This window comes from Anomaloglossus baeobatrachus, chromosome 10 (genome assembly GCF_048569485.1).
Source record: "Anomaloglossus baeobatrachus isolate aAnoBae1 chromosome 10, aAnoBae1.hap1, whole genome shotgun sequence".
In the NCBI taxonomy this organism is placed as follows: Eukaryota; Metazoa; Chordata; class Amphibia; order Anura; family Aromobatidae; genus Anomaloglossus; species Anomaloglossus baeobatrachus.
In genome coordinates this window covers 27,090,301-27,234,479 of record NC_134362.1, presented here as the reverse complement: position 1 = coordinate 27,234,479, position 144,179 = coordinate 27,090,301, and the positions used below count along the sequence as shown (strand labels likewise).

At 46.0% G+C, this 144,179-nt stretch overlaps 1 protein-coding gene and 1 long non-coding RNA gene across 3 annotated transcripts in view; both read left to right on the top strand.

Annotated features, from left to right (window-relative positions):
• Positions 1–10,057, top strand: part of LOC142255364 (uncharacterized) — a 17,093-nt gene extending 7,036 nt beyond the window's left edge. For both annotated transcript variants that reach the window (XR_012727414.1, XR_012727413.1), the window contains one exon: positions 9,453–10,057. This is a non-coding gene — a long non-coding RNA (uncharacterized LOC142255364). The remainder of the gene's footprint in view (positions 1–9,452) is intronic.
• Positions 10,058–41,670: 31,613 nt separating this feature from the next.
• Positions 41,671–132,990, top strand: LOC142254307 (receptor-type tyrosine-protein phosphatase eta-like). The gene is made up of 19 exons (XM_075325355.1): positions 41,671–41,701; positions 43,114–43,344; positions 51,349–51,624; positions 55,377–55,646; positions 62,383–62,655; positions 69,867–70,163; positions 81,243–81,374; positions 83,828–84,035; positions 89,368–89,483; positions 92,343–92,363; positions 93,193–93,277; positions 96,916–97,006; positions 107,495–107,585; positions 115,007–115,080; positions 120,798–120,932; positions 122,279–122,398; positions 126,128–126,291; positions 128,622–128,757; positions 132,874–132,990. The coding sequence occupies exons 1-19, from the start codon at positions 41,671–41,673 to the stop codon at positions 132,988–132,990; spliced, it is 2,868 nt and encodes a 955-aa protein (XP_075181470.1).
• Positions 132,991–144,179: the final 11,189 nt, after the last annotated feature.

Below are 144,179 nucleotides of genomic sequence, written 5' to 3'. Positions count from 1 at the left end.
CATTTCAAAGGTGCAGGGAAGAGACCGTCACCGCTAACTGCAGGGAACCGCAGCACCGTGAACCGTCCGAGGGACCCGTCCAACCAGCCGTTTGTTTACCGAGAACTGTGTCGTGTTTACTGGCTGAGTGAGTACCTCAGTGCCGCAAGGCACAGCGCTGCCCCTGCGCCCCTGCACCTCACTGGGCCCCGGGATCACCAACCCCTACCCACGGAGGGACAACACAACAACTGGCTGCTCCGCCTCACCATCCCCGGGATTCCCATATAGAGCAGCGGTGGTGCACACTCAATCACCACAACCGTGGGTGGCGTCACGGACAATAGACTTTATTTCCCCACAACACCAACCCCTTTTCACTCACGGGCGAGGAGTGCCGCTCGAGAACCCCCGGGATCCGGCCTACAGCTCGAGCCACCACTGAGCAGCGGCCGCCGGACCCGAGCAGAAGGGGGTGAGCGTAGTGTGCTGACACCCTCCTCCCCGCCCGCGACAACTGTCTCTTTCTCCGTCTGTCTCAATCTCTTTCCGTCTGTCTATCTCTTTCCCTGTCTGTCTATCTATCTCTGTCACTTTCCTTGTCTGTCTCTTTCCTTGTCTGTCTCTTTCCCTGTCTGTCTCTTTCCCTCTGTCTCTTTCCCTGTGTCTGTCTCTTTGTCTGTCTCTTTCCCTTTCTTTCCCTGTCTGACTGTTTCCCTGTGTCTGTCTCTTTGTCTGTGTCTGTCTCTTTCCCTGTTAGTCTGTTTCTTTAGCTGTGTCTGTCTCTTTGTGTCTGTCTCTTACCCTGTCTATGTCTGTTTCTTACCCTGTCTGTGTCTGCCTCTTTCCCTGTCTGTGTCTCTTTCCCTGGCTGCATTGTGACACGCCAACATTCCATAAGGGCGTGGCTGCGCATTCTTCTGAAGTTCTGGCTGCATTGTGACTCCCAGCTCCATTCGCTTTAATGGAGGCAGGTTTTTTGGCGAATAACTGTAAAGCACGGGGTTAAAATTTCCCCTCAAAACATAGCCTATGACGCTCTCGGGGTCCAGACGTGTGAGTGTGCAAAATTTTGTGGCTGTAGCTGCGACGGTGCAGATGCCAATCCCGGACATACACACACACACATTCAGCTTTATATATTAGATATATATATATATCTCCGGCAAAAATTAAGATATATATATATATATATATATATATATATATATATATATATAAAATTTATCAGAAAATCTCTGTGGAGCTGTTTGTTGAATACAACACCACAGTTTTTATTCAATTTCAGTGAAATTTTGCACTGCCAGTCTTTAACACCACACTAACAATACTGCAAACTTTAGAACTTGAAATCTGGCCCACTTGACGAGATTTGGCTCCCCCGAATTCAGGCTCTATAGAAATAAGCGAGAAAATGGGTGTCTCCGTATTGAATGCAAAACCACAGTTTTTGCCAAAAAGGTGTTAAGGAATTAAAGCAGAGGCTCTTAATGGGTCAGCAACCATATAGTCGCTAAGGTGGGGGCAACCTGATAACTCGCTCTAACGTCTGTAACAATAACACTGCCATCAAAAACCAGTGCAGAAGTAACTAGGGCCTCATTTATGAGAATTGCTTCACACTAATGCGGGCGTCACACGAGACGATCTATCGTGCGATGCATCGTCGGGGTCACGGTTTTCGTGACGCACATCCGGCATCGTTCATGACGTTGTCTCGTGTGACACCTCTGAGCGACGCAGAATCGGTCACAAACCGTAAGTTGTGTACACGTCGCTTATTTTTAAAAAAAATTGTTTATTTTTTATGGCGCCGGTTGTTCATCGTACCCGGGGTAGCACACATCACTCCGTGTGACACCCAGGGAACAATGAACACAGCTTACCTGCGTCCCGCGGCACCCGTCGGCTATGCGGAAGGAAGGAGGTGGGCGGGATGTTTACGTCCCGCTCATCTCTCACCCTCTGCTTCTATTGGTCGACGGCTGTGTGACGTCGCTGTGATGCCAAGCATCCCTCCCCCTTCAGGAAGAGGATGTTTGTCGCCCACAGCGAGGTCGCTCTGCAGGTAAGTACGTGTGACGGCGGTTTAACGACTTTGTGCGACACGGGCAGCAATTTGCCCGTGACGCACAAACGACGGGGGCGGGTGCGATCGCTCGTGTGATCGCACGATAGATCGTACCGTGTGACGCCCGCATAAGACCGTTTTGGTAGCAACTAGATTGAAGCTTTTAGCATTGAAGCTGCTGAGGTAAAGTGAAAGCTGAGCTCCGATTGGTTGCTATGGACAACAAGAACAGTCTGACTGTGAGGCAGTCTTGAGATCCTTCAGGAGACATTTTCTGATATACTGTATATAATATATATTCCCCTATTAGATCTCTGGTCAGTGTGAGGTGATGACTAAAGGGTCATAAATACTAAGGAAAGAGGGCGTGGCCTGGCTATGGAGGAGTGAAGACACACTTCATCTCAGCTAACTAACCTGCTCTGGATAACAGCCGACTATACAGCACCCCAGGTTCCTGGCCCTAGAATATGAGCCACAGAAAGAGAGGGAGATCGGTCAGGCATCGGTCCTCTGAAGCTCAGACAGCTAGCAGTGGCATACAACGTTTGTTCCCCAGGGCCTCAGAAGCTTCCTCCAGACAAGCTCCACCAAATATGGCTGCCAGCCTTCACAGCCACAAGGCAGCATACAGCCTGGGTGAGGCTCCACAGACCCGCAGCAGGTCCACTGATTGCCACCTGCGGTCCCGCAGCGAGGGAATTTCCACCAGGGGATCCGCTCGGTCAGGAGACACAGTAGGAGGTTCAGGTATACCCCAGTCTCTGTCCTCCTTGGACACCCAGCACGGGAATGCAGCCCTTGGAGAAGGTATAAACCTGTCAGCTCCAGTGATCCTCCTTCCCCCTCCTCCCCCTTGCAGCGAGGATGAGATCAGTACTCCAGGAGGGGGCCTCAGAGATCCACAGCCCCAGCAGACATGTAACAGCCCCCTGGGGAGTTTTGATAATGGACAGGACACTGCACAGCCTCGGGACAAACAGCAAACACCAGCTCCTGCTACTGTTCCCCTCCTCCACCTCTCTCCTGGCCCTTTACTGTGTATTGCTATCCAGGCTCAAAGCAGTTTAGCAGCGTCTACCCCACTTATCCTGGACTCAGAAGCACAAGGTACCAGTGGGGGATGGGAGGGTGAGAGTCTTGGGGAAATGATCCTGATAAATAGCCCTGCTGTGCCCCCTCCCCCTCCAGTGCAGAGTATCGGGAATCAGCAGCAGGGGGCAACCACTTACACCAGGCCTGCAGCCCTAGCACCCACAGCAAGCTGTACTGATGCTGATAATTCATGTGCCTCACCTGTCTTGACTTCCCAGGGGATGGAAGTCCTGTCCGAATTAAAATACCTCCGAGCCCGCATCAATACCATCCCCTCAAGGGAAGACATGGACATGATTGTAGCAAGGCTTGAAAAAGCGTACCGTGCAGAACTCTCTACTTTACGCGCCAATGTGCAGAAAATTGATAGCCAGGTCCAGTCTCAAGCCAATAAAATACAATCCATCCAGAGTGACGTTTTCTCTCACCAGCAAAGTCTAGATTCGCACGCTCAGCAAATACATTATCTCACAGAAGCATTAGATGATGCCGAGAATCGGGGCCGCCGCAATAACCTCAGAATCCGAGGCCTTCCTGAGGAGGTAGACTCCAGAGATCTCCCACAGGTTCTACAATGGGTGTTTAACAAAATTCTGGATGCTCCCCCTGCTAATGAGATAGAGCTGGATAGGGCTCACAGAGCTTTGGGGCCCAGATCGTCTGACCCTAACCGTCCCCAGGACGTCATTTGCAGGATCCATCACTACGTGCAAAAAGAGGCCATCCAGCAAAAGCTCAGAGACGGCGCCTCAGCTCTCTTCCAAAAGGTCAAGCTCCAGATCCTGCCGGACCTATCCCGCCTCACACTTCAGAGGAGACGAGCCCTAAGACCACTTCTGGATCTGCTTAGGGCACACAACCTCACTTACAGCTGGGGATTCCCGTTCCACCTGCAGGTACAACATGACGGCCAAATGCATATTCTTCGTTCCCCTTGGGACATTGATTCCTTCACAGCGGCCCTCCGCATCCCGCGGATTGAGATCATGGACTGGCTGGGCATCCCTCTGGAGCCCGAGGGAGGCCCGCGGCGACATCGTTCCAGAGACCGCCGTCAATGAGATAGATGAACTTTCGTCAAAAGAATCCCTGCTTCTCGGTTCCGTATAAATCTGGTTGTTTTCCTGAGTTATGGGGGGGGGGGGTGTTCTATCTCAGGGACTTTTCATTTTACAGTTTTGCCAATTGAGGTTGTGGCGTTCTACATTTGCCTGATTTTCACTGATGTCGATTTAACTTTTTCTTTTAGGCTGTATGCTCTGCTGGTGTGTGGAGACTCTTATGCAGTATGAGCCCGGGGAGTCCACCTTGAGGTCCCCCTGGCCCATAAACTTGGGGACCCAGATTCAAAGCTTGACAAGATGTCTGTCTTTCTCCTGATTCTCCCTTTCTCTATGCTTTCTCTCTCAATTCTGCTTCTGGACCATGGCTAGTGGGCTTTCACTTCTGTATTGATCACCTTAATCCGGGGCAGCAAGGGGGGCCCCTCTCCCCTTGGTAGAAAGCCTAGCCCCCCACAGGGGTCCAACGTCTTTAGGATGTTTAACTTCTTTATCCCAGCTAGTGGACTGAGCCCATTAGTCCACATCTTTTTAGTGTTCTACTCTATCTCTACTTCCTCGATCCTCCTCTCATTTAACCTCTAATCCTTCCTTCTTTCCCTTTGTTTGTTTCCTGCTCTCTCTTCCTCCTTTCAATCCTAGCTCCCTCCCTTTCCTCTCTCATCCCTCTTTTCTCTCTCCCACCCTCCTTGCCTCCCCCATCCCTAGACTAAATACCTCATATCGTGGAGCAATGGCGCAGATTAATGTTGCCTCTCACAACACCAGGGGTCTCAACTCGCATCGGAAGAGATCGCAAATTTTATTTGAAATGCACAAAAAATGGATCCACATACTTATGTTGCAGGAGACTCACTTCAAGGAAGGCCATCTCCCTGCACTGAAGGACAGGAACTACACCTCCTGGTTCCACAGCCCCAACCCGGCTTCCAGGTCTGGGGGGGGTCTCTATTACCCTTCACAGGTCTTTGACCCACACGATTGTGGATTCCTTGGCCGACCCTGGAGGTAGGTTTCTTTTTCTGAAATTATGCATTGGCTCCACCGTATATACAATTGCCAACTGGTATCTCCCCAACAGGGATCCCTCTCGGGCCTGCGCCTCTATTCTGTCCCGTCTGGCTGAATTTTCTGAGGGCGTGTTAGTAGCTGGTGGAGACTTTAACCTCACACTGGACCCAGACATAGACACCTCGTCAGGGCGTCATTTTATACCACGCAGAAAACTTAAGGCCCTTAAACGTGACATTCAAAATATGCAGTTGGTGGATATATGGCGTGCCCTATACCCCACCACAAAAGATTACTCCTACTACTCCCCAGCTCATTCATCATATAGCCGCCTCGACATGATCCTCCTGAGCCAACATGTCCTGACGTGGCAGGTTGGAGCGTCTATTGGGAACCTTTCTCTCTCCGATCACGCCCCGGTCTTTGCTCACTTCACCCCTCCAAATAGCTCACAGCGCCCATGGAGTTGGCGCCTCAATGAAAATTTGCTTAATGATCAATTGTGATGTAGTGAAATACGGAGCCACATATCTGAATTCTTGGAAAATCATGCCAGTGAGCCGACTCCTCTTCCGACACAGTGGGAGGCGCTAAAGTGTGTAGTTCGAGGTTTATTAATTAAACATGGCTCTAGATTGAAGAAGGAGAGGTCTTCCCTTATCACAGAGCTCCTACAGCAGATTGCCTCTTTGGAAGCCGCACACAAGCAATCCCTTTCCGCCTTGGTTTATGCGGACCTCACAAAGGCTAGGGAGGGGCTGAGGGACCTTCTCGATCAAAGGTACAGGAGACAAAGGGCCAAGTTAAGTCGATATTTATATGAGCATTCAGACAAGTGTAGGAGAGCCTTGGCTCGTTATCTGCACCCCAGAAATGCTATTGGCCATGTTCCAAAAATCCAGACCGGGGGGGGGCCCCGACCCAAGATCCCATCCAAATTGCAAACCTGTTCCGTTCATTCTATGATGACCTCTATAATTTGAAGGGGCAGTTTAGAGATATGCCGCCACAATCTTTCCAGCGTAAAGTTAACGAATATGTGCAGCAAACTGCACTCCCTCAGATCTCTGAAAGGGATGCGGTAGCCTTGGAAGAGGACTTTTCCACAGAAGAGATCCTCGCCATAATTAAAGCCTCCCCGAATGGTAAGAGTCCAGGTCCGGACGGATTTACCTCCAAGTTTTATAAGATATTTGGTGACCAAATTGTCCCTTTCCTCACGAGGGTTTTTGGCTCTGTATCTGGAGACTCCCCCTTTGTCGCCCAGTCCCTAGAAGCACATATTAGTGTTCTACCCAAACCGGGGAAGGATCATTCATCTGTCTCTAACTACAGACCCATCTCCCTCATCAATGCTGACATCAAAATTTTTGCCAAGGCTCTCGCCAATAGACTGGCTCCACTTCTTCCCGGTATTATTCACACTGATCAGGTTGGCTTTGTATTGGGTCGTGAGGCCAGGGATAATACCAACAAAACCCTTATTCTTATGACTCGGGGTAAGGCCAGAGGTCTCCCTACGTGCATTCTCTCCATTGATGCAGAGAAGGCCTTTGATAGAGTCAGCTGGGAGTTTGTGATGGCCTCTCTGCGGCAGGTGGGACTGGGAGACAAATTCATTGAAAGGGTCTCTTCCCTTTATAGGAATCCCTCTGCCAGGGTCAAAGTCAATGGGTTTCTCTCATCACCAATTGCAATACATAATGGTACACGTCAGGGGTGCCCCCTTTCCCCCCTACTTTATGTCCTGGTTATGGAATACCTTGCCGTGGCCATCAGAAACAATTCCAGTATCCACGGGATAGGGGTGGGGGGTGGAGAATGCAAGGCAGCTCTTTACGCAGATGATCTACTTCTGTTCATTTCACAGCCTTGCCTTTCCTTCCCCTCGCTTATTCAAGAGTTTGAAAAATTCAGTCACCTCAGCAACTTTAAGGTCAATTACTCCAAATCCGAGGCATTAAACATATCTCTCCCTGATGCTGAGGTGGATCATATCAAGAAAAATTTCCCCTTCAAGTCGTAGGACTCCGTCATTACTTACTTAGGGATAACAGTCCCCATGGATCTCTCAAAACTATATCAGCTTAACTACCTTTCCCTTCTGAACAGGACAAGAAAGGATCTTACCTCATACAATAGTAAAAGACTATCCTGGTTTGGACGAATAAATGTTATCAAAATGGACGTTTTGCCTCGCTTTTTGTACTTGTTCCAGACGGTCCCCTTGGTTCCTCCTGCGGCCTTTTTCTCCAGCCTGCATTCAGTTATCACGCGCTTCGTGTGGGGAGGTAAGCTCCCGAGGATAGGCTTCACTACCCTTTGCAGACTTAAAAGCCAGGGGGGGGCTGGATTGCCCAACCTTAAATTCTATCATAAAGCGGCTCTACTGATGCGATTACTAGATTGGCAATATCATGGGGCCACAAAACAGTGGGTAAGCCTAGTAGAAATGGACCACAAGATCCCCTTGCTTTACCTCCCTTGGATTAGCTCGGGCTCCAGGGGCCAGCCTCTCTCTGAGGCTGATCTCTTGAGGGCGACATTGAGGACGTGGGATTTAGAAACCAAAAGGGGTCGTCTGTCCAGGGGGTGCGGTCCCCTCTCCCCTATCTTTTCAAACCCAGATTTTGCCCCGGCAGTTGGGGCCGATGTTTTCCTGTGCCGGAGGAGGAGTGGGGACGTGCGCTTCTTTCACATACTTCAGGGATCCCCATTGCCCACATACGACTTGCTCTCTGCCTCTGCCTTGGGAGGGGCCATACCCTGGTTTGAATACTTCCAGATCAGGTCTTTCTTGACCGGATCAGGCTGGGAGGCACTTTATGCTTCCCCCCCCTCCTCGTTTGAAAAGCTCTTTCTTTTGGAAGAGGCTCCGGGACATACCCTGTCCCTTATCTATAACCTTTTGATCCAGAAGGGGGATGTGGACGAGCTCAAATTTTTGGGGGTATGGAGTACAGACTTGGGCGTGACTATCCGGGTTGAGGAATGGAGGACTGCTTTTCTTTTCACTCACAAATTCTCTAGGGCTTGTTCGGTCCAGGAAAAGGGTTATAAAATTCTCACCCACTGGTACCGCTGCCCTCATGCCCTACACGCAATCTTCCCTTCAGTGTCAGACAGATGTTGGCGGTGTAATCACGAGAGGGGGGATATGTTGCATATATGGTGGAGCTGTAGCCTCATTAAGCCTTTTTGGAGTGGGGTCTTCTCGGCATACAATAGCATTAGTGGGGAGGCCCTCTCTGGTTCTCCACAAATCGCTCTCTTATCTATACTACTGGGGTCTGTTAAATCTCAGAAAATGGGACTATTGCGGTTTTGCCTAGCGGCTGCCCGAGCCGTGATCCCCAGACACTGGAGGTCCACCCATGCCCCCGCCTTGGATGAGTGGCTTGAGGAGATGGCCTCCCTTTACAGAATGGAGAGTCTCACTGCTGAAATTCAGGACGCTACTGAAAAATTTATTAAGATCTGGAGTCCCTGGGTCATTTTTTTGGATTCTCCTGACTTCAGGTCCCTCTTTGGGGCGAGTTGAGACTCTACCTAGATTTTTCCTGCTAGTTATTCCCGGCCCTTTCTTGCCCTTCCCCATGATCCTTTTCCCCGTCATCATTCACTTTGTCTACTTCCCTCTTTCTTTCTCTCTTTATTTCTTTTCCTTCGACTGACCATTATGTGCCTCTATGGTATGAATGGTAAATATTTGCTGTTTATGGTATAGTTTATGGATTTTATACTTTTATAATGGTTCAAGACAGAATGATATAAATGTTCTTAAATGTTCTTTATTGTAACAAACTGTATATGGCTGCAACCATGCAAAGCCTTTCATGTTTCATTGCATTCTTGGTTTGTTTTTTTTTGTTTTGTCTCTATTTGGGGGTTTGCCTTCGTCTGCAGCCCTGCTTATTGTAACCAACCTTAATTTTTCAATAAAAAAAGAGATTAAACATAAATACTAAGGAAACGTTTTTGTTTGCCTCAGTGTTACGACAAATTTGTAAAATAAAACACCTGTTAAAACACCAAACCAACAAAAAAAAAAAATAAGTTGAAAAAAACTAATTTTAAACTCTGAAGATGTTAACTTCAGGGTGAAACGTAAAATGTAACCTTAGCAATCGTGACCAACTACAGTATTTAACATATTTTCCACAAGCGAAGCCGCCAATATTTTTATAGTGTCTTCTAAATCTTAACTCTTCATTTATTTTTTATTTTTTTTTTAGGTGACCGTCCACTTCTGGAGATTTTATCTAAAGCATACAGAAATTTTAAAGAAGAAGCTAAAACTTATGTCACCTATATCTTCAAGCAAAGATGTTCATGGAGGTGATGACACAAAGACTTGCGGACCTCTCGACCCCAAATAAGTGGAGGAACTGAAGCCTCATATGCCCAAGTGCAGAAAAGACCAATATTACCGCCGTACATTGACTGGTGCTACACATGCACACTGCAGACCGTGACTCATAGGCGACTACTTCTCAGATTGAACTCAGTTTTTTAGGTTCTCCATCCTGCTCAGACCATTCTAAATATTCCCCCCTAATATATACTACAAAAAAGAACCTGCAAACCTTTAGCATTAAACTAATGTACTTTAAATTAATAGTTTTTGCACTTTTTGATAAAAAAAAAAAGCTGGCTAAGTACCTTACATTTTCAACCTCTATATCAATATTGGCGTTTTTGTATTCATTAATGGCTGGGGTAGAGGTAGCCATTAGGGATGAGCAAATGGTAAAATTCGGGGCTTGAACCGGGACACCAGGTGTGTGGGTCTCGGAGTTTTACACGGATTTAAAAAAAAAAAAAAGTCTGTGTCTGTGTTCTGTGTACTGTTCATATGCTAATAAAGTTTACTGAAGGCAGCTGTGAACAATAAAGAAAAAATTGGATGTTGCTATTTTTGCTAACCAATAATCCAACAAACCTGTCAAAAATTATAAAGATGGGTATCTTTCACAAGGTAGTTCCAAAACCTATAAAATAAAAAACTCCATACTACAAAAATAAAAATCAAATTCTTTATTTTTTATTATTATTATTATTATTATTATTATTATTATTATTATTATTATTATTAATAATAATAATAAAACCAATACATAAAAATAGAGGGGATTAATACAGAAAAAAGCACTATGTGGTAATAAATATCACAATATATAACTAAATATCATCTTTACATACACTTCATTCAATATTACATGAAAATAGATGTATACATGACCCAAAAAATGTTTTGATCAGAAATATCAAGAAGAGGTCAGCACCAAAATACTATATGGTATTTGCTTAAAATAACACTTCACTTAAACAGTATATATAACACAATAACAATTTCAAATACCAAAAATATATAAATAATGCCCACACTAAAAAGGAAAAATTATTATGAAAAATTTTGCCAATATAAGTTGCATTAACCAAGAGTAATCAGTAGATGGCAGTAGAGTCAGCTAGTTGAAAAAAGCAGCTATATACAATAGACGTGTTGGATAGATCATGGGTTGAATGCCCAAAGATCTCACAGTGCATAAAAGCATTAATGAACACAAATACCAATGGACCTCATAGTGCATGCAAATAGTTGAATAAGCAGAGATATCATGAATAATTACCGTTGGGACCACCGACGCACGTTTCGCCATCATAGCAGATTTGGTGCTGAAATTTATACACCATACTTCTGCACCTAATCTGCATCTTCTGGCAAAAAATGTATCAAGACATGATTTGGTTTTGATGCGATAGTGATGCAATTTTTTGTCAGAAGATGCAGATTTGGTGCAGGAATATGGTGTATAAATTTCAGTATCAAATCTGCATCTTTTGGCAAAAAAAAAAAAAAAAAATGCACAAAAACAGATTGACGCCGTTTGGTGTAGTTTTCGGCCAGGAGATGCAAATTTGATGCTAAAATGTCTGCACCAGATTTTTGCACCACATTTACATGTGGCAGAAAACCGAACCGAAACATCGTCAAAACAGTTTGTGTGGGGATTTTTTTGCCAAGAGATGTAGATTTGGTGCTGAAATTTATACACCATATTCTTGCACCAAATCTGCATCCTCTGGCAAAAAAAAAAAAAAAAAAAATTTGCATACCCCTTTCACCTATGAATAATGTGCTGTATGAAACAACCAGCTCTAGCAAAGGTATTATAATTACTGCACCAAAGACACTGGAAACACGAGAGAGTCTAACTGCATTCTGTCCACATACATTCCTGGTACTGCTATCTTTCTGACGCAAATGTCTCGTACTCACCAAACTAGCTATTTTTACACCACCCTTCTCCACACCCCACTATAACTCAGTGTCATGAATAGTTTGTAGGACTTTGAAATGATGCATTCTCAGAAATCTAATTGCCCTACCTGAGGGATATCATAGGACCTGATCAGGCACATTCTCCGAAGTATATCTCATACCGTCACCTTCCTTCACGGTATAGGAAAGTCCACACAAAAAAAAATTGTATGTCCTTATAGATGCACCTTAAAAGGATTGTCTGGTCCAATTTTATTAAAAAATAAAATCATATATCCCATTTTGAAACTTTGGGTTAAAAAAGAAGTGAACCCCCATTTATTAGCTAATTAACTACAGCAGAAAGTTGCTACAAAAAGAGCGTTGCTTTTGAGGACTCCACACATCCTACTGATTTCATAGGGAAATGTGTAATACTCCATTTCTCCTGTGGTGCTGCTGCAGGGAAAATGAAGACTTGCTGCTGGATTCCCTCCACAGATGATCTAGCGGGAGCAATCCTTTCTTTCAACCAATCGTAGCAGAGATGTAGCTGGGGAAGAGGAAACAGGGCCTTTGCCCCAGGTATTGGGTATGAATGGTGTATCAACCAGTTTGCTGGGCATAGGTATTTACATGTACTATGGTTAGAGGGGTATATTGAACTACTTGACACAGGGGAAGCCATAGACGTGATCACAGAACCGTTTTAACAAACAAGGATTGTCCAAAGTATTATTCTTGTCTTAGGTTACATGTTGATTAGTGATTAGAGAATATACTCGGCACTATAGTATGATATTCAAGATATTCGTTACTCAATAAGTATTTTGCTCCTCGCCTCGCGAGATTTCAGTCCCCTGTCCCATATGTTTGGCGCCTGATTTTCTGCAACTAAACAAGCTGGGATTGCTTGCCAATCATGATAATATTGTTGCTATCTTTGCTACTGGCATTATTGTGACTGGCTGGCCAAATTGCGTCATTGAATCTATAGAAGACCCGCCAATGTCATCTTAGGTGCATTTGATCCGGAGAGAGCATAGGGAGAGCTGCTGTTGGAGAAGGGACAATGTTAGTGCATGCCAGGACCTGCTGGAAGATTAGACAAACAGCCCTTTTCAGGCCTGAATCAAAAGACCACTGCAAACTGAGCATAGTGTAGGGTGAGATTCTGGAGCAGGGTATACCGTATTTAAAAAAAAAGCCATTTAGGCATGGTTGATTGCATTAAATGATCTTCTTCAAGACCAAACAAACCACCAATTTAAGGGATAATTCTAATACCTCTGCTATCTGTCATTGTTAGTGCAAGCTGAGTTTTTAGAGTAGAGTACAGCGTGTTTAAAATAAGGTATTTAGGCAGGGTTGATTGCATTGAATTACCTGCTGCCGGACAAAAAAAACCCTCCACCATTTTAAAAGGGATAATTCTAATACCTCTGCTAACTATGCTTGTTAGTGATTTCAGAGTTTATGGGGTAGGGCTGCAGTGTTTCAAAAAAGCCATTTAGGCAGGGTTGATTGCATTAAATTATCTGCATGATCAAACAGTCTGTTAAAGGGATAATTTCAGCATCTAATTAAATATACGCATAGTCATAATACAGGGTGACAGTACCACAACATGCAGGCAAGGTATTGACTCTTTAAGCAAGCTTTACACGCTGCGATATCGGTACCGATATCGCTAGTGTGGGTACCCGCCCCCATCTGTTGTGCGACACGGGCAAATCGCTGCCCGTGCCGCACAACATCGCCCGGACCCGTCACACATACTTACCTGCCTAGCGACGTCGCTGTGACCGGCGAACCGCCTCCTTTCTAAGGGGGCGGTTCGTTCAGCGTCACAACGACGTCACAGCTGCGTCACTGAACCGCCGCCCAATAGAAGCGGAGGAGCGGAGATGAGCGGGAGGTAACATCCCGCCCACCTCCTTCCTTCCGCATAGTGGCCGGGAGGCAGGTAAGGAGAGCTTCCTCGTTCCTGCGGTGTCACACGGAGCGATGTGTGCTGCCGCAGGAACGACGAACAACTTCGTTACTGCTGCAATAACGATATTTGAGACTGGACCCCCATGTCACCGATGAGCGATTTTGCACGTTTTTGCGACGATGCAAAAATCGCTCATAGGTGTCACACGCAACGGCATCGCTAATGCGGCCGGATGTGCGTCACAAATTCCGTGACCCCAACGACTTTGCATTAGCGATGTCGTAGCGTGTAAAGCCCCCTTTACTCACATTTCACACTGTAGCCCTTTGCCTTCAGACGTCGGCAAGCCAGGACTGAAGGTGTTAATGTGCTCTTCATTTTGACACTGCAATTTGCTCCACCCAAAAAAGTTGGGTTTTCTCCTCCAGATCTCACATTACTGTAGAGCACGAGAATGAGCGCAAGAACTGGATGACAGAATCCACAAACACCATCACTGCCATGTCCTGGGGGGACACTACAGCCTGAGTGGGTGATTGAGTCCTGGAGAGCTGGAGATGGGGGCTCCTCCTGTGCTGCACCTTCTGCTCCTCACCACAGCACTGCTCCTGCCCAAGGTGAGACCCTCAGTGACAGCTCCTGAATTTGTCAATACATGATTTGGGGATATATATATATTAATGCACTGGTTTACTCATTTATTATGCATTGTTTATATAGCGCCATCATGTTCTATAGCATTATCATCACTGTCCCCATTGGGGTTCACAATCTAAATCCCCTGCCATTATATCTTTTGCATGTGGTAGGAAACCAGAGAACCTGGAGGAAATAAATGGAAACACGGAGAGAACATACAAACGTCCTTGCAGATGTTTCTATTTGAAGCCAGGACCCATAGCTACCAGGCATCCCAGATTCAGCTGGACAGTCCTAATTTGAGGGTTCAGTCCTGCTATTCACTGTTCTCGTCCCAGCTCCTCCTCTCAGTGCAATGCATAAATTAAATTCTCCCCTGTTCTGGTTTCCCCTGGATTAGAAATAAAATAACTAATTGTCCAGAGACTGCAGCTCTACCACTGAGCCACTGCCTGGACAGAGAGGTGTCATCTTGACCTGTATTGCAGGCAGGGAAACTGGAAGAGGGAGACATATTTTTATATATATATATATATATATATATATATATATATATATATATATATATAGATATAGATATATAGATATATATATATACACACACATACATGCACTAGTGCATCTCAATAAATTAGAATATCATCAATTGTAAAGCGCTGCGGAATATGTTGGCACTATAGAAATAAAGATTATTATTATTATTTATTGTTAGCAGAAGCGATCAGAGTATACAGTCATAAAGTGCCATAAGTAGACTAGTAAAATAAGTAAAAAAAAAAAAAAAAAAGTTCAAATCACCCTCCTTTTGCCGCATTGAAAATAAAGCAATAAGACAATTAAATTTTTTTTAAAAAATAGATATATTTGGCATCACTGCGTTCAGAAATGTCCACTCTATCAAAATATAAAGTCAATTAATCTGATCGGTACACGGCGTAGTGAGAAAAAAATTCCAAAACGCCAAAATTACATTTTTTTGGTTGCCACAACATGGAATTAAAATGCAATAACAGGCGATCAAACATTGCATATATCTAAAGATGGTATCATTGAAAAACATCATTTTTTTCACCTTAGATAAAAGTAAAATAGTATACGTGTTTGGTATCTGCGAACTTGTACCGACCTGAGGTATCATACTGACATGTCAGTTTTACTATATAGTGAACATGATGAAAAAAATAAAAAACAAACAAAAACCACATTGTGAAATTTCACCGCACTTTGAGTTTTTTTTCCCATTTTCCAGTACACTATATGAGAAAATGAATTATGTAATTCAAAAGTACAACACGTCCTGCAAAAAGTAAGCTCTCATATGGCTATAGTGACAGAAAAATAAAAACAGTTATGGCTTTTGGAAGACGGGGAGGAAAAAACAAAAACAAAAAAATGGAAAATCGCCCAGAGGTCATAAAATGTAACACAGCTTAAATGCTGCATTTTTTTCTCCAAGTGTCCACACAGCACAACAATAATATTCTCTGATTATTGCGTGTTTGCTACGTTTTTTATGTTTATGTTTAATCTCTTTTTATTAAATTTTAAAACAATAACAAGTGTGACCATACATACAAAACATACTGAAGCATAAACAGCAGTGTGAATATATCTTTGAAAATGTGAATGTCTGATCGCAAACAAAGTCTGAGTCGGAGTGGAGCTCTCTGCCCTTTACTGATCCAGCCTCGGGCCCATCCATCTGCCCATCAACAGTCACTCTCATTTCATCAGTCCATAAAACCTATGAAAAATCAGTCTTCAGATATTTCTTGGCCCAGTCTTGACGTTTTATCTCATGTGTCTTGGTCAGAGGTGGAGGTTTTTCAGCCTTCCTTACCTTGGCCTGTCCCTGAGTATGGCACAGCTTGTGCTTTTTGATACTCCAGTAACGTTGCAGCTCTGAAATATGGCCAAACTGGTGGCAAATGGCATCTTGGCAGCTTCACGCTTGATTTTCCTCAATTCATTGGCAGTTATTTTGCGCCTTTTTTGCCCAACACGCTTCTTGCGACCCTGTTGGCTATCTGCCATAAAATGCTTGATTGTTCGGTGATCACGCTTCAAAAGTTTGGCAATTTCAAGACTGCTGCATCCCTCTTCAAGATATCTCACAATTTTGGACTTTTCAGAGCCCGTCAAATCTCTCTTCTGACCCATTTTGCCAAAGGAAAGGAAGTTGCCTAATAATTAAGCACCCCTTATATAGGGTGTTGATGTCCTTACACCGCACCCCTCCTCATTACAGAGATACACATCACATGATTTACTTAATTGGTAGTTGGCTCTCAGCCTATACAGCTTGGAGTAGGACAACATGTATAAAAAGAATCATGTGAGCAAAATACTAATTTGCCTAATAATTCTGCACACAGTGTATATAACACATGGAGGTTCCATAAAAGCCCTGTATAACATTCAGTTGCCCTAATAGAATACAACGGCAGTAGAAGTTGACATGAATTCAATTGGTGCCAAATGTTTATGAATTTGCTGAACTCAACTGAAACAATATTCGAGTGGCCTAAAATTCCCCCCCACCATTTAAAACATTGCAGAAGACTGCATCAGCCAGAGAAGGATTGAATGGCCTTGTACACAACCTTCACTATAATAACAGCCATTACATCACATGGTATAAGTTAGGTAATCAAGAAAAACTATCATGTATAAAAGCTAAGGCAGGGAATGCAGCAGACATTTTGGGGTGAATCTGGATGTGAGAGGACATGAGGTCTCACAGCTTGCCCAAAGAGATGGGGAAAGCAAGCTATAAAAACACTGAAGAAACTGTACAGACACTGTGTGACAGTAAAAGCAGTGTTATATATATATATATATATATATATATATATAAAAAAAAGAAAAATATGTGTGTGTGTATATATATATATATATATATATATATATATATATATATATCAAGAGCTTTTCAAACAATTTTGATTAGCAGTGAATAAGTTTGCTGCTAATTAAATTTCCTGAAGAAATTTTGGAAAGTGGGTGAATTCAAATTTCAAAAAATTGTTCATTAGAGATGAGTCAATTGTTGTCCTAAGAAACTCTTTTGGCCACCTTCACACGTCAGTGATTCTGGTACGTTTCTTGCAGTTCATATGTACCAGAATCACGGACATACGCAGACCCATTAAAATCAATGGGTCTGCACACACATCAGTGATTTCTCACTGACGTGTTTCCGTGCGGCGCATATGCTTGTCCGTGTGTTCCGCACGGAGACATGTCCGTTTTTCTCCGGCATCACTGATGTAGCACGGACCAAACATTGGTGTGAACCATGAAACACGTACCAGAAAAACACGAACATTTACATAAAATAAAAAGCTTTTTAAACTCACCCGTCTCCAGCGATGCTGTCTTCAGACGCTGCTGTCTCATGCTTCCAGGCCGACTAATTATGCTGATGAATATGCACTGTAAATCTGACCTGGAAGTAGCTGCAGAGGGGAGGCAGCGGCGGCCGGACACAGCATCGTGGGAGATATCAGCACCAAGGACAGCAGCGGCGTGGACTGCCTGATCTCCATGTATTATCAAGGATAGTACACAGTGATCACACATGTGCCAAAATCACGGCACACGGAGGTACATACGCACCTTTATCACATCAGTGAAAACCGTGTGTGTTTTTCACTGACGTATGAAGGGGGCCTTAAGGAGTTATTCGTATTGATAAGATATGCCATCAAGTTTATAGTTTTGAAGGTCTGGCCTCTAGAACCCCTTTTAATTTTCTGATTGAAGAATCAAAAGCTCATTTGGCTTCCTAATACTGATACACAGATAACTATTGGAAAACCCAAAAATATCTGGTGGACACTGAGCCCCGGCCGTGCCATTATTATAAGGCTTTTTTGGATTCATGAAAATAAAACCCAAATTACTCTATTAGGAAAAAGTGTAAAACTCTAGTATACTATGTGTTTCAATATTTCACCACTTACAAAGTTTTTCTTTACTGTCAGTGAATAGAAACATGAATTGCTTATATTCAGAGAATAGAAACCGGTTGTAATCCTATTCATTCCACATAGCTGCAGGGCTCCTTACACAAGATAGAGCTCTAAAGCACTGAAACAAAACCTGAAGCATCGCCAGCGAGACATGATCAGAACTGGTTTTAAAGGTTCTAAATGTAAACAGTCAATGATTCCATTCACTGACAGCAAGTAATGATTTGCACATTTGCAAAAAAGTACAATAATGAAAGTGTTTTTGGAAATACCTTTGGTATTCATAAAGTGTAACTGTGTGTAAGTGTTATGTTCATTATATGGCTTGTGTCCTGCATTTTTCATCAGTTTCACCGTCTGCAGGCTCTTTTTAGTTTGCACTTGTCTCTGAGCTGGTAGGTGGAGACTAGTTGCTATCATAACTCCCATATACAGCATACAGACAAGAGGGATTCATGTTTTCCTGCCTCTATGTAGCACAAGTTCATAAGCAGCAGCACATGGAGGTCATTATACAGCAGTACTGAGCAGTGCAGTTGTGAATCCAGCCCCGGGATGAGATAAATCTTTTACTATTAAAATAAATCAGCTATAAAAGGTGTCTGTGTATGTGCCTCTCTCTCTTTGCACCTTCATACTCGTCCCATATCCAATAGGCAGCAGTAATATACTCCATCAGTGAGCTGGCAGCCCATCTTGTCTTGATCAGTAGAGATGAGCGGTTTCGTGGAGGTTCGGTTCACCAGCAGCAAACAAGCCAAGACTCCAGTGGATCAAGGTTGAACAGAACACCAGAGCAAGCCACTGATTGGCAGTTTGAGTCTCCGCCCACATACAGCCAGCCTTAAGCAGATCACTTCCGGGAGAGGGTGGGTGGACTTTTTCAAAAACATTTTTGGGTTGCACCCTACATCTAATTGGGCTGATGTTACCCCCAATGCGAGCCAGTCAAACATTGAAAGAGGCTCGCACAGGGCTGAGTATCAAGTGTACCCAAGCACAGCGTTGCTCACGGGAGTGAAGTTCACACGTAAAGCATCCAAACCCGAACCTTGATTTTTTAAGTTGGTGTTTGGTTCGAAAACTGAACCTCGGGTTGTCTCATCTCTATTGATCAGCACAAATTTCAGCAGTTTTTCATTGAACATGATAAATTCAGGAGAAAAAGTGACTTAGAAGTGGAGTAAGGTCTAAGACACACGGCGTGAAAATCGGAGCGAGTGGGATGCGATAAAACATAAAGTTCCACTCGGACCAATATTAGCCTGTGTGTCAGCGCACATGAGCGATTATTTTCTCAGCCCTAATCAGACAGAGAAAACAATCGCAGCATGCTGTGACTAATGTGATCCAGGTTTCTCTCGCACCCATTTAAGTCTATGGGGCGAGAGAAAAATCGCACTGCACTCACAGTACACTGGTGTACCGCGAGTGCAGGGCGAGAATGGCAATAGCTGGCAACGGAGGAGAGAGGGAGATAAATCCCTCCCTCTCCTCTGCAGCGCTGGCCCGCCCCTCCTCAGCAATGGCCCACCCCTCCTCAGTGCTGGTCCGCCCCTCCTCAGTGCTGGCCCTCCTCTCCTCAGTGCTGACCCGCCCCTCCTCAGCGCCGGCCCGCCCCCGCTGCGGAGGTCCGATCACATGATCGGACCTCAGTTGCAGAGACACTCTCATGACACTCGGCTCCTGCTGTGCTGCCAGCATCAGCCGAGTGTCATGCAAGGATCGCAGTAATCCCCGTGTGGCCCCGGCCTACGAAGGATATTTCCCTGAACAGATATCCTACAGTATATCATACATATACAGTATATCATACATTTGCTTGTTTTCGCTTGTACTATTCATTGATGCTGTTTGTTGAAACAACAGAGAACATTAAGGCTATGTGCGCACTAGAGCTTTTTACCTGCGGATTTACCCGCGGATTTGCCCCGGAAATTTCTTGAGAAATGTCTGCAATCTTTGTGCAGACATTTCCCATGAAATTCAATGAGAAAAAAAAATAGTTGTGCGCACTGTGCGGATTTTTCTCAAGAAAATTTCTTGAGAAAATTTTCTCGAGAAACTTTCTTGAGAAAATGTGCATGTCCATTAATTTCCGCAGGTACCTGCGGTATTCCGGGGGTATTCCGCAGGTAGCAATGATGTGCGGTATACCACCGGAATAGCCGCGATTTACCTGCGGGAATGCTCATCGCTGCCTGCGGTTTTGCAGGAAGCGATGTCATTATGCCAGGAAGAGGAAGCGGAGCAGAGTAAACACACGTCACACTCCCTGGACGCCGCACAGAAGCACTTCCGTGCGACCTCCAGGTGCCCGTGCAGTCTGTGTCCTGCTCCGGCCTCGCGGCTGCCTGCACTGCAGTGTCAGTGTCTGCCCGCAGTATCAGCAGCTTGTCACGCTGCAGCGCAGGCAGACACTGACAACCTGCAGTGCTGGGAGCCGCGGGGATGACGATCGCTGCTGTCAGGAGGTGAGATCATTACCTGCTGTGACGATCTCCTGCCTCCTGACGTCAGCGCTGTCACTGCTGTCTATGCCCGTCTCGCGAGCGGCCCGAGACTGTCACTAGCGGTGACGTTACGGGCTCTCGCGATACTTCTGACAACGCGGCGGGCATAGAAGTCAGTGACAGCGCTGACGTCAGCAGTACAGGAGATGATCACAGAAGGTAATGATCTCATCTATGCTCCTGATGGCAGCGCTCGTCATCCCCTGCAGTGACCTGAGCTGACCTATTGATGTTAGCTCAGGTCACTGCATTGCTCTCCCAGCCATTGGGGAACATTCTGTTCTTCGTTGACTGGGACAGCGACTATGGTATGGATCGCCGTGCCCCCCCCCCCCTTATTGGATTACACCGGACGTGGAATTGATTGTGCTCTTTTCAATAAATTGGTTAAAGAGGGAATGTTTTGGGGAGTGTTTTTTCAAATAAAACTTTTTTTGTTGTCTATTTTTTAATTATTACTGACTGGGTTGGTGATGTCGGGTATCTGATAGACGCCTGACCTCACCAACCCCAGAGCTTGATGCCAGGTGACATTACACATCTGGCATCAACCCCATATATTACCCCGTTTGCCAACGCACCAGGGCGCGGGATGAGCTGGGGCAAAGCGCCAGGATTGGCACGTCTAATGGATGCGCCACTTCTGGGGCGGTTGCGGCCTGCTATTTTTAGGCTGGGGAGTGTCCAATAACAGTGGACCTCCCTAGTCTGAGAATATCAGACCCCAGCTGTCCGCTTTACCTTGGCTGGTGATCCAATATGGGGGGACCGCACGTTTTTTGTTTTAAATTATTTATATAATTTAAAATAGCGTGGGGTGCCCACTGTTTTGGATTATCAGCCAAGGTGAAGCTGCCAGCGGTGGTCTGCAGGCTGCAGCCGTCTGCTTTACCCTAGCTGGCTACAAAAAATGGGGGGACCTCACGTCGTTTTTTTTTAATTATTTATTTATTTTATGGCTAAATACAAGGCTAAGCACCCTTTAGTGCCACATGAAAGTCACTAAAGGGTGCCAGCTTAGAAAATGCAGGGAGGTGGAACATTATATAGGTTTTTCTCATCTATCTATCTATCTATCTATCTATCCCTCTATCTATCTATCCCTCTATCTATCTATCCATCTATCCCTCTATCTATCTATCTATCTATCTATCTCTCTATCTATCTATCTATTCATCTATTCATCTATCCATCTTTCCCTCTATCCATTATCTGTCTATCGATTATCTTTATTATTTATTGCAGGGACAAACCTGCGGTAAATCCGCGGTAAATCCGCGGTAAATCCGCGGCAAATCCACGGCAAATCCGCGGCAAAACCGCATGCGGATTTGGTGCGGATTTTTTCCGCAGGTCCGGAAATCTTTCACTGGCAGAAGTTTCTCAAGAAATTTTCTTGAGAAACTTCACATTTCTAGTGCGTACATAGCCTTCAGCTTTAAAATTTAATTAAACCAGAAAACACCTTTAAATCGGAGCCTAGACTGTGCAACATGCAGTTACCACTTTTGGTGTAAGGCTAAGACCACACTTTGCGTTTCCACCTGCATTTTAGGTGCTTTTTAGGTCCGTTTTGAGAAGTACCTTTTTCATGCCAAATGGCATGCGTTTTGATTTTACAGCAAAGTCTATGGAAATTGTGGATTTCTAGACCGCACTTTGCGTTTCTAAACGCTGCGTTTAATTTGCATATTTTGTGGCAAAAACCATGCGTTCAAAGAAGCAACATTTCAATTGTTTTTTGCCATTTGCTTTTTGAACTGCAAAGCAGAGTTTTTGCCCAAATTTCTGCCACAAAAAGGAAGCATTTTGAACAGCATAGTGCGCACAAGAAACCCAAATTCCCATAGACTATGCTTTAAAAGCAGAACACATCCATGTTGGCATTAAACGCTGCAGTTGAAAAAGCAGCAAAAAAGCAGGTAAAAAGCAAAGTGTGGACACATAGCCTAAAGCACAAAACGTGCGTTTAGAACTGCAAGTAGGTGAACGCAAAGTGGGGTCTTAGCCTTAGGCAGGCTTTGCATGTTGCGACAATGCAAGCCGATGCTGCGATGTCGCACGCGATAGTCCCCGCCCCCGTCGCAGGTACGATATCTTGTGATAGCTGGCGTAGCGATAATTATCGCTACGCCAGCTTCACATGCACTCACCTGCCCTGTGACCGTCGCTCTGGCTGGCGACCCGCCTCCTTCCTAAGGGGGCGGGTCGTGCGGCGTCATAGCAATGTCACACGGCAGGCGGCCAATAGCGGCGGAGGGGCGGAGATGAGCAGGATGTAAACATCCCGCCCACCTTCTTCCTTCCGTAGAGCCGCCAGCGGCAGGTAAGGTGAAGTTCCTCGCTCCTGCGGCGTAACACACAGCGATGTATGCTGCCGCAGGAACGAGGAACAGCATCGTACCATCGCTGCAGCAAAATTATGGAAAAGTCGGAGCTTGCAACGATGATACGATAACGACGCTTTTGCGCTCGTTTATCGTATCATCTAGGATTTACACACTACGACATCGCAAGTGACGCCGGATGTGCGTCACTTTCGATTTGACCCCACCGACATCGCGTCTGCAATGTCGTAGTGTGCAAAGCCGCCCTAAGACTATGTTCACACATTGCTTCTCTGATGCTTTTTTCCTGCAGCAAAATCTGCTCTATTAGCAGTAAAAAAGCTGATTTTGCTGTGTTTTTTGGCTGCATTTTAGGTGTCTCATTTGTCTACAATCGTTTAAACGTTTAAATAAAGTTAGTTTCAGTCACCAGAATAGCAGCAAAAATGCAGCTTGTTGTGTTTTTGCACTCTGTCATTGCTTTAAATGGTGAAAAAACGCTGAAACAATTCACATGCTGCTTTCTTAAAAAACTCATCAGTTTTCCATTTTTTGAAAAAAAGCAAATGTGTGTGTGTGTGTGTGTGTGTGTGTGTGTGTGTGTGTGCAGATTTCTGAAATCTCAGCTTTTGCTGGTTCTGTAAAAGTGTCGCGGGCGGGGAGGAGGGTGTCAGCACACTACGCTCACCCCTTCTGCTCGGGTCCGGCGGCTGCTGCTCAGTGGTGGCTCGAGCGGTGGGCCGGATCCCGGGGGTTTCTCGAGCGGCGCTCCTCGCCCGTGAGTGAAAGGGGTTTGTTGGGTCTGGGGATTGTTTATAGTCCGTGACGCCACCCACGGTTGTGGTGATTTCACCACCGCTGCTCAATACGGGGATCCCGGGGATGGTGATGCGGAGCAGCCAGGTGTTGTGTTGCCCCTCCGTGGGTAGGGGTTGGTGATCCCGGGGCCCGGTGATGGCTAGGGAGGTGCAGGGCCTGGTGGGCGCAGGGACGCGGGGGCAGCGCTGTGCCTTGCGGCACTGTGGTACTCACTCAGCCTGAGACGTTGACACAGTTTTTACGGTAAACCAAACGGCTGGTAAGACGGTCCCACGGACGGCTGCACTTGCTCTCCCGGTAGGTGACGGTGATGTCCCTTTTCCTAGCACCTTGGTGTACTTGTTGGTTGCGATGGGTCCCCACCGGTAACCCGCTCCCCGGCTTCAAGCTGGACCGGGGGAGCTCTACTCTTTGCCCGCAGGCGCTGGCCCTAAGAAACTGGTGCCTTGGCGGTGGCGGTGTCTCTCTTACACTGGCTGGGCTGTTGCCTTCAATCGGGACTTGGTTGTTGGGGGATCTACGTCCCCTTCACTGACGGATTCGGCAAATTACGGCGACTCCAAGCCTTGCCGGGGTCCGAGAGGCCCCTGCCCTGGTGCTGACTGTCCTTCGGAACACTGCTCCAGACCACCGGGCACACAGCCTACGGGGTCCTTCCAGGAACTTCCAAACGGTCCCCCTTCAGACAGTCACCGCCGTTGCTGACCTTGCTGACCGGCCCTACACTCAGCTGGACTCTTCAGGCTTTGCACACTCTTGCTGTTCTGTCACCACTCTTGCTTTCCTCCTTTACTACTTTTCTTTCTTCACTTTCACTTAGCTCTTTACTTTAGCCCTGTCTGGGCTACTCCTCCACTCCTTCCACTTCCTCCTCCCTGACTAGACTCCACTCTACACTCTAGCTCTTCCCTGAGCTGACTGCCTGGTTTCTCCTGCCTCCAGAGCTGTGATCTCCTCGGTGGGCGGAGCCAACCGCCTGGCCCACCCCCTGGTGTGAATCATCAGCCTCTGGAGGAAGGCAACAAGGATTTTTGGTTAGCTTAGATGTTCCTACCTGGGATGTAGGGTGTGGTGATGTGTGATCTGTGTCCCCTGGCTTGCCCAGGGCGACACAAAAGCAGCTTTTAATTTGCATAAAACTAATGAAAAAAATGCTGCAAAAACGCAACGTGTGTGAACATAGCCTAAAAGGGGCTACACTTGAACCGTCTGGTGCATTGAAACTAAAGGCTGCTTTACACGGTACGACCGATTGTGCGATTTCACAATCGATCGTACCCGCCCCCGTCCTTTTTGCGTCACGGGCAAATCGCTGCCCGTGTCGCACAAAGTCAGTAACCCCCGTCACACATACTTACCTCTCGTGCGACCTCGCTGTGGGCGGCGAACGTCCACTTCCTGGAGTGGGAGGGACGTTCGGCGTCACAGCGACGTCACACGGCCGCCGGCCAATAGAAGCGGAGGGGCGGAGATGAGCGGGACGTAAACATCCCGCCCACCTCCTTCCTTCCACATAGAGCCGGCGGCGGCCGCGGGAGGCAGGTGAGCTGCTCATCGTTCCCGTGGTGTCACACGGAGCGGCGTGTGCTACCACGGAAACGATGGTCAACTAAATTAAACGATATTATGGAACCTAGCGAGCAGTACCCGACTCACGATTTGTGAGCGATACTGCGTCGCTAGGAGGTGTCACACAGGCCGGCATCGCCAGCGATGCCGGATGTGCGTCACAAAAACCGTGACCCCGACGATCTATCGCACGATAGATTGTCTGGTGTAAAGCAGCCTTAACTTTTGGTGACTCCTTTTTTGCTATCAGGTGTTAATTTTCTTCTATGTGGGTAGAAATTCTCTATTTTTTGCTTTCTAGGTCGTGTGCACTGGATTCGCCCTAAAGTCTTCATTTACTCTGTATGTGCTATAAAGTTATGCCAAATTGTTTATAACATTCATGTAACAGGTGAAACTTGCCGTAGGGTTGCAGATACGGTATTTTTCTATAAAAGGAAAGACATTTCATTTTATAAAAAATAGCTGCTTCTTTGGTGGTAGTGTTTAGAAAACATTTCTTACCCTGTACTAATCACATAGGCGATTTCGGTTCACCAACCCCCACACCATTCCATGTGCACGTTTAACATACAGATTCAGTATAGTACATAATATATCCTGTACTTATCCTTAATTACAGTAAAATCTCTATTTTACTCCAGAGCTGCATTCACAATTCTTCAGCCTTCACAGGTAAACTATCGTAACATTCCTCTCTATATATTACTTGCTTTGGCATCATAGTAATTCTGGTTAGTTTCATCTTCATACCAACCACTGTGCAGTCATGTTATGCAGGAACAATGCCCAACTGCACTATAGGAGCTCAACTACATTATAGATGGTGTGTGCCCAGGAGCTGTTTCTAGTAATAGCCAGCAGGAATTGTGAGTACAGCTCTGAAGTATACTAAAGGTTGCAACTTAGGATAAGTAATGTAAACACAGTGAATCTACCAGAATAATGAGTGCAGCTCTGAAGTATAATACTAGAGGTAACTTAGGATCAGAACAGGATAAGTAATGTAAGTACAAAGTGATTCCACCAGCAGAATAGTGAGTGCAGCTCTGGAGAATAATACAGGATGTAACTCAGTATTAGTAAAGGATAAACAATGTGATGTATGTACCCAGCGACTGCACCAGCAGAATATTGAGTGCAGCTCTGGAGTATAATACAGGATGTAAGCCGGGATTTTTACAGGATCAGTAAAGTAATGTAATTTACACAATGACTGCACCAGCAGAATAGGGAGTGCAGCTCTGGAGTATAATACAGGATGTAACTCAGGATCAGTACAGGATCAGTAATGTAATGTATGTACACAGTGACTGCACCAGCAGAATAGTGAGTGCAGCTCTGGAGTATAATACAGGATGTAACTCAGGATCAGTACAGGATCAGTAATGTAATGTATGTACACAGTGACAGCACCAGCAGAATAGTGAGTGCAGCTCTGGAGTATAATACAGGATGTAACTCAGGATCAGTACAGGATCAGTAATGTAATGTATGTACACAGTGACTGCACCAGCAGAATAGTGAGTGCAGCTCTGGAGTATAATACAGGATGTAACTCAGGATCAGTACAGGATCAGTAATGTAATGTATGTACACAGTGACAGCACCAGCAGAATAGTGAGTGCAGCTCTGGAGTATAATACAGGATGTAACTCAGGATCAGTACAGGATCAGTAATGTAATGTATGTACACAGTGACAGCACCAGCAGAATAGTGAGTGCAGCTCTGGAGTATAATACAGGATGTAACTCAGGATCAGTACAGGATCAGTAATGTAATGTATGTACACAGTGACAGCACCAGCAGAATAGTGAGTGCAGCTCTGGAGTATAATACAGGATGTAACTCAGGATCAGTACAGGATCAGTAATGTAATGTATGTACACAGTGACTGCACCAGCAGAATAGTGAGTGCAGCTCTGGAGTATAATACAGGATGTAACTCAATATGAGTTATGTACAGGAGAGAGAAATAGCGATATACATAAAAATATGAGATATGTACAGGAGACAGAGTCAGTCATATGGCCCATAGACAAGCATAATTTTAGCTAACAACCAGCAGAGTCTTGTTTTGTTTTTTTTCCAACGAAATGACCTTTACACTTTAAGAATAATTGCTGAGGAAATTGTCAAACCAAAAACAGTGTATCACCTAAAACAAAAACCCTCCAAGCGATAAAAGAAAAAAAACATGTGCTCTAGAAGACAAACAGTATATGGGGAGAATTTATTTCTTGAGAACACAAAGAGGAAGAGGATTGTGATGACGTCAGAGTCCACATTGCGGCTCTGGACTTGGAATGTCCTTGTTGTGGATTCTATATCAGATTGTAATGTCCTAATAGACGTGTGTGTGTGTGTGTGTGTGTGTGTGTGTGTAAGTGTGTGTGTGTGTGTGTGTGTGTGTAAGTGTGTGTGTCGCCCCTGTGCCAATACTGTGTGTGTGTAAGTGTGTGTGTGTGTCGCCACTGTGCCAATACTGTGTGTGTGTTGCCCCTGTGCTGTGCCATCACTGTGTGTGTTGCCCCTGTGCTGTGCCATCACTGTGTGTGTTGCCCCTTTGCTGTGCCATCAGTGTGTGTGTGTGTGTGTGTGTGTGAGTGCGTGCGTGTCTCATGTAGAGACCGGGCCGGCGCAGTCCCGCCCTCCGCTCACACACCATAGCTTATAAGGCTTCTGTCTACGATAATGGAAATGGACCGTCCCAAATTATGGATCTACTGCAATTGGCTGTGGGGAAATTCATAGTATCATAGTATCATAGTTTTTAAGGTTGAAGGGAGACTCTAAGTCCATCTAGTTCAACCTGTAGCCTAAAATGTTGATCCAGAGGAAGGCAAAAAAACCCCAATGTGGCAAACAAGTTCCAATGGGGAAAAAATTTCTTTCCTGACTCCACATCCGGCAATCAGACTAGTTCCCTGGATCAACACCCTGTCATAAAATCTAATATAAATAACTGGTAATATTAAATTTTTCAAGAAAGGCGTCCAGGCTCTGCTTAAATGTTAGTAGTGAATCCGTCATTACAACATCATGCGGCAGAGAGTTCCATAGTCTCACTGCTCGTACAGTAAAGAATCCTCGTCTGTGATTATGATTAAACCTTCTTTCCTCAAGACGTAGCGGATGCCCCCGTGTTCCAGTCGCAGGCCTAGGTGTAAAGAGATCATTGGAAAGGTCTCTGTACTGTCCCCTCATATGTTTATACATTGTGATTAGATCCCCCCTAAGCCTTCGTTTTTCCAAACTAAATAACCCCAAGTTTAATACCCTGTCTTGGTATTGCAGCCCACCCATTCCTCTAATAATCTTGGTCGCTCTTCTCTGCACCCTCTCCAGTTCAGCTATGTCCTTCTTATATATCGGTGACCAGAATTGTACACAGTATATAAGTGCGGTCGCACTAGTGACTTGTACAGGGGTAGAACTATATTTTTTTCATGAACACTTATACCTCTTTTAATACATCCCATTATTTTATTAGCCCTGGCAGCAGCTGCCTGACACTGGCCACTAAAGTGAAGTTTACCATCCCCCCATACACCCAAGTCTTTTTCTGTGTCTGTTTTACCCAGTGTTCTACAATTAAGTACATAATCATAAATGTTATTTCCTCTACCCAAGTGCATGACCTTACATTTATCTACATTAAACTTCAATTGCCACTTCTCAGCCCAATCCTCCAATTTACATAAATCTCCCTGTAATATAAAATTATCCTCCTCTGTATTGATTACCCTGCAGAGTTTAGTATCATCTGCAAATATTGAAATTCTACTCCGCATGCCCCCAACAAGGTCATTTATAAATATGTTGAAAAGAAGCGGGCCCAATACTGACCCCTGTGGTACCCCACTATGAACTGAGACCCAGTCCGAGTACGTACCTTTAATAACCACCCTTTGTTTCCTATCACTGACCAAGTTTTTAACCCAGTTACACATATTTTCCCCTATCCCCATTATTCTCATTTTATGTACCAACCTATTCTATTGCTGACACCCGTAAAAATGTATTCTATTACAAAACATACCAGCATGACTATGGTTATTAATTGTTTTTAATTTTGTAATAACTTAACTTCCCCTTGGCTAAATTAACAAATTCAAGAGATGTTTTTCAACACGACAACCTGAGGCCTCATGTTGTTCGTGCTACTGTGAATATCTTGCGTGGGCTACATTTGCTGCCATGTCCTGACCTCTCCCTCACCGATGAAGCTATAGACGGGATATACTATACTCCTGGCAATACACATGTTGGTCGGCTGGGGGGAACCTTTTTGGCTCAGGACACGTTTTTTTGGCAGCTTATACAACCCCTGGCAAAACTTCTGGCCTCCCCTGGCTCTGAGGAGATTCATTCAGTTGTTTACCTTGTTTAAAAAAAAGCAGATCACAGATGGCACAAAACTAAAGTCATTCAAATGTCAACTTTATAGCTTTAAGAAATACTAAAAAAATCATGAAAACATAATGTGCAGCCAGTAACGGTTACTTTTCAAGACCAAACGGGGAAAAATTATGGAATCACTCAATTATGAGGTAAAAATTATGGAATCACTCAATTATGAGGTAAAAATTATGGAATCAAGAAAAACAAACAAAAAAAACACTCCAATACATCACTAGTATTTTGTTGCACCATTTCTGGCTTTTATAACACCTTGCAGTGTGCCGCCCTCGAGTCAGCAGCCTGCCGCCGCTGCTCGGATCCGAATCCGCGGTGGCTCGAGGGGTCTCCGGACCCGGGGGTTAGGGTCGCGTGGACACGCGGAATTAAAAGGGGGTTATTTACAGGGGATTGTATGGACAGTTCGTGATGCCACCCGTGGTGCGTGGTAAAATGGAGTACCACCGCTGCAATGGGGAGTACCCGGTGGTGATGGTGGGGGCAGCCAGATGTTTAACCCCTCTAGGGTAGGGGGAATGACCCGGGATTCGGTGATGGAGATGGGAAGGTGCCGTTGGGACGGTCGAGGTCGTTTGTGTACTCACTCAGTCTAATAATGCTGACACCGACAACTGTGGTAAACCAAAGTTCTGGACACTGCTGCCGCTTAGAGGGAGCACACCTGGATCCCGTGCCCGTTGGTGTTGCCTGTGACCTTTTCCTTGGCACCTTGTCCTCTAGTTGGTACCTATAGTATGAAACTAGTCGGGTCCCGCTCACCAGTATGGCTAACTGGGTGAGCTTGCTCTCAGGGTTCACGCTTGGGATTTTCTGGACCTATCCCCCTCATTGCGCTAGTGGAGAACGGATCTTGAAGGCTCTGTCCTCATCGAGTAAATTGTCAAGATGCCTGCAGCTTCTTCCTGACCTAGGGTCCACGTTCCCCGTCGTGCCCTGGCCCCTGCCCGGTGATGGCACAAGGCCGCCGGCTGTATTCCTCGACAGTCAGTGCCCCTTATCACCATCCCCTGCGACCGAGGTCCAGCTCCTACCAGGTCTAGACCAACATCTGCCACCTAGTAGTCTCAAGGAGCCCAGCTCCTGTTCTCTCCTCCAACACTTCCCAACTCACTGACCCGTGACCTCTCCTCTTGAGAGTCACTCCACAACTGAACTGCTCCTGACACTCCTGACCAACTCCTTACCAACTCCTTACAAACCCTCCAAGAGGGCGACCCTATTCCACTCAGGCCGTCCACTGGTGTGTCTGGTGGGTGTAGTGCAGAGTGTTCCTAGGATTTTTAATTAGCTGTTCTTGGCAACACCAATAGGTTAGGAGTCCGTAACCAAGGAGGAGGTGGATACTGTGCAGAAGGGCAGATTGCACAATACCTAGTGACGACCTGATAGGCCAGGCGTCACAGCAGTCTCTGAGGCATGGATTAATGAGTGACAAACAGTACTCTTCATCAATCTGGCTCCAACTTTCTCTGATTGCTGTTGCCAGATCAGCTTCACAGGTTGGAGCCTTGTCATGTACCATTTTCATCAACTTCCACCAAACATTTTCAATTGGATTGAGATCCAGACTATTTGCAGGCCATGACATTGCCCTTATGTGTCTTCTTTCAAGGAATGTTTTCACAGTTTTTGCTCTATGGCAGGATGCATTATCATCTTGATAAATTATTTCATCATCCCCAAACATCCTTTCTATTGATGGGATAAGAAAAGTGTCCAAAATTTCAATGTAAACTTGGGCATTTATTGAAGATGTAATGACAGCCATCTCCCCAGTGCCATTACCTGACATGCAGCCCCATATCATCAATGACTGTGGAAATTTACATGTTCTCTTCAGGCAGTCATCTTTCTATTGTTTAGCTTTTCTATATGTAAATCCCATTTCTTTTAGGCGGTTTCTTACGGTTCAGTCACAGACATTAACTCCAGTTTCCTCCCATTCGCTCCTCATTTGTTTTGTTGTGCATTTCCTGTTTTGGAGACATATTGCTTTAAGTTTCCTGTCTTAACGCTTTGATGTCTTCCTTGGTCTACCAGTATATTTGTCTTTAACAACCTTCCCATGTTGTTTGTATTTGGTTCAGATTTTACACACAGCTGCCTGTTAACAACCAACATCTTTTGCTACATTGCGTGATGATTTATTCTATTTTAAGAGTTTGATAATCCTCTCCTTTGTTTCAATTGACATCTCTCGTGTTGGAGCCATGATTCATGTCAGTCCACTTGGTGCAACAACTCTCCAAGGTGTGATCACTCCTTTTCAGGTGCAAACTAACGAGCAGATCTTATACGATGCAGGTGTTAGTTTTGGGAAAGAAAATTTACAGAGTGATTCCATAATTTTTACCTCATAATTGGGTGATTCCATAAGTTTCCCTCTGTTTGGTCTTGAAAAGTAACCTTTACTGGCTAGCACAGTATGTTTTCATGATTTTTTTAGTGTTTTTTAAAACCAGAAAGTGCCATTTGAAATTACTTTAGTTTTGTGCCATGCCTGTGATCTACTTTTTTTAAAACAAAAGTAAACAACTTAATGAACATCCTCAAAGCCAGGTGAGTCCATAATTTTTGCCAGGGGTTGTATTGGCTGGCGCCTAGCACTTTCTTTGTGGGTATATGATTTTGTGCCGCCCCTGCAGCGGTCGAACTGCTCGGATCCGGGATTGCTGTGGCTCGAGGGTCTCCAGACCCGGGGCTTGCAGCAACTCAAATGTAAAGGGGGCTATTTACAGGGGATAATAGTTTGTGACGCCACCCGTGGTGTGCGGTAAGGGGAGTACCGCTGCTAACGGTGTTGGGAGTACCCGGGGGAGATAGAGTGGGGCAGCCAGATGACGTTTCCCTTCACGGGTAGGGGAGACCCTGGGACTCTGGATGATGGTGTGCAGGGGACCGCAGGGCTAGGTGGTAGCAGGGGATGACCATGTACTCAGACAGCGTTGGTGATGAAAAGCAGACTCTGACAACAAGGTAAACCAAGTCTCTGGGTGCTGCTGCCCTCTTGAGGGGAGCCCGTCCGGGTATCCGTCCCCTACAGTCTCCGTGCGCAAATTTAGAAGTGTTCAGTTGGCCCGTAGGCATACAGCTGTCTGGGCATCGCTCCCTACTGTTTGTAGTGGAGCTGTGCTCTCAAGGGCTCACGCTTGGGATTTCAGTGGGCTGCTTGGGTTGGAAAGCCCTATCCCCTCGTTGCGCTAGTGCCCTTGATCTCTGAGCTTCTTGGGTACAGTCCATAAAGTCACTATCCTCCCCAGGTTAATTGCCAGGTTCCTTGAAGCTACTGCCCGACATAGGGTCCAGTACCCCGCCGTGATTTTGGTCCCGGACCAGTTATTAGACTCAGATGCCTCCCGTCCTCCATGACCGAGTCCAGGCACCTAGTCTCAATACCCTGCGACTGCGTCTCCAACTCCTCCGGCCCAGACCACCGTCTGCGACCCAACCTCTAACTCCCGGGGAGCTCCAACTTCCAGCTCCTCACTCTTTGGGAGCTACTACTCTTCTCTACTGCCTGTCAGCTCTGCTCTGGTCTACACTTCCTCCCTCACTGACTTCCTCCCTCCCACCAATCTGCCTGACCCCTAGGTGGACAGCCCTATTACAGCTCAGCAGCCCACTGGTGTGTCTGGCAGGGTGTGGTGTGAGGTGGTTGGGATTTTGGATGCTGATGGAGGCAGCACTATAGGTTGGAAACACAGAACTATGGGGGGGGTTGAGTCCTGCCCTCAGAATAAAGAGCGACCTGACTAGTCCTCCAGGGGCGTCACAATTCCATCCAGGGACATTTACTTTATGTATTTATTCCTTCGTGCACTTAGCACTTTACCATAGGAGATAAATAATATGTATTTGATTCCTGTGTGTACTTGGCACTTTATTATAGGAGATAAATAATGTTTATGAAAATCTTATAAGAGATAAGTGTCTCCTCTCATTTACCTCATACTTATATACCCTGCTTCTTATGCACTTGCCACTTTATTATAGAGGATTGATTATGTATATGACGCGCCCGCGGGGTCAAGGGTTACTCGTCACCGGGCCGCGGTTCTTCTTCTGGGATGCCGCTGTGGCCTCGCCCGATTCCGTGACCCCGGGTGTCAATAAAAATGGCTTTCGGGATTGATGGAATTTTGGGGGTAGTGGTTGTTCATGATGCCACCTGTGGAGTGCGGCCAATGTGAGGGAAGCCACCGCTACGGGAAGTCTCTCTCTCTCTCTGCTGGGGCGGATGGTAACGCACAGGTAGAGCTAGGCCCCAGGGAGGATGATGGGGGTGGTAGTTGTCCTCTCAGACACCGATAGTGCTGGAAGCGCGATGGCGGGGGCGTCGGCAGTAACGGGACGACACAAGCGGTGCAGTTCAAGGTATCTTTTACTCACTGCTCACATGCAGCTCTTTGGAAGTGCCAATCCGCTCTGTGATGGGCTCCAGTCAATCCCAGATAAATCGGAGGTCGTGCCCGGTGGTCCCTTGGGTTAATCTCCTTTCAACGGTCTCCCTCCACCCCCCATCTCCTGGGCAATGGAACGGGTCCAGGGTGCCTGCCGCACTCCTTGCAAACCCTGGGATCCCCCTCATTTCCTAAGAACTCGGGTCAATCCTCTAGCTCCAGTCCACGGGCCCCTAACTGTTCGTTGTCTGCTGCTCTTCCCAAGTGCGACCTCACACGGACACTGTCCGGTGCTGACTCCTCATTGTGTGTTGAATGGCTCCGCAATTCCCCTTGTGGGTGTCCTGCCTCCCGTGTTCCTGACTAGTGGGCATGAGGTCCAATACCTCATGATGGCTACCCCAGCATCTACCTTAGCCCGGTCCCAATGACAGAGCCCGTGTTATGTGGTGGTTGTGGTCGTTACCGGGGACGACTTCCTCAGCATCCAAGATGAATACTGCACCTTAAGTGAGGTACCCTGTGGTGCCTGAAGCCGCAGGGGCGCCACATATATACCATTTATATGAGAGATAATTGGATTGGTTACATATATCTATTTTAACAACCCCGGTTTCAGGAATTATTCTATTATATGGCATTTTTTTGTACCAATACACATTGTGAAATTTTTGAACGTACCCACCAAACCTTTTTTGCCCTTGTATCATCGTATAGCATGCCTTCACCGATGTTCTTTGTTTGCATGTTTTTATGTTGTTGATTTTATGTGTGTGTTATCACCTTCTTTTTGTTAATAAAATATGTGAACACATTTGAACTTTTTTTCCTCCTGTTTTTATATCTGGAATATGGAGTTTGTGTATGCGGTGGAGTGACCCTAGAGTGGCGCTCACCTACAAGTATGGCTTGTATGGTTATATGGAGATCGGATTGTTTAATTATAAACCAGGACCTGTGGGCGTAAAATGTGACATCCATTAGGAGAGAAAAGCCTCTTATTTAATTTGCTATATCCTTTGCGGTCCATGCACCAAAAAGTTAAATCTACACCGAGACCCAACACGCTATAATGTGCACCACTTTTTTTTTTTTTTAGTGATGGCAATTGCAGGGGATCCTGCACTGTACCCTGCAATCGCCGCCAGGTCTCCGATTGATGTTACAGCCGGGACCCGGCTCTCACTGCCCGGGCTGATGCCTGCGCCGCTCCCAGCAGTTTAACCCCCGGAATGCTGTGATCAATGCAATCGCAGCATTCAGGAGGCAGGCAGATAGATCGCTTACCTCTCCCAGGCGATCAGGTCCCTGTAATGGGATCACAGGGACCCGATCGTTGCCATGGCAACCCTGGGTCATCACCATGACGACCCCAGGTTACTGAGCTATGGAGAACATCACACACCATACGGTATGCATACGTGCTGCGCTATAATCCACTGTAGTGATCAAGCATTGCAGGGGATTATAGAAACACAGAAACAATTCACATGCTGTTTCTTGTTTCAGCAACAAAATCTGCAAGGAAAAAAGAAGCAGCATGTGCACAGCAAGTCAGGATTCTCATAGACTTTGCTGAGATGTGTTTTTTCATGCAGTATTGATTAAAATCTGCAAACAAAAAAGCAACGCTTGCTTGTACTGTACAACGCAACGAAAACACACTGCGTCCAAAATGCTGCTATTACTGATCGTGGCCACGCAGCCTTAGGATTCACCACTTCAACACCACGCTGTCCAAGGAGATTGCATTGGCTGTAATTGTGGCGCCCTTGAGGTGTCAGGTGACACAGGGTACTGCATCCAGTAACAGGTACAGTGCTAATCCCCCGGATTCCTGGAAGACCAGTGCCAGTAAACACCAAACAACACCATAAAAAACCACACACATCCATGCCCTTTTTCCCTGACTATGTAACAGGCTAGTGACTCGCCCACCCCAGGGCTATGGGACACCCGGTGCCGGGCCGGACTAGTCCGGGGGTAGTCAGTGGTGGCGGGGCCCGGCTCCGTGGCCCTGGTGGGTGTCAGTTAAATATGGCTGGTGACTTGGGGTTTGAATAAAGTTTGTGTTCGTGACGCCACCTGTGGTATGCGGCTATTAAACCGCCGCTGCTGTGTAAGGCCTCCGGGGTGATGATATGGCAGCAATGATGGTACTGCTCCCCACAGGTGGAGCAATGCCCCGGGGCACTGTTGGTGCTCGTGAGAGTCTATGGTGTAGTGGAAGTTTAAGCAGACGGAATAACATAGGCAACACCAAGGGTGCAGTTTCAAGTTGTTTACTCACACATCCTGGTATGCGCACACTGGTGCCCTCAGACGACTGGAACCCACTGTCAGGGACCTCCGCCGTTTCTGGGTGATTCCTGGAGTGAAAACCGGTACCCTTCTCTCTAAGGTGTCTCTGTCTTCAGCTGTCTTCCTAAGCCTAGCTCTTTTAGGATGAACCTGCTCGGCCTCCACTACAGCCTCCAGGCTGGGGGGTCACCTGTCGGATGATTCTCCCCTTTCTAGAGGTTCTGCTGTGGGCTGTGGGCCGGGGAGTTTACAACGTTCCCTGGGCCTCGGTTTTTACTGTTTGTCGATGATTTTGCACTCCTCCGGTTTCTAGGGACCGTCCCCTGTTGCAGCTTGATCCCTCCACCGATGTTCCTGTGGAACAGGTCACCACAGCTCAACAGCTATCCGTGGCCCTGGAATCCCTTCTTCTCTCTGCTTGGTGTCACCTGGACCCTATGAGTCCCAGGATCTTCACTAGGAAGCGTCTCTTTCTTCTTCTTAGCTCCTGACTGACTAGAGCTGTCTTTTCCTTTTCTCCTCCTTGCCTGCCTCCTGCAGACCTCCTCCTCCTTCCCCACTCTCTCTCCTTCTGCTCAAACTTGACCTTCCTTTCTCTGACTGCTCTCTGCTGGCTCCTCCCACCTCCCCAGTTGCTAAGCTGTACCCTATAGGAGCAGGGATGGGTCTTACGGCCCCTCCCAGCATGCAGCATGGGAGGGTTACTGCCACTGTCCCTGGTCCCAGTATGTACCTAACAATGGGTGTTGTGTAGATTTACCAGGGGACCGGTGTTCACTCCTTTCCTCACCCAGAATGGGGCATCACACCGCTGGATGGGGTGCAATGTCCTGTGGCGACGGAAGCCTCAGGGGCGCCACACTAGAAACTGACCTGATGGATGGTCACCTAGGGGTAGGACTTATCCAATCCTTCTAGTCAGAAACCCGGGAGGAGGAGGGGCTATTCAGACTAGTGGACGGTAATCTTGAAAGAAGTCAGAAGTTGACGTTCAGACAGAAAGTGTGAAGTGACTTGCTGGGCTCAAGGCGTAAGGTCGCCAGGGAGAGTAGGGTGTGAGTACTGATGGGACCGAGCACAGGCAGGGTGCAGAGCCCTAGTTCAGGAAGACACTTCAAGCTGACCTGATAAATCTGCCCGGTGAGGGAATCATCAAGGTCCCTCACCAACGTTAGTGTCCGGGGCACAGCAGCAAAGAGGGAACCTGGGAACAAGGACAGAGGTCCAACCCAAGAAAGGTTTAAGCTGCCTGCCATATGGGCCAGGACTGTGACAACAGGAGGGGACCCCAGAACGCTTCAGGCCACGGGGACCCACCAACTACAGACGAGTGCAAGGAAGTAAAGCTCACCAGGTCACCGAACCGTCACTGGGACCAAGGGAATACCGGATTACCTGAGGCCCAGGTTGGTAGAGACCAGCACCAGCCGGGTTGCAGCTTCACAGAACCAGTGAGTAAAGAGCAAGTTAAACCGCAGCCCCTGTGTTGTCTGAATCCTTTTCTGCACCTCTGCATCACCAACTTTCACCATACTACTACCACCATCATTCTCCCCTGGGGCTTACCTCTACTTGAGGAGGGCCATAACATTGAAGCTGCTCAATACCACCAGCCCCAGCAGAGAGAGTGACTTTGCAGCGGCGGCTTTCCCCACGTAGCCGCATACCCCAAGTGGCGTCACGAAAAACATTTTATTTTTATTTTCCTTTATTCCCCCTTTATTTAAGTGACACCCAGGCTAACGGAACCGGCCACCGGCCATACCCGTGACACGACCCCGTGATCCAAGAAGGCCCGGGACCGAGAACCCCATAAGCCCTGGGGTGCTTCATAATTCTGCTCATTTAATGCACAGCTATGGCAGTACCACCCTTTACCGTGTCTACAGAACATCTTTGTAATCCTATCTGATACTACTTTATGATAATAAAAAGTGCTATCTGATCACGTTTTGCTAATTATCATGTATTTCTATTTTGCAGGTGGTTTCGTCCTCTGATGGTAAGCAGCAGCCTTTTTCCTTCTAGTCTTAATAATGTACAATACAAAATTATATTGTGGTACCGTGTTGGCCTGAAAAATTGATATAAATACTTTTATGCCCAAAAATGACAAAAGTATTCTAAAAGTGATATCTTTATTAGCTAGCACAAAGGCTCCTTTGTCAGGCGGGTCTTGTTTTATAATGTGCTCTGGAGCCACCTAGAGACCAATTAAATTCATTAATGTACAAAAGTTTTGTAATTTGTTGGATTTTAACATTATTATTATTATTATTACTTTTTATTATAGCGCCATTTATTCCATGGCGCTTTACAAGTGAAAGGGTATACGTACAACAATCATTAACAGTACATAACAGACTGGTACAGGAGGAGAGAGGACCCTGCCCGCGAGGGCTCACAGTCTACAGGGAATGGGTGATGGTATGATAGGAGAGGACAGAGCTGGTTGCGCAGTGGTCTACTGGACTGAGGGCTATTGTAGGTTGTAGGCTTGTTGGAAGAGGTGGGTCTTGAGGTTCCTCTTGAAGCTTTCTACGGTAGGGGAGAGTCTGATGTGCTGAGGTAGAACGTTCCAGAGTATGGGGGATGCACGGGAGAAATCTTGTACGCGATTGTGGGAGAAGGAGATAAGGGAGGAGCAGAGAAGGAGATCTTGTGAGGATCTGAGGTTGCGTGCAGGTAGGTACCGGGAGACTAGGTCACAGATGTAGGGAGGAGACAGGTTGTGCATGGCTTTGTATGTCATGGTTAGTGTTTTGAACTGGAGTCGTTGGGTGATGGGAAGCCAGTGAAGGGATTGGCAGAGTGGCGACGCTGGGGAGTAGCGAGGGGAGAGGTAGATTAAGCGGGCCGCAGAGTTTAGGATAGATTGGAGGGGTGCAAGAGTGTTGGAAGGGAGGCCAGAGAGCAGGAGGTTGCAGTAGTCGAGGCGGGAGATGATGAGGGCATGCACTAATGTTTTTGCTGATTCTTGGTTAAGGAAAGCACGGATCCGGGAGATATTTTTGAGTTGTAGTCTGCATGAGGTGAAGAGGGCTTGGATGTGGGGCTTGAAGGATAGAGCAGAGTCGAGGGTTACTCCAAGGCAACGAGCTTGTGAGACTGGGGAGAGTAAGCAGCCATCGAGTTTGATGGAAATAGTTTATTGGCCATAGTTCATTACCGTGTTGTAAGGTTGCTGGTGCTTTGTGTGGTTGGAGCGCATAAGTTGGGTCCTGACGCATTTTTAACATAAGAAAAAAAAGTTTAATAAGTTAAAATTATCGAGGCTTCAGCAAGTAAAGGGGGCTTTACACGCTGCGACATCGCTAATGCGGAGTCGTTGGGGTCACGGAATTTGTGACGCACATCCGGCCGCATTAGCGATGTTGCTGCGTGTGACACCGATGAGCGATTTTGCATCGTTGCAAAAGCGTGCAAAATCGCTCATCGGTGACATGGGGGTCCATTCTCTAATATCGTTACTGCAGCAGTAACGATGTAGTTCGCCGCTCCTGCGGCAGCACACATCGCTCCGTGTGACGCCGCAGCAACGAGGAAGATCTCCTTACCTGCCTCCCGGCCGCTATGCGGAAGGAAGGAGGTGGGCGGGATGTTCGTCTCGCTCATCTCCGCCCCTCCGCTTCTATTGGTTCAGTGACGCTGCTGTGACGTCGCGGTGACGCTGAACGAACCGCCCCCTTAGAAAGGAGGCGGTTCGCCGGTCACAGCGACGTCGCCGGGCAGGTAAGTAGGTGTGACGGGTCTGGGCGATGTTGTGCGGCACGAGCAGCGATTTGCCCGTGTCGCACAACAGATGGGGGCGGGTACCCACACTAGCGATATCGGGACCGATATCGCGGTGTGTAAAGCGGCCTTTAGACAATTGCCATAGAGAAAAGCGATTAAATTATATTTGTTTATATAGCGCTATTAATTCCACAGCGCTTTACATACATTGGCAGCACTGTCCCCATCGGGGCTCACAATCTAAATTCCCTATCAGTATGTCTTTGGAGTGTGGGAGGAAACTGGAGAACCCGGAGGAAACCCACACAAACACGGGGAGAACATACAAACTCCTTGCAGAATGTTGTCCTTGGTGGGAATTGAACCCAGGACCCCAGCTAACCACTGAGCCACCGTACTGCCCTAAATGTACAAGGAAACACTACTGTAATCACTGAAGTTAGAAGGAAAAGCCGAGCACAGCTCCCAGCCAGTGATTAATACACTTTTCCACCTGTCACGGTGAACAGGCACTCCTCGGTATAGGTCTGCAACTGGCGGTGCAACTTCAAAAGATCAAGCATATAACAATAAGAAGAGGAAGGAATAGAAGGCACTCACCAGTTCTTTATGCAGAAAAATTCTTGTTTTATTCTTCAAGTAAAAAAGACTTGTCAAAGTGCCGGCTGCCGGTGCGAAACAGCTGTCGTCTGTGTGTGGTCCGTGTCTCTCCCCCCTCTCCCTAATATGCCTTTTTTACTTGAAGAATAAAACAAGATTTTTTCTGCATAAAGAACTGGTGAGTGCCTTCTATTCCTTCCTCTTCTGAAACACTACTGGAATAGCAGTAGATGCTGGTCAAGCGCTGGTCACAAGATCACTGGCATCAGCGGCTTCCCTTATGCATAAGATGATGCTACCAGAAGAGATGATAATATAATGATTCAAATCTATATTGTAGGCTCCAAATGATGGGAACATGTTCTATTGATGCAGTAAATGTAAGACTTGTCATGTACAATAATGTACAATTAAGCAATATGTTGATCTAATACTTCCCTCAAAAAAAAAATTAAAAAAATAAAAAATAAATTTACACAGCACCTTTGCCAACAGTTTTAGATTAAAAATCTACTATTTTATGTATGCGGTTGCAGAGGCCAATATATTTCCTCCTGTTATCTACAGTCATGAGAAGGTGGATAGGACGCACCTACTGGGGTCGTGGGGCGCTCGTTACCAGGCCGGTTCTGTTCTGGTCGGATGTCGTGGCGGCAAGGCCCGGTTCCGTGACCCTGGTGGTGTCGTTTATATGGGGAGTTATTTACAGGTACCTGTACGTGTGGTACTCGGACAGAAATAGCCGACGCTGCGGGATGGGACCGCTGGGACAGATGGTGACACAGCTGAATTGGAATAGCTCTCCACAGGTAGAGCTGGGCCCCAGGACTGTTGGGAGTAGTAGTCTTTGTAATTGATGGTGGGACTTAACGTTGGGGAGCAGGACTGAGGACTCCGCTAATAACTGGAGAACACATGGGGGTAGTTTCCTTTACCTTTTACTTAGTAGTTGATGGTACAGGCCCGGGAGACTAGTCCAGCAGGTAATGGAGGTCCGGTCAGCCTGGAAGCAATGGAGGGAATCCACCTAGCCAGGTGGGTTGGAAGCCTTCCTTCTTACGCTATAATGTGCGGGCCACTGTGGCTTGGAGCTACACTGCGGCCCTCTTCCTCGTGATGATAATAGTTCTTACCCGTATGGCGGGCAGCACGAGCCTTTTACAGGTACCACTCCTTCGGTCGCGGCTACTGGCTCTACTTTGCTGCTGTGCCTCCAGGTGTTCTGTGGGGCCAGAAGACTTGCAATCTCCTGTACTCTGGGTTTAGCTGATGGGACTTTAGTACCCACGCAGCCTAGGACCCCGGTATCAAGTTCTATGCACTTGGCCCTGAGAGAGCTATGGTGTTGCTCTCTTGCCAGAGACCGTCTCCACCCTTCTCCTGACTTCTTCTGACTAGTTTCACTTTCTGTGTGTGTGTGTTTGTCTGTGTGTGTGTGTGTGTGTGTGTGTGTGTTACTAACTACTCCAAGCCAGAATGCATAGGGAAGCTCCCCACAAACTGGGTTCTTGAGCTCCCCCTTCTGGCCTGGAGTTAGGAAGTGCTGGTGCACCTAGCATAGGGGACCCCCCCTTTGCTTCCAGGCATAGCATTGCCCCCAGTGAGAAGGGTAATGTTACTGTGGCAACCGGACCACTGGGGTGCCACAGATGTAACGCTAGCCACTACCTTACAGAGTCGCATGGGTAGTCAGGAAAGCTGGGGTCTGGTAACAGGAGGTCACTTATAAGGGGTGATTAGGAGCATAGTCAGGTCACAATCTGAGGGTCAAAATACCAGGAGAGCACATAGTAAATAAAGGCAGCAAGCAGAGAGAAGTTCACTAACGGTCCTTGGTCAGAATACCAAGATCAGAACAAAAACAGAAACACAAGCTACAGCAGAACCAGACAATACAACTGCCAGAGTTCTGGGAGAGTATGCCCAGTAAAGAAGCCTGAGCATTTACCTGGAAGGTGGAACAGCTGAGTAACCAGCACCTCCCAGAACCAACCTGGACTCCTATGACTCCTGAGTAGTAACCAAGCATGACAGCATGTGACCGGCGCTTGCCGCAATGCCATTGTACTGTATTGCACTGTACTGCAGTGTGACGGATCCGGCAAACCGGCAAAATGCCGGATGTGTGAAAGCCCCCTAAGCGTCGCAGAGCATCTATCTCCAAGTCTGTGAGATGCTCCGCACAGAGAATCGTGACAGTGGACAAGTGAAACACATGATGGCTAGATCAGTCTTGTGTTTTCAGTTTTTAACTATGGAGACACGAAAGGTTTACCTGGAAGCTGTACACAGAAAATAAAGGTTTGGGGTGTTTTTTTTCCAAAGCACACCATTTGCAAATCTGTTTATTTTTTCACTATAGCTGATTATATATTTTATATATATTTTCTTACAGAAATACCTGAATGCCAAACAATCGTCATCGAGGCGACCACCTCGGAGATCACCATCACTGGGCTGGCTGGGGGATTCTTCCTTCAGAATATAACTGATATAAGTGGCTCCTTGATCCAGGCATCTGATGGAAGCTGGAATAACACGTCCCTCATGAGCTTTGTGTCTGGTACACAGTATGTGATCTACTATGGGAACGACACAATCAGCTGCTGGCGCGACATCACCACCGGTAAGTTGGATCCAGACAATGAAGTGAATAATAAATAATAGACATAAGGAGTTAAGCTGGTTTCACATCAGTGGTATTTTGCCGCAATGCCGAATCCGTCACCAATGTGGTACAGTTCAATACAATTCAATGGAATCACGGCAAAATAAGATCACATGTGACCGCATGTGATCTTAAAGAATCTGACACCAGGAGAAACATATACATTCCTATAAAAGAGCTGCCGATAACATCACCGAATCCGACCCGGTGTCAAATATGAGCTACACAGGTGAGGACGGAAGCGAGAAAATGTGAATTATTAATTGTGTCTATAAAGCTGCTGCTACATAAAATTACATTATAGATTTTGTATACAAGATAGGGTAGAGAGGGGGTTAATGCCGCGCATCAGCCGAATGAAGACGTATATTGTTGATGAAGATGAGTATTCTTTTATTTCATAGGTCTACGCGTTTCGAGGTGAAAAACTCTTCCTCAGGACCAGTGCATCAACAACAAGTCTTGTTGTTGATGCACTGGTCCTGAGGAAGAGTTTTTCACCTTGAAACGCGTAGACCTATGAAATAAAAGAATACTCATCTTCATCAACAATATACGTCTTCATTTGGCTGATGCGCGGCATTAACCCCCTCTCTACCCTATCTTGTATGCTCATCCACGTGGGGCTGCACCAGACGCCATTATCTCATGCGCACTAGTGGTTGTGACTGTCACAACTGATCCAGGTGAGTGTATATTTTTCAGGTATACCCCACCGATCACTTTGGTGTTACACTATCAGCAATCCTTATTTTCAGAATTATAGATTTTGTAACAGTTTAGGGGATTGATAGAAGAAATTTTCCAGCGTATCCATCCAGAAGGTTTCAATAAAAAGTAACTTTTATTTAGAAAAGTTCAGACTTGAGACAATACTTAATCATGCAATATTAACTACAGCGGTATTTCTACCTCTTTCCTGCTTTTTGAACGGCTTTTTCTTAGAGGTATTAATTGCGCTACCCTTATCTATTGGTATTTTGTCTTAACCAAGAATTTTAAATTCACTAATATTCTGGATTATTTAATAGTTGCATACGCAAACTTATATTCATGCCTATTTTTTACATCAATTATACTGTATATGTACCACCCCCATAGCAGCAGCTGAGCCACTCGGATCCAGAGCCGCAGTGGCTCGAGGGGTCTCCGGATCCGGGGGGTCCGCGCGGACACTCGAATTAAAAAGGGGGGATATGTACAGGGTTTTTTTTGGAAAGTTCGTGACGCCACCCATGGTGCGTGGTAAGGTGAGGGACCACCGCTGCCGTTGGGGATCCCGGTGACGATGGTGTGGCAGCCTGATGTTTAACCCCTCCGTGGGTGGGGGGTTGGTGTCCCGGGGCCCGTTGATGATGGACGGTATTTGGGTGCCGTGGGGGGATAGGAACAGGGGTTTCCAACGTACTCACTCAGTCCCAGAATAACCACACCGACAGCTTGTAAACCAGAATTCTGAGCACCACTGCAGCCTGCGGGTAGCACGCCTGAATCCGTGCCATTGGTGTTGCAATTGGTCTGTTGCCCTGTCCTGACCTTAAGCGGGCTTTACATGCTACGATATTAATGATTTATCGTTGGGGTCACGTTGTTTGTGATGCACATGTCACGCTCCCCGGCGGGTCCCCTGCCACGCTCTCCGGCTCCCCTGCCTCGCTCCCCGTCTCCCCTGCCACGCTCCCCGGCTCCCCTGCCTCACTCCCCGGCTCCCCTGCCTCGCTCCCCGGCTCCTCTGCCAGGCGTCCCCCGCTCCACAGCCTCCAGGCCCCATCACCTGCGGTCCCCAGGCGGCCCGGTCCCCGCTCCCGGCGTCCGTCAGCAGCTCTGCTCCAGCCCGGCTCTCCTGCCTCCTGTTCACCGCTCCCTGCTCTGGCTTCTGGCACCCGGGCCTCGCGCATGCGCATTAGGGCGCGCGCGCGGTCATTGACCCTCTCTTAAAGGGCCAGTGTCCTCCAAAAGGATATTGAAGAATCAGGTACAGGGTATATAGGGGGATCCTTTCCAAGTGGGCGGGGCCTGTTCTTCGTGTTTTGCTAAGCTAGGAGTCAGGTCTCCTTGTGTTTTGTGGTATACTTACCTATCTCTCTCCTAGAGCCGCTCCTGCCTCGCCAACCGGTTCTGACGATACCCGAACCCCGAACGGTGACGGTCTGCCATCCCGTCAAGTTCATACCATCTCCGATCCCTGTGGTGACCCGTCTTCTCGCTCCGTTGGTTCCGGACTCTGCCTGATGTCATCTCAGCCTCCGAACCTGAGCTCCGTCACCCGGACTACCTTCAGTGACTCCGTGGTCCCAGGGACTTCTACACTCCTCTGAACGGACTGTCCTGCTACCTGTAGTGCTCCGGCTACCGGGCACCTTGCCCTCGGTGAGGTGTTCAGCCCATTGGATCCACCTCCTGGGCCTGCCTGTCCACCTGGCCCTAACAGTAAGAACAGGCCATGGATCCCGCCGAAGCACTAGCGGCCCAGCTGGGCACCCTGCAGCAGGAACTCGTACGACAGCGCGAGACCCAGTCCCGCATGCTGGCCTTCATGTCCTCTGTGGATACCCCCCTGCACACGCTGCAAGCGTCTGCCACGTCCCTGGCATCTCAGGTTACTACTGCACAGTCCACGGCCACAGTTCCCGTGGCGGCTACCTCGGAAGCTTCTAAACTCCGCCTGGCCTCTCCACCCCGATATGCCGGAGATCCCAAGACCTGCAGAGGATTCTTAAACCAGTGCTCCCTCCATTTCAAGCTGCTTCCGCACTTGTTTGCCTCTGACCAAGCCAAGGTGGTGTTTGTGATGTCCCATCTAGAGGGTGAGGCACTGGCCTGGATGAACCCCTTGTGGGAAAAGGAGGACCCTGTGACCACTAACATCCAGGACTTCCTGCAGGCATTTAGAAACACCTTTGACGAACCCGGACGTGCCGCTGCATCCGCCTCATCACTCCTCAGGCTACGTCAGGGGACCATGACGGTGGGGCAGTATGCCATCCGCTTCCGCACTTTGGCCTCAGAATTGGGGTGGAACAATGAAGCCCTCACTGCCGCCTTCTGGGAAGGACTCTCCAGCCGTATTAAGGACGAGCTGGCAGGCCGCGATGTTCCTTCCACCCTGGATGCCCTGATCGCACTAGCCACCCGCGTGGACCTCAGATTCCAGGAACGATCCAAAGAGGTGTCCCGTGAGAGACGTCCGATACGGCATTCCTCTCCTCCGCAGAAGCCCGCCGTTCTTCAGTCAGCGTCATCTGGTGTCTCTGTCCACGAGCCCATGCAGATTGACCATTTGCGGCAGTCCGAACAACGCCGAGCAGAATGGCTCGCCAAGGGCCTCTGCTTCTAGAGGGCACACACCTTCTATGCTCCTGTCCAGAGAGGCCGGGAAACTCCAAAGCCTAGGGTTGGTAGGAGAGGCCACCCTAGGTGCTGGGACTCTCTCAGACCCGGTTATGTGGACTGTTCAAGTAACAACGGGAGAGACGCGGTTCACGGCCGAGGCGTACCTCGATTCCGGGGCAGCAGGCAATTTCATCCAGCAGGCCACGGTGGACAAGTACCAGGTGCCTGTTACTCCACTCGACAAACCCCTCGTGATTGCCTCTGTAGATGGGAGACCCCTCTCTGACACCATCTCGTGGATCACCAAGCCGGTGGAACTACGTATCGGTGCCCTGCACACCGAGAACATCGCTCTCTACGTCCTCCCACACATGTCTCATCAAATCCTGCTGGGACTCCCCTGGTTACGGACACACGAACCGTCAGTCAGCTGGTGTACTGGTGAAATCACCCGATGGGGCTCCTCTTGCCACGAGAACTGTCTGAAGACTATACAGCCCATCCGACGACCTCCGGTTCCGGAGTCCCTACCGGGACTGCCCTCGGCCTATTGGTCCTTCGCGGACGTCTTTGATAAAAAGGAGTCAGAGGTACTTCCGCCACATCGTCCTTATGACTGTGCCATCGACCTACTCCCGGGAACTACACCACCTCGAGGACGGATATATCCGCTGTCTCCTGCTGAAACAAGGGCCATGTCTGCCTACATCACGGAGAACCTGGTAAGGGGATTCATTCTGAGATCCTCCTCTCCTGCGGGAGCAGGCTTCTTCTTCGTTAAGAAGAAAGAGGGCGACCTACGCCCATGCATTGACTACCGGGGATTGAACCAAATCACCGTGAAAAATAAATACCCCCTGCCGCTCATCCCCGAATTGTTTGATCGGCTTAGAGGAGCTCGTGTGTTTACCAAGTTGGATCTTCGGGGTGCCTACAACCTGGTCCGCATCCGCTCTGGGGACGAATGGAAGACCGCATTCAATACTCGCGATGGGCACTATGAATACTGTGTGATGCCCTTCGGCCTGTGTAACGCACCAGCAGTATTTCAGGAATTGGTGAACGACGTGTTCCGGAACCTTCTCTACGTCTGTGTGGTGGTGTATCTGGATGATATCCTGGTCTTCTCTCCGGACCTCCAGACCCACAGAGAGAACGTGCAGCTGGTACTACAAAGACTGAGAGAGAATCGTCTGTACGCCAAGTACGAGAAGTGTGTCTTCGAGCAGTCTTCTCTTCCCTTCCTGGGTTACGTAATCTCCGATACCGGTCTGCAGATGGACCCGGAGAAGGTCTCTTCCATTCTCAACTGGCCCCCTCCTTCCGGACTGAAGGCAATCCAACGCTTTCTGGGATTCGCAAACTATTACCGTCAGTTCATCCCTCACTTCTCTGCTCTGACTGCACCTCTCTCCGCCTTGACCAAGAAGGGGGCTAATCCAAAGGACTGGTCACCTGCGGCCGACGCCGCGTTTGGCTCCCTGAAACAGGCATTTGCTTCTTCCCCTGTGCTCCACCGTCCTGAGTTAAACCGACAGTTCACCTTGGAGGTGGATGCCTCCTCCTCGGGAGCCGGAGCAGTGCTCATGCAGAAGTCCTCCTCCGGGAAGATGGTTACTTGCGGTTTCTACTCCAAGAGCTTCTCAGCGCCTGAACGCAACTACACCATCGGTGACCGAGAGCTATTGGCAGTCAAACTGGCTCTGGAGGAATGGCGCTACCTTCTGGAGGGAGCAGTGTACCCCGTGATCATTTACACGGACCACAAGAACCTGGAATACCTGCGGTCCGCTCAGCGACTGAACCCACGGCAAGCCAGGTGGTCCTTGTTCTTTGCCAGGTTCGATTTTCAGCTCCATTTTCGACCCGCGGACAAGAATGTACGAGCAGATGCCTTGTCCAAGTGTGGTTCCAGACTCTGCCTGACGTCATCTCGGCCTCCGAACCTGAGCTCCGTCACCCGGACTACCTTCAGTGACTCCGTGGTCCCAGGGATTTCTACACTCCTCTGAACGGACTGTCCTGCTACCTGTAGTGCTCCGGCTACCGGGCACCTTGCCCTCGGGGAGGTGTTCAGCCCAGTGGATCCACCTCCTGGGCCTGCCTGTCCACCTGGCCCTAACAGCACATCCAGCGTCATTAACGATATCGCAGCGTGTGACACTTATGTGCGACCTAAAACGTTTCCAAAAGTGGCAAAAATCGTTTGCCGTAGAGAGGTCTTCCTAAAACAAAAAATCGTTTTCTTCTAATTAGCGATGTTGTTCCTCGTTACTGCGGCAGCGCACATCGCTGTGTGTGACACCACAGGAACAAGGAATAACATCGTACCTGCCTCCACCGGCAATGAGGAAGGAAGGAGGTGGGTGGGATGTTTACGTCCCGCTCATCTCCGCCCCTCTGCTTCTATTGGACGGCTGCCGTGTGACGTCGCTGTGACGCTGCACGACCTGCCCCCTTAGAAAGGAGGCAGATCGCCGGCTAGAGCGACGTTGCAGGACAGGTAAGTCCGTGTGACGGGGGTAAGCGATTATCTGCGCGACGGGCAGCAATTTGCCCGTGTCGCACACTTGACGGGGGTGTGTACGATCACTTGCGATCTCGCTAGCGAGATCGCAGCATGTAAAGCCCTCTTTAGTCTTTGTTGGACCCGTTGGTATGAAACTCTCCGGGTCCCGCTCACCCGTATGGCTAACGGAGTAAGCTTGCTCTCAGGGTTCACGCGTAGGATTTCTTTGGACTGTAGTGGGAAAAGTCCTATCCCATCGGTGCGCTAGTAATGCAAGTGTAATGCGATCCTCGTTTGTCTGCACCCATTCAAGTCCATGGGGCGAGAGAAAGATTGCACAGTACTCACAGTACACCGGTACACTGCGAGTGCAGGGCGATAATGGCAATAGCCGGCAACAGAGGAGAGAGGGAGATAAATCCCTCCCCTCCGCAGCACCGGCCCACCCCTCCTCAGAGCAGACTCAGTGCCGACTCGCCCCCTGCAGCTGTGTTCCGATCGCATGATCAGACCTCAGTCGCAGTGACACTCGCATGACACTCGGTTCCTGCTGTGCTGACAGCGTGAGCCAAGTGTCATGCGAGGATCGCAGTAGTCCCCCGTGTGGCCCCGAACCTTCAGATAATAAATGTGCAGGAATTGCCACAAGTGATTTTACCACGAATTGCCACCATTTTATGTGCTCCACATGCATTTGTCACACTGCAAAAACTCATGAAGCTGTGCATACGCATATAAATAATTCTGCGTGTGATATCCTGCTGTCAGATTCCCTTTAACCATTGCAAAATTTTTATATTCTACAATAATTTTATGTTGTTGTTTTATTTATTGCACTGGTGAATACTTTTCTTTCCTCTCATGGTCTTTTCAGAATACTTTCTAGATCAGCATAAAATATACTGTCAGTCACAGGTTAGCAAAGTGTAAATGCCTAATTAGTCATCTAGACTTTTAGAAACTATTGTCTGTAAAGCTGCAAAGATTGTGTGACGCCCTGGACTAGCCAGGTAGTCACAGACATAACACCACACACACCCCTTCCCCTAGACAGTCACACCAGTCAAACAACAACCCTTGTTGCCTCCCTCCAGGGTCTGATGTCCACACCAGGTGGGGCGGAGCCAGGTGGTTGGCCCCACCCACCGAGGAGTTCACAGGTCTGGAGGCGGGAAAAGTGACAGATTAAGTTTGGAGGTGAAAGTGAGAGGTCAGAAACTGTCGGTGTCTGGGTAGTGGCCCAGACACAAACAGCAAGGTTGGCAGACGGTGGTGGCTGTCTGCAGGAGTTAGTGGATCTCTGTAGAGCCGTAGGACCGGGGTCGGGCGTTGACCCGCCGGTACCGAACTGGGGAGTGGAGTGAAGCTAAGCACTCAAGCAGGGCCATCGGACCCCGACTAGGCTTGGAGCCGCCGACAACAGTCAAATCCAAGTGTGACAGGAACCCCAGGGGTTTCCCAACAACCAAGACCCGACAGAAGGCAACAGTCCACACCGTAGGATATACAGCCACCGCCATAGGCTAGAGATCCAAGGGCCAGCGCCTGCAGGCAAAACGGGCTCCTACGGTACCTATACGCCGGGGAGCGGACTACCAGGGGGCAACCACAGGAGTCAGAACATTCTAACAGGTGCAGGGAAAGACAGCCACCATCAGCCGTCCGGGGAGAGTACAAACACAGCAGCCTGCTGCGGGACCCGTCCATCCAGCCGTTTGGTTTACCAGAGACTCTGTCATTGACTGCCTGAGTGAGTACACCAGTGCCACCAACCCCTACCCACGGAGGGGACAACATCCTAGCTGCTCCCTACCATCACTCCCGGGATCCCCGTCACCAGCAGCGGTGGTGCCCTTTATCACCACAACCCGTGGGTGGCGTCACGAACTATCTCCCAAAACAAACCACCCCCTTTTCACTCGTTGACGAGGAGCACTGCTCGAGTCCCCGGGTCCGGCCCACTGCTCGAGCCACCGAGCAGCAGCAGAAGCCTCGGACCCGAGCGTGGCGAGCGCGTCCCCTCCACCCGCGACAATTGTCTCTAAAAAAAAACAAATCTGCAGTGACGAGCAATATTTGTAATTTCTGTTAATTGTGTTATATGTTTTTTTTCCTTCAAGAACCAATGTCTGTGAAATCTCTGCAGATCGTCGATGTAGCCTCATATTCTGTGTCTCTGACGTGGAGTAGACCCGATGAGTATCAGACATCTTACAGCTACAGAATCCAGACCATTGTCACCTCATCAGCCACAATGATAAATGAGATAATAGTGACAAGTGAATCAGCGACAATAATTGATCTGACACCAGGAGAAACATATACATTCCTAGTCTATACAAGAGCTGCCGATAACATCACCGAATCCGACCCAGTGTCAATTACGAGCTGCACACGTGAGTACAGGATTGCTGAAATTGGTAATTTAGTTAGAACAGCACTCAGCTGCCTGAGGATGGATAAGTGATGGGCGAACCCAAACTGTAAAGTTCGGAGGCCGTACCGGATACTAAAGGCCGCTTTACACGCTACGACATCGCTCAAGCGATCTCGTTGGGGTCACGGAATTTGTGACGCACATCCGGCCGCTTTAGCGATGTCGTTGTGTGTGACACCTATGAGCGATTTTAAATCGTCGCAAAAACGTGCAAAATCGCTAATCGGTGACATGCCCCCCTATTCCCAATTAGCGTTGCTGCTGCTTGTACAATGTTGTTCGTCGTTCCTGTGTTAGCACACATCGCTATGTGTGACACCGCAGGAACGATGAACATCTCCTTACCTGCGGCCGCCGGCAATGAGGAAGGAAGGAGGTGGGCGGGATGTTACATCCCGCTCATCTCCACCCCTCCGCTTCTATTGGGCGGTCGCTTAGTGACGCCGCTGTGACACCGAACGAACCGCCCCCTTAGAAAGGAGGCGGTTCGCCGGTCACAGCGTCGTTGCTAGGCAGGTAAGTAGTGTGACGGGTCCGCGCGATTTTGTGCGCCACAGGCAGCGATTTGCCCGTGTCGCACAAACGATGGGGGCAGGTAGACACCCTAGCGATATCGGTAACGATATCGCAGCGTGTAAAGCGGCCTTTAGTTTCCGTGCACAGACCCCAAACACGGACTTCTCGGAGAACTCTGTGTTACTGTTTAGGTTCAGCTATAATAATTAATATATTATTATATACATTTTGCGGATAATTTAAAAAAATATATATGAAAATGAAAGAAAATAAGGAATAAAGCAGGAGAGTTGTACAAAGAGTCTCTCGCGTGGCTGTAACACTACTTCCGGGTCTGCTCATTAACCCTCATACATATTCAATGCTTCCCCCACCCGCCGTCAGTCCCAGCGACTGTGACTTGTTGCAGTCAGACCATGCCCCCACCCTGTGTGACAGCGTCTGTTATTGATTGAAATCACACACGCAGTCTGAGTCCCTATTGTGGTGTAAAAATAAATAAATTTGCCGTAGGATTTCCCTGTATTGTGATACCTAGTGCAGATAAAGCCCATGGCTACAGTCTGCAGCCCCCAGCGTGTGTTTATCTTGGTTGTGTATCAAAATAAGAGGGACCTTATGTGGCTCTTTTCCTTTTTTTAAATTTACATAAATACTATAAAAAAAACGGTGTGTGGTCCCCCCCCCTCCCAATTTTGATTCCCAGCCATGATAAAGCCGACATCTGGGGGCTAATAATCTCAAGATGCCCCCCCCAGACTAAAAACAGCAGCCTGCAGCTGCCCAGAATTGTCGTATCCAATAATGTGACAGTTCCGACACTTTAGGCTACATTCCCACTTCCGTCTTTTTGCATCAGTTGCAATCCGTCGCCTTGAGGAAATACGGTATCCTGCAATATATTTTGCAGGAATCCGTTTTTCCCCATAGACTTTTAATTTTATGGAAAAACTTACCTAGCATTATAATTCTCCAGGTCAGTACAATTATGCAGATGCCAAACATGTATAGTTTGTGTTGTATGTAAGTGTTTAAAAATAAAAATGAAAAGATTTGTAAAAAAAAAATAATAATTTTCTGGTGTCACCACTTTCTGAGACCCGCAATGTTTTCAATTTTCAGTATATACAGCTTTGTGACAGCTTATTTTTAATACCCTGAATTGATAGTTTTTAGTAATATACGGTAATTTTGGGATAGATAGAATGTTTTGATCGCCTTATTACCTTTTTTATCTGTTGTTGCAGTAGTAAAAAGCTTAAATTCTGGCATTTATTATATATATATATATATTTTTTTTTAATGTTATGCTGTTTACCGATCAGATTAATTTAATTTTATACTTTGATAGATCGGACTTTTACGAATGCATTGATGCCAAATGTGTGCAATTTTTTTCTTAATTTTTAATGGGAGAAAAGGGGAACTTTTTATATATATTTTTATTTCTTATATTTTTGAAAACACTTTCTTTAGTTTTCATTGCATTTGTTAGTCTCCTTAGGGTACTTGAACCCTGCTATATACAGTAATACAAAAGTATTGCTGTATATAACAATGCAAAGTCAAATGAGGGAAAAACCGGCTCTACTCCCATGCGATATTCGATGTGGCATATGGTGGACTTTCCAGACACACACTGATAGGATTCCGGTGCTGCTCTACTTTCAAGCACTAGAAGTAAAGTTTGTATAAATACAGTAAATATTTTTGGGTTGTGGAACGAATTGTCTGCGTTTCAATTATATCTTATGGGAAAATTCGCTTTGATATAAGAGTAACTTGGATTAAGAGCTCACGCCCAGAGCCAATTATGCTCGTAATCCAAGTATAAAATTCACAAATTCATTCCTACTGTACTACAATGCAAAATTAGATTTTTAGCAAACAATTGATAAATAATTTGAGCCACCCCTGCCACGTCACGGAAAATCTCAATGGGGGGGGTCATACTCTATATTATATAATTTACGATTGTGCCATACGGCCCCCTAAATATTTTAATAAGCAGAACCATATAAACGCAACACATATACCTGTGACATCTCAGAACTGCTCCCATGTTGCAAAGAAAGATAACTGAGAATAAAGGCAGTCCAGGTGCCAGCATATGCAGCAAAGCCACGCACACCAGCACAATGTCAGAACTGGCCTTCACAGTGTCTGACCATATGTGTTGCTTTTATATGGTTCCAGTGGTATCTTCCCAAGCGGCAGCGGTGCACTGGGACTTTTGGTTCACCTGCAGCATGTGTCTGTAATGACTTTACAAAAAATCATCCAGCACCATGATTCCAGCGGACCTGAGTGAGTACATGGTCCTCCCCTGCTTCCAACCAGCCTGCGCATCCCTGCACCCCACCATCCAGAGTCCCGGGACCCTCCCTATCCGTGGAGGGTAACGTCATCTGGCTGCCCCATTCCATCACCCCGGGTACTCCCACAGGCAGCGGCGGTACTCCCTGTTACCGCACACCACGTGGCGTCATGAACTATATATCTCCCATGTAAATATTCCACTTTTACATTTGAGAGTGGCCCTAAGCCCCCAGGTCCGGAAACCCTCGAGCCACGAGTAATCACCCCCGGATCCGAGCGGTTCGACTGCTGCAGAGGGGCGGCACAGTTAAAGGCTCCATTAGTCGTCTTTAGGTTTTTAAAGAAAAATTTAGATGAGAAAATTTGAATTTCAGGTCTTTTTTTTTTTTTCTTCAGTAACACTACTAGCTTATTTTCTGGGGGGGGGTGATTTTTTTTTTTCTAATTTTTTTTTAGAAATGTTCTAAGTTTAATGCTTTTTTTTTTTTTTCTCCCCTGCAGTTCCACTGTTACCTTCCTCCTTCTTACTAAATAATTACAAGTCGGTTGATCTGATTATAGCCTCATGGACAAAACCAGCAGGAAAAGTGGATTATTATAGGGTCAATTTTACAGGAGCCGTCACTAAGAGAATACAGACTCCTAATCTGCAATTGCTACTCTCAGGATTACTACCAGGCAGAGAATATAGAGCCACTGTACGGACTCTCAGTGGCGGCTGTTACCAGACATCTCCCATAGTCACAGAGGCCACATGTGAGTATCATCAGGTTTACTACATTACAAACAAATACATTTTCAGTGATTTCTGGTTTAGTATCTCACTTATCTAATAATATATTTATATGCTCATTTGTCTTTGATATTTATACACAGATCCAACTCCACCAAGAAACGTAACTTTTGGTACACTTCAGACAAACGACCTGACATTATCTTGGTTGGAGCCGGTAGATATGACCGGTGTGACTAAGTCCTATAATATAGGCTATGGGATATCTCCATCAACTACCTTATCCGTGACAAGCACCACAACAAATGTCGCCCTCCAGAGCCTGATATCTGGGACTAATTACTCCATATCTGTGGTAACAGTCGGAGTCCGGGGGTATCAGAGCTCTCCGGTCACCACATCCGTCTATACAAGTAGGTTCTATGTGTTCTTTCCAAAGAAGTGAACTTTTCTTCATATTTTATATCAAAGTTTAGACTAAAGGCTGCTTTACACGCAACGACATCGCTAACGAGATGTCGTTGCGGTCACGGAATTTGTGACGCACATCCAGCCTCGTTAGCGACGTCGTTGCGTGTGACACGTACGAGCGACCACTAACGATCAAAAATACTCACCTAATAGTTAATCGTTGACACGTCGTTCATTTCCCAAATGTCGTTGCTAGTTCAGGACGCAGGTTGTTCTTCGTTCCTGAGGCAGCACACATCGCTATGTGTGACACCTCAAGAACGATGAATAACACCGTACCTGCGTCCTCCGGCAATGAGGTGGGCATGACTTTCCTGCGGCTGCTCTCCGCCCCTACGCTTCTATTGGACGCCTGCCGTGTGACGTCGCTGTGACACCGCACGAACTGCCCCCTTAGAAAAGAGGCTGTTCGCCGGCCACAGCGACGTTGCCATGCGGCACAATACGGTGCTAATGCAAGTCTATGCGGGAAAAAACGCAACCGGCGGCAAAAAAAACGGTTGCGTTTTTTCTGCAAAGCACCGTACTGTGCCGCTCAGCAAAAAACAGATGTGTGAAAGCAGCCTTAGCAGCACATATAAATGTGCCGCCCGGAGGCCTCTGAGTTCCCGGTGGTGGCTCCGAGTGGTGACGTGGCCGTACCGGGTGCGGGGGGCGACAGGCTTTTTGTAATGGGGAGTAAAAATAATACTTAAAAAGTGGAGAAAGAAAAATAAAATAAATAAAGAGTTTATGATGCCAGTGGGGATGTTCGGCTGTGATCTGGCCGGGCACTGCTAATGGGCCCTAGGAGTTAGGTTGTGATGCGCAGTGCCAGAGGGTTGTCCTCTTCCCCCCCCCTAACTAGGGCTGGGTCCTGGGGGATGTATTGAGGTAGGGATGGCGAAACAGGGAATAATTCAGTCAGAGACAGGACAGGGAGCTTTCACCCTTTACTGGAGCTCAGCAGAATGTTAACACAGCATCCATCCTTCCTCCTTCCTGCCCTGATGGGAGTTTGGCTTCTCTGCTGTATGGTTGTAGTGTACTCGTCCTCTGCTGCCGTTTCCCTATCTGGGAATAGGTATCTTGGTATCCTTGGATTTCCAAGAGAAAAACAATCCAGATTTGTAATCTCTTCTGGCGAGCTGGTGACTGGAATCCTGAAGGAAGACTCTTTAGTTATTCTAGAAGTTTCCAGACTCTCAAGTGCCACTGTGCTACCAGGCAAATGTCACTGCCCCTTATAAAAAGGCTGCAGTCTCTCAGTTCTGTCACTGGCCTTGAAGGCACCGATGACCTAGGGACTGATACCCTGACAAGTGTATCTTGCCCCTCCAGAGGTTTCTAGAAATCACCTCAGGACAGGACCTCGCCTTAGTACACTCTTCTCTTCACTTCACAGGATGACAAACTGCCACTGACTGAAATTTACCTCACAACTAAGCTCCTCCCCTTTCTCCTTCTATGGCTCATCACTCAAGAGTTAGGCTATGTGCCCACGGGAGCTTGTACCTGTGGATATATCCACAGGTACATCCACAGGCTTCCCACAGCAGCTCCCCGGAATACGCAGCTATCCATAGTATCTCCGGAAAACCTGCGCACATTCATGCGACTTACCTGTGGAAGTCCTGGCCTCTATCTCCATAGTGGAGAGCCGAGATTTCCGCAGGTAAATCCACATGAATAATTGACATGCAATTACTTGCGGCTGTGGGACATCCGCAGCATATTCCACAGCCACACATACCGCAGCATGGTCACAGACACTCCCCATGTCCCATAGGATAACATGGGGAGTGTCTGTACTTGCTAAAACCTGTGGATTTATCTGGAAAATCCAGATAAATCCGCAGGATTTCCGCGGCAATATCCGCAGATACAAGCTCCCGTGGGCAAAGGGCCTTAGTGTTCTTTGAAGAGACAGCCTAACTAAGGGAGTGTATGTAAATGTACAGTACAGACCAAAAGTTTGGACACACCTTCTCATTCAAAGAGTTTTCTTTATTTTCATGACTCTGAGAACTGTAGATTCACATTGAAGGCATCAAAACTATGAATTAACACATGTGGAATGAAATACTTAACAAAAAAGTGTGAAACAACTGAAAATATGTCTTATGTTCTAGGTTCTTCAAAGTAGCCACCTTTTGCTTTGATTACTGCTTTGCACACTCTTGGCATTCTCTTGATGAGCTTCAAGAGGTAGTCACCGGAAATGGTCTTCCAACAGTCTTGAAGAGGTTCCCAGAGATGCTTAGCACTTGTTGGCCCTTTTGCCTTCACTCTGCGGTCCAGCTCACCCCAAACCATCTCGATTGGGTTCAGGTCTGATGACTGTGGAGGCCAGGTCATCTGGCGTAGCACCCCATCACTCTCCTTCTTAGTCTAATAGCCCTTACACAGCCTGGAGGTGTGTTTGGGGTCATTGTCCTGTTGAAAAATAAATAATGGTCCAACTAAACGCAAACCGGATGGAATAGCATGGCACTGCAAGATGCTGTGGTAGCCATGCTGGTTCAGTATGCCTTCAACTTTGAATAAATCCCCAACAGTATCACCAGCAAAGCATCCCCACACCATCACACGTTCTCCTCCATGCTTCACAGTGGGAACCAGCCATGTAGAGTCCATCCGTTCACCATCACCATCTGTATCGCACAAAGACACGGTGGTTGCATCCAAAGATCTCAAATGTGGACTCATCAGACCAAAGCACAGATTTCCTCTGGTCTATTGTCCATTCCTTGTGTTCTGTAGCCCAAACAAATCTCTTCTGCTTGTTGCCTGTCCTTAGCAGTGGTTTCCTAGCAGCTATTTTATCATGAAGGCCTGCTGCACAAAGTCTCTTCTTAACAGTTGTTCTAGAGATTTGTCTGCTGCTAGAACTCTGTGTGCCATTGACCTGGTCTCTAATCTGAGCTGCTGTTAACCTGCGATTTCTGAGGCTGGTGACTCGGATAAACTTATCCTCCGCAGCAGAGGTGACCCTTGGTCTTACTTGGGGCGGTCCTCGTGTGAGCCAGTTTCTTTGTAGCATTTGATGGTTTTTGCCACTGTGTGTCACCCTGGGCAAGCCAGGGGTCACAGGTCACACACCACCACACCCCACATCCCAGGTAGGCACACCTAAGCTGAACCAAAAATCCTTGTTGCCTTCCTCCAGAGGCTGATGATTCACACCAGGGGGTGGGCCAGGCGGTTGGCTCCGCCCACCAAGGAGCTCACAGCTCTGGAGGCAGGAAGTGTCAGGCAGTTGAGCTCAGGGCGAGCTTGTGTAAACAAGATTAGCCCGGGGAGGGCAAGAGTGAAGTCTAGCTGAGGGCTAGAGTAAACAACAGAGAAGTGAAAGTGGAGGAAAGAAGAGTAGTAAAGGAGGAAAGCAAGAAGTGGAGACGGAGCAGAGAGTGTGCAAAGCCTGAAGAGCCCAGCTTTGTGTAGGGCCAGAACAGCAAGGTCAGCGACGGCGGTGACTGTCCGGAGGGGGACCGTTTGGAAGTTCCTGGAAGGACCCCGTTGGCTGTGTGCCCGGTGGTCTGGAGCAGTGTTCCGAAAGACAGTCAGCACCAGGGCAGGGGCCTCTCGGACCCCGGCAAGGCTAGGAGTCGCCAAATTTGTCGAATCCGTCAGTGAAGGGGACGTAGATTCCCCCAACAACCAAGTCCCGATTGAAGGCAACAGTCCAACCTGTACAACAGAGGCACCGCCACCGCCAGGGCACCAGTCTCTGAGGGCCAGCGCCTGCGGGCAAAGTGTAGTGCTCCTCCGGCCCAGCTTGAAGCCGGGGAGTGGGTTACCGGTGGGGACCCATCGCAACCAACCGTACATACAGGTGCAAGGAAGAGGGACATCACCGTCACCTACCGGGAAAGCAAAGCAGCCGTCTGTGGGACCGTCCTACCAGCCGTTTGGTTTACCGTACAAACTGTGTCCAAGTCTCAGGCTGAGTGAGTACCACAGTGCCGCAAGGCACAGCGCTGTCCCCGCGTCCCTGCGCCCACCAAGCCCTGCACCTCCCAAGCCATCACCGGGCCCCGGGATCACCAACCCCTACCCACGGAGGGGCAACACAACACCTGGCTGCTCCCCATCACCATCCCCGGGATCCCCGCATTAAGCAGCGGTGGTGCTACACATCACCACAACCGTGGGTGGCGTCACGGACATTATCCCAACATCCCAAACCCCCCTTTCACTCACGGGCGAGGAGTGTCGCTCGAGAAACCCCGGGATCCGGCCCACCGCTCGAGCCACCACTGAGCAGCTGCCGGACCCGAGCAGAAGGGGTGAGCGCGGTGTGCTGACACCCTCCTCCCCGCCCGCGACAACTGCACTTGGGGACACTTTCAAAGTTTTCCCAACTTTTTGGACTGACTGACCTTCATTTCTTAAAGTAATGATGGCCACTCGTTTTTCTTTACTTAGCGGCATTTTACTTGCCATAATACAAATTCTAACAGTCTATTCAGTAGGACTATCAGCTGTGTATCCACCAGACTTCTGCACAACACAACTGATGGTCCCAACCCCATTTATAAGGCAAGAAATCCCACTTATTAAACCTGACAGGGCACACCTGTGAAGTGAGAACCATTTCCGGTGACTGCCTCTTGAAGCTCATCAAGAGAATGCCAAGAGTGTGCAAAGCAGGGATCAAAGCAAAAGAAGAACCTAGAATATAAGACATATTTTCAGTTGTTTCACACTTTTTGTTAAGTACTTCATTCCACATGTGTTAATTTATACCTTTGATGCCTTCAATGTCAATCTACAATTTTCAGTCATGAAAATAAAGAAAACTCTTTGAATGAGGTGTGTCCAAACTTTTGGTCTGTACTGTATGTTTTGTTGTGAGCAGCAGAGATAACCTAATTCTCTTTCAGGCTTACAATACATGTTAAACAGATGGCAATATACATGTAGTTATGTGATATTATTTGTGGCGACTAGGCACAGGGCACAAGATACACACAAGTATACATTTGTTTGTACGATCCCTTCGCCTACATTGAGACATCCATGTGACATGTTCATGTGCTGTCTTATATGTTTTTAATTGGACGGCACACAAAGCCAGAGAGTTGATCCATACACACGAGTTTTTAAAATTTGATTTGTCTCTCCGAACCATGAGTTGTATCCCATTCTCCTCTGCTTTGCAGATAGGACTTGGTCATTAAAGCCCATACGGATTCATGATAAACTGAAACACTCTGAATACATACTGTGTACGTCATCAAAGATTCATCTAGAATTCATCCGTTTTTAACTAATAAGTTAAGAGTGAATTGATAAAAAAAAGTTCAGTGTACCTGCTTTAGTGAACAAAAAAAACAAAACTAAGATGAGACCTGAGGGGAAAAAAAACTGCTCCATTTCTCTTGGATAAAAACACACAGATGTGTGAATGTAGCCTAAAAGATAGTACAGTATCATTGAAAGTTTAGCAAGTTTTTAAAGGAGTTGTCCGACATTAGCTTAACAAAAATTTTTGAGTTTATCTGTGCTGTATTGTCATATAAATCACACCTACATTGTTATTTTTTGTTTTCTAACTTTTGTTCCTCTTGAATTATCCCTTTATTCTCTGCAGCTCTTATTTACATTCAGATCCAGCAAACATGACCACTTCCTGTGCTGAACCTCAGTCAGAGCTGTCACCACCCACCACAGTGTCCAGCCCCTCCCCAGTGTCCAGCCCCACCCCAGTGTCCAGCCTCGCCCCCTGCCCGCCCCCTGCACACACATTCCCTGTCAGTATTCTTCCCCAGCACCTGACCTGGTATCACTACAGCATTGCAAATAACAGCCCCACATCGGGCTCTGCACCGCACACGCACAGATATGGCTCTGCACCACACACGCACACATATGGCTCTGCACCGCACACGCACACATATGGCGCTGCGCTGCTTCTCATCAGCACTTTCAAATGTACCGGCATCTGTGATCTGTGATCTGTGATCTGTGATGCCGGTACATTTGAATGTGTGATCCTGAGCAGGGGCCCGGTGCTGGAGCTGACACCATGACAGCTGCCGCCAGGCCCCTCCCCCAGGTCACGGACCCCACAGCAGTGCAGGGGGAGGTTACTGGAGAGTAAAAGAGGTGCGGGGGAATGTGTGGGAGGGTGCAGGGAAGGGGGGCGGGGCTCATCACACTGTAGACACCCAGCAGGGAGGCGACATGCTGTTCCACATTTGCTAGATTCTCTCGCACCCATTCAAGTCTATGGGGCGAGAGAAAAATCGCCCTGCACTCGCAGTAAACCGGTGTACCGAGTGCAGGGCGAGAATGGCAATAGCCGGCAACGGAGGAGAGAGGGAGATAAATCCAAAGCCGGCCCACCCCCCCGCAGCTGTGCTCTGATCGCAAGATCTGACCTCAGTCGCAGTGACACTCGCATGACACTCATCTCCCGCTGTGCTGCCAGCGTGAGCCGAGTGTCATGCGAGGATCGCAATTGTGCCCCGTGTGGCCCCGGCCTTATTCATTTGTTGCACATTTTTACACTGAGCAATGATGGGGAGCAATTTCTCGTGCAATAGTCAGTGTAAATGGCCCATTTAGGTATCTGAACTTTCAGAAATTAATATTGTCTAAAAAGCTGTAAAGATCGCCTGACACTTTTAAAGAATTCTACAGTGACGAGCAATATTTGGAACTTCTGGTAATTTTTTTTTTTTTTTTTTCAAGAACCAATGTTTATACAATCTCTGCAGATCAGCGCTGTGACATCAGATTCTGTGTCTCTGAGGTGGAGTAGACCTGATGAGTATCAGACGTCTTACCGCTACAGAGTTCAGACATTCAACTCATCAGCTGCAGTGATAAATAATACAATAGTGACAAGTGAATCAGCGATAATAATGAATCTGACAGCAGAAGAAACATATACATTCCTAGTCTATACAAGAGCTGCCGATAACAGCACTGAATCCGACCCGGTGTCAAGTACGACCTCCACAAGTGAGTACAATTTAGTTAATTATGGAAATACATTTTGTTAGGACTGCACTCAGCTGTTATTGTCAGGGACATAAATAACGAATGTACGCATGCCACCGCCACCGCGCTTTGTTGCAGGCCATTGAGAACCAAAAATGAATGGGATGCACAGATCTAACAATTACAATCTTATGAAAAAATGTTGATACAAACACAAATTTTGCTTTTCAGTTTGCTGCTTCAGTATTTTTCTACTTCGCGTGTTTCTATTGTTACTGAAGGACAATTATCAGCATTCCATAACTTTTTAAACTTTTATTGACAAAAACCATCAAGTTTATGTATAGACTTTATACAGTTAGGTCCAGAAATATTTGGACAGTGACACAATTTTCGCGAGTTGGGCTCTGCATGCCACCACATTGGATTTGAAATGAAACCTCTACAACAGAATTCAAGTGCAGATTGTAACGTTTAATTTGAAGGTTTGAACAAAAATATCTGTTGGAAATTGTAGGAATTGTACACATTTCTTTACAAACACTCCACATTTTAGGAGGTCAAAAGTAATTGGACAAATAAACCAAACCCAAACAAAAAATTTTTATTTTCAATATTTTGTTGCGAATCCTTTGGAGGCAATCACTGCCTTAAGTCTGGAACCCATGGACATCACCAAACGCTGGGTTTCCTCCTTCTTAATGCTTTGCCAGGTCTTTACAGCCGCAGCCTTCAGGTCTTGCTTGTTTGTGGGTCTTTCCGTCTTAAGTCTGGATTTGAGCAAGTGAAATGCATGCTCAATTGGGTTAAGATCTGGTGATTGACTTGGCCATTGCAGAATGTTCCACTTTTTTGCACTCATGAACTCCTGGGTAGCTTTGGCTGTATGCTTGGGGTCATTGTCCATCTGTACTATGAAGCGCCGTCCGATCAACTTTGCGGCATTTGGCTGAATCTGGGCTGAAAGTATATCCCGGTACACTTCAGAATTCATCCGGCTACTCTTGTCTGCTGTTATGTCATCAATAAACACAAGTGACCCAGTGCCATTGAAAGCCATGCATGCCCATGCCATCACGTTGCCTCCACCATGTTTTACAGAGGATGTGGTGTGCCTTGGATCATGTGCTGTTCCCTTTCTTCTCCAAACTTTTTTCTTCCCATCATTCTGGTACAGGTTGATCTTTGTCTCATCTGTCCATAGAATACTTTTCCAGAACTGAGCTGGCTTCATGAGGTGTTTTTCAGCAAATTTAACTCTGGCCTGTCTATTTTTGGAATTGATGAATGGTTTGCATCTAGATGTGAACCCTTTGTATTTACTTTCATGGAGTCTTCTCTTTACTGTTGACTTAGAGACAGATACACCTACTTCACTGAGAGTGTTCTGGACTTCAGTTGATGTTGTGAACGGGTTCTTCTTCACCAAAGAAAGTATGCGGCGATCATCCACCACTGTTGTCATCCGTGGACGCCCAGGCCTTTTTGAGTTCCCAAGCTCACCAGTCAATTCCTTTTTTCTCAGAATGTACCCGACTGTTGATTTTGCTACTCCAAGCATGTCTGCTATCTCTCTGATGGATTTTTTCTTTTTTTTCAGCCTCAGGATGTTCTGCTTCACCTCAATTGAGAGTTCCTTAGACCGCATGTTGTCTGGTCACAGCAACAGCTTCCAAATGCAAAACCACACACCTGTAATCAACCCCAGACCTTTTAACTACTTCATTGATTACAGGTTAACGAGGGAGACGCCTTCAGAGTTAATTGCAGCCCTTAGAGTCCCTTGTCCAATTACTTTTGGTCCCTTGAAAAAGAGGAGGCTATGCATTACAGAGCTATGATTCCTAAACCCTTTCTCCGATTTGGATGTGAAAACTCTCATATTGCAGCTGGGAGTGTGCACTATCAGCCCATATTATATATATAATTGTATTTCTGAACATGTTTTTGTAAACAGCTAAAATAACAAAACTTGTGTCACTGTCCAAATATTTCTGGCCCTGACTGTATTTACTGGGTTGATCTTATTTTACAAGATTTCTGTAATTGGCAGCTGGATATCAGCTTCTGGACCAAATCGTGTGTTGACATTTTCATGTCTCAATGCTCAGATTTTATCACCATTTCTGGGATTTTGTTTGTCCTTCTGCTTTTTGAGGATCAATCACAGGTTCTCAATGGGACTGAGATCTGGGAAGGTTCATTGTCATAACCCTAAAATATCAATGTTTTGTTCACTTAGTTATCGCTTTGTCTTGTGACGTCGTCACCATCAGGTTGGAAAAACCATCATCACCAAATTGCTCCTGGATGGTTGTGTCATGATCCAGGACCGGTATTCTCTGCTCCAGAGTTTCCTAGACCCGGCTTGGTCATGTCAGGGGTTAACTCTCATCGTCATCATTCTGGTTTCAGGAGACACTATAGCTGGGCACTGCACCAGCATTCCAGTGCTGGTTATAGTTTTGCTCTGCAGCCTGTGATTGGCTCTGGTGAGATTTCCTGTTCGATCTGACTCCTTGTTACCGTGCCCTGACCTGTACCCTCCCCCGTTCGTCCGTCTCAGTCCCAGATTTCCCGCTCTTGTCAGTTGTTTACCCATCTTGGCTCATCCTCCTTCCCATGTTTGTGTCTCGTCACCCTCCGGTCTTGTCTACTGTTCCCTTTGCCATACCTGATCTCCCGGCTTCCGACTTCGGTTCTGATTTCTGACCTGATTTTGATCCTCCCTTTGCAGTGACTTGACTTTCCCGGCTAGTCACTGACTGCTTGACTACTCTATTGGCCCCTGGTGGTTTGCCTATGAACTGCATGCTGAAGTTACTCTGCTGTACTTCAGCCTTCTTTCTGTTACAGTGTTACTTTGACTCTCCTTCACTACTCTGCTGTCACCTAGTGGGGAATATGCTGTACTACGTCTTACCAGCTCTTTGTACAGCGTGACAGGTTGGGAGAAGTTGTTCTCGGAGGATTTTTAAATCTCATTTTTTATTCATGGAAGCCTTCTTAGGCAAAATGTTGAGGAGCTCATATTGACTCCATCTGTCTCATTATAGTGAGTGGTTCTGGCTGCGGTTTTCATCTGAATCATTTTTTTTCAGGGATTTAGATGGAAAACCTCAGGTAGGAGTTTAGTGCAGATCACATGATGAAAGTAAACTGAGCCTTATTCCAATTTTTGGGAGTCAGAATGAACAAATCAACCGCCATTCAAGAATTGCTTTTATTTATTTTTTTTTTACACCATTCACTCTGCAGTATAAATGATAAAATTTATATAGGTTTTTATGATTTGCTACTTTTGCATACAAAAAAGCGCTTTTGTTACAAAATAAATTTATTTGCATCGCCGTTTTTTGAGATCTATCATTTTTCAATTTTTCTGCCAACAGAGTAATTTGTGGGATTGTTTTGGGCAAATGAGTTGAAGGTTTTTATTGGTGCCATTTTAACCCCGTCACCACCAGGCTATTTTACATTTTTCATTTTCGTTTTTCCTTTTCTTCTTTCAAGATCCATAACATTTTTTATTTTTCCATCAATATAGCCACATCAGGGCTTGTTTTTTGCAAGACGAGTTGTACGTTTGAATGACACCATTCGTGCTGCCCCATATTGTACTGGAAAACAGGAAGAAAAAAAATCCAATGGCTGTGACATTGTAAAAAAAGTGCAATTCCAAGATTTATTTTTTGGATTTCTTTTTATTTACAATGTTTGGCAGTATGATTCCTCAGGTCAGTACAAGTTTGTAGATAACAATCATGTATAGTTTTACTTTTATCTAAGTGGTGACAAAAAAATTCAGACGGTTGCTCCCGCCGTATTTTGACTGCCGGTCAGGTAAAATCAGGCAGCTGGGGCCTGGGATTCTCAGTTGCCCACAGCCGCTCCTGAAAATGGTGCATTGTTTCTTAGCGCCATTTCCAGTCACTTTACCCGGCTCATCTAGTGGCCCTGGTGGCGGTGGCACACTGGGTAATAAAGGGGTTAGTACCAGCTTTGTATTCTCATATGGTACTAAGCCCGAAATTCATGGTGTCACACCAAATTAGACATGACAACCATGAATTTCTAGTAAACAGTAAAAAAACACAACACAGAGAACATTTTTTTTATTAGAAATAAAACAAAAAAAGCATTGAGACTCCATCTTTATTATAATAAAATCCTTAGTCCGACATAGTCCACAGGGAGAGCAATGTCAGCTCTACTTCATCACTCTGTACAGACTATACTTGTGTCTATACAAAGTGAGAAGCAGACATTACAGAGCGAGAAGCAGGCTGACAGTGAGGGTGTGATTGCACCTGATTGCATCACCCCGCAAAGCCTGATGCTCTCAGGACAGGAGCACCTCAGCTGCATAGAAATACATGCAGCGGACTTCTCCTGTCGGGAGATGGTGCACCGTTATGCGATGCGACACTTGCACAGTGACAATAAAAGTTCAGTTAACAGGACCTTTGATTTAGTCATGTGACCAGCCTGTAAGCCAATTTCTGTACAACATTCACGTCAGACTGGTCACATAACTATGACATCATGGAAGGTCCTTTAGGCAGTGGTGCTTACCGGGGGGCACAGCAATGATCAGACGCGGAAGCAGAAGCGGCCGGGAGATAGAGTCTGCAGGACACGTCGCGGGACCTGTAAGTATAATCATAATGTTTTTTTAATATTGTGCTTTTTTTGTTTTTACAGCCCCTGGACCCGAACTGTACCCGATCTGTAACACGAGCTTCCCAGGAAAGCTCGGGATCATGTACACGATCATTATGTGATCAGTACGATCCCTGATCTTTACCGTTCGGCATCGCCCATCACTATTTACCACGGCTCTGAACAGCAGAAATATTTTTCTCCTGTGAATGACGGTGCTGTGTCGGCATTCACAGGAAGTGAGTAATGAAAGCGACAGGGGCCATCAGCTGACCCCCGCATTGTCATAGCAACAAAGAGGTACCCCGTGATCACATCACGGGGCCGCCGATGATGGTGGGGAGCAACGCTATCCCCGCGAGTGGATGTTAGATCCCTCTGTCAGAGTTTGACAGCGCTATCTAACTAGTTAACAGACGTGGGTGGATCACTGTGCAAGCCCGCATACGACCTAGGACATACAAGTATGTCCTAAGTTGTAAGGGGGTTAAGGTACGTAACGTTTTTTGATTACTTTCTAAATTGACAACTGGAAGTAAGAATGAACAAGAAAATGGCAATTCAAATAGTTTTTACTTTTTTACGCTGTTCACGGAGTGTTAACACTAGAACTACTGGACTCATGACACCTATATAGAAATACATAGTACAAAGTAGTCAAAATGACTACCTCAGTAGTTCTAGTGTTAAAAGTGACGTGACAGCTTTATTCTTTGGTTCAGTACAATTACAATGATACCACATTTGTACAGGTTTTTTTATATGTAGTGCTGCATTCGCACACCAACAACAGTTTTTTTTAGAAATAGAAAATTGTTTATGCATTGCAATATTCTGAGACCTATAACTATAGTCATTCCTTCCACGGATTTTAATAGTTTTTGATAAGTGCAATTTTATAATGTCTATCGAATCTTGTAATGTACAAATACTTCACACATACTTCTTACAATTTGTGCCAGCAATTTACATGATTGGTTTCTAAGTTGATTTAAGTTAGAAAATAGGATTGTTTAGTAAAAGATAACCTGGGAGATAAAATCCTAAAACGAGACAGTAGATGAAATTACAAGAATGTTTTTAAATGCATATCATTAGTAAATCAGATGATTTCCCTCAGTATTACCGGGATGAAGTTTCTACTTTTCCTTCATGAGAGTGAATGTAAAATCTAGTTAGATTCTCTCCTATAGGAAGTATCAAAGTTGATGGTGGATGATTCTGCACAGCTTCTGAAGGGCAATTTTGATTCTTGTACTCTAATCTGGTGGGATTTGACCAGCTTCAGTTTTGTCAACTTGATGGTCCATAGACTTAAAGGGGTTGTCCGGTCTAAATCCACATGTTTGCGGACACTGTATTTCCCAGAAAATAAGGGGTACTTTGCACGTTGCGACATCGCTACTGCGATATCGTCGGGGTCAAATTGAAAGTGACGCACATCCGGCGCCGGTAACGACGTCGCAACGTGTAAAGCCTAGAAGCACCGGTAAACGATCGCAAAAACATCGCAAATCGGTGATCTGTGTAGTGTCAGTCATTTCCATAATTTCGCTGCAGCGACAGGTACGATGTTGTTCCTCGTTCCTGCGGCAGCACACATCGCTGTGTAAGAAGCCGCAGGAGCGAGGAACATCTCCTTACCTGCGTCCCGCCTGCAATGAGGAAGGAAGGAGGTGGGCGGGATGTTTACGTCCCGCTCATCTCCGCCCCTCCGCTTCTATTGGCCACCTGCCGTGTGACACCGCACAACCCGCCCCCTTAGGAAGGAGGCGGGTCGCCGGCCAGAGCGACATCGCAGGGCAGGTAAGTGCATGTGAAGCTGCCCTAGCGATAATGTTCGCTACGGCAGCTATCACAAGAGATCGCATCTGCGACGGGGGCGGGGACTATCGCGCTCGGCATCGCTACAATCGGCTAGCGATGTAGCAGCGTGCAAAGTACCCCTAAGACTTACCTCGAAAATAAGCCTTAGAAGCATTTTTGGGGCTTTTTTGAGTATTCTAAAAATATAAACCCTACCTACTCCAAAATTAAGCCCTAGTTGCGAATCCACAAGGAAGTGTCCAAGGAGAGAATGTAGCCTAAAAGAGTCTGTACTATCATTTAAACTTTAGCAAGTTCTTAAAGATTATTAGGGATGATCAAATACCAGAATATTCGCCTTCGCGAATATCCGACGAACAGGTCACCGCTATGTGAATATTTGTTGCGCAATGTAAGTCTATGGGAAGCCCGAATAGTTGTTATTCGGGTTTCCCATAGACTTACATTGCGTATCGAATATTCACGAATAGTCGAATAGCGGCGACATATTCGCGAAGTCGAATATTTCTGGTATTCTATCATCCCTAATGATTATTCATTTGCTGCACATGTTTACACTAAACAATGATGGGGAACAATTTCTCGTGCAATAGTCGGCGAAAATGGCCCATGAGGAATCTGACCGTTTAGAAATTAATATTGTCTAAAAAGCTGTGAAGATCTTCTGACACTTTTAAAGAGTTCTACAGTGACAAACAATATTTGGAACCTCTGTTAACTGATTTATTTTTTTTTTCCCCAAGAACTAATATCTATAAAATCTGTGCAGATTGGAGCTGTGACTCCGTATTCTGTGTCTCTGATGTGGAGTCAACCTGATGTAGATCAGTGGCGTGAACCTGATGACTATCCGACGTCTTACAGCTACAGAGTCCAGACATTCAACTCATCAGCCACAATGATAACTGATGCAATAGTGACAAATGAATCAACGACAATAATTAATCTGACACCAGGAGAAACATATACATTCCTGGTCTATACAAGAGCTGCCGATAACAGCACCGAATCCGACCCGGTGTCAAATACGACCTGCACAAGTGAGTACAACTTAGTTAATTATGGAAATACATTTTGTTAGGACTGTACTCAGCTATTATTTCAGGTACATAAACAACAAATGGACTCATCCCACCGCCACCACACTCTGTTGCGGGCCATTAAGAACCAAAACATAATGGGGTATACCGATCTAACAATTATAATCGTACGCAAAAATGTTGATACCACAGTTTTCTGCTTCAGTATTTTTAGATCTTTTGGTCGAGTGTTTCTATTGTTACTGAAGGACAATTATCAGCATTCCATAACTATTTAAACTTTTATTGACAAATACATCAAGTTTATGTACAGACTTAAAATTTACTGGGCTGATCTTATTTTATAAGACTTCTGTAATTAGCAGCTGGATATCAGCTTCTTCACCAAAACCCGAGTGTTGACACATTCTTGTCTCATCAATGCTCAGATTTTATCACCATTTCTGGGATTTTGTTTGTCCTTCTGCTTTTTGAGGATCGATCACAGGTTCTCACCGGGCCTGAGATCTGGGCAGGTTGTCATAAACCTAAAATATCAGTATTATGTTCACTGAGCCCCCTAGTTATCACTTTGTCTTGTGATGTGGTCACCCATCTTGCTTGAAAAAGTATCATCACCAAATCGCTCCTTTACGGTTGGGAGAAGTTGTTCTTAGAGGATATTTAAATCTCATTCTTTGTTAATGGAAGTCTTCTTAGGAAATATTTTGAGGAGCCCAAAGTGACTCCATCTGTCTCATTATAGTGAGTGGTTCTGTCTGCGATTTTCATCTGAATCCTTTCTTTTTACGGGATTTAGATGGAAACCCTGAGGTAGGAGCTCCGTATAGATCACAGTATAAAAGTAAACTGAGCCTTATTCCGATTTTTGGCAGTTAGAATGAACAAACCAAGAGCCTTTTATTTTTTTATTTATTATTTTTTTTTTATGGCATTCACTCTACAGTATAAGTGAGAAAATGGCTTTATTCTTTGTTAGCACAATTACAGTGATACTAGATTTATATAGGTTTTTTTATGATTTGCTACTTTTGCATACTAAAAAGCGCTTTTGTTACAAAATAAATTTATTTGCATCAGCATTGGCTACCATGCTGCAGCGTCAGGGTGGTGGCAATCGTCTTATAGCCTCAGCCATCTTTATGTAGATCAACAATTCTTGTTTTCAGATCCTCAGAATTGTTTGCCATGAGGAGCCATGTTGAACTTTCAGGGATCAGTATGAGAGAGTGTGTGAGAGATAACACCAAATGTTACACACCTGGTTCCCCCCCATTCACAACTGAGACCCTATAACACTAATGAGTCACATGATCTGGGGAGGGAAAATGGCTAATTGGGCACAACTTAAACCTTTTTAACTTTTATTCGTAGCAGTTTGGACAATAGTAGCGGTTTAGAGGGCACACCAAATTTACACTAAAGTAGTCAGTGTACAGCTTGTACACCAAAGTATAATATCCTCAGTGTTGTCCCATGAAAAGATATAATCAAATATTTACAAAAATGTGGAGGTGTGTGTGTGTGTGTGTGTGTGTGTGTGTGTGTGCATACGTACATACATAGTATCATGCCGCACAGAATCTGCTCACACATTGTGAACATTATTGTGGACATATAGGACTCTTGCCAAACACACGCGTACATCACACATATGAAAAAACACAAAAATGCTGTTTTATCCAAACATGTCTACATTTTGTCCAGAATTTAAATTAAATATGTGCCAAATTCATTTAAAAAGGTGTGCTTCATCAATTTGACACATCTTACTCCAGCACTCCCTTCATAAAGACTGGCGTGCATATGCTAATAAGCTCAAGGCTGAATGGTGAATCAGTGAGTCCCCACAACTGGCCCACTCAGTTTGACTCCACAGCCCCTCACGTATTATGATGGCCCCCAAAGCCACTCAATATTATGACCCCCCACCACCACCTATCCTCCACTCAACATGAACTCAGTATGATGGCCCTCACAGGCCTTCACTTAGTATGATGGTCCCCACAGTACCCAGTTTGATGTCTTCCACAGCCCCTCACTTAGTATGTCCCCAATTAGTATGATGGATTTCACAGCTTCCCACTTAGTATTGGCTGCCGGCAGTGTTTTCTCTCGCTGGTCTCCCCGAGATCAGTGAGTGTTTTGTCCTGTTGGTCTACTAGGCATTGCTCCCACCTGGCCAGAATCCTACTCCACACTGATGAGGGGGCAATACCCCGAAACAGCTGTCTGTGGATGGATACCTGGCCTTGATATTTCCCTTGTCATATCTTTAAACTTGTCAAAGAGTTGGATATTGACTAAAAGGGCCACTTAATATGGTGGTTATGGTGGTCTCCTAAAAACAGCCACTCCTTGGCTAGGTCCTTCCTGGAGGGATATCTGGCTAGTTTCTGTGTCGAGACTCCTAACAGAGCCTCCGCGGACTTTTTTGATTTGCATATTTCCTAGGGGGCAATGCACCTAGAATTTAACTGTGTTGAGCGCTCTCGTTGGCTGCCGGCAGTGTTTTCTCTGGCTAGTCTCCCTGAGATCAGTGATTGTTTTGTCTTGTTAGTCTACTAGGGATTGCTCCCACCTGGCCAGAATCCTACTCCACACTGATGAGGGGCAATACCCCGAAACAGCTGTCTGTGGATGGATACCTGGCCTTGATATTTCCCTTGTCATATCTTTAAACTTGTCAAAGAGTTGGATATTGACTAAAAGGGCCACTTAATATGGTGGTTATGGTGGTCTCCTAAAAACAGCCACTCCTTGGCTAAGTCCTTCCCGGAGGGATATCTGGCTGGTTTCTGTGTCGAGACTCCTAACAGAGCCTCCGCGGACTTTTTTGATTTGCATATTTCCCAGGGGGCAATGCACCTAGGATTTCACTGTCTTGAGCGCCCTCGTTGGCTGCCGGCAGTGTTGTCTCTGGCTGGTCTCCCCGAGATCAGTGATTGTTTTGTCCACTTTGTATTATGGCCTCCATCACCCACCCCCACTCAGTATGACAGCGTCTCACTTGATATGATGTTGCCATAGTCCTTCACGTACCTTAGTATGATGGCCCCCACAATTACCAACTAGAGTTGAGCACATCCTTTCACGGGACTCATTACTGAAATTGACCTGTGTAAATGAGTATTTAGCCCACAATGCTAATGTCTAATTGCAAACGTTTTCAATGAGGATATAGGAAAGCAAAGGCAACATCATAAATGAGCATAAAGGAATACATATGGTTAGAAAATCAGATTATTTCTGAGATGCAGGTTGGGAAGTATCAAGTGTGCTGCGGTGTGTGTGTGTATTGAAGATATGAGGGGGTGATTTTATACAGCATCTGATTAGGAAAGTGGAGCCCTGTGCTCAGATCTGCCAAGTTTTGGTCAATTTCACAGTTTATAATGCACCGGTGTGTAGACTATAATGGCAGAATCGATAAGTCTAATAAATCAATATGGCTTACAAAATTCAATAAAGTGGAAAAAAAAATCTCATTTCTCATTGAAAACTGCAACAATTATCAAAGAACAGTTTATTTGTCTCTTGTAAAAGAAAATAACTCACATTTTCTACATATTGAAGTGATTGAGTATTGAATAGATTTAATCACTATGGGAAAAGTAATTTTAGCAATGTTGATAAGTGCAAAAAAAAATTTAAAGTTAATTTAGCTACTTTTGCTTAACTTTGCAATGTACGGAGGGATGTGGTTACAATTGTAAATTATGTTGTTTCTCCTCTACTCATAATGCAACAATGGTGTGAATAAAATATATTTTTTGGTTTTAGATCCAGAGGCTGTAATTGATTTAAACTGTAAAGGTCAAACCAATTCAACATCTCTCTATTTCACATGGACGTGTCCGGTGGGACTGTATACTGGCTTCACATTTATAGTGACCAACAAAACCTCAGTCTCCAATAATGTTACTACTACTCATTGCATCTCTGATAATTACACTATGGTGAAAGATTTAAATTTCAACACAAAATATAATGTCAGTGTGATAACTCTGGCTTCGTGTGGCAGAAACAGTACAGTGATACAAACATGCGAAACCGGGATCGGAAGTCGTAAGTAAATAACTGAATTCCATAATAAATAATGTTTTAATGATGAAAATTCTCTAAGTGCTTTAAAACCTTATTTGATAAATTGTGTAGTTTTATACAGTTTACTTTTTTAGCCGTATATTATAAATTGCATTAATGTTTACTGTTTTTAATACATGGCCTTATATATACACATTCCTCTCCATCAACCCTATAACTGTACATGTAAAAACAGATTGTGTTTTATTGGTGTTTGGTGATTACGTACTTTTTGGCCTTTTTGGGGAGAGAGTGGGCTACCTTGTGACAGTCACACCTGCTGTAGATCGCATTCACACATCTGTTTTTTTTCTTAAGCTGTGAAAAGCTAACCATATTTTTCCAGTGTGCTGAATACATTTCTCTCTCACCTAATTGGGGGACACAGTGTTACGTCACCACCCGAGTCCGCTCCAGTAACTTCTGCTCTGATCGCCAGGTGACGCTGTGTTCCTGCCGTGGATGGTGCTGGTGATGGGAGAGGAGTCGATGCCAGCGGCACCGGTGGTCGCAGGCTCCGATCATCCACTGGGCTGGGTTATCTTGGGATCTGCAGTACCACTGGCTGACTGTGGGTGGCGTGTGTCTTCCAGCTGAAGTTGCCAGCGTTCAGCTACAGTCAATGGGAAGACACCACACCCTTCTTAGTTCCCCTCCTGTCTGCTGACCTCTGCCAGAGATAGTTCTGATTTCCTGGCTCCTGGTCCACCTTATTCTGTTTTGTGATTCCTGTGTGCTGACTTCTGCTTGTTTTCTGACTACCCTCCTGGCTGCTGTTTTTGTACCTCGCTGCCCGATCCGGATTTGACCTCTGCTACGTTTTCTGATTACGTCCTTGCCTGCCGATTCTGTCACTGTTCTGCTATTCCTGGTTTGACCCTGCCTTACGACTACTCTCATCGGACTGCAGCCTTCCACGGGTAGTGGTCTCCAGGGCCCTGTGTAATTCCAAATCCCTGTATAGGGGTTAAAGGATTTCAGGGTTCTGGAGGTCCTGCTTGGTGAGTGGCTTCCCTCTAGTCTGTCCATTACATCCCACCTGAGTCTGTTGATCCAGGCAGATGTTACACACAGCTCATGGTGTCCTGTGTCCCCCAATGAAGGCTCAGAGAAAAAGATTTTACGGTGAGTACACAAAAATCTTATTCTCTCTCTCGCCTCATTGGGGGACACAGGAAACCATGAGCTGTGTCCCCCAATGAAGACTCAGAGAAAAAGATTTTACGGTGAGTACACAAAAATCTTATTTTTTGATCCATATGTTAGTTTTTTGCGATTCTTATTTCATCCAAATAATGTCAAAGCTTCTCCGTAGTGAAAAAAGGCCAGCACTCAGTTGACACACAGATGGCATCCAAGTGCTATCCACAAATGTGTCCGTGTTCTGCCTGTTAGAAAGCGGATAGAAAACGTGAACCAAACAGTGATGTGTGGATGAGGCCTTATGCACAGTTTGATGTAGACTTTTTCTGAACATTTAGCTTTCTTCCAACTTGTTTCGATTTGATCGATGCATTCCAAATTAACTCCTTTGCACACCCTGATGTTATATTATGTCATGGTCAGGCTGTTCGTGTATGGAGCAGGTTCAGAAGTAGTCTGCTCCATATCAAACATGTGCTGGCTGTGTTATACAGCCGGCATCTGCCTTCACGAGCAGCAGCCCACACTTGCTTGATCACTGCTGTGTAACAATTACTCACATCAACCACACCACATTTGTAGGAGTTGATCAAAATATTGTATGTAATCCAAAATGATACCATACAAGAAACGAGCCCTACACAGGAATATCAATGGAAGAATAAAGTTACAAGCCTTACCAAATGGGGAAACAAACAATTATTTTATTTTTCAATTCAGATTTTTTTAATTGCCAGAATAATAATAATAAGGCTGAGGCCACACGTGCATTACTGCGAGTCCTTGCATGACACTCGGCTCACGTTCGCAGCACAGCGGGAGCCGAGTATCATGTGACTGTGGTGCGATCGTGCGATCAGACCACAGTTACGGAGGGGAGGGCCGGCGCTGTGGAGGGGAGGACCAGCGCTGCGGAGGGGAGAGAGGGATTTATCTCCCTATTTCCTCTGTTGCCGGCTGATGTGAGAATCGAACTGCACTCGCATACACCGATGTAACGCGAGAGCACTGCGATGTTTCTCTCGCCCCATAGACTTGTATGGGTACGAGTGAAACAAGCTTACCTTGCACTCGCAGCATGCTGCGACTGTTTTCTCGGTCCGATTAGGCCTGGGAAAATAATCGCTCATAGGAGCTGCCCCATAGAGTAACATTTGTCCGAGTGGAATGCGTTTTTTTTTTTTATATCGCATGCCTCTCGCACCGTTTTTCTCGCTGTGTGTCCTAGGTCGAATAATAAAAAAACTATACAAGTTTGGTACTCACAATATTACTGATCTAGAGAATTCTATTACTTCCAATGAATGCCATAAAAAGGAAAACATTTCTTCACTATTTCACCCACTGGAAATTTGTCCCGGTTTCCAGCGAATTATATGGTAAAATAAATTGTCATACAAAACTACAACTCGTCCTGCAAAAGAGCAAGCTCTCATACTGCAATGTTTAAGAAAAAAAAGTGTTATGGCTCATGGAAAAAAAGAAGAAGAAAACATGAAAACAAAAATGAAAAATTTCTCAGCAGTAGAGTTGAGCGAGTACCTAACTATTTGCACTCGCGAAACTCCTAACGAGCACTGTCTAATACTCGCGTATGCATTCTGAATAGTGTGTGCAATGCAAGTCGATGGGGAATACTCGCAATGTAACGAGTAACCCGAATTCTGCACTATTTGCTACTCGCACGAATAGTACGGCATTCGGGTTACTCGTTACTTGGCAAGTTTTCCCCGATTGACTTGCATGGAACACACAATTCGGAATGAATACGCGAGTATTAGACAGTACTCGTTATGTGTATAGTGAGTGCGAATAGTTAGGTACTTGTTCATCTCTACTCAGCAGCAAATCTGCAGCGTTAACACAAATCTCATCTACATGTTTTAAAGATTTTTCAAAACCACAGCATTTGTTGTTTTTAAAAATAAAATCTGCTGCAAAACAAAGAAGGAAAATATGTGCGTTTTGCCAAAAATGTGCACAGTACATCTTTGAAATTTACAGCAAACATATTCGCTGCATATGCGTTCAGCTTGTTATTATTATTATTATTATAGCGCCATTTATTCCATGGCGCTTTACAGTGAAAGAGGGTATACGTACAACAATCATTAACAGTACAAAACAGACTGGTATAGGAGGAGAGAGGACCCTGCCCGCGAGGGCTCACAGTCTACAGGAGGAGAGAGGACCCTGCCCGCGAGGGCTCACAGTCTACAGGGAATGGGTGATGGTACAATAGGTGAGGACAGAGCTGGTTTCGCAGTGGTGTACTGGACTGAGGGTTATTATTATCTTTCCAGCTAGTGAATAAGGCAGATAATACAGATCATACAGATAATATTTTTGCCCTTAATTTTATCACCACTTTTAGCAGCGATAACTGCAGAATCAAAAATATTCTTGCTAAACATTGGAATGTGCTTTTAAATGACTCTGTTTTAAAAAACATTTTACCGCCCCAGCCTGGTATCACTTTCAGAAGAGCCCCGACCATAAGGAATATTGTAGCCCCTAGTAGGCTAAAAAGACCACAGAATATTAGGACCATTACTCCAGCAACAGGGTCTTTTAAATGTTATACCAGAAATTGTTTGTGCTGCAAAAGTATTTGCCACAATAGGACGTCCTTTTGTTCTTTTGGGGGGTCTGAAAATTTTCCAATCAGAGACCATTTGACATGCCAGACGGATCACGTCATTTACCTGATAGATTGTGTATGCGGCAAACAATACGTAGGGAGGACGAGTCAAGCACCTCACAATAGACTGAATTCGCATAGATTTAATGTAAAAACCGCCTATATGTTACATGGTTTGTCGAGACACTGTGCTTTATTCCACAACAAGACAATATCCTTTAGAATTACTCCTATAGAGCTTATTTCACCTAGCGTACCCAATAGACTTGAACTTCTGAGCAAGAAGGAAACTTTTTGGATTCACAAGCTCGGCACACTGAAACCCCATGGTTTAAATGAATTAACTTATCTGTTTTATTAAGTTGTCATTTACCAATTTTTAGTGTTTTTAGAGGCACACTTTTTTAACATTCTATGTCATTTTTTTTATATAAGTTTTTTATCATCATAAGTTCCCCACTTTTATGTATTTTTGGAAATTTTATGTCTTCTACTAAATGTCATTTTATTATGATTCTATTTTATTATCATTGTATTTCCTAAAAAGTTTTAGTTATAGAATATATACATTTGGGTGAACGTATATATATATACATATATATTCATATATGTATGTGTGTATTTATGTATTCGAGTGCACATCTAACTATATGTTATCGGTTTTTCTCATATCACCACTGAGAAAATTTGACCATATGTCAGTGTTTTTTTCACACTATCACCAAAAAAATTTTTTTCATCTGTGTGCCGGTCATGTATCTATATATTTTGACATTATTTTTGGACATTTTATTTCCACTTGTTTTTGTTTAATTGTTAGTATTAGCATAATATATGGGGATTTTATATTATCTTGCATACATTTTTTTCATTTTTTTCATCTTCTGTGTTTTTAATATTATATGTGCGACTATGTGGTTGTCCACATAGAGCTGTAAATATGTATCTAAGTGTTTTTCAGGGCTTACTACAACGCGGTTCATGTATTTGTTTGATTATGACTATTTATAACACATTTTTTTCTACACATCTGTAGACATTTGTTTCCCCCTTTTCTCATCAAGATATGGACATACGAGATTTTTTATATAATGTTTTCCCTTACCATCAGAATTTGTATTATTACTTTTCTATATATATACCCCTAAAGCACCCCTCTTTTACAGTTCTATCCATAGATCCCCCTCTCCTTTGAAATTCCCCTTCTTTCCTGGCACTATACAACCTTTCTCTACATTTATCTTGGATATTCTTCAAGCGCATGCGCTATGATCTTTTTTCCCACGCTCTGAACCCATCTCACCCCTGTGAGCGGGTTCCTCTGAACAGCGAAGTTTTGCTTGTCATCTTTTAAGCGCATGCGCTTTTGTCCTTTCTCACACTCTGAACTTATTTCACCCCTGGGAGCGGATTCCGCTGGTTAGCGGAGGTTGTTCGTGTTTGCACAGTACACATCTTTTCACAGTTTTTAACCTCCTTTTTGACTTAATGTCAGTAACCTAGTAATGTTTCCTGACCGAATCCAATACGGCCCTTTTGTCCCTTATATGCAAGTTTTTCATTAAGCCCCCTTTTTTCCCAAAATAATTAAACACTTTGTAGGACACTTATATTGCTTTATAAGATTTTATTATTTTTATTAAACTTCACCAAACATATTTCATTGTAAAATAAAATATCTTCTGTACACTTTCACATTTTCAGATTAGCATTATGAGGTTATAACCCCTCTCTTTTTATATGTCTTAGGAATTGCACTAGTTTCTAATCGGTTACACCCCACATTTTTTTCTCTTTCTCTTCTCTTCCCCTTTTTTTTCTGTTCATTCCACGTGGCGATTAGTCACTGGTTTGCTGACGTCATTGTTGAAACGTGGCTACTCCTTCCACTGTTATATATGTATTGCATGGCAGTGGCATGTGTTATTCTGTTTCTTTCTTTGTCCTGATGAAGAAGGCGGATATGAAACGCGTAGACCTGTGTTAATAAAGGAAAGAATTCATTACATCTCCTGGACGTGTGGTTTCTAGCGCAGCATTTAACCCGATCTCTCCACCTACCCTGCGATTTAGTCTACAGGAGGAGAGAGGACCCTGCCCGCGAGGACTCACAGTCTACAGGGAATGGGTGATGGTACAATAGGTGAGGACAGAGCTGGTTGCGCAGTGGTGTACTGGACTGAGGGCTATTGTAGGCTTGTTGGAAGAGATGGGTCTTGAGGTTCCTCCTGAAGCTTTCTACGGTACGGGAGAGTTTGATATGCTGAGGTAGAGCGTTCCAGAGTATGGGGGAGGCACAGGAGAAATCTTGTACGCGATTGTGTGAAGAGGAGATAAGAGAGTAGTAGAGAAGGAGATCTTGTGAGGATCTGAGGTTGCGTGCGGGTAGGTACCAGGAGACTAGGTCACAGATGTAAGGAGGAGACAGGTTGTGCATGGCTTTGTATGTCATGGTTAATGTTTTGAACTGGAGTCGCTGGGCGATGGGAAGCCAGTGAAGGGATTGGCAGAGTGGCGAGGCTGGGGAATAGCGAGGGGAGAGGTGGATTAAGCAGGCCGCAGAGTTTAGGATAGATTGGAGGGGTGCAAGAGTGTTGGAAGGGAGGCCAGAGAGCAGGAGGTTGCAGTAGTTGAGGTGGGAGATGATGAGGGCATGCACTAATGTTTTTGCTGATTCTTGGTTAAGGAAAGCACGGATCTGAGAATTATTTGTGAGTTGTAGTCTGCATGAGGTGAAGAGGGCTTGGATGTGTGGCTTGAAGGATAGAGCAGAGTTGAGGGTTACTCCGAGGCAATGAGCTTGTGAGACTGGGGAGAGTGAGCAGCCATCGAGTTTGATGGAAAGGCTTGTTATGGCTATTTGCATGATGAGATTGTGAGATTTCACGTATGACAGGATATGTTCCTCAAATGAAACCTTTATCCTACGCTGTTACATAAACGAGGGAACCTAAACAAACAAAGTATGAGAGAAAAAATAGAATTTTAAACAAGCACTATATAATAAGGTCAAATACTGCATATTTTACCATCAATGCATTGCTTTAGTGTTGGACATTAATTTTATACTGCTAATCTATAGTGATTTTTGTAGTTTAGGAATTTTAATGTATACAATAACTGAAAAACATCACGTAGTAATCTTCAAAAAGTTATTGCAGTAGATAAAGTGTAATATAATATGATATGAATACTTTCTTTGCTTTCAGCCCTCTCTGACCAGAATGTGACCGTTACCACGAGCGGTTCTACTTATTACACTTTCCAGTTTTCTTTTACGGAGTTTGATGCCACCAATGGACCTATTACAGCTTATGCTATAATTGTATCTCGTTCAAATGGTAAGATACCGTATAATATTAAGATATAAGGTAATAGAAATGTTCTAATAATATATCATGTAATATTTAGGCCTGTTTCACATGACTGTGGTTCCAGTATGTGTGGCATCTGTTTTTTTTCAGGATGTGGTATGTACCCATCATAACATATCCTGCTATTGACTTACCCGAGGGCTTTGGGGTACTCGTCCCGGACGTATATTTACTGGGACATTTCACTGGGTGGCCGTTGCCCAGTTCCGTGACCCTGGGGGTTGCTTAAAGGGGGTTATGTACAGGAGAATAATAATAAAGTTTTTGTCGTGACACCACCTGTGGTGTGCGACCAGGTAGGGGGGCCGCCGCTGCAGGGTTCTTCTCACCGGGGGTCGATGTCCTGTTTGTCCTCGCTGTCCAGCAACTGCCAGAAAGAACCTAGGCTGAGCCCCAGCTCACAAGCCCTAGGCTCCACAATGGAAAGATAAGCTGTGTGTCGTCCCACCAGCACTGGTGCTCTCCTGCACCCAGTCTGGTCTCATGGGACGTCCCTCCAGAAAGCTCTCTATGTGTCATGGCTACCTCCTCTTATACCCCATGTGGCACCCACCCCCCATTGATTGTCCTGGTGACCGGTAAGTCCCATACTACTGGATGGCTAAGGCGGGCTTTGCACACTACGACATCGCAGGTGCGATGTCGGTGGGGTCAAATTGAAAGTGACGCACATCCGGCATCGCATGCGACATCGTAGTGTGTAAAGCCTAGATGATACGATTAACGAGCGCAAAATCGTCGTAATCGTATCATCGGTGCAGCGTCGGCGTAATCCATAATTACGCTGACGCGACGGTACGATGTTGTTCCTCGCTCCTGCGGCAGCACACATCGATGTGTGTGAAGTCGCAGGAGCGATGAACATCTCCTACCGGCGTCACCGCGGCTTCCGTAGGATATGCGGAAGGAAGGAGGTGGGCAGGATGTTTACATCCTGCTCATCGCCGCCCCTCCGCCGCTATTGGCCGCCTGCCGTGTGACGTTGCTATGACGCCGCACGACCCGCCCCCTTAGGAAGGAGGCGGGTCGCTGGCCAGAGCGACGGTCGCAGGGCAGGTGAGTGCATGTGAAGCTGGCGTAGCGATGATTTTCGCTACGCCAGCTATCACACGATATCGTACCTGCGACGGGGCGGGGACTATCGTGTGCGACATCGCAGCATCGGCTTGCGATGTCGCAACGTGCAAAGCCCGCCTAACTCTCTCTGTCCACCCCAGTCCACTCCCCCCTGTGGGGAAGGCACCTAACTGCATGTGTAATGTGTCTGGTGCGAGCACCGGCAAACCACCCGTCACTTACCCCAGATAGATACTGCTCCTTAACTCAGTTGCAATTTTTAGAAGTACAGTTTTTTTTTACATATATTACATAACAAAAAATTACACATGTATTAATGTGATTTTAATAAGCTAAATAATTCAGGGGGTCATTTTGTGTGACATACGAATGGTATAGAAACTACCGGATCTGGTGCGACCCGATCCACAGGGCCCGGTTTACTGGTTAGGACAGTAATCTGTGGTCATTGGAGAGGAACTCTGGAACCACCTCTTACCTGACTTCACCCCTGATTCCTCCTTTGAATAGCCGGCCTAGCGTAATATCATTGTTGCAAGGACACACATGTGACATCACACCGGGTTGGCTACTCAACAGAGGAGCCGTAAATACTGGGATGTAGGAGGCGGCTCTCAAAGGCCCTGCCGGCAGCCACAAAGTAACGACCTGACAACTGGACTGGGTCCTGTGAATTGATTCTTACCACCTCTAGCACAGAATTTATATACTACTACATTTGTTTGCTTTTATTTTCTTATGGCATTAACTTTCTATTATTATTATGATTATTTATATTATTATTATTATTATTATTATTATTATTATTATTATTTGTAGAGCACTATTGATTCCATGGAGCTGTACATGAGAAGAGGGTTACATACAAAATACATATACAAGTTACAATAGACAGACTAGTACAGAGGGAAGAGGACCCTACCCTTGTGGGCTTACATTCTATAGAAGTTTGGGGAGGAGACAGTAGGTGGGGTGTTAGTCAGGCGGCAGTTCCAGCACGGTGGTGATGCGGCAGCTCCGGCAGTGGTGAGGCGGTGGGGTCATTGGAGACTCTAGACATTTCTGAATAGATAAGTTTTCCTTTTGGGAAGCTTGCAAGTCTAGCAGATAATGTGATGTGTTGAGGCAGCGAATTCCAGGAAACTGGGGATGCTCGGGAGAAGTCTTGGTGGCGGTTATATGAGGAGCGAATAAGAGAGAAGGAGATCCATTAAAAATTCTATGTTAATTTTCTTCTGTGAGGCACTATGTGGCTTTATGAATTTGTATAGATTTTACATTTTACTACTTTTACAGAATATTCATAGATTCTTATACTTTACATGTATTTTCTGTATTATCAGAAAATGGTAAACCATCTCAAAATGATCTGTTGAAGACCTACAGTGATTTTAAAAATAAAACCGCCAATGCATATGTTGCAAAGATTATCGTAGAGAACAAATCTTCACAGAGGTCCGGTCGTGCAGCCACGCAAACAGTGACGATTGGAGATGACTCTACTGATTCTCCTTATAAAAATGGGGGTCTGGATCCTGGATCATCATATTGGTAACTATGTCTCCTATGTATTTCTACTGATTACTGGAGAAGGGCTTTACTCATGGTCTTTCCAGGGTGAAAATATTACTGACTCTCCAAATGCAGAATGGGGGTCATCAATAATATATTTTAACATATACAGTGCCTACAAGTAGTATTCAACCCCCTGCAGATTTAGCAGGTTTACACATTCGGAATTAACTTGGCATTGTGACATTTGGACTGTAGATCAGCCTGGAAGTGTGAAATGCAGCAAAAAAGAATGTTATTTCTTTTTTTTTTTTTTTTTTTGTTAAATTGTGAAAAGTTTATTCAGAGGGTCATTTATTATTCAACCCCTCAATCCACCAGAATTCTGTTTGGTTCCCCTAAAGTATTAAGAAGTATTTCAGGCAAAAGAACAATGAGCTTCACATGTTTGGATTAATTATCTCTTTTTCCAGCCTTTTCTGACTAATTAAGACCCTCCCCAAACTTGTGAACAGCACTCATACTTGGTCAACATGGGAAAGACAAAGGAGCATTCCAAGGCCATCAGAGACAAGATCGTGGAGGGTCACAAGGCTGGCAAGGGGTACAAAACCCTTTCCAAGGAGTTGGGCCTACCTGTCTCCACTGTTGGGAGCATCATCCGGAAGTGGAAGGCTTATGGAACTACTGTTAGCCTTCCACGGCCTGGACAGCCTTTGAAAGTTTCCACCCGTGCCGAGGCCAGGCTTGTCCGAAGAGTCAAGGCTAACCCAAGGACAACAAGGAAGGAGCTCCGGGAAGATCTCATGGCAGTGGGGACATTGGTTTCAGTCAATACCATAAGTAACGTACTCCACCGCAATGGTCTCCATTCCAGACGAGCCCGTAAGGTACCTTTACTTTCAAAGCGTCATGTCAAGGCTCGTCTACAGTTTGCTCATGATCACTTGGAGGACTCTGAGACAGACTGGTTCAAGGTTCTCTGGTCTGATGAGACCAAGATTGAGATCTTTGGTGCCAACCACACACGTGACGTTTGGAGACTGGATGGCACTGCATACAACCCCAGGAATACCATCCCTACAGTCAAGCATGGTGGTGGCAGCATCATGCTGTGGGGCTGTTTCTGAGCCAAGGGGCCGGGCCATCTGGTCCGCATCCTTGGGAAGATGGATAGCACGGCCTACCTGGAGATTTTGGCCAAGAACCTCCGCTCCTCCATCAAGGATCTTAAGATGGGTCGTCATTTCATCTTCCAACAAGACAACGACCCAAAGCACACAGCCAAGAAAACCAAGGCCTGGTTCAAGAGGGAAAAAATCAAGGTGTTGCAGTGGCCTAGTCAGTCTCCTGACCTTAACCCAATTGAAAACTTGTGGAAGGAGCTCAAGATTAAAGTCCACATGAGACACCCAAAGAACCTAGATAACTTGGAGAAGATCTGCATGGAGGAGTGGGCCAAGATAACTCCAGAGACCTGTGCCGGCCTGATCAGGTCTTATAAAAGACGATTATTAGCTGTAATTGCAAACAAGGGTTATTCCACAAAATATTAAACCTAGGGGTTGAATAATAATTGACCCACACTTTTATGTTGAAGATTTATCAAAATTTAACTGAGCAATATAACTTGTTGGTTTGTAAGATTTATGCATCTGTTAATAAAACCTGCTCTTGTTTGATGTTTGCAGGCTCTAACTTATTTGCATCTTATCAAACCTGCTAAATCTGCAGGGGTTTGAATACTACTTGTAGGCACTGTACATTACACTCACATTGATTTCAATGGGAGCACTACCAACTCATATATAAAGACTCCCTTGATGTTTACAGACTGAGACCCCACTAATCACAAAATATATATAATCACATATCACATACTATGCAAATGTGAACATACTTTTTAGTCCTTATTTCATTGCAGAAAAATATAAACAAAGAAAAGATGTAGCTAGAGACTCGGCACAGGGAGGTAGGGAAAGGCAGAACACATCTGAGTGGACCCCCAACTCTAGTAATGCAATGCAAAAAATACTACTGGAGATAGAAGGCACCTCGGCAGATGACAGCGCTGTTATTGAATGCACCATATAGAGACCAAACCCAGTATTACCTCTATACCATGACCAGATAATGGTAGATACCAGTACAGATATATAGAGTGACTCACAAGTGCCATCCTTTCTGATGGGAGTCTTTCACTTCCCATGAATAAGCTGCCATAATTCACACGAAACATACGTTGGGGTCCTCCGCACAGAGTCTCTTTCCTACCTGCATGTTTTTTGCACTGGTGCCTTAATAGGTATTCACTCTTTACTACTTCCTTCTTTGAACCAGACTTGTTGAGCCACTGTTGCTCTTAGCCCTGAGGACTAGGTTATTTTGGATATCAGTCAGGAGGTGGTGTATTTCCAGTGTTAACCCCGTGCATACCCACATTACTCACTAATTGTCTTTTGTATCTTATCTGTTTGTCTTTGTGGCGTGTTTTTGATAACCTAGTTGTACATCTGTATATATTAATCACATATGTATATTTCTATATCTATTTATGCACCAGCACAGGCTACATTTAGTACTAGTTCTTATATTCTATTTTTACTTGAATAATAAAGCTAGTTTTCACTTTGTACCTATAAAACTCCGTTTTTTTCTGTGTTTGCATGACCAGATAATGGTAGATCCCAGTTCTGCAGACCATATAAGTGATTACAGTACAGATATATACAGTGACTCACAAGTGCCATCTTTTCTGATGGAAGTCTTTCACTTTTCACATCTTTTCATTTTGACACTGACTTTCATGACGACTTTTGTCAAACCCCAACATAGATGCACATATAGACCGTCTCTACCTATTCCCAATCTAGACAAACTCCATATTCTACTTCTACCTCCAATTTTGAAACCTTTTCTGCTGTATTTTTCCCTGTTACTGCACCTCAATTACTGTATTTGAGAAATATTATTGTCATTACTGTAATTACTACCAAATAAAATTGTGCTACAAAGGCAGTGACTACCAGAATACCAGAAAGACACTGCCCTCCAAAATAATCCTGGCTTAATGTGTGCCCCAAACGGTAAAGAGTAATAGAAAGTAAGAATGTCCCCATGTACTATTATATAAACTAATAATGCTCTGCGTAGGCTTACAAAACAATAATGCTGTCAAGCTGCCACAAGGGGGAGCCGGAGCTCTGTAGCAGAAGACACTACACAGAGCAACAAGAACCAGCAAGTGTTCTCGTACACTGCCTCACAGCACAGCTGGGGAGCCGAGCTGCGGGGCGTGCGAGGAATAGTCAGGCAGGCTGGGTCAAACACAGTACGGTGAGAAGGAGGACCGGAGGAACAAGCATAAGCAGAGTCAAAGTCAGGCCGAGGTCAGTACCAGAGGAAGCAACCGAGTGGGGAGGTAGGAGAGGGGACAGAGGACTGGAGGATGACCAGTGGACGGAACACAGACATGAGCACGGGAGCACAGGAACAGACGGATCAGGATATCACTCACAGGACCAGCAATCACAGGCAAAGCAGTGCTAAGCTTATAGCCGGTGCTGGTTCACTGGAAATGTCAGCTTTTAAGGCATCCAGGCTCCGGAAGTGAGGCCCGGGAGAAGGCTCCGCCCCCTAGTCATGTGGACAGGGAGGCGAACCATGGCAAATGCCCTTTGTGTGCTGTCTATATCATAATAATGTACCTTATCCATTCACTTAAAGCGTAGCCGTCATTTTAATTTTTATTTCATATATCAATAGTAGACATGAAAATAAGCAACTCTGTAATATATCTTATCAGACAAACTTGCTTCTTTCTCTGCCAAAATGGATCAGCCATTATAAAAATTCCCAATTGTGAGGTACTAATCTGTAGTCAGTGAAGACTTTCCTATTACTGAAATAGGACATAGCAGTTGGTGCTGATGAGATTCTATAATGATGGGAGGAGCTAAAGGCAGAGGGAGGAGCTAGAGGTAGAGCTCCACCCCATCCTCTCATAATCATAGATTATCATCAATACAACCTGCCATGTTCTAGGAGTTTTCCTCAGAATTGAGAATTTTGATAATGACAGATCAATTCTGCCAGTTAAAGAAACAGATTTTATCTGATAAAATATATTACAAAGTTATTTATTTTCATGTTTACTATTGATTAAGGAAATAAAAACTAAAACAGTTACGCTTTAACAATGCTCCACATGTCCTTCAAAAACTAACAATGCCTGAGTGCCCTATATATAGCCCCTAGCTGTAGTACCCGGCGTTGCCTGGGATAGTAACTGTCTCTCTCTCTCCCAGTCTCTGTCTGTCTGTCTCTGTATCAGTCTCTCTGTCTGTCTCTGTATCAGTCTCTCTGTCTGTCTCTATCTCTGTGTCTGTCTCTCTATCTGTGTCTGTCTATCTCTGTGTCTGTCTCTCTATCTGTGTCTGTCTATCTCTATGTCTGTCTCTCTATATGTCAGTCTCTTTCCCCGTCTGTCTCTTTCCCCGTCTGTCTCTTTCCCCGTCTGTCTCTTTCCCCGTCTGTCTCTTTCCCCGTCTGTCTCTTTCCCCGTCTGTCTCTTTCCCCGTCTGTCTCTTTCCCCGTCTGTCTCTTTCCCCGTCTGTCTCTTTCCCCGTCTATCTCTTTCCCCGTATGTCTCTTTCCCCGTCTGTCTCTTTCCCCGTCTGTCTCTTTCCCCGTCTGTCTCTTTCCCCGTCTGTCTCTTTCCTTGTCTCTGTCTCTTTCCCTGTCTCTCTCTGTCTATCTCTCTGACTGTCTGTCTCTCTCTGTCGCTTTGTGTCTCTCTATCCATCTCCCCACCAACATCTTATTACCTCACACATAAGCTTCTTATACTAACAGTTTATTTTTTTTCTATAGCAAACAATCAAAGCTCCTATTAATAACCTAATAGCTCGCAGCTCCATTGACTTTAATGGAGGCAGGATTTTTGAAGAGTAACTGTAAAGCGCGGGGTTAAATTTTCCTGTCAAAACATAGTCTATGACGCTCCATGAGTCACATGGGGCGTCTGTGCAAAATGTTGTCATTGTATATGCGACGGTGCAGATTCCTTTAGCGGACATACACACATATACACACACACATACATATACTCAGCTTTATATATTAGATTATGCCCTGAATGTCCCACAAATTGTACTAATGCCTCCTGAGTACCCACAAATAATGATAATCAGCCCTAACTACCTACAAATGGCAATAATCCTCCCTGAGTATACCACAAATAGTTCTACACTAGGTTTTTATGGTATTGACATTTCGTCAGATCAGGGTGGCCAACACCTCTGCCAACCCCAAGTGATGAAATAATTAATCATAGTTGTGTAATTTTTTAATTATTGTGACCTTTTCCTAGGGTTGGCATTGCAGGCTTTACTCTACTTGATCGTGACTCAAATGGTTTAATTACACAACAGTCTTTATCTTCAATAACTGACTATCAGGGACCTTACAAGACAAATGATACAACAGGTAAGTGTCACGGAGGATTGATTAATGCGGGCGTCACACGGTACGATATATCAGACGATATGTCGGCGGGGTCACGTCGGTAGTGACGCACATCCGGCATCGTCTGATATATCGTAGCGTGTGACAGCGGTGAACGAGCAGAAATACTCACCTTCTCGTTCATCGTTGACACGTCGCTCACTTTTAAAAAATCGTCCGACAGGATGTTCATCGTTCCCGTGGCAGCACACGTCACTCCGTGTGACACCCCGGGAACGACGAACACAGCTTACCTGCGTCCCACCGGCAATGTGGAAGCAAGGAGGTGGGCGGGATGTTTACGTCCCGCTCATCTCCGCCCCTCCGCTTCTATTGGTCAGCTGCCGTGTGACGCCGAACGTCCCTCCCCCTTCAGGAAGAGGATGTTCGCCGCCCACAGCGACGTCGCCCGGGAGGTAAGTACGTGTGACGGGGGGTTAACGACTTTGTGCACCACGGGGAACTAATTGCCCGTGACGCACAAGCAACGGGGGCGGGTACGATCGCAGGTGCAGTCGCACGATAGATCGTCCCGTGTGACGCCCGCATAATTCTTCAAATATTGTCAATTGCTGTGTTAAAATCTGTTGTTCAGATGGGCCCCTCCTGGTGTGGTGCAAGAGCTGCATTATGTGCTCATAGCTAATTGTGTCTTCCCACGCTTTTGCCTCTTATTGCTCTGCCCGGGGAGACTGAGTGTGAAACTGCATTTATTTTCAGTGTAACTAGTTAAAAAAAACAGCCATTTGCCATGTCCTTGGATAGACCCGGTTAAATGCAAATTTGCAAACTGTAATCTTTGTGAATCTGATCTGGGTACGCTAAAACCTCGTAGCTGCTCGGTCCCTGGCAAACAAGCCCCATGCTATCATCAACATTTTCTAATGTACTGTATCAATTCCTCATCATTTTCAAGATCTCTGCTTGGTGTCCTTCAGTGTAACGTCTATAGTTCACTCACAGAGGAAAAAAAATAATTTTGTACCTAGTCATGTGATGGACACACAAGTCTCTCTGAAGATGCAATTTGCATATAAAATTTCCCAGAGGGGCATGCAAGATGTTTGTTTCTAAAGGGAACCTGTCACCAGATTTGGTGACTATAAGCTGCGGTCACCACCAGTGGTCTCCTATACAGTGTGTCCACCCATATCCTGTCCACCGCCATTAACTTGAGAATAGCGGCAGCTATAGGCATAGAAGTGGTGTCTAGGTATAGTAAAGTAGCCATGCGTTACGCAATGAAACCACCTATAGCGCCACCTGGTGGAAAACAACGGAGTTAGCATTTTTATCTAAAAAACGGAATGAGATCGAGAAAAAAAGTGAATTAAAAAATTGTAGGGCATCATCAATTCAATACGAATCGACACCTTGCATATAGAAATGCTATGATATGAAACTCATGATGCCCCCAAAACATTGAATGCTGGTCACGCATATGGCGCTCATTTAACTTTGACGCTCACTAGTGGCACCCGTCAGCTGCAATGCACATCTGGTCTCTGCACAGCATACTGTATATTGCTGCACGTTGTGCAATATGGTAGATGACACGCTTGCACAAGCATCTGTGATACGTCGTCGTAGGTCCTGCAATGTTGGTGGAGGGGTCACATACACCTGCTGTTTGATGTGACATCACAGAAAGAAGTCAAATGGGGTCAGGTCAGGTGAGCATGGAGGCCACTCCACACAGCCACCATACCCAATGACTTGTAGGAAGGTCTCCATGAGGTATCGCTTCACGTCCGCAGCCTTGTGAGTTTTACACGTTGTAATCATAGCATTTCTGTATGCAAGGTGTCGATTCGTATTGAATTGATGATGCCCTACAACTTTGTAATTCACTTTTTTTCTCTATCTCGTTCTGTTTTCGAGATAAAAATGCTAACTCCGTTTTTTCCACCAGGTGGCGCTATAGGTGGTTTCATTGTGTAGCGCATGGCTACTTTACTATACCTAGACACCAATTCTACAGTATGCCTATAGCTGCCGTCGTTCTCAAGTTAATGGTGGTGGACAGGATATGGGTGGACACACTGTATACAGCATTCTAACTTGCTGTATATAATAGCCCAGGCCGCCGTGTAGAACAAAAAAACACTTTATAATACTCACCTAATTGGTCCGTGCGGTGCAGACTGGTCGGATGGGTGTCTCCATTCTCCGGGTCCGACGCTTCCTCTTTCGGCCATCTTTGTCCTTCTTCTTCTGAAGCCGAAGTCCATGACGCGTCCTACGTCATGCACACAGGCTGGCATTGCTGTCCTGCGCATGCACACTTTGATCTGCCCTGAGCAAGGCAGATCAAAGTATTGTAATGCGCCTGCGCAGGACCTCAATGCCGGCCTGTGTGTATGACGTAGTACGCATCATGCACCGAGGCTTCCTAAGAAGGAGGACAAAGATGCCCAAAAGAGGAGGCGCCGGACCCAGAGAACGGAGACACCCATCCGACCAGTCTACACCGCACGGACCATTTAGGTGAGTATTATAAAGTCATTTTTACGTTCTACACAGCAGCCTCGGCTCTTATATACAGCATGTTAGAATGCTGTATATAAGAGCCCACTGGTGTTTGCCGCAGCTTATAGTCACCAAATCTGGTGATCGGTTCCCTTTAAGCCTCCTCATACTGACATGCCAGGGTTGGTGTCACTCTTCTTAAGGAGAAAGCTTCCCCCTTAGGTCTTATGAGCACCCTTGTTTTCATTAACTGACCATGACAGGCTTTTATTCCCTGGGAATATACAATGACCGTTTCTGATAAATAACATCAAAATGAGTGATTAAAACCATAAAAATGGATAGTTGAAGTTTATTTATGTTTTTTTCCAGGATCCACCGTGGTTACAGTCGGTGAGTCCGCGTATTGTTTTAAAAACTTCCATTTTAGTTCCATTTTTTTCATGTTTGACCACCCATTTTAGAAGATGTGAGCACTATAGTGATGGTATATATTATACATGGTGGCTCAGTGTGGGGTGATAGACAACAAACTCTATCATATCCAACAAATGTAATTTATAGATTTATTTATTTTAACATTTCTTGGGATATTTTTGGGTTAAGCTGGTTGTCCACTACTCGGACAACCCCTCACCATTCCCCATGTTTGTGCCCATTAAAATAAGAAAGCGTATACTCGCCTCACGTGCCAGTGCCATTCCTGCTGTGTCGGCAGTCACTCCTCCCTGTGGGGAGAGGTGAGGTTGTTACGTCACGCCAGCCCCGCGCCCAATCACCGCCGGCTTTCCTCTCACCACCTTAGGACAAATTGGACATCAACAGGAAGTGAGCTGCAAACCACGACTCTCACTTCCTGTTGATAACTTATTGAAGGCGGGGACAATAAAGTCAGCAGTGATTGGGCGCAGGGCTCAGGTGAAGTGATCACCGGGACAGCGACTGCCGACACTACCGGAACAGCCCCGGAACATGAGACAAGTATAAGCTTTCTTATTTTGACGGGACAAACATGGGGAGTGAGAAGGTGTTATCCAAGTAGTGGACAACGACCTTAATCGAAAATGTCCCAAAGACATGTTAAACAAACTTTAAAAATAAATCTATCAATTACATTTGGTGTGTGCCATACTGTTGGCTGTCTATCAATCCACTACTTGGACCACCTCTTTTAGGGCACTTCTGTAGTTTGTAATGGCTCAATTTGTGTTTTTATTCTTAGGAACGATTGTCGGAGCTGTTGTCGGAAGTGTTCTGGGAGCCATTGTTGTTGGTTTAATAATATTTTTTATCGTAAAGATGAGAAGGTAAGAGTGATAACATTTCATGAGCCTTTGCGTAACTATGTAGCGATCATTTCAGCACGTTCCACTTCACCTAAAAAGGAAATTCAATTTTCTGGGTGATCCCGTGCTTTTTAACATCGAACATTAAAGCCCACATGTTCCCGCATAGCAGCAAAGCTTCACTTTTTCTTATTTTTTTTTTTTTGTACAGTAATTGTTCTACATTTAATTAACAAGCGACATGGATGTGATTTCATGAAAACACAAACACTGTGTGCTCGATACAGCAAAGCTTTTCCACCAATATTCTTGTTTGAAAAGCTTTAAAAAGTCTCATAATTGTCGCGCAACTCGAGGCTGCGTATTTTCTTCCACATTTTCTGTACTGAAAGATTTCTGTAATGAGACTGAGAAAATGTCATTTAATTTTTAAAGGGAACCTGTCAGCGCATACGTCCTGCTCGAACTTTGGCCAGTATGTATCAAGCACTGGCTAATTTCAACCGTGTGTATTATCAAGTGGTTTCTCCCAACCCACTTGTCTTGAGTGCAGGGTTTCTCCCTGTGTGCATGCATAGTTATTGGCAGCACCAGAAATTTCAGGGCCCCTTAGTGCCAACATTTTTGGGCCCCTTGACACACCGCCCAGGCTCCACTCTAGCTCTTCCTCCACCCCTCAAACCTTCCACAATGCCACCGCCACTCTTGGATTAACTCCACTTATGCACTACACTCTCACCAATCACACACAGTTCCCATCAAACACCATATGCTAGCTGTGTGTGTATATACGTTTGCGTATCTATGTACAGTATGTATGTGTGTATATATATATATATACAGTTAGGTCCAGAAATATTTGGACAGTGACACAAGTTTTGTTATTTTAGCTGTTTACAAAAACATGTTCAGAAATACAATTCTATATATAATATGGGCTGAAAGTGCACACTCCCAGCTGCAATATGAGAGTTTTCACATCCAAATCGGAGAAAGGGTTTAGGAATCATAGCTCTGTAATGCATAGCCTCCTCTTTTTCAAGGGACCAAAAGTAATTGGACAAGGGACTCAAAGGGCTGCAATTAACTCTGAAGGCGTCTCCCTCGTTAACCTGTAATCAATGAAGTAGTTAAAAGGTCTGGGGTTGATTACAGGTGTGTGGTTTTGCATTTGGAAGCTGTTGCTGTGACCAGACAACATGCGGTCTAAGGAACTCTCAATTGAGGTGAAGCAGAACATCCTGAGGCTGAAAAAAAAGAAAAAATCCATCAGAGAGATAGCAGACATGCTTGGAGTAGCAAAATCAACAGTCGGGTACATTCTGAGAAAAAAGGAATTGACTGGTGCGCTTGGGAACTCAAAAAGGCCTGGGCGTCCACGGATGACAACAGTGGTGGATGATCGCCGCATACTTTCTTTGGTGAAGAAGAACCCGTTCACAACATCAACTGAAGTCCAGAACACTCTCAGTGAAGTAGGTGTATCTGTCTCTAAGTTAACAGTAAAGAGAAGACTCCATGAAAGTAAATACAAAGGGTTCACCTCTAGATGCAAACCATTCATCAATTCCAAAAATAGACAGGCCAGAGTTAAATTTGCTGAAAAACACCTCATGAAGCCAGCTCAGTTCTGGAAAAGTATTCTATGGACAGATGAGACAAAGATCAACTTGTACCAGAATGATGGGAAGAAAAAAGTTTGGAGAAGAAAGGGAACGGCACATGATCCAAGGCACACCACATCCTCTGTAAAACATGGTGGAGGCAACGTGATGGCATGGGCATGCATGGCTTTCAATGGCACTGGGTCACTTGTGTTTATTGATGACATAACAGCAGACAAGAGTAGCCGGATGAATTCTGAAGTGTACCGGGATATACTTTCAGCCCAGATTCAGCCAAATGCCGCAAAGGTGATCGGACGGCGCTTCATAGTACAGATGGACAATGACCCCAAGCATACAGCCAAAGCTACCCAGGAGTTCATGAGTGCAAAAAAGTGGAACATTCTGCAATGACCAAGTCAATCACCAGATCTTAACCCAATTGAGCATGCATTTCACTTGCTCAAATCCAGACTTAAGACGGAAAGACCCACAAACAAGCAAGACCTGAAGGCTGCGGCTGTAAAGGCCTGGCAAAGCATTAAGAAGGAGGAAACCCAGCGTTTGGTGATGTCCATGGGTTCCAGACTTAAGGCAGTGATTGCCTCCAAAGGATTCGCAACAAAATATTGAAAATAAAAATATTTTGTTTGGGTTTGGTTTATTTGTCCAATTACTTTTGACCTCCTAAAATGTGGAGTGTTTGTAAAGAAATGTGTACAATTCCTACAATTTCTATCAGATATTTTTGTTCAAACCTTCAAATTAAACGATACAATCTGCACTTGAATTCTGTTGTAGAGGTTTCATTTCAAATCCAATGTGGTGGCATGCAGAGCCCAACTCGCGAAAATTGTGTCACTGTCCAAATATTTCTGGACCTAACTGTATATATATATGTATATATATATCTCACATAGTCATTGCTACACGTGTTTGCATCCTTGAAATTTTCCATTCCAGAAAATGAGTTTTTTCCCCCAGAAAATTAACAATACACCCCATACACTGCCCTTATCCACAATACACCCTCTAAACCGACCATCTGTATAGTATCTACTGCACACACTGCCGATTTGTATAACATTCCCCCAAAGACACTGCCCCTCTGTATAATATCCCCCCACACACTGCCAGTCTGTTTAATATCCTCCCACGCACACTGCCAGTCTGTTTAAAATCTTCCCCCACACACTGCCCCCCTGTATAATATCCTCCTCCACACACTTCCCCCCTGTATAATATCCTCCCCCACACACTGCCCCTCTGTATAATATCCACACACACACACTTCCCTTTTGTATAATATCCTCACACACAGTGCATTGCCTATCTAACCGTGCAAACCGAACTCCCTGACTCTAACAAAAGTTTCTTTAGGGGTCTTTTTTTTCTGAGGTGCAAACATAATTTCTAACTCTGCTGCCCAGTCATGAACCTACCCTGCACAAGCGCTACTACAGCTGGTTGGTGGTCCTGATCTTCACTATTCAAAGTATATCTTATTCCAATAAAAGTCCTGCTGTTACTGCTGGGGTGGTTTCAGATGTATGGTATTAGGGTGATGTATGGTATTAGGGCAACTTCTTTTACCCCACTCTGGACTTGTTAAATGTGGAGTTTATGTTAGCCTTACTAGGTTAACCAAAGCAGTTACCATGAATTGGTGTGCTAAGTGCAAGTCCACAGGGCTCTGAATGCAACACCCCACAATTCCACAGTGTCTCAGGGGGAATAGCTCTGACTAATCCACAGCTCAGCTCAGTTACCTATTATCTGTGTACTTAGATCATTTCTGGCCTGCACACATGTACATAGATATTATTATTTGTTACAGGAAAGAAGAGAAGAACCCCCATGTTCAACCTCCATCAATTAAGTAAGTCACTATGTTACTAAGTCGTATTTTTTTACATATACTTCAATATAACACATTGGGGTCGACAATTTTTCAATGGAGAAATATTCATTACCTAAATTAAATATCTAAAATTACATAAAATTACATATAAAACATTTTTCACAAATTTGATGAATCTTTTATTCTCTTCACAGGCAATCTCGGGCCATGAGCACTGCTAGATTTATTAGTCATTTTGAAAGGCAGAAAGCCGACAGTAATATGGGATTTAGTGAAGAGTATGAGGTAAGTTGTTTTATTCAGACTGTGTCACCTATTGGTTGATTTTGTAATTGCATATATAAGGGCCTTTCACTTATGGTTTACATCATGATTGTGGCTACAGGTCGGCAAAATTTTAGCGCAGCTCCAAGTTGCTCCTAAATTTTGTGATGCTTTTTAAGGCAATTTCTCCCAATGTCGAAAAAAAAGGACAAAGCTGGGTCATGATGCCAAAGCTCATCTAATTTATGATTAATTGTGGCATTCTCTAGGCCAGAAATCTTACTCCAGTCAATGACTGGAGTGAGATTTCTGGCATGCCACTTGTCGAACACTTTAAATTCGTGAAGAGGTGTGAACCCCTTCATAATTCATGAGCATCTGACTCCACTAGACCCCCTTATCAAGACTGGGGGAAAAATGACTACACTTGATGAATCAGGGCCATTTTTTTTTTTTTTTAAATGAATATATATATTATCTCTGACAGAGATTTTTCCCTGGGGTATTTACTTTTTCCCCCATCATGACCTGACCAATAGTATCTACTATGATTAAAATTGGGGAATGTTGGTAGAACAACGCTGTGTGTAATTACAAACACCTCTGTATCTGTAGCTGACTGTTAGGGGTACTTTGCACACTACGACATCGCAGGTGCGATGTCAGTGGGGTCAAATCGAAAGTGATGCACATCCGGCGTCGCTGTCGACATCGCAGTATGTGAATCCTTTTACATACGATTAACGAGCGCAAAAGTGTCATTATCGTATGATTTGTGTAGTGTTCGACATTTCCATAATTTCGCAGCAGCGACGGTACGATGTTGTTCCTTGTTCCTGCGGCAGCACACATCGCTGTGTATGAAGCCGCAGGAGCGAGGAACATCTCCTTACCTGCCTCCACCGGCTATGCGGTAGGAAGGAGGTGGGTGGGATGTTACGTCCCGCTCATCTCCGCCCCTCCACTTCTATTGGCCGCCTGCCATGTGACGTCGCTGTGACGCCGCACGACCCGCCCCTTTAGGAAGGAGGCGGGTCACCGGCCAAAGCGACGTCGCAGGGCAGGTAAGTGCATGTGAAGCTGCCGTAGCAATAATGTTCGCTACTGCAGCAATCACAAGATATCGCTGCTGCGACGGGGGCGGGGACTATCGCGCTCGGCATCGCTAGCATCGGCTAGCGATGTTGCAGTGTGCAAAGTACCCCTAAGTGTGGGAGCGGGTGAGCAGAACAGAGATGACCGTGATGTGAGAGGAGAGCTGCAGATGCAGAAGTGTTTGTATTGACACAGCTCTGCTTTCCCTAGCCACGGTTGTATGCACAGTCAATGCTGATAATCAGATCTGTGTCAAGAGAAGAGCGGGGCTGTGAGTCATTACATGTCTTTCCATATCATGTAAAGAAACAAAGGCGGTTCAGACATTTTGTGGGAGGTTGTTTTTCCCCTGCATGCTGCTGTCTGCTTGTGATTGGTCAGAATCATGCAAGGGAAAAAGTAAACTTCCCAGAAATGAATGTCTAATAACGCCCTCTTGTTTCTAGTGGACATTGGCATTTAATCTTTACAAATATCTACTCAATGAAGATGAGAAATTAAAAAAAACAAAAAAGTTGTACTCACCTTTTGCAATAGGCTAAAACTGGTGGAAGTGAAGTGGCGTTAAAAATAACCTATTTTTGAATCAGAGTTTTAGGTTAAATTTATTTAAAAAAAATGTTAGTAGTTTTTTTTTCTTCGCATCCCATTTATGTATTAAAAATAATCTATTAATTACTACACTGGCCCTTTGGTCTATTGTAGATATATAATTCCTTTTCCTTTCGGAACTACACATGTACATTAGCAGCAATAAACTGACTCAGACACTATATTTCAAACCTTTAATGTGCATGTGCAAAGGTCATTGTGAAGGGAGGGGGAACGGGCAGCTGTGATAACACAGGTTCCCCCAATGACAATAGGTGTTATCAACTGTGAATAGAGGTGTTATAAATCATTGTAGTCCTGTCTGTGATGATAAGGAACCTGCTCAAAACTCTTCTATAAGGCTATGTGCACACAGTGCGTTTTTCTCGGCGTTTTTGCGCGTTTTTCGGGTGCGTTTTTGGCCTCAAAACTGCATGACTTTGCTTCCCCAGCAAAGTCTATGAGTTTTCATTTTTGCTGTCCCCACACAGCGTTTTTTTTCAGCTGCGTTTTTGTGGTGACCACAAAAACGCAGCATGTCAATTATTCCCGCGTTTTTCACTGCGCTTTTCATCCATTGAGTTCAATGGGATGTTGAAAGACGCAATGAGAAACGCAAATAGCTGCGTTTTGGTGCGTTTCTAAGACCAAAAACGCAGCTATAAACGCAGGAGGTGGGTAGTAAAGTGACGTGTACAGGAAGAGGATTCCTTCTGTCAGTAAACACAGAAGCGTGAATCCTCCCGGTACCGTCACCGTCGCGTCCACCTCCCGTCCTGTGCATGTATGCTGCCGTGCGGCGCCATGTTCGGGCGGGAGGTGGAAGCGGCTGCGAAAACAAAAGTTAACAGTAGAGAAAAAAAAAAAAAAAGTTATACTCACCTGTCTGCAGCCTCCCGGTGCCATACCCGCTCCCAGCTCCTCTCACGGTATCGCCACCCCCGCTCCGGCTGTGTGCAGACGGCCGGGAAAGCTCCGATGGATGCAGGACCTGGCGATGGATCACCTGATGCAGTCACCTGACGCATCAGGTGATCGTAAGTATCGCGGTGACGCGGGCGCCCGGCCGGTATCAGCGGATGCGTCAGGAGACTTCATCCCTGATTACCGACAGCTGCTGCAGCGATCGGACGGGATCAGACTCCCGCCCCATCGCTCCAGGAGCTGCCGGTAATCAGCACATAAGTGAGTATTATTATTTTTTTTTTTTTTTCTACTGATGCATCAGCTGATTGTATAAAAGCCGATTATACAATCAGCTGATGTGTCATGTGATTCACGTAGTTTAACCTGACACATCATCTGATCGCTTTGCCTTCCAGCAAACCGATCAGATGATATTGGATCCTGATTGGACGGCGCGGGACCCTGACCCAGGATTACTGCGGAGTGGGGTTTATTTCAATAAAGATGGAGTCACTAATTGTGTTGTGTTTTATTTCTAATAAAAATATTTTTCTGTGTTGTGTTTTTTTTTTATCTTTACTAGAAATTCATGGTGGCCATGTCTAATATTGGCGTGACACCATGAATTTCGGGCTTAGGGCCAGCTGATAATATACAGCTAGATACAGATAGATAGATAGCCCCCCACATGTAAAGGCTACGGTGATATACAGTGCCTACAAGTAGTATTCAACCCCCTGCAGATTTAGCAGGTTTGATAAGATGCAAATAAGTTAGAGCCTGCAAACTTCAAACAAGAGCAGGATTTATTAACAGATGCATAAATCTTACAAACCAACAAGTTATGTTGCTCAGTTAAATTTTAATAAATTTTCAACATAAAAGTGTGGGTCAATTATTATTCAACCCCTAGGTTTAATATTTTGTGGAATAACCCTTGTTTGCAATTACAGCTAATAATCGTCTTTTATAAGACCTGAGCAGGCCGGCACAGGTCTCTGGAGTTATCTTGGCCCACTCCTCCATGCAGATCTTCTCCAAGTTATCTAGGTTCTTTGGGTGTCTCATGTGGACTTTAATCTTGAGCTCCTTCCACAAATTTTCAATTGGGTTAAGGTCAGGAGACTGACTAGGCCACTGCAACACCTTGATTTTTTCCCTCTTGAACCAGGCCTTGGTTTTCTTGGCTGTGTGCTTTGGGTCGTTGTGTTGTTGGAAGATGAAATGACGACCCATCTTAAGATCCTTGATGGAGGAGCGGAGGTTCTCGGCCAAAATCTCCAGGTAGGCCGTGCTATCCATCTTTCCATGGATGCAGACCAGATGGCCAGGCCCCTTGGCTGAGAAACAGCCCCACAACATGATGCTGCCACCACCATGCTTGACTGTAGGGATGGTATTCTTGGGGTCGTATGCAGTGCCATCCAGTCTCCAAACGTCACGTGTGTGGTTGGCACCAAAGATCTCGATCTTGGTCTCATCAGACCAGAGAACCTTGAACCAGTCTGTCTCAGAGTCCTCCAAGTGATCATGAGAAAACTGTAGACGAGCCTTGACATGACGCTTTGAAAGTAAAGGTACCTTACGGGCTCGTCTGGAACGGAGACCATTGCGGTGGAGTACGTTACTTATGGTATTGACTGAAACCAATGTCCCCACTGCCATGAGATCTTCCCGGAGCTCCTTCCTTGTTGTCCTTGGGTTAGCCTTGACTCTTCGGACAAGCCTGGCCTCGGCACGGGTGGAAACTTTCAAAGGCTGTCCAGGCCGTGGAAGGCTAACAGTAGTTCCATAAGCCTTCCACTTCCGGATGATGCTCCCAACAGTGGCGACAGGTAGGCCCAACTCCTTGGAAAGGGTTTTGTACCCCTTGCCAGCCTTGTGACCCTCCACGATCTTGTCTCTGATGGCCTTGGAATGCTCCTTTGTCTTTCCCATGTTGACCAAGTATGAGTGCTGTTCACAAGTTTGGGGAGGGTCTTAATTAGTCAGAAAAGGCTGGAAAAAGAAATAATTAATCCAAACATGTGAAGCTCATTGTTCTTTGTGGCTGAAATACTTCTTAATACTTTAGGGGAACCAAACAGAATTCTGGTGGTTTGAGGGGTTGAATAATAAATGACCCTCTGAATAAACTTTTCACAATTTAAAAAAAAAATAAAAAAATAAATAACATTCTTTTTTGCTGCAGTGCATTTCACACTTCCAGGCTGATCTACAGTCCAAATGTCACAATGCCAAGTTAATTCCGAATGTGTAAACCTGCTAAATCTGCACGGGGTTGAATACTACTTGTAGGCACTGTACGTACCCTCCACTGTCTTCAAATTTTATAGATGTCGTTCTGGTTCCTCAGGGCCATCTCATGCCCAAAATGTCTGACTGGCCGGAAGTTATGTCACAAGTGCACAATGTAACTCAGAGCCATAACATAGAGATGTACTGAGTTGTGACCTCCGGCAGGTCACAACTCAGGCACATCGCAAACCACAGGAGAAGAGTGGGAGCAACGTTGGAAACAGATGAAGATGGCCGCAGGTTGTCATAAAACATGAAGCAGGGGCCTTACATTTAAAGCGCCACTCCAGCTGTGAAATTAAAATAAAAAAAAGCAAAACTCTGGAGTGGTGCTTTAAAGGACAAAGAAGTATGGGTTTAGAATAACACCAGTGGGCGGTTTAAAAATTGCAAGATTTTTGTTTACTACACATTGATTGTGATACAAAAAATAAATTGTGAAAAAAAAAAAATAGATGTAACATGAAAACTTGATTAACTTGATTTAATTAATGGGTAATTTCTAATACATTCCCTTTAAAGAGTAACTTGACTTATTCATTTCTTTCATAACTTTACAATTAGGCTGGGGCCACACGGGGACTACTGCGATCCTCGCATGACACTCGGCTCACGCTGGCAGCGCAGCAGGAGCCGAGTGTCATTGCGACTGAAGTTAGATCGTGCAACCACAGCTGCGGGGGGCGGGCCGGCACTGAGGAGGGGCGGGCCGGCTCTGAGGAGGGGCGGGCTGGCGCTGCAAAGGGGAGGGAGGGATTTATCTCCCTCTCTCCTCCGTTGCCGGCTATTGCCATTCTCGCCCTGCACTCGCAGAACACTGGTGTAATGCAAGTGCAGTGCAATGTTTCTCTCGCCCCATAGACTTTAATGGGTGCGAGAGAAAGAGTCTCGCATTACAGTAGCAGCATGCTGCTGCTGCTCGGTGGCTCGAGCGGTGGGCCGGATCCGGGGACTCGAACGACGCTCCTCGCCCGTGAGTGAAAAGGGGATAGTTTTTGGGGTTTGGGGAGTCAGTCAGTGACGCCACCCACGGTTTGTGGTGAGGTTGGGACACCACCGCTGCTCTGGATGGGGATCCCGGGAGCGATGACAGGGAGCAGCCGAGATGTTTCTCTCCCCTCCGTGGGTAGGGGGTTTTTGGTGGTCCCGGGGCCCGGTGAGGGTAACTGGAGAGTGGATGGCAGGGTTTGGTGAGATGCAGGGTCGCGGGGGCAGCGCGGTGCCAGACGGCACGGTGGTACTCACTTAGCCAATAACGTATATGGAGTCTCTGGTAAAACAAACGGCTGGATGGACGGGTCCCGCAGCCGGCTGCAGTGGTCACACCCGGTAGGTTGGCGGTGACTGCCTTTCCCTACACCTGTAGTGTGTTTTCGGCTCTGATGACTTCCCACCGGTAACCCGCGTGGATAGATGCCGAGGGAGCCCCTTTTGCCCGCAGGCTCTGGCCCTGGGAATTGTAGCCTTGGCGGTGACTGTGTTTCCCTTCAAGGTTGAGCGGTTGCCTTCAATCGGGTCTTTGCTGCTGGGAAACCCCGGAGGTTCCCGTCGCTAACGGATTTGACCGGTTTTACGGCGACTCCAAGCCTGGTCGGGGTCCGTAGGCCCTGCCGAATGGTGCTGGCTTCTCTTCGCTCCCCGGTTCGGTACCGGCGGGCCACCGCCCGACACCGGTCCTACGGTTCCGCATCCATCGGCCCCTCCTGCAGATGGTCACCACCGTCTGCCAACCTTGCTGTATGTGCCCGGACCACGTACCCGGGCACGGTCAGACTGCTTCTCTCTTGCCACTTCACTCTCCCTAACTCTTCTCGAGCTCTGGCCGAGCTTAACTGACTTCCTTTCCCGCCTCCAGGACTGTGAACTCCTCAGTGGGTGAGGCCAACCGCCTGGCTCCACCCCACCTGGTGTGGACATCAGCCCCTGGAGGGAGGCAACAAGGATTTGTGTGTGACTGATGTGCCTAACCGGGGTGTAGGGTGTGTTGTTGCAGTACCTGTGACGTCCTGGCTTGTCCAGGACGCCACATGTATCTTAGGTCAAAGTGCAGAGAGATAAGAAATGTAATTCCTCACTTACATACACAGCAGCCTATTCTGACCAGTTACCTGAAAGTGTGGATACTGGGAAGTTTACAGTATTTTAATTTTTCTACTATATTTGCTTCAAAATATATGGTGGTCATTTGGATCACCTGAAGAATAAATGATCATGATGACGGCCAGTTGTCTGTTTTGGTCCTAGAGGACACTAAAGGCCGCTTTACACACTGCGATATTGGTACAGATATCGCCAGCGTGCGTACCCGCCCCCATCGGTTGTGCGACACGGGCCAGACACTGCCCGTGTCGCACAACATTGCCCGGACCCGTCACACGGACTTACCTTCCTTGCGACGTCGCTGTGACCGGCGAACCGCCTCCTTTCTAAGGGGCAGTTTGTTCAGCGTCACAGCGACGTCACAGCAGCGTCACTGAACCGCCGCCCAATAGAAGCGGAGGGGCGGAGATGAGCGGGAGGTAACATCCCGCCCACCTCCTTCCTTCCGCATTGTGGCCGGGAGGCAGGTAAGGAGAGCTTCCTCGTTCCTGCGGTGTCACACGGAGCGATGTGTGCTGCCGCAGGAACGAGAAACAACTTCGTTACTGCTGCAGTAACGATATTTGAGAATGGACCCCCATGTCACCGATGAGCGATTTTGCACATTTTTGCGACGATGCAAAATCGCTCATAGGTGTCACACGCAACGGCATCGCTAATGCGGCCGGATGTGCGTCACAAAATCCGTGACCCCCAACGAGATTGCATTAGCGATGTCGTAGCGTGTAAAGCCCCCTTTAGTGTGCCTTATATAGGGGGGTGTTAAGGAAAAACATGGCTTGTATTCTTGCCCAAATCAGTGGAATATTTGACCACTAGCTAAGCTGTGAGAACACATAACACGTAGGAGTGGATATGTTTTCTAATCCCGGACAAGCTCTTTCGTATGTATCATGTATGGTGTGGCTTTATCAATAGTGCATCTGTAATCTGTGTTACATACAGATTTTGTTGAAGATTTGGAGCATATTTCACCTTTTTCTTTACAAAGAGAACAATCCAAGCTGAGTATGCACACACAATTGCCATTCTACAGATTTTAAAATCTACACACAGTATAGCAACGTGTATATAAGATTTGTTAGTCTCATTTGCTTAGCGGGTACTGTATAAGGCTATGTGCGCACTAGAGATGTGAAGTTTCTCGAGAAAATCTTCTCGAGAAACTTCTGGGAGTGAAGATTTGCTGAACTCCGGAAAAAATCCGCGGCAAAACCGCATGCGGATTTGCCGCGGATTTGCCGCGGAATTGCCGCGAAATTGCCGCGAAATTGCCGCGATTTTCCCGCGGGTGGTTCCCTGCAGATTTTTGCAGGCTGTACTGCAGAAATCCGCGGGATACCTGCGGATTTAATGGACATGTTCATTTTCTCAAGAAAGTTTCTCGAGAAATTTCCGCACCGAAACTTTATTGAGAAAAATCCGCACCAGTGCGCACAGCTTTTTTTTTTTCTCATAGAATTTCATGGGAAATGTCTGCACAAAGATTGCAGACATTTCTCAAGAAATTTCCGTGGCAAATCCGCGGGTAAATCCGCGGGTATTTTGCTCTAGTGCGCACATAGCCTTAGGCTATGTGCGCACGCTGCGGATTTTACAGCGGATTTGCTGCAGAAAATGTAACATTGCTGCAGTCATTCCCCAGCAAAACCTATGGGTATTAAATAATGCGTTTTTTTATACCTGCGGATTTACCCGCGTACTTTCCACTGCGGAATTAATGAGCATGTCACTTCTTTTCCGCAGGTACCTGCGGTTTTTGCCATAGATAATGGTAAAAATCCGCAGGGACTAACCTGCGGAAAAACCGCAGCAAATCTGCGCCAAAACTTCAGTAATACCACATGCAGATTTCGTTGCGGTTTTGGTGCAGTTTTTTACCACAGGTGCGGGATTTTTTTTGAGGGACTGGATTTTCCTTAAGAAAAAGTCAATTTCTAGTGCACGCGTGGCCTTACTGTGCAGAATTTCTCCCCACAAATCCACACCAATTATGCAACTTGTAAAACATGACAAGGAACATGCTACCAAAAAGTTTGTAGCTAAACGATACAGTTAAGCTGGACATTTTCGCTGCAAAGTGTGAAATCCATAGAAACATCCGCAACATTAATTACTCTAGTCAATTTCTGCTGCAATATTCTCTGCAGAATGTGCTATGTGTTTCTTAAAACCTCATACACACAGCTGCTTTTGCACTATGCAGCAGATTTTCTATTGTGTTTCCCATGTGCTTAGACCTTTAATGTTTTCTGACCCGTAGAATCCCCCTTTATTGCAGGATATGAAGCACACAATCCAACTAACATAATGGAAAACAAAAGGAGAACAATCGAGTGTATATGCAAATGGTAATTTATTATCAAAAAGACACACGCAAAACAGCAATAAAGAGAGAGTTAAAAACAACTACCACTGAATCAAGGGGGGCATACACTGTGATACAATAGTACAATATATAGGCTGCCAGTAGCCGTGGGAGAGGTGAACATATGATGGTATTATATTAAAACAACCAAAATAGGTGTGAAATGGTAATAGAATCTAATGTTCACAGTCTCTAATAGTCGTGGGAGAGGCATGCAGTTGAGGCAATAAATGGTAACAATTAGCCGTGGATGAGAGGAGTAATGGCTATAGTATGATCCTCTAGTCGTGGGAGAGAGAGGCAATAAAGGCCTAATGAGGAGTAACCAACACGCCGGGGTAGGTGGACATTACCGGTACTCTATTCAACTGACAGTTGCAGTGTATAAAAAAGTGGAGTCCGACCATAACCCAGGCATGTGGAGGACCATATAAACAAATTCTAACCAAAGGCTATCAGTTACCAAAGATTACTTAAGCAAGTGCCAAAAAGTTCCTTAGCAGACATATTGCCAAAAAATATAAAGTGCAAGTGCATACCAATAACAGCTGTCAATGTCAAGAGAAAAACCACATGCCCACAAATGAAAACCAGCCACTGGCGTCAAGTATATATAAAAATTCACATTTCGCGAGGTATTGTTGCTTCTTCAAGGTCTCCTCCTTGAAGAAGCAACAACACCTCGCGAAACGCGCGTTGGTGGTGATCCCTTTCTTTCCTGGGTATGTGCATTATGTGAATTTTTATATATACTTGACGCCAGTGGCTGGTTTTCATTTGTGGGCATGTGGTTTTTCTCTTGACATTGCTATTGCTGTTTTGCGTGTGTCTTTTTGATAATAAATTACCATTTGCATATACACTCGATTGTTCTCCTTTTGTTGTACGTCACTACGATTGGTGCATATACTCCGCCAGCGCAAGTGTGCTGGCGGAGTATTTACCTTATGGCTCATTTTTTTGAGAAATTGTCTCATAACATAATGGAAAGCAGAAACTCCAGCATTAGATACATTTCTAAAAATTGCTTTGTCATCACAAGTGTCAGAATTTTGTTACAGGTTTATGAGTTTTTCACTATTTCTAGGGTTAGCAGCAAACCTATAATTATACTGTTGACACTTTGTTGCTTTTCTTTATTTTTAATTTAGAAATTATCATCTGTTGGCATCAAACAAACTAAATTACTGGCTGATAAATTAGAGAATAGAGAGAAGAACAGATACACCAATATATTGCCATGTAAGTATGTGGAACCGGATTTTTGACACCTGGCAGATTTTTATGAAATTTCCTGCACCTAAAACCCCGGTTCTATATCTATATAGGGTTGTTTCTGCAGCATTTGCTTAGATGTTTACAAATTATATTCATATGTATGGAACAATCAAGAATTTATTAAATAAAATCTATCCTTAGGGGCACTTTGCACACTACGACATCGCAAGCCGATGCTGCGATGCCGAGCGCGATAGTCCCCGCCCCCGTCGCAGCAGCGATATCTTGTGATTGCTGTAGCGAACATTATCGCTACAGCAGCTTCACACGCACTTACCTGCCCTGCGACGTCGTTCTGGCTGGCGACCCCGTCTCCTTCCTAAGGGTGCGGGTCGTGCGGCGTCACAGCGATGTCACTAAGCGGCCGCCCAATCAATGCGGATGGCGGAGATGAGCTGGACGAACATCCCGCCCACCTTCTCCCTTCCTCATTGCTGGCGTGTGGCAGGTAAGGTGAGGTTCCTCGTTCCTGTGGCGTCACACGTAGCGATGTGTGCTGCCGCAGGGACGAGGATCAACTTCGCCCACGCGACAGCAGCGATACTTGAGAATGGACCCCCATGTCAACGAGGAGCGATTTTAGACGTTTTTGCAACGATCCAAAATCGCTCATAGGAGTCACACACAACGAGATCCCTACAGCGGCCGGATGTGCGTCACAAAATCCGTGACCCCAACGAGATCGCTGTAGCAAACTCGTAGCGTGTAAAGCCACCCTTAGAGTATGTTGATGCATAGTAGATATGCTGTGGATTTTCTGTGTGGCTCTACACTTTGTGTAAGGCCTCTGCCACACTCACGTGAAAATCACGCACGTGCCGCAAGACACGTATTTCCCCTGCGTGTTGCGTGTAGGTAAGTACGTATCTCCGGTACGTGCGGGCCACGTGTGTTCTCTGTGTGCTATCCGCCATAACACACGGAGAATCGGTAATTTGCATACTCACATGGTCCTTCCTGCTGTCCAGGGTACTGATCTTCGGTCTCCGGTTCTGCCGACTCCCCGCCGCTGCTGCTGCTGCTTCTGGCCACAGTGAAGTGAATATTAAATGAGCATAATGAGCGGCGGTCGGCAGCAAGTGACAGCAGCGGAAGAGACAGCAGGGCTGGAGAAGGTGAGTAAAGATTTGTTATTTTTTTTCCTCTGACAAGTGAGTTTTCTCCGGCGCGTGTCACACTGGACCGCATCCACACTACATCCATGTGGTACGGGTGCGGGCCATGTGACACCCGTGATTCCGGAGAAAACGTGGACATGTCAGCATGTTGGAAAACGCACACACGTACAAACGGACACGCACACGTTCCGTGTGGTTTTATGTGTGTGTGCGTGCTACCATAGGGTAGCATTGGTGTACGTATCTCCGTGTCGCCGGTATGTGCAAAAACGTACCAAACACGTACCGGCGGCACGGATGTGTGTCGGAGACCTAAAGACTTCAATGTAGAAATTAACATGCAGTGCAGATTTTTATTTTTCCAGATTGGCAATTCTTTCTAAGACCTTATTCACACATCAGTATTTTGCAATAATATTTTTAAATCAATGATACTGATGTATCACTATAGCTAAGGCCTCTTTCACACGTACGTGCCTCCGGTATGTGTATGGTCCGTTTCCTCACGTACCGGAGACACGTACACACGTAGACCTATTACAAACAAGGAGAACACACAGGAAATTAGGTTGCATATTGACCAAGTGGTATATTATATCAATAATGGGAATCCCCTATTAAAGGCAACCATTGACTACATATAAGTGCTGGACAAATCGCATAACAATAGTCATAGAAAGGAAAAAGAAAAAACGATCAAGCGTCCAGTGTGTGAAACAAGTTTTTATTGATCAGTGCTGAGGGTGGACACACAGATAAAAGAATTCCGTCAGGGGGAGGCGGTTGCCGAAACGGCCGTCGGGTTGGCGGAATTTCCGGCTGGTCACATCCCATTCTGATAATACGTGGCAAGTTACATTATCGCTAGTGCCTTATTCACAATTTCACCTTCACTTGCAAGCATGGATCGGGCTATTTACTTTATTGATTAGTACCTTATGGTACATATGGAATCACTCTTGCTCCAAACTAATTTAGGGTGACTCTTCTGCATTTTCTTATATAGCGGACTACATTTATCTTTCCACGTGGTCCCATGCCTGACTCTGCCAGCAACAGCATTAGTCTACTAGCCACATTGGTTACCACAGAGAGTGGATTTCATAATGTATGAAATTTCATAATGGATTTCATAATGGATAAGTGGATTTCATAATGTCCAGATCTTTGCATTACTGCATGATTGGCTACTATTTAGCAAATACAGTAAGCCCAATATACGGTGCATATAGCAATGCTAGATTCATGAGTTAATTATCTAGTAGTTCAATTCATGCAGCTATGTTAGATCATGTAATTTCCATCTGTCCTTCCACACCATTAACTTATTAATGTCCATCTCAGGTTTTGTATATACCTAATTGTATGCATGGTGGTTGTCCACGTCAGGCATCTATATTTGTGGTTGTCACACTGCCGGTTGTTCCTGGTTGTTGTTTGTTTTTAAATTCTTTTATCTGTGTGTCCACCCTCAGCACTGATCAATAAAAACTTGTTTCACACACTGGACGCTTGATCGTTTTTTTCTTTTTCCTTTCTATGACACGTAGACCTATGTCTTCCTATGGTGTCGGACACACGTATGTATTTTCGCACGGAACGTGTGTCCGTTCCGTACATACGTGTGTCCGTTTGTTTCTCACACCGACATGTCCGTTTTATCTCCGGCATCATGTGTGTCACACGGAACGCATTCGGGTCACACGTAACACACACGGACCACACGGATGTGTTCCGTGTGACACCCACCAGAGAAAAGACACGTGTGCGAGAAAAAAACCCAAAACATTACTCACCTTCTCCAGCCCTGCAGTCTCTGCTGCTGCTGTCACTTGCTGCCGACCGCCGCTCATTGAATATTCACTTCACTGCGGTCCGGAAGCAGCAGCAGTGGGGAGTCGGCAGGACCGGAGACCGGAGATCAGCACCACGGACAGCGACGCCAGGGACAAGTGAGTAGAAAATTCACGTTCTCCGTGTGTTATCACGAATAACACACGGAGAACACACGTAGGCCATGCACACATGACACACCGAGGGCAATATACACATGAAACACGTGCATGATTTTCATGGACGTGTAAAAGAGGCCTAAAGGGTTTTCACCATGGATGGCTTCAATTAGGGCGCTTTCACACTTGTGTTGGACGGGATCCGTTGCATTGCGTTGTGTGACGGATGCAACGGATGCGTTGCATATAGTGGCACAACGGATGCAACGGATCGTACAAAATAAAGCAATCCGTTATAGTTTTTTTTCTTGGCCTTACACATCTGAGCATGCGCAGTTGTGTAAAGACGGTTGACGGAATCCGTCAAATGACGGATTCTAACGGAATCCGCCACCATAGGCGTCCATTATAACAACAACGGACGCCGATGGAATCCTGCAGGTTGCCTTTTTTTGACACTCCGCCAAGCACAGAAAAACGCTACATGCAGCGTTCCATCCGCCAGGCGAAAGAAACGCAGCGTCGACTGACGGATGCAACGCAAAGCCATCCGTTGCTATCCTTAGCTAATAGAAGTCTATGAGGAATAAAACGGTTTCCTGCAACGGTTACCGTAATTCTTCAAGGTGGCGGATAGCAACGGATGCCATTCAACGCAAAAGCAGCCTTACATATTTGGATTTTGCTGCCGATCCACGACAAAATCCATAGTAGGCTCTGCAACTTTTTGCATGATATGTGAATGTCAATCCAGGGTCTGTATACTCAGCAATGTCAATATGTGGATCGAAACTGGGTTCTTATACCCTCTCTTGTGGAAGGGAAAAGATACAGCACCACTTTAAATCTAAGGAGACTTTGATTTAAAGCAACACTGAAATAATAAAAAAAACAAAAACGTTGGAGGGGTGTTTTAACTAGTCAAAGTGTAAAAAAAAAAAAAAGTAAAATTACAGCATCATACTAGTGTGAATAACCTGCACAGACTCCATTATTTGTATCATAATGCTCAATAATAAAAATGGGCCCAGATTCATTAACTGTTTAAGGCTATGTCCGCACTTTGCGTCGTCCTAGTTGCAGTTCCAAACACATCCTCCGGCAGAAATTGCTTTTGCCAAAGTTGCTTTTGACCACTAAATTGCAGTAAATACGCGTGCGTTTTTACTGTGTTTTAGCCACGTTTTTAGCGCTTTTTACCTGCTTTTCCATTGCTTAAATACAGATGCGTTATAAACATAAAGAAAGACACTGCTAAATAAAGTTTAAACAGTCAAACACTATGAAAAAAGGGGAAAAAAAAGAAAAGAAATATAATAAATTAAATCATAACGAAAATAGTTAAATTTAATATAATTATAGCGGTTTTATACTATTTATCGCTAAAATAACAATAAATTAATATTTTTCATTAATTTAATTGTCGGACTATGTGTGTGTAAAGGGACACATCATTCCATTATTTTGATGTCAGAAACGCATGCGTTTATGTAGTCCAAAACGCATTTTTTCTGCAGCTAAAAAGCAGGTAAAACGCTGGAATTTTGATGTTTCTTGCTTTTTACAACTTCTCATTGACTTCAATGTTAGCAAAACGCAGCCCAAATGGCAAAAACAATCGACGTGCTGCTTGTTTGAACGCAGAGTTTTTGCCCAAAATTATGCAAATTAAACGCAGCGTTTTGAATAGCAAAGTGCGCACAAGAAATCCCCATTTCCCATAGACTTTGCTGGAAAATCAAAACATATGCATTTTGGCTGCAGCTGAAACGCAGGTAAAAACGCAAAGTGCGCACATAGCCTAAATCAGGAAACTGTTGTTAAAAAAAAAGTTGCACAATGTAGAGTTACTCAAATTGTGAGCTTTTGGGCGTTTTCACACCAGTTTCACACAGCCCTACCAAAAGGAGCAGCGCTGGGAGGAACAGGGATAGGGCATGGTTACGCCCACCATCAAAGTCATCAATACTGTCATGGTTCGCCTCCCTGTCCACATGGCTAGGGGGCGGAGCCTTCTCTCGAGCCTCACTTCCAGACCCTGGATGCCTTAAAAGCTGGCATTTCCAGTGAATCAGTGCTGGCTATAAGCTTAGCACTGCTTTGCCTGTGATTGCTGGTCCTGTGAGTGATAGCCTGATCTGTCTGTTCCCGTGCCCTTGTCTGTGTTCTGTCCCCTGGTCGTCCCTCCTGTCCTCTGTCCCCTCTCCTATTTCCCCACTCGGTTGCTTCCTCCGGTACTGACCTTGGCCTGACTTTGACTCCGCTTTTGCTCGTCCCTCTGGTCCTGCTTTTGCCCGTACGGTGTTTGACCCAGCCTGTGTGACTATTCCTTGCATGCTCTGCAGCTCTGCTTCTCAGCTGTGCTTTGAGGTAATGCATGAGAACGCTGTGAATTCACTTCCTGGTTCTCATTGCTCTGTGTAGTGTATTATGCTACAGAGCTCTGGCTCCCTCTGGTGGCAGCATTACAAATACTGTGGTGTGTCTTAAGGCCCCTCTACACACTGAGACTTTCTAGCGATCCCACCAGCTATGGCCAGTTTCACACATCCTTCTTTTTGCCGGTTTCGCGGATCCGGCGCACTCCCGTACAGTGAATACACTACAATGACAGCGCTGTAACTTCCGGGTCACATGCGCCAGTCACATGACAGCACGTGACTGGCGCTTGTTGCGCTGTCATTGTATTGTATTCACTGTACGGGAGCGCGCCGGATCCGCGAAACCGACAAAAAGAAGGATGTGTGAAACTGGCCTATCCCGACCTGGCCGCGATCACTGGAAAGTCTCTAAACAGTCGCTGGTGAGCTGTCAAACAGGCAGATCTGGCCAACGACGCAGCAGCGATATGGACCTGCAGAACGACCTCGCTGGCCGTTGGGGACGTGTCACACGGCAGCTATTTGACGTATGTTAGGGGCGTGGTGTTTGACGCTGACGCCACCTAGGTGTCCTTTTTACACGCCCCTATCAGCTCCGATTGGTGATGGCTAGTGCGTCCTTATTGGCGACCACCAGCTTGGAAAGATTGGCAAAAGTCGCGCTTGTATATCCTTTGTTCCTCAGCTTCTGTTGCTTAGCGGATCTTTGTAGAGTTCTCTGTGCGGCAACGCCACACTGGTTTATCTATACCGCATCAATACAGCTTCAATCAAATGATGCTTACCGCATAGGCTTTGTAGTATTGCAGACTGGAGAACTCTCTAGATCCGCAAACCAGCACGATCAGGTAGCTTTGAAACAAAGGACGAATCGCTAAAGTTGCCTTCTTTTCGGTGAAAGCCGCCCAATCAGAATGCAACAGCGACCACCAATCAGAGGTAAGGGGGCGGGAAAGGGAACGCTATAGCAAGCCTACAGGCTGGGTTCCAAGTCGCTAACGATGTCGTTGTAACGGTGTCAAACACACCGATGCATGCTGCGCAGCGGGAAACAAAGGAACAAAAAATGTTCCTGAACGATTTGTAGCGATCAGCGACCTCACAGCGGGGGCCAGGTCGCTGATGCGTGTCACACACTGCAATGTCGCTGGGGAGGTCGCTGTTATGTCACAAAACCGGTGACGTTACAGCGATATCGCTAGCGATGTTGCAGTGTGTAAAGGGGCCTTAACACCAGAAATGTTATGGATGTCTGAATTCATTAGGGGGTCTGCACCTCTTAATGAATGTGCTGCATCTTATTCCTGCACACCCCTCATTAAGGCTATGTGCCCACGGGACTCTGTATCTGCGGATTTTTCTGCATCAAAATCCGCAGCTTTCCCCCGGAATCCGCACCTTTTCATAGGTGCGGATTTGACGCGGATTTTGTTGCGGATTTTGCAATTTTTTTTTTTTTTTTAATTCAATTGAATAGGCAAAATTCGCACGAAAATCCGCAACAATAATTGACGGGCTGCAGATTTTTCTGCACGAAAATCCGCACGATTTCCGCTGCGGACAAATCTGCAGCGTGGGCACAGCATTTCCCAAATGCCATAGAAATGGCTGGGGAGTAGCTGTGCTGCAGATTTCTGGAAAATCCGTGGCTTTTCCGCGAGAAATCCGCGCATTTTCCTCAGCGTGGGCACATAGCCTTAGACTGGCTTTCGAAATGCCTATGTTAATGGAAAAGGGCATTTATGTTTTACTAAAAATAAATTCGCTATTCTTACCATTCCTGGGCTGGCTAAGTAAATTTTAAGACATAAACATTTTTATTTTTACTCCAAAAATGTATGCAAATTCTTTGCTAAAAAGAGTTACTATTAAAATTAAAACAGGCCCCTCTGCTGCGAGTAAATCTGATTCTCTTCTCTGTATTTTCCCATTAGATGATGTCTCTCGTGTGGTTTTATCCAGTCTCGGGGACCCCACAGAAGATTACATTAATGCAAATTACATTCCGGTAAGCATCTTAAACTTACATCCAACTTTCCAAAGAAATAATATTCACACATGTATTTCTACTATGCACCTGCTGCAGGGCTCTGCACACATCCATCTGACACCCATATCAACACACTATTGATTTTAAAGGGAACTTGTCATGTTCAATAAAAATGCTCTTAAGTCCCCCTTCACATGTCCGTGGAAAAAATGCATGTGTTACACAATCCGTATGTCATCCGTGTGCTATTTGTGTCTGTGTGTGTTTGCCCGTGTGACCGGAAATAAACGCATTATACTGAAATTATCTTTTTTTTTATGTGTAAAAGATGTTCAAAGCTAGAAAAATGATAGATGTCAAACACCTATAAGTGCTTTTCAATAAATTAGAATACCATTAAAAAGTTAATTTATTTCGGTAATTAAATACAAAAAAGGAAACACATTATATAGAGTCATTACACACAGAGGGATCTATTCCTATATATTATATAGAGTCATTACACACAGAGGGATCTATTCCTATATATTATATAGAGTTATTACACACAGAGAGATCTATTTCTATATATTATAGAGTCATTACACACAGAGGGATCTATTTCTATATATTATATAGAGTCATTACACACAGAGGGATCTATTCCTATATATTATATAGAGCCATTACACACAGAGGGATCTATTCCTATATATTATATGGAGTCATTACACACAGAGGGATCTGTTCCTATATATTATATAGAGTCATTACACACAGAGGGATCTATTCCTATATATTATATAGAGTCATTACACATAGAGGGATCTATTTCTATATATTATATAAAGCCATTACACACAGAGGGATCTATTCCTATATATTATATAGAGTCATTACACACAGAGGGATCTGTTCCTATATATTATATAGAGTCATGACACACAGAGGGATCTATTCCTATATATTATATAGAGTCATTACACACAGAGGGATATATTTCTATATATTATATAGAATCATTACACACAGAGGGATCTATTCCAATATATTATATAGAGTCATTACACACAGAGGGATCTATTCCTATATATTATAGAATAATTACACACAGACGGATCTATTTCTATATATAATATAGAGTCATTACACACAGAGGGATCTATTCCTATATATTATATAGAGTCATTACACACAGGGATCTATTTCTATATATTATATAGAGTCATTACACACAGAGGGATCTATTCCTATATATTATATAGAGTCATTACACACAGAGGGATCTATTCCTATATATTATATAGAGTCATTACACACAGAGGGATCTATTCCTATATATTATATAGATTTATTACACACAGAGAGATCTATTTCTATATATTATAGAGTCATTACACACAGAGGGATCTATTTCTATATATTATATAGAGTCATTACACACAGAGGGATCTATTCCTATATATTATATAGAGCCATTACACACAGAGGGATCTATTCCTATATATTATATGGAGTCATTACACACAGAGGGATCTGTTCCTATATATTATATAGAGTCATTACACACAGAGGGATCTATTCCTATATATTATATAGAGTCATTACACATAGAGGGATCTATTTCTATATATTATATAAAGCCATTACACACAGAGGGATCTATTCCTATATATTATATAGAGTCATTACACACAGAGGGATCTGTTCCTATATATTATATAGAGTCATGACACACAGAGGGATCTATTCCTATATATTATATAGAGTCATTACACACAGAGGGATATATTTCTATATATTATATAGAATCATTACACACAGAGGGATCTATTCCAATATATTATATAGAGTCATTACACACAGAGGGATCTATTCCTATATATTATAGAATAATTACACACAGACGGATCTATTTCTATATATAATATAGAGTCATTACACACAGAGGGATCTATTCCTATATATTATATAGAGTCATTACACACAGGGATCTATTTCTATATATTATATAGAGTCATTACACACAGAGGGATCTATTCCTATATATTATATAGAGTCATTACACACAGAGGGATCTATTCCTATATATTATATAGAGTCATTAGACACAGAGGGATCTATTCCTATATATTATAGAATAATTACACACAGACGGATCTATTTCTATATATTATATAGAGTCATTACACACAGAGGGATCTATTCTTATATATTATTTAGAGTCATTACACACAGGGATCTATTTCTATATATTATATAGAGTCATTACACACAGAGGGATCTATTTCTATATACTATATAGAGTCATTACACACAGAGGGATCTATTCCTATATATTATATAGAGTCATTACACACAGAGGGATCTATTCCTATATATTATATAGAGCCATTACACACAGAGGAATCTATTCCTATACATTATAGAGTCATTACACACAGATCTATTCCTATATATTATATAGAGTCATTACACACAGATCTATTCCTATATATTATATAGAGTCATTACACACAGAGGGATCTATTTCACGTGTTTATTTCTGGTAATGTTGATGATTATGGCTTACAGCCAATGAAAACTCAAAAGTCATTATCTCAGAAAATTAGAATATTATATAAGACCAACTGAAAAAATGATTTTTAACTCAGCGATTTTGGCCTCCTGAAAAGTCTGTACAGTAAATGCCTCAATACTTGCGGCTCCTTTTTCATGAATTACTGCATCAATGCGGCAATGTGGCATGGAGGCGATCAGCCTGTGGCACTGCTGAGGTGTTATGGAAGCCCAGGTTGCTGTGATAGCCGCCTTCAGCTCGTCTGCATTGTTGGCTCTGGTGTCTCTCATAGATTCTTTATGGGGTTTAGGTCAGGTGAGTTTGCTGCCAATCAAGCACAGTGATGCTGTGATTATTAAACCAGGTATTGGTACTTTTCGCAGTGTGTACAGGGGACAAGTCCTGCTGGAAAATGAAATTTCCATCTCCAAAAAGCTTGTTGGCAAAGGGAAGCATGAAGTGCTCCAAAGTTTTCTGGTAGATGGCTGCGCTGACTTTGGTCTTGATAAAACACAGTGGAGCTGCACCAGCAGATGACATGACCCCCAAACCATCACTGATTGTGGAGGCTTCACACTAGACCTCAGCAGCTTGGATTGTGGCCTCCACTCTTCCTCCAGACTCTGGGACCGCGATTTCCAAATGAAATGCAAAATTTACTTTCATCTGAAAACAACACCTTGGACACTGAGAACAGTCCGGTTCTTTTCTCCTTGGCCCTTGGAAGACGCTTCTGGCGTTGTCTATTGGTCATGAGGGGCCTGACACAAGGAATGTGACACTTGTAGTCCATGTCCTGGATACGTCTGTGTGTGGTGGCTCTTGAAGCACTGACACCAGCAGCGTCCACTCCTTGTGAATCGCCCCCAAATTTTTGAATGGCCTTTTCTTAACAATCATATCCAGGCTGTGGTTATCCCGGTTGCTTGTGCACCTTTTTCTACCACACGTTTTCCTTCCACTCAACTTTCCATTAATATACTTGGATACAGCACTCTGTGAACAGCCAACCTCTTTAGCAATGACCTTTTGTGGCTTACCCTCCTTGTGGAGTGTGTCACCTACTGCCTTCTGGACATCTGTCAAGTCAGCAGTCTTCCACATGATTGTGTAGCCTACTGAACCAGACTAAGGGACCATTTTAAATGCTTATGAAGCCTTTGCAGGTGTTTTGTGTTATTTTAATTTTCTGAGATAATGACTTTTTGGGGTTTTCATTGGCTGTAAGCCATAATCATCAACATTAACAGAAATAAACACTTGAAATAGATCCATCTGTGTGTAATGATTCTATATAATATATAAGAATAGATCCCTCTGTGTGTAATGACTCTATATAATATATAATAATAGATCCCTCTGTGTGTAATGACTCTATATAATGTACTGTATATGTTTCACCTTTTGTATAGAATTACTGAAATAAATAATTTTTTTCATGACATTCTAATTTTTTGAGGAGCACTTGTATATAATGTACAACCCCCTACATATTCTACGCTGGTACCCTTTTGTGCCTTTCATGTGCCACTAAACTGTGTTTCGCCTTGTATTTAGCCACCAAATAAATAATTAAATGAAAAAAAACGATGTGGGGCCCCCCCTATTTTTGGTAGCCAGCAAAGAGCACCACTAGCAACTTTACCTTGGCTGGTAATCCAAAAGAGGTCAGCACACTCTGTTTTATTTTGGTTTGTTTAATTATTTATTTTTAAACAAATAATTTAAAATAAGAAACAAAAACGTGGATTCCCCCCCAAATTGGATCACTAGTCAAGGTGAAGCTGATAGTTAGGGTCTGGTATTCTCAGGCTTAGTAAGGCCGTGGTCATTGGTATCTTTTCCAGCCTAAGGCTATGTGCCCACTCTGCGGAAAATGCGCGGATTTTACTGCGGATTTCTCGCGGAAAAGCCGCGGATTTTCCAGAAATCTGCAGCACAGCTACTCCCCAGCCATTTCTATGGCATTTGGGAAATGCTGTGCCCACGCTGCGGATTGTTCCGCAGCGGAAATCGTGCGGATTTTCGTGCGGAAAAATCTGCAGCATGTCAATTATTGTTGCGGATTTTCGTACGGATTTTGCCTATTCAATTGAATTAAAAAAAAAAAATCGCAAAATCCGCAACAAAATCCGCATCAAATCCGCACCTATGAAAAGGTGCGGATTCCGGGGGAAAGCTGCGGATTTTGATGCAGAAAAATCCGCAGATACAGAGTCCCGTGGGCACATAGCCTTAAAATAGCAGGCTGCAGCCGCCCCAGAAGTGGCACATTCATTTGATGCTCTAATCCTGGTGTTTTGCTTTGGCTCTTGTCTTTGCCTTGGTGCGGCAAAAGGGTATTTATAATGGGTGGGTGTCTAGCAGACACCCCTATTAATAACTCAGCAAATGTAAATCGTAAAAAAAAAAATCACAAAAACTACTAACCCTCATTCAACAATTTATTATAAAAAATAAAATGCCTTCCAGTTCCGTCGTAATCCGCATGGAGGTCCCATGACGTTCCACAAAAGCGACCCTAAAAGGCATAAAAAGGGAGCATTAGTAAAGAAATATTGACAAGAGACCCTCTCATTCACAAGTTTACTCCCCTTAAAAATTCCAAGCGGGTCCACCGTAATCCATATAGAGGTACCGCAACATTCTCAGACTCGGTGTCTCGACCGATGAAGAACGTTCATCAAACAAACCGCATAGGCTGGGACAGCAGCCATCGCCGGCTCTCACGCTCTACTGTGGGAGAAACGCCGCCGGTATTGAACTGCGTTGACTTCATGAGCTCACTACAGTTCACTGCAAGTGGGTCACACAGTAGCGTGTGAACCGCCGGCGGCTGTGACCAGTGATGACGTCATGTGTTCACGGCAGTTCGTTGCCGCAGTTCTCACACAAAGTCAGCGTCACTGAACTGTGGTGAACTCATGATGTCACCGCACATCAAAGCAAGTGGGGTCCCGGGTTCAAATTCCACCAAGGACAACATCTGCAAGGAGTTTGTACTGTATGTTCCACCCCATGTTTGGGTGGGTGTACTCCGGGTACTCCGGTTTCCTCCCACACTTCAAAGACATACAGATAGGGATCTTAGATTGTGAGCCCCCAATAGGGAAAGTGTTGCTGATGTATGTAAAGCGCTGTGGAATTAATATAAGTGAATAAATATTATTATATGTTCTTTCTGCCTCTTTTCCAGGGTTATAATTCTCCAAAAGAGTATATTGCAGCACAGGGTCCTCTACCAAGGACTGTCAATGATTTCTGGCGTATGATTTGGGAAAAAGACGTTCTGGCCATCATCATGCTCACCAAATGTGTAGAACTCTTCAAGGTAAAACTGAATTAAGTCTAGACTTATTTACGTCACTTGATGGTTTTATGCTTTTTGTAATGAATGTAATATTTTAATTATACCTGGGCAGCCATATTAGGACCTTAACGACAGTCATCGAATAATATGACCTGTCTTGTTTGCAGTTGCCCAAATTTATCTACATGAATTACTTGAAATAAAACATACCTGCAATTTTGTAAATATTCCTCGGTTCAATCCTGGTTGCCTTTTTTTTTTAAGAGTCATACAAATAAGAGGCTGTGAGAGTGATGTGTAATATCGATTTATAAAGTAGCTGCACATGCTACGTGTTAGCAGTATACAGTACAGACCATAAGTTTAGACACACCTGCTCATCTCTAGAACAACTGTTAAGAGGAGACTTTGTGCAGCAGCCTTCATGGTAAAATAGCTGCTAGGAAACCACTGCTAAGGACAGGCAACAAGCAGAAGAGACTTGCTTGGGCTAAAGAACACAAGGAATGGACATTAGACCAGTGGAAATCTGTGCTTTGGTCTGATGAGTCCAAATTTGAGATCTTTGGATCCAACCACCGTGTCTTTGTAGAAAAGGTGAACGGATGGACTCTACATGGCTGGTTCCCACCGTGAAGCATGGAGAAGGAGGTGTGATGGTGTGGGGGGGCTTTGCTGGTGACACTGTTGGGGATTTATTCAAAATTCAAGGCATACTGAACCAGCATGGCTACCACAGCATCTTGCAGCGGCGTGCTATTCCATCCGGTTGCATTTAGTTGGACCATAATTTATTTTTCAACAGGACAATGACCCCAAACACCTCCAGGCTGTGTAAGGGCGATTTGACTAAGAAGGAGAGTGATGGGGTGCTACGCCAGATCACCTGACCTCCACAGTCACCAGACCTGAACCTAATCAAGATGGATTGGGGTGAGCTGGACCACAGAGTGAAGGCAAAAGGGCCAACAAGTGCTAAGCATCTCTGGGAACTCCTTCAAGACTGTTGGAAGACCATTTCCAGTGACTACCTCTTGAAGCTCATCAAGAGAATGCCAAGAGTGTGCAAAGCAGTAATCAAAGCAAAAGGTGGCTACTTTGAAGAACCTAGAATATAAGACATATTTTCAGTTGTTTCACACTTTTTTAAGTATTTCATTCCACATGTTTTCATTCATAGTTTTGATGTCTTCAATGTGAATCTACAATTTTTAGAGTCCTGAAAATAAAGGAAACTCTTTGAATGAGAAGGTGTGTCCAAACTTTTGGTCTGTACTGAATATCAGATATGCCACAGTGTGATACAGGTTGGTACTATATAAACAATGGAGGAATAAAAGGGTAACTCTTATGTATATCATATTTAGGTTAAATGTGAAGAATATTGGCCCCAGAGAGGCGTGAAGATTTATGGTAACCTGTCTATATCCATGAAAAATGAAAATGTTCTACAGGACTGGACCACTAGAGATTTTACGTTAGTGAATGTGAGTACCAGTCTTTATTTTTGATATACCGATAGAGTATAGGTGAAGAAGTTATGATCGCTGGGACCTCAACCTATTGCAAAAATTGATTATTTAGAAGACTGACGGAGATAGTGTAACACCCACGGGGCAGGGGTCAAACATACTTGTCGCCGGGCCAGTAATGTCGGGTCTGGGATGTCACGGGTGGCCCTGCCCGGCTTCGTGGCCCCGAGGTGTACAATAAAGGAAGGGAGAATGTAGGATGTAGTAGTAGTTGTTTCGTGACACCACCTGTGGTATGCGGCCAGGGCTAAGCCGCTGCTGCGGTCGCTGTCCTCTGGGGGGCGGTTGGTGTTGCAGCTAGGATAGTTCAGCTTTCCACAGGTGAAGCTAAGCCCTAGGGATGATGATGATGGAGGGGTTAGTCATTGGTGTTGTACGTTGGGGGTGCAGACTGAGGACACCGACAGTAACTGGACAACACAGGCTGGTAGTTTTCCGTTAACTTTACTGGTCAGTTGTTATAGTCCCAATGTTACTGCAGTCCGGTCAGCCTGGAAGCAATGAGGAATCTCTCCTTGACCGGTGGGTTGGAGGCCTTCCTTAATGTGCTCTGTGTGTGGGTCGCTGTGGCCTAAAGCAGCACAGCGTCCCTCTTCCTATGTGCCATTTACCTTGTCCCTTTGGTGGGCAGTGCAAGCCGGATGTTGGGCCCGCTTGTATCTCGGCAGCCATGGGCTCTATGATGCTACTTCGCCATGGAAGTCTCTGGCGGACCAGGGGATGTGGAATCTCCTGATTTCTGGGTTTTACTGCTGGGCCGTTGGCACCCGACAGTCGAGGACCCCGGTGTCCTGATTCCTGCTATCTGTCCTGGAAAGCTTACTGACAGCTCTTTTACATCGACCGTTCTACTTCCTCACCACTCATGTTCTGAGGTCTCTCTTCCTGTTCCCCTGACTAACCCCTCCCCAGCCCAGAATGCACAGGGAAGCTTGTCGCAACCAGGACTTGAGCTCCCCCTTCTGTCCTGAGTTAGGAAGTGTTGTGCGTGACTCTGCCTGACAGGTAGATTTCCCCGCTGCTTCCAGGCATAGCATTGCCCCCCGGTGAGGAGAACAACACCACTGTGGCTCCCATGACCACTGGGGTGCCACAATAGCTAAGCACTTTACTCTGATGGGACCCTCAGAGATTATATCATAAAATCTGATGTACCCTAAGCAATGTGATGAGGCATTATTAGAATGATGATGATGAATGGGCATGAATGAGGAAGCACTCAATCTTTGGATCTCATGACGCGATATGTAATGTTACTGTGTCTCTAAAAGTGAATTAGGCAATGCCCTAAACATCTGTTACTATACCAATAGTGTCCCAGACACCTGATGAAGCAGAATAGGATGCGAAACATGTCGAGGGGGCATCAAGGTGATTTCTTCTAAGTCAGATGCACAAAGAATATTAAAATCTAAGAATGTTTGTAGGATCAGGAATCGGGATCCTAAACAATTATTAGTAAATAAACCGCAATATAGTAATTAACACATGAATAGAGCATTATACAGATTTAGGCAGGTACAACATTGCTTTTAATGACTATCCTATTGATCCACCCACACATTTTATTTTTAAGAGAATGGAAAGTTCTCACCTACTGATATTGATTACTGAGTGTCTGAGACGAAAATCGAAGCCACATCGTTAGGATTGTTGGGGGTCCCCAGGGTCAGAATACAACAATCAATCCCCTCTCCATGAACTTTCCATTCTGGAGCAAACTTTTTTAACAGGAGTAAATAACAGTTTGGTAACGAAGCTTTACTGACGCCTTACCTTATACAATCCAACAAAGCAGACAGAGCATTTTCTGACAGCTAGTACTTCACTGCGTATTCTAAAGCCACCGTCATTGCCTCAATGTGCTTCCACATATCTCATATATAAAGCTGAATGTTTGTATGTATGCATGTGTGTGTGTGTGTGTGTGTGTGTGTGTGTACTGTATGTATGCATGTGTGTGTGTGTGTGTGTGTGTGTGTGTGTGTGTGTGTGTGTGTGTGTGTCCGGGATTGGCATCTGCACCGTCGCAGCTACAGCCACAAAATTTTGCACACTCACACGTCTGGACCCCGAGAGTGTCATAGGCTATGTTGTGAGGATAATTTTAACCCCGCGCGTTCCAATTTACCAATCAATTTTGCCCCTATCTATATAATGGGGAAAAAGTGAAACGAAAGGTGTATCCGCACCGTCGCATTTACAATCACGGAATTTTGCACAGACACCTCATGTGACCCAGGGACTATGTTTTGACAGGAAAATGTAACCCCGCGCTTTACAGTTACTCTCCAAAAAACATACCTCCATTAAAGTAAATGGAGCCTGGAACTACAGGTTATTACTAGGAGCTGTGATTGGTTGCTATAGGAACAAAAGACATTCATAGTATAAGAAGCTTATATGTGAGGTAATAAGATGTTGGTGGGGAGACGGATAGAGACAGACAGAAAGACAGACAGACAGAGAGACAGACAGAGAGACAGACAGAGACAGACAGACAGACAGAGACAAACTGTGAAAGAGACAGACAGAGACAGATGGTGAAAGAGACAGATGGTGAAAGAGACAGACGGTGAAAGAGACAGACAGAGACAGACGGTGAAAGAGACAGACAGAGACAGACGGTGAAAGAGACAGACAGAGACAGACGGTGAAAGAGACAGACAGAGACAGACGGTGAAAGAGACAGACAGAGACAGACGGTGAAAGAGACAGACAGAGACTGACCTGGACAGAGACTGACCTGGACAGAGACTGAGCTGGACAGAGACTGAGCTGGACAGAGACTGATGGGGAAAGAGACAGACAGACATGCAGACAGGGACAGAGACAGGCAGACAGGGAAGGAAGGAGTAGACAGCCAGAGAGACAGACAAAGATAGATGGGGAAAGACACAGACCTTGATAGAGACAGACGGGGAAAGAGACAGACAGAGACAGGCAGACAGGGAAAGAGACAGACAGGAAAAGACACAGACAAAGAGACGGGGAGACAGACAGGGAAAGAGACTGACCTGGGAAAGAGACAGACCTGGAAAGAGACAGACGGAGCACATTACTTGGCCAATTTAGCTAAATCTGTGTGGAATATCTGTGGTGTTGAAATATATGTTGTGAAATGCTTCTATTAGCTTAGTTTTTGCCTTTTAATAATTACATTTCTATCTATTTGTTTTGTTTTGTGGTTTTTGTGTGCAGAATACATTTTTGTTAATACATTCTATTTTGTTAACAACAGTTATTAACCCGGGCGAATCCGGGTAGTACAGCTAGTACTGTATATAAATGTATATTCACAGGTATGGATTCTGAGAAAATGGTAATTTAATTGTCACGGACAGATGGCTTAAGAACGATTTCAAAGCTCTTTGTTCTTGACAAGCTGCATATATTATGACTATGTTTGTGTCTCTCAGGAGCAGATTTATGTAGAGAGAATAAGGCCGGAATAAAATAGTATCAGATCATACATGTGACGATAAGAAACACGAGGACATAGTCATGAAACCGAGGTTGTGAAAAACTAGTGCAAAGAAACCTATTGCACGACAGTAATGGCTTGAAGTTGAATGGCTGCTATCTGGAACCTTCTTCTGTGCACCGCTCTATATTTACTATTCCTTCCCGATTTTTGAAATCATCACTTTATTTTGTCAAATTTGTTTTTTTCCTTTCTTTTAGATGAACACCAAACAGAGTAAAATAGTTCGGCAATTCCACTTTACGGCTTGGCCAGACCACGGCGTTCCGAAGGCAACCAGTGTTCTGCTAGAATTTAGAAATTTAGTCCGTAAATACGTGACAAATGATGACTCCATGCGTTCACCTATGGTGGTTCACTGCAGGTACGTGCAAGGCTTAGATGCTATTAGGGTATTGTCGAGGGCGGGGAGGACTCCGCCGCCGCTGCGCTTGCTAACGCTCGGGTCCGGCGCTGCTGCGGCTGCTGATCGGTGGCTCGAGCGATGGGCCGGATCCGGGGACTCGAGCAGCGCTCCTCGCCCGTGAGTGAAAAGGGTGGTTGGTTTGTTTGGGGATTTAGTCCGTGACGCCGCCCACGGGTTGTGGTGAAGATGAGCACCACCGCTGCTGGTGACGGGGATCCCGGGAGCGATGGTAGGGAGCAGCTGGGATGTTGTTTTTCCCCTCCGTGGGTAGGGGTCGGTGGTCCCAGGGCCCGGTGGTGTGACAGGGAGGCAGGGTCGGTGAGGTGCAGGGCTTCAGGGACAGCACGGCACGGTGCCGTATGGCATAGGTGTACTCACTCAGTAAGAGATCCACAAAGTCCTCGGTAAACCAAACGGCTGGATGGACGGGTCCCGCAGCTGGCTGCAGTGTCTCTCCCCGGACAGGTGATGGTGGCTGTCTTTCCCTGCACCTTTGTGTACTGTTTGACTACGATGGATCCCCAACGGTAGTCCGCTCCCTGGTGTATGAATGCCGGAGGAGCCCGTTTGCCCGCAGGCGCTGGCCCTTGGGTCTCTAGCCTTAGGCGGTAGCTGTATACCCTCACGGTGTGGGTGGTTGCCTTCTAACGGGTCTTTGGCTGTTAGGAAACCCCTGGGGTTCCTGTCACACTTGGATTTGACTGTTGATGGCGACTCCAAGCCTGGTTGGGGTCCGATGGCCCTGCCTGTGTGTGCTAGCTTCACTTCGCTCCCTGGTCGGTACCGGCGGGCCAACGCCCGACCCCGGTCCTACGGTTCCGCGTCGATTCACCACTCCTGCAGACGGCCACCACCGTCTGCCAACCTTGTTGTCAGTGCCTGGGCCACAAACCCAGACACTCTCCACTTTACTCCTCTCACTTCAACCTCCTGAACTGTTCTGTCACTTTTCCCGCCTCCAGGCCTGTGAACTCCTCGGTGGGTGGGGCCAACTGCTTGGCTCCGCCCTGCCTGGTGTGGACATCAGACCCTGGAGGGGGGCAACAAGGGTTTTGTGTTTGGCTAATGTTACTGTCTAGTGGGGGTGGGGGGTGTATGTATGTTACCTGTGATGACCTGGCTAGTCCAGGGCGCCACAATATGTGCGCACAATGCACCTAAAAACTGCCAGCAACCATCTTGGAAAAACTCTGAAGCTTTATGGTGAAAAATCCATAAAAAAAATACAGTGAATAAAAAGCTCAGCGTGTAAACAAGGTTCTACGCGTTTCAGGCCTAACATAGAACTGGCTCCTAATCATTAAGGGCCAGTTGTTCTATATTAGGCCTGAAACACGTAGATCCTTGTCTACATGCTGAGCTTTTTATCCACTGTATGTTTTTTTATGGATTTTTCACCATAAAGCTTCAGAGTTTTTCCAAGATTGTTGCGGGCTTTTTCCACTTCTCTTGTACATCGTTATTACACCAGGATCCGGTCTGATGTGCCTGGCACCATCCACCATTTGGGATACACATAGGTCTCGGTGAGCTGTGATAACATATTCTGTTTATCTAAAAACTGCACCTTGTGGACAAAAAGCGCACCAAAAAAAGCCTGCGTTTTTTGATGTGTTTCTTGGTGCGTTTTTTGTACCATGCGTTTTTTACTGTATTCAAAGGCTTGAAGGGCGAAAAAAAAATGTAGAACAAAAGAGCACAAAGAATTGACATGCTGCTTCTTTCCGCACCCAAAACTGCAAGGAAAAAAGAAGCAACGTGCACACAGTTTTTGTGAATTCTCATAGACTTTGCTGGAAGAAGAAGAGATATGCAGATTTGGGCAACAACTGCACCAAAAAACGTGGCAAAAACGCAGCGTGCGCACAAGGCTTTAGTGAGGTTTGCACAAAATACCAGAACAAAAGGCATGTGTCATTCTTCCGAGTGCTATGCCCATTTCACGGTAGTTATAGCTGAAATAATCTGATATTGCAAACATTTGCTGTGGAGTCCTTATTACTGATGAACGTCTTAGGGTACAGACCAAAATGTCACATGTCAAATTTTGGATCTTTTTCAAACACATATATTTGGATGCCAAGGTCTTCTATACCTATTGAATGTCAGAGTGTAATGCTACCTAAGCACCTAAGTTTGCATAATGCTGTGTATCTTGCAACTGCATTGATGTTAGGCACCTGCGTCTCCAGACGATAACACAATGTAATGTATTTTTGTGAAAGAGAAATCTTCATTTTTCCATTTATCTGATATTCATGTATGGCTGTTCCTGTTCCTTTCCTTAGCGCTGGAGTGGGCAGGACGGGCACTTTCATAGCACTTGATCGTATTATGAAGCAAATTGAAGCAGAAAGCCAAATAGATGTGTATGGAGTAGTGTGTGATCTCCGGATGCACCGAGCACTAATGGTGCAGACTGAAGTAAGTGGATGACATTTCCCTGATTTCACATGATCATGGTCTAATGATATACTGTATGATTGTATGTGTGTATTATAGCAGTGATAATCCTGATCATAGAGGTCATTATTATAGTAGTTATATTCTTGTACATAGGGGCAGTATTATAGTAGTTATATTCTTGCACATAGGAGCAGTATTATAGTAGTTATATTCTTGCACATAGGAGCAGTATTATAGTAGTTATATTCTTGTACATAGGAGCAGTATTATAGTACTTATATTCTTGTACATGGGGGCAGTATTATAGTAGTTATATTCCTGTACATAGGGGGCAGTATTATAGTAGTTATATTCCTGTACATAGGGGGCAGTATTATAGTAGTTATATTCTTGCACATAGGAGCAGTATTATAGTAGTTATATTCTTGCACGTAGGAGCAGTATTATAGTAGTTATATTCTTGTACATAGGGGGCAGTATTATAGTAATTATATTCTTGTACATAGGGGGCAGTATTATAGTAGTTATATTCTTGTACATAGGGGGCAGTATTATAGTAGTTATATTCTTGTACATAGGGGGCAGTATTATAGTAGTTATACTCTTGTACATAGGGGCAGTATTATAGTAATTATATTCTTGTACATAGGGGGCAGTATTATAGTAATTATATTCTTGTACATAGGGGGCAGTATTATAGTAGTTATATTCTTGTACATAGGGGGCAGTATTATAGTAGTTATATTCTTGTACATAGGGGGCAGTATTATAGTAGTTATACTCTTGTACATAGGGGCAGTATTATAGTAATTATATTCTTGTACATAGGGGCAGTATTATAGTAGTTATATTCTTGTACATAGGGGGCAGTATTATAGTAGTTATATTCTTGTACATAGGGAGCAGTATTATAGTAGTTATATTCTTGTACATAGGGGCAGTATTATAGTAGTTAAATTCTTGTACATAGGGGCAGTATTATAGTAGTTATATTCTTGTACATAGGGGCAGTATTATAGTAGTTATATTCTTGTACATAGGGGCAGTATTATAGTAGCTATATTCTTGTACATAGGGGCAGTATTATGTAGTTATATTCTTGTACATAGGGGCAGTATTATAGTAGTTATATTCTTGTACATACGGGCTTTATTATAGCACATATATTGTTGTACATAGGGGCAGTATTGTAGTAGTTATATTCTTATACATAGGAGCAGCATTATAGCAGTAATATGGGGCAGTTTTATAGTAAGTTATATTCTTGATTTCTCCAGCCTCCACCTCCTGACACACTTCAGACCATAGTCCAGATAATGGGTGAGGTAGTCACCTGTCCATTTCCTCGTCTTGAGACTGCTGCCTCGCACCTAAAACTCCGCAAAAGGCAATATCCAATACCTGCTACTATATCGTATCTCTTATCTGTATAAGGACGTGAAAAGAAATTACTTTTAAGCATATTGCCACAACATGCACTCCCTAAATAGGGTGTGCCGCCCCCACGTCAGCAGCCGGGCTGCTCGGATCCGGATCCGCAGTGGCTCGAGGGGTCTCCGGACTCGGGGGTCGTGCGGACACTCAAATAAAAGGGAATGTAATACGTACAGGGGATTGTCGTAAATCGTTTGTGACGCCACCCACGGTGTGTGATAAAAATGGAGTACGGTCGCTGCTGTTGGGCAGCACCCAGGGGCGATGGAGTGGCAGCTGGGTGTTTTAACCCCTCCGTGAGTAGGGGTGGATGCCCTGGGGCTCAGTGTCCAGAACACAGGAGGTGATGGCTACTGGTGGTAGTGCACCGGACCGGACCGGAGAGTATTAGTGTACTCAGGATTAAATGATTGCACACAAGTCCGCTGGTAAACCAAGGGGTCAGTGGCCAGCTGCCACGTCCGGGTGTATACAGGTCCCACACCCGGCTGGTGTACCGATGTCCCTTTCTCCAGCACTATGTACTTTTCTTCTCCTTTGGACAACCTCGTGTGTAACGGGGAAGTTGTCTCCCGGTTCTATTTTGGTTGGGAGATGTGCCTGTGAAAACTGACCCGTGGGATCTCAATGGGTTGTTGCGGATACCCTATGCCCCGCGTTGGGCTGCCATTTCGCTCTCTCTGGGCTAATACACTGGAACAACGTCTGGAACCTTGTCCCCGGCCTGGTTAATTAGAGAAGGGGCTTGCAACCGTCTTCTAACTAAGGTCCAGGTACCCCGCCTGTGCACGGTTTCCGGACCGGATCTCCGCTGTCGGTAGCGGCGGGCTCCAACCCTGTCCCAGTCCACTTTGGATTTCCCGCGACTGGACCCCCGTCGCCTTTGCACACGGTCCACTGCTTGCCACCTAGCCAGTAGACCAGGGCCACTACCCTGGCTACCATTCACTAGGCTCAGACTTGCACTTCCACTTCCACTCTGAACTTCAACTTCCCCTTTTGAATTCTGACTTCAACTAACTGGTTTCCTCCCTCGGATCCTCAAGACTCCTAGGTGGGTGCTCCCAATCCGCCTGGTCCTGCCCACTGGTGTGTCCTTCCTTCCCTTAGGGTAGGGGGGTGGCTAGGGTTTTGTGGCAGATGGTACCTGATGTGGGATGGTGTTGTGTGGGGTGTAGTGTTTCTCTGTGACCACCTGGCGGCGCCAGGGCGTCACAAGGGGAAGTGTCATGGTTCCACATCCCCGTCCATATGGCTATGGGGGCGGAGCCTTCTCTCGGGCCTCACTTCCGGAGCTTGGATGCTTTAAATTCTGTCATCTCTGGTGAACCAGTGCCGGCTATAAACTTTGCACTGCTTTGCCTGTGATTGCTGGTCCCTGTGTTTCCTGATCCGTCCTTCAGGATCAGGATCAGGAAGCACAGGGACCAGCAATCACAGGCAAAGCAGTGCTAAGCTTATAGCCGGCGCTGGTTCACCATAGATGACAGAATTTAAAGCATCCAAGCTCTGTCTGTGTTCCATCCCACCTTCTTTCCCACAATAGCCCCAGTCGTTCCCCCTTCTCCTACCTCCCCACTTGTTTGCTTCCTCTGGTACTAACCTCGGCCTGACCTCGACCCCGCTTTTGCTCGTTCCTCTAGTCTTCTTTCTCACCGTACTGTGTATGACCTGGCCTGCCTGACCATCTCCTGCACGCCCCGTGGCCTCTGTATTCTGGCTGGCTCTGCAGGGCAGTGCTCAAGCACACACTGTGTGTCCACCTCCATGCTGATCCAGCTCTGTGTAGTGTCTTTTCCTGCAGGGCTCCAGCTCTCCCTAGTGGTAGCCTGACAGGAAGTTACCCATCCTCGGTGGATCTAGGGTTTTTTGTATCATTTTCTTAAAGGGTCCTATATCAGATCTGATCAATCTGACTTTCAAGTTAGAACTACATCTATAGGACAACAGAGGAGGGGATTTAAAATCCATAATATTCGGATGTCCCTTAGTCAGAAGTGGCCAGTGTTATCTCCAAAATCTCCAGACCTGAACCCCATTGAAAACCTCTGGAATGTATTAAAGAGGAAGATTGATGGCTTGTGACTATCAAACAAAGAAGAACTGCTTACATTTTTGCACCAGGAGAGGCATAAGGTCACCCAAAAGCAGTGTGAAAAACTGGTGGAAAGAATGCCAAGACGCATGAAAGCTGGGATTAAAATTCATGGTTATTCCACAAAATATTCATTTCTGACTCTTCCTGAGGTAAAACTAATGTGTTGTTGCTCCTAAATGATTATGAACTTGTTTTCTTTGCATTATTTGAGGTCTGAAAGCAATGCATTTTTATTTTGACCATTTCTCATTTTCAGAAAATAAATACAAAATTTATTGCTTGGAAATTCGGAGACATTGTCAGTAGTTTATAGAATAAAAAAACAATTTACGTTTTACTCAAAAATATACCTATAAAGAGAATAATCAGAAAAACTGGTTGTGCAGGGACCTGCAGCCCAGCTCCGTTTTGTATAAATGTGCATGGAAGCATTAGATTAGATGGAGTATATTTATATTTATTCTCAGAATTTTTAAGTGTTTTAGCGGTCATTTTTTTAGATGGGAAAATTACTTTAAATGACGTATAATATGTGGTGATAAACATGAAATATTTTCTCCATCGCACCTTATTTAACAGTTTATCATTCCTTTCTATTGTAGAGCCAGTACATTTTCCTCAATCAATGTGCACTGGATATTATCAAGACTCCGAGGATGAACGATCCGGATCTGATTTACCAAAATACATCAGCGATCTATGAAAATATGAAAATATGAGTAATTCTTTGTTTAAAAGGACAGACGCTTAATCAAGGAATCATAAACTATTCTCAGAAGGAAGACTGGAGATTTCTCAATTCACAACTATCATTGGACCAAGAAAGGAATTGCACTTTGAATTACTAATTCTTTATATTTTTGGCCAAAGAAATAATTAAAAAATACTACGTCATTATTCATTCATTAATGTACTATTATAATCCGATGGATAGATATTATTATTATTTATTATTATAGCGCCATTTATTCCATGACAGACACAGGCAGAAAGAGACAGACATAAACAGACACACAGAGACAGACACACACAGATAGACATCGAGACAGACAGACACAAACAGACGAAGATGGGAGACAGACAGGGAGACAGTTACTACAGGTACAACAGCTAGTATGTATATGTATGTATATGTATATATATATATAGTGTGAGGTAGCGTGGTCGGCTGCGCAGCAGAAGACACAGGATCCAGGCACCAAGGTTCACAGCACACGGTTTAATATTCAAACAAAAGTCCACAACAGTACACATGTGCCTCTCCGGCAGAAAACTCAGGGAGTTGTGTTCACTCCCTCACACCCGGCACACCCGCCCCTGTTCCTGTTTCCTTTTAACCCTTCATTCAGCTTGTAGGGAAACAGCATTAACCCCTGAGTGGAGTTACTTTCTATCATGGAGTGAGCACAACCGGGGCGAGACATACCGGCCGTCATAGATAACCCCGGTCACAGTCTCACAATATATATATATATAAGATGCTCACAAGACACTACAGATTTTAGGATAAACATTAATATATAGGCGCAAAAGATGCCCGGATTTTTTTTTAAGCGATATACCAGCATTTTTTACTATTAATACCTTTGGTGTTTTCTTCATTATTCAATAAAAAAAAAGTACCGGAAAATGCCAGTAAAGAGGATGATCTAAAGATTGGAAAATACACATGTAGCGCCCCTGAAGCCATCAGGAGCTACAAGGTACTGCATCCTGTCAAAGATACAGGGCCTACCCACAGGAACCTGGAAGACCAGTGCCGGTAACACCAAAACACATATATAATCCCATTTTTTCCTTCCCAAGGACTGGTGAGAGACTAGAGTTTGGACCCAATGGATGGCCACCCAGGGATGGAGCTGATCCAGTCCACTAGACGACAAGCAGGGAGGAGGGGTCAGACAGTCAGTAAGTGAAAGGATACAGACATACCTGTACTGACGGGAGTGTGTAACAGACACCTGTGAGGTGCAGGCGTGTGGTTGCCGAAAGAGTACGGCGAAGTACTCCTGGAACCATAGCACCGATGGGGTACAGAGCCCTAAGTCAGGCAAACGCTCCAGGCAGACCTGATAAAATCTTCACAGTGAGGGGACCATCCAGGACCTCACTGACCGTAAAGTCCAGGGGCACCAGCAGTGACGGGAGAACCAGGGACCAGAACGGAATACCGACCCTACAGGGTTCAAACTGCCCGCTGTATGGACTAAAGACTGAAAGACTACCAGGATGGGACCCCCAGATGCTCCAAGCCACGGTGACCCACCAACTAGAGAAGGGTGCAGGGGAAAGAAGCCACTAGGTCACCAAACCGGCACTGGAACTAAGGAACCAGTGGAGAGGACCAGCCTTCCTCCGGGTACTAGCCATCAAACCGCTGTAAGTAAAGAACCCAGATACACTGCAATCCCTTGTGTGGCCTACCTTCTTTCTGCACCTAACTCCATCACCTATCCCCTGAGGCCCCGGCCCTACTTGAAGAGGGGCCAACAACTAGGCTGCCACTAACATCAGCCCCAGTGGTGAGAAACTGAGCAGCAGCGGTTCCATCACCATAAGCACAACCCGCAAGTGGCGTGACGATACAAACTTTATAAATATTCCCGTGTATATAACCCCCTTCAAGCGACCCCCAGGGTCTCAGAATCGGGCAACGGCCACCCAGTGAACTGTCCCCGTAAATATACGGCCCGGGACCGAGTACTCCATAGCCCTGGGGCAGTACACAGACACACAAAATGCTGGTGGAAAAAATAATCAAAACAGCTCTCGGGGAAACTACCCTATAACTTGTGTTTCAGGGAAAAAAATGCCAGCATATACTGAAATGTCTTTCTCTTGGACATCTGTCCGCCTCTAAAATACGCCGTATGCACACTCACATTTAGATAAATACATTAGATGAGCTGTTATAATCTTTTTCTACCACAAGATGTCGCTCTTTGCAATAAAATGTACAAAACCGTTTAGAATCCCCTTGAGTGGTTTGCACTGCTTATAATGTGTAGCCTATATAACTTGACTAGGGGAAGGAGACTTTAGGTCTAGGTGATGGTAGAATGGAAGCTGCATATGACTCGCCCACCCCAGGGCTATGGGACACCCGGTGCCGGGCCGGACTAGTCCGGGGGTCGTCAGTGGTGGCGGGGCCCGACTCCGTGGCCCTGGTTGGTGTCAGTTTTATATGTGGCTTGGTTAATAAAGTTTGTGTTCGTGACGCCACCTGTGGTATGCGGCTATTAAGCCGCCGCTGCTGTGTAAGGCCTCCGGGGTGATGATATGGCAGCAATGGTGGTACTGCTCCCCACAGGTGAAGCGGTGCCCCGGGGACACTGTTGGTGCTCGTGAGAGTCTATGGTGTGGTGTGGAAAACACGGTGCAGGGCCGACAGGCAATGAAAGAAACAGGCACAAACAAGAGTCTCTTTACCTTCTCCTCTTTTACTTCCCAAACGGTTAGTCCTGGGAGACCGTTACAGGTGGTAGAGGGCTCCGGCCGGCCTGGAAGTAACTGAGATGTCGTTTTGGCCAGATGAGTATGAGGCCTACTCCTGTTCTTTTCCTTGCTGTGATAGGACCCTGCTCTCTGGATTTAGCAATGGCCCTCTTGCTGCTGGGACCGGTGGTACGTCCCTTTCCCTCTGTGGTAGGCTGCGCAGGCCCTCTCTGGTGCTTCTCTGCTGGAGTCCACACCGGCGGGCCCTGATGATGCAGCTGTACCTTCGGGCTGTTTATGGGCCAGGTGCTTGCAGCTCTCCTGCCCTTCGGATCCGGCTACCAGGGAGTATTTTAGGCCCTGGTGGCCACAGACTCCGATGTCCGAGTCTCTTCTTTGCCTCTCTGCTCCTCCTGCCTCACTGGGCCAAGCTGCTCCAGCTCTAGGCCCCAGTTCCACAGGACAGCACACTCTCCGTCTGCTTGCTATCACTTCTCTCTACAGACTGAACACTAACCCCTCCCTCAGGTCAGACTTAAAGGGAACCTGTCAGCAGACATTTCATCTAAAACCTAAAAGATTCCCCCTCTGCAGCTCCTGGGCTGCATTCTAGAAAGGTCCCTGTTATTAGTGTGCCCCCTTTCTGACCAAAATACAGAGTTTATAAAGTGGTACCTTTTTGGATTTGGATTCTGTAAATGGGACACGGGGGCGGGCTGCCTGGCGTCCGTTAGTCTGCCTCCTGCCGCTTTAGGCCGTCCCCCATCACTCCTTTCCATAACTGTGGACGCCGCCCAGTGCTCCACAGGTCCCTGCGCATGCCCAGTGCCCATCTCTCGTGGATGAGCACTGTGCCCTGTGTCACCGCGGGTGACGTGCGCGCAGGCTTTAGATTATGGGCGGTGCTGTGATGTTTATTACCAAGCAACCTCCCATAATCACGGGACCGCGCTTTCCCCCTCGGCGTCCTTCGTTCTGCGCAAGCGCGGTGCTGCTGACCCCACGTCACCTCCTTCCCATCTTGCCCTCAATCCCCTGTGACCGGGGGTCCGACTCCTCTAGGTCCAGACCACCGTCTGCAACCTAGACAGCTACTCTTGGAAGCCACCAGTCCCTACCTCCTCCACTTCACTACTCCAGCACTACTCTCTCTCCTTTCTGACACTCCTCACCTCCCCTTCCTGACCCCTAGGTGGGCGACCCTATTCCGCTTAAGCCGCCCACTGGTGTGTCTGGTGGCTGTGGTGCAGTGTGTATCTATTTGATTTGCTGTTGGAGGCAGCACTGTAAGATGAGGACCCAGAACCATGAGGGATTTGGATACTGCTCTTAATGAGAAAGAGCGTACAGTACCTTGTGACGACCTGATAGTCCAGGGGCGTCACACATACACTGAGACGTGGCCGTTTTTAGGTACAGTGAATGTGATTGGAGCTGCAGTATCTGGGAATGGCCACTACACAATATAAGGAGCCATCATGTTCAGGTCCACTCATTGTTTTCATCTGTCCTATGCTGATTTTTGCGGGTTCCAGACGTCTGGCCACCACCAATATAATATTGAGGACCCATCCCACAGGTGGATCTTAAGCCTGGAAAAATGCCTTTAATTTGTCTGACAGATCGGGGAAGGATAGGAGAAATCTTGGAGATGGTAAAATGTGAAGAGCAGACAAGAAGAGACAAAAGAAAGGAGGTAATAAAGTGGGGACTGAAGATTGAGTGGAGAGGAAATGAGACATTAGGTCAAAGATGTATGGAGGATTGGAGGGGGCAGACTATGGGCATTATTATTTTGAACAAAATAATATAGTTAGTAGGGAGCTGGTGAAGGGAGGAGGAGTAACAAGAGGAAAGATGGAGGACCAGCAACATAACACTCACATCTACTATCATAAAAAAAGAAGGAAAGCCATCTGAAGGTGTGAACTATGGTCCAGATGGAGGCGCAGTTGGCAGCTTTCAGAAGATGCTTGTAAAAATGAATGAGGCCAAGATACCAGCCGGACCCTTCCACATCTCAACCTCTAAAGGACAAACACAAAAATGAAATAATATATAGACTGATAGCACAAACCGACCAAAGTGAGGACGTCTGTCATCCACCTCAAGTATTGTTTTTCTGTCCCGAAGTGTCAGCATCATTATCCTGTACCCCCAGTGTCAGTGTCATTATCCTGTACCCCCAGTGTCAGTGTCATTATCCTGTACCCCCAGTGTCAGTGTCATTATCCTGTACCCCCAGTGTCAGGGTCATTATCCTGTACCCCCAGTGTCAGTGTCATTATCCTGTACCCCCAGTGTCAGGGTCATTATCCTGTACCCCCAGTGTCAGGGTCATTATCCTGTACCCCCAGTGTCAGGGTCATTATCCTGTACCCCCAGTGTCAGTGTCATTATCCTGTACCCCCAGTGTCAGGGTCATTATCCTGTACCCCCAGTGTCAGGGTCATTCTCCTGCACCCCGAGTGTCAGCGTCATTATCCTGTACCCCCAGTGTCAGCGTCATTATCCTGTACCCCCAGTGTCAGTGTCATTATCCTGTACCCCCAGTGTCAGTGTCATTATCCTGTACCCCGAGTGTCAGTGTCATTATCCTGTACCCCGAGTGTCAGTGTCATTATCCTGTACCCGGAGTGTCAGCGTCATTATTCTGTACCCCGAGTGTCAGCATCATTATCCTGTACCCCCAGTGTCATTATCCTGTACCCCAAGTGTCAGCGTCATTATCCTGTACCCCCAGTGTCAGCGTCATTATCCTGTACCCCCAGTGCCATTATCCTGTACCCCCAGTGTCAGTGTCATTATCCCGTACCCCAGTGTCAGCGTCATTATCCTGTACCCCCAGTGCCATTATCCTGTACCCCCATTGTCAGCGTCATTATCCTGTACCCCGAGTGTCAGCATCATTATCCTGTACCCCCAGTGTCAGTGTCATTATCCTGTACCCCCAGTGCCATTATCCTGTACCCCAATTGTCAGCGTCATTATCCTGTACCCCGAGTGTCAGCGTCATTATCCTGTACCCCCAGTGTCGGTGTCATTATCCTGTACCCCCAGTGTCAGTGACATTATCCTGTACCCCCAGTGTCAGCGTCATTATACTTTACCCCCAGTGTCAGCGTCATTATCCTGTACCCCCAGGGTCAGCGTCATTATCCTGTACCCCCAGTGTCAGTGTCATTATCCTGTACCCCCAGTGTCAGTGTCATTGCGTCGCCCGAGGACCAGGGGGTACTCAAATCCGGGCCACGGGGTCACTTCTGTGGGTATCACGGTGGCGTGACCCGGTCTGTGATCCCAGGCTCCACAGTAAAAGGGGATTTGGTAAGGGAGATTGTCCGTGACGCCACCCACGGTTGTGGTGAGATTGGAACACCACCGCTGCTCTGGACTGGGATCCCGGGAGTGATGGTATGGAGCAGCTAGATGTTAGTCCTCCCCTCCGTGGGCAGGGGGTTGGTTGTCCCGGGGCTTGGTGATGGGGAAGCTGGGGATGATGGCAGGCGGTTTGCGGGGCCTGGCGAGGTGCAGGGTCGCAGGGGCAGCGCTGTGCTGCACGGCACGGGGTACTCACTCAGCCAGTAATCACGACACAGTCCTTGGTAAAATACTCGGCTGGATGGACGGGTGCCCACAGACGGCTGCGGTTGTTGTTTCTCCCCTGACCCAGTTTGGTGTTGTAAGTCCTTTCTTCCACCTCCGTGCACGTTCCTCCTGCGCTCCGGCTTCCAGCTGGCTCCCCGGTTCGGTACCGGTGGGCCACTGCCAGCCCCAGCTACCTACGGTTCCACCAACTGTCTCCCCGGCTCCCTGCAGACGGCCACTACCGTCTGCCTGACTCTCTGCTGCACGAGGGCCCTAGGCTCCAATCCTAGGCCCAGTCTGCGTCTGCCTCTCTGCAGACCTCCTCTCTCTTCCTCTCCTAGGACTTCTCTGGGCTTGTTTCCTGCCTCAGGCCAGCTAACTCCTGGGTGGGCGTCTCCATCTCCTGACTCCACCCACCTGGTGTGTCAGTCTGAGCCCGAGGAAAGGAATCAAGTTTCACTGGGGATGTCTGCTGTGAAACTGCTGGGGGTGGGGGTGTGTGTGTGTCGTTACCTGTGGCCCCTGGCTTGTCCAGGGCGCCACATCATTATCCTGTACCCCCAGTGTCAGTGTCATTATCCTGTACCCCCAGTGTCAGTGACATTATCCTGTACCGTCAGTGTCATTATCCTGTACCCCCAGTGTCAGTGTCATTATCCTGTACCCCCAGTGTCAGTGTCATTATCCTGTACTCCGAGTGTCAGTGTCATTATCCTGTACTCCGAGTGTCAGTGTCATTATCCTGTACCCCCAGTGTCAGGGTCATTATCCTGTACCCCCAGTGTCAGTGTCATTATCCTGTACCCCAAATGTCAGTGTCATTATCCTGTACCCCGAGCGTCAGTGTCATTGTCGCGGGCGGGGAGGAGGGTGTCAGCACACCGCGCTCACCCCTTCTGCTCGGGTCCGGCAGTTGCTCCTGGTGGCTCGAGCTGCGGGCCGGATCCCGGGGTGTCTCGAGCGACACTCCTCGCCCGTGAGTGAAAGGGGGTTGTTTGTTGGGATTATAGTTCGTGACGCCACCCACGGTTGTGGTGATTGCACCACCGCTGCTTTGGATGGGGAACCCGGGGATGGTGATGAGAGCAGCCAGGTGTTGTGTTGCCCCTCCGTGGGTAGGGGTTGGTGATCCCGGGGCCCGGTGAAGAGATGTGAAGTGTAGGGCCTGGAGGGCGCAGGGACGCGGGGGCAGCGCTGTGCCTTGCGGCACTGTGGTACTCACTCAGCCTGAGACACGGACACAGTTTGTTCGGTAAACCAACGGCTGGTAGGACGGTCCCACAGACGGTTGCACCTGCACTCCCGGTAGTTAACGGTGTTGTCACTCTTCCCTGCACCTTGTGTTCTGATGGTGGTAGCGGTGGATTCCCTCCGGTTACCCGCTCCCCGGCTGCAATCTGGGCCGGAGGAGCTCTACACTTTGCCCGCAGGCGCTGGCCCTGGGGAAACTGGTGCCTTGGCGGTGGCGGTGTCTCCCCGGTAATGGTCGGGCTGTTGCCGTCAATCGGGACTTTGTTGCTGGGAGATCTACGTCCCCTTCACTAACGGATTTAGCAGATCTGACGACTCCTAGCCCTGCTGGGGTCCGAAAGGCCCCTGTCCTGGTGCTGACTGTCCTTCGGAACACTGCTCCAGACCACCGGGCACACAGCCAACGGGGTCCTTCCAGGAACCTCCGAACCGTCCCACTCCGGACAGCCACCGTCGTTGTCAACCTTGCTGGTTCCGTCCGGACACACAGTCACGGACCTTCAGGCTTTGCACACTCTCTGCGCTGTCTCCACTTCTTGCTTTCCTCACTTTCACTTCTGGTTGTTTACTCTTACTTTTGCTCCTCACACTTGCCCTGCCCGGGCCTTCTGCCTCCTTCCACCTCCTCCTCCCTGACAGTTCTGCCTGGTTACTTCCTGCCTCCAGAGTTGTGAGCTCCTTGGTGGGCGGAGCCAACCGCCTGGCCCACCCCCTGGTGTGCATCACCAGTCTCTGGAAGAGGGCAACAAGGATTTGTGTTTTGACTGTGGTGTTCCTACCTGGGATGTGGGGTGTGGTGGTTGTGTTCTGTGTCCCCTGGCTTGCCCAGGGCGACACATTCCCCCTTAGCAAAATGCAGACCGTCCGCGGGCTGCCGTCCTACACCGGTTTTATTTTTCTGTAAAAAGGGGATAACAGGGTTAAACATATATACATTTCAATAACTCTTCCCAAGACGGGAGGCACATTTTCTTTTTAACGTTACAACGGTGTACGGTCACGGTTTCCGCTCTCTCCCACCCCAGCAACCTGGCCCTGATGCTGCCCCTAAAACCCAGGCAGCACCCCTTGACCCACAGTCCAGCACAAGTCACCCGAGCGGGATCTGTCCTTCCCTCCAGAGGGTGGCCACCGGTCCCTTTGGTGGCTGGGCCCTGGCCTGCTCTGCTCAGGGCCCTCCCTCCAACCTGCCTCTCCGGAGGCGGCATTGCGGAAACGGTAACGGTACCCAACATATTTACAAGCCACTAACGTTTGTGGTTGCCCTGCAGAGTTCACGGGCTTGTCCATGGCTAGTTCCCATGCATGTTTAAACTTTGAACGGTCCCCACGGGGACAACGGTGCCGGCTCCTGCCGGTTGCAAATCAACAAAGCAAACAATCAGGTGAAAACTCGGTTCAATCAGTGTTTTTCCATTTTTCAAAACTTTCAACCTTTTCAAACAAACAGGTGGTCCCAACGGGGACTGTGCAGCGGCACTCCGCTGCCTTTTGCGGCTCAGCAGTCCATTCTCACTCGTGGGGCTCTAGTGCCACCTTCACATGGTGCACCGCTCTGGACCCCAATGGTAGCTCGCTGCAGGCGATCTTCTTCCATATTCATGCGGGCATGCACATCCGCTCTACACCCCTCTCGGGCATCGATCTCCCTGCGCAGCTGCTGTTGCCGCCGCTCCCAGCCGGGAGTACTTTCTGTTTGCTCCGGTTTAGCGTGTGCGGGGGACGGACCCAGCCAGAGTCCCTCCGTGTCGGCTACGACCGGCACCTTCAGTAATGAGGGACCCCGCTGTGACATGGCCTCCTCTGCCTCCTGGCAGCTGCATCCCCGCCGTGCCTCCGGTGCATCTTTGCTGACGGGCTCAGCCTTTGGCTTCTTCCATAGAAGCGGTTCAGGGTGGTCATGAGCTTCTGCTGCAGGTCGGTCCGCCGGGGCGGATTGGCAGGGTACCGCTACCGGTGGTGGTGGTAGCGGGCCTAGTGGCGGGGCAGCAGCAGCTAACGCGGGTAGCGGGAGAGGCAGCAGGGTGAACGGGTGTAGGCCGGGCCCCTCAGCCGCAGCGGCCGATCCCTCGGGAATACAGGGACGTGGGTCTCTTACCCGTTCCTCCAAATCTTCCTCCACCTCGCATCTCCGCATAGCAGCCACCGCTTCCACCATGTCGGCCTCCCACTCCTCCAGGAGGAGCTGCATGCGGACCTGCAGACGGCTGCTTAGCTGGGCGGTCCGGACTTCCACCCACGCCGCCATGCCGGGCGCGGGGACCACGGTGTTGTTGGTCGGACTCAGCATCTTTAGCAGCGGCCTCTTCCAGGAACCAGTCAATGGCCGCAGGGTCCTGGCGTCCCTGCTTCTATAGCCGCAGCTACATGCGGCCAGCCGCCATCGCGTCCCCCTTAGCTCTTTTCGGCCCCTCCTCTCTCGGGGCGGAGTTTTGGCCTTCGCGCCTCTACTGCTCGAGAAGACGCTCGAGCGGGAACTTTTCGCGCCAAAGATGGCGGCTTCTGAAATTTTTCTGCCGGATACCTCCGGCGGTAACAAGGCGCACCTCTACCAGACGGCAGAGCGGTAAGATCCTGTTTGTGACGCCAAGTTGTCGCGGGCGGGGAGGAGGGTGTCAGCACACCGCGCTCACCCCTTCTGCTCGGGTCCGGCAGTTGCTCCTGGTGGCTCGAGCTGCGGGCCGGATCCCGGGGTGTCTCGAGCGACACTCCTCGCCCGTGAGTGAAAGGGGGTTGTTTGTTGGGATTATAGTTCGTGACGCCACCCACGGTTGTGGTGATTGCACCACCGCTGCTTTGGATGGGGAACCCGGGGATGGTGATGAGAGCAGCCAGGTGTTGTGTTGCCCCTCCGTGGGTAGGGGTTGGTGATCCCGGGGCCCGGTGAAGAGATGTGAAGTGTAGGGCCTGGAGGGCGCAGGGACGCGGGGGCAGCGCTGTGCCTTGCGGCACTGTGGTACTCACTCAGCCTGAGACACGGACACAGTTTGTTCGGTAAACCAACGGCTGGTAGGACGGTCCCACAGACGGTTGCACCTGCACTCCCGGTAGTTAACGGTGTTGTCACTCTTCCCTGCACCTTGTGTTCTGATGGTGGTAGCGGTGGATTCCCTCCGGTTACCCACTCCCCGGCTGCAATCTGGGCCGGAGGAGCTCTACACTTTGCCCGCAGGCGCTGGCCCTGGGGAAACTGGTGCCTTGGCGGTGGCGGTGTCTCCCCGGTAATGGTCGGGCTGTTGCCGTCAATCGGGACTTTGTTGCTGGGAGATCTACGTCCCCTTCACTAACGGATTTAGCAGATCTGACGACTCCTAGCCCTGCTGGGGTCCGAAAGGCCCCTGTCCTGGTGCTGACTGTCCTTCGGAACACTGCTCCAGACCACCGGGCACACAGCCAACGGGGTCCTTCCAGGAACCTCCGAACCGTCCCACTCCGGACAGCCACCGTCGTTGTCAACCTTGCTGGTTCCGTCCGGACACACAGTCACGGACCTTCAGGCTTTGCACACTCTCTGCGCTGTCTCCACTTCTTGCTTTCCTCACTTTCACTTCTGGTTGTTTACTCTTACTTTTGCTCCTCACACTTGCCCTGCCCGGGCCTTCTGCCTCCTTCCACCTCCTCCTCCCTGACAGTT

Excerpts from the sequence above, each read along its gene's own strand:
- LOC142254307 (XM_075325355.1), top strand. The coding sequence starts at position 41,671 with ATGGTACAGGCCCGGGAGACTAGTCCAGCAG. Across the intron at positions 55,647-62,382 it reads CACCACATCCGTCTATACAA|AACCAATGTTTATACAATCT; the intron begins GTAGGTTCTATG and ends TTTTTTTTCAAG. Across the intron at positions 122,399-126,127 it reads GAGATTTTACGTTAGTGAAT|ATGAACACCAAACAGAGTAA; the intron begins GTGAGTACCAGT and ends CCTTTCTTTTAG.